Source organism: Leucopleurus acutus (assembly GCF_964270905.1).
Source record: "Leucopleurus acutus genome assembly, chromosome: 2".
NCBI classification, from domain to species: Eukaryota; Metazoa; Chordata; class Mammalia; order Artiodactyla; family Delphinidae; genus Leucopleurus; species Leucopleurus acutus.
The window spans coordinates 122,148,944-122,293,122 of NC_139143.1; positions in this window are offsets into that span (position 1 = coordinate 122,148,944).

Below are 144,179 nucleotides of genomic sequence, written 5' to 3' on the forward strand. Positions count from 1 at the left end.
CGCGATAGTGAGAGGCCCGCGCACCGCAATGAAGAGTTGTCCCCACTTGCCACAACTAGAAAAAGCCCTCGCACAGAAACGAAGACCCAACACAGCCAAAAATAAATAAATAAGTAAATAATAATTAAAAAGAAAAGATTAGTTAGAATTCTTCTGTTTAAGTATGTCTTCTGTCTCATTGAAAAATAAAACAGATACATTTCTTGAAAAAGGTAGAGATTTTTATCTTGAAATGAAATTTTAAACGGTGGATATTCTTTGAAAGCCAGAAATAAGATACTTTTCTTTCTCATTATGTGAAATAAATAAGGCTAAAAGCTGGAAAATTATAAAAGTCACTTGATTAAATGGGGCAAGCAAATAAATGCTTTCTAAAGGTCTCAACTCAGTGTGCTCTTTCCCTGAGGCTAGTTGGAACTAGTCCATAGTTAGAATTGCTCATCATATGGGTGGCCAGTCAATGTGGTGCCAGCAATAAAATGTGTAATCAACTTTCACATGTTTTTAGACATTCCCAAATCACTTTGATCATGGCTAACAAGAAAGCTGCCATTTCAGTTAATAATCTATAAATTCTCAGGGGGAGGTTTAGTCCAATACTCAGTAGAATATTTCACATTTTATTTTAAAAAATGTAGAATAACACAATCTAGAAATATATTTATCCTAAAAACACCAGCTTTTAGGATAAATACTGATGTTAATCCTAAACACCAGTCAATTTTCCATTATGTAATCTTGCTTTAATGCTAACATTTTAAATTGTCATTTTTGGGCCTGCGCGTCTGGAGCCTGTACTCCGCAACGGGAGAGGCCACAGCAGTGAGAGGCCCGCGTACTGCAAAAAAAAAAAAAAATTGTCATTTTTTACATGTCCAGGGACCTCAATAATTGAGATTAAGTTGCTACTGAAAACACATACACTTTGGATTGCATTTCATCTAGGTAAAATGACGAGTGATAACTTTTATGACAGCTTTCAAAGCTGCTTTTAGCAGTGCAGCCCGCAGCATCATTGTCCTTCATGCAGTTGAATTTTGCTCAATACAAGGAAAAATAGTTATTATGGCAGAGAAGATGCCAGAGTAAAATTTCTCTAAGCCAAGTGGTTTTTTAGCGAGTGGAGATATTCTTAAACATGTATTAGTTCCATACCACAGGACACAATTAACATGAGTAGTTAGAAGGGTACCAAGGGCAGCATCCGTCCAAGAAAGCAACATATGAAAGCTTGCTGAAAGCAGAAGATGATTTAGAGAGAAACATTTCAGAGATGACAGCTGTTTAAAACTAATCAATATCTCTTTTCTATACCAGGAGACATTTAGTCTTCCCTTGGCTCTAATATGTATCTTAGAAATCTGTAGGGTTTTAGAAGGCTGCTAAAGCAACACTTGAGAGCCCGGTTAAAGATATGACATGGTGACATCACTGATAAATGAATATGGAGGAGGAACAGGTGTGAAAGGCTGTTATCTGGGACATCACCTGAGAGAAGAATCTTAAATAATGACAAATCTAAAAGCTATGTCTTTTTAACTTATTTTACCATGTGTTTTTTCTTTTTACACACACTATTTATATTTCCCACCCCAAAGTAACAGCATGGACACACACAAACGCTCCCATACACAACTGAAACCAGTGATATTCACATTGACCTTGCTACTCAAAGTGTAGTCTACAGACAAGCATCACCTGGGAACTCGTTAGAAATGCAGAATACGGAGCCCCACTCCAGACTTACTGACTCAGAATCTGGATTCTAACAAGATCCTTGATGATTCTCGTGCACATTGTTTGAGAAGCGCTGATTTTAAAACAAGCTTTAAAACATGCATGGCCTTAAAACATATGCATCTTCTTTTTCAAACCGTTATGAGTTTGCCCATTATCTAAGGCAGTACAGTTTAGTGAGTGGTTAAGAGCAAATGTTTCTAGAGATTTGCTGTCCAGATGGCCTGAAGCCCACTTCCAAGGCCAACTTGGGCCTCTTCCTTGGGTCAGTACTCCTAACGGTTTGGCTGTCTTGAGGCGGGGGGGAGCAGTGGTAGATGGAGGCTAGACAAATGGTTGGTAGTCCCTTGCCATGCAGAATGCAGTAGCAGGTGGGAGGGGATAGAGCTCTCCTCAAGTTTAGGTTTCCATGTATACTCATGCCCAGGCCTTGTATATGTTAGGAGTTATAGTAATTATTAAAAATCAATCTGTGACTATAAAGTTGATGCTATTATGAAATAGAAAAAGAAAAATGATTGCAATTCCTCCCACCTCTCCTACTGAGGGATTGGCAGGATAAAGGGTGCTAGTCCAGAGGCCATGCTCTTCCTTTTCATCTATTTTCTCTGCTTCCATTCACACTACTGCTGGTGAGGCACCACTGAGAGCTTCGTTTCCTTAGAGACTCACATCTACACTCAGGCTTCCAGGCTCTGTGCCAAAGAAGTCTGACAGTGACACAGAGGGCAGTGTACTTTCCTAGATATACAAGCACAGCTCCGACTGCCATCAGTGGGAGTTCTACAATCAGCATGAGAGCAGAGCATAGTCTAGAATTGGAAATTCGTCCTCAAGGCAAGGCAGCATAAGCGGCCTGGTTACAGAAGAGTCACACTATACAATTAGATAACAACTGCATGAGAATTTAGAGACGAGTTCCCCCAAGTTCTAGAAGGAGAAGCAGGTGAAAATAGTTTTAACTACAGGATTTTTTAATTTTTAAAAATTTTTTTAATGGAAGTATAGTCGATTTACAATATTGTGTTAATTTCTGCTGTACAGCAAAGTGACTCAGTTACACACCTATATACATTCTTTTTTATATTCTTTTCCATTATGGCTTATCTGAGGATATTAAATATAGTTCCCTGTACTATACAGTAGGACCTTGTTTATCCATTCTATATGTAATAGTTTGCATCTACTACTAACCCCAAACTCTCAGTCCATCCCTCCCCCACCCGTCCTCCCCCTTGGCAACCACAAGTCTTGAACTAGAGGATTTTTAAATTTTTTAAATTCTTTAAAAGAAGTTATGTAGTAAACTACCCTTTTATTAAGAGGACTTCTAAATTAGTCATCTCACCAAATTAGAAGATTCTAGAAATACAGAAAAATTCTCTGAACCACACACTTTCTTTATATGTTATTTTCTTTATCTGGTGCCCTTAATTCTACCCCTCTACCATTCTTCAGTGTAAATGGGAAGCCTCCCAGATTAGCTTAGGTGCCCTCTTTTAAATGAGCTTAGAGCATGCTGCATATCTTCTTCACAGCACCCATCCAATCTAATTAAATATTTGGGTAATCTTTTGTTTTATGTTTGTCTCTCTAGGTAGACAGTAAGCATCATGAAGGTAAGGACCATGTCTGTCTAGTTATGTGCCTGAAGCACACTGACCACTCAATAAATACTTGTTCAGTGAATTTACATTTAGAAGCCTAATTTACAAGAACTTATCATCGGATCCTCACCCAGACCTATTTACTGTTTAGATACAATTCAAGTGGATTTGTTTATCTCTTTTCCCAAACCACAACAGACTCAAGTAGTAAACTAGAAAGAAAAAGAAGGGAGGAGTATAAAGAAGGGATGAAAAAAGCCAACAGACAGCTCCATAAAGCGAGAAGACAGAGCACCACAGATGAAAGAACTAAAAGAACCTAACAATAGGGGACTTCCCTGGTGGTCCAGTGGCTGAGACTCTGCACTCTTAATGCAGGGGGTCTGGGTTTGATCCCTGGGTGGGGAACTAGGATCCCACATGCCACAAGGCACAGCCAAATGAATGAATGAATGAATAAATAAATAAATAAAACAGTGACTATGTAAATCAACTATACTTCAAAAATAAATAAATTAAAAAAAAAAAAAGAAAGAACCTAACAATGGGGAGCTATTATCAGGGGCAAGATATTGCAGATGGTACTTTGGTAGAACTCCGGAATCCCATAGTTAATGTTGATAATCATAAATCTCAGTTTAAAAATACAAGTAAAACTATATTCCAGGGCTTCCCTGGTGGCACAATGAATGGTTAACAATCCGCCTGCCAATGCAGGGTACACAGGTTCGAGCCCTTGTCCGGGAAGATCCCACATGCCGCAGAGCAACAAAGCCTGTGTGCCACAACTACTGAGCCTGCGCTCTAGAGCCTGCGAGCCACAACTGTTGAGCCCGCGTGCCTAGAGCCAGTGCTCCACAACAACAGAAGTCACTGCAATGAGAAGCCTGCACACGGCAACGAAGAGTAGCCCCCGCTCGCCACAAGTAGATAAAGCCCACGTGCAGCGACAAAGACCCAACGCAGCCAAAAATAAAAATAAATAAATACAATAAATAAATTTATAAAAATAAAAAAACCTATATTCCATTGGGCTTCCCTGGTGGCGCAGTGGTTGAGAGTCCACCTGCCGATGCAGGGGACGTGGGTTCGTGCCCCGGTCCGGGAGGATCCCACATGCCGTGGAGCGGCTGGGCCCGTGAGCCATGGCCGCTGAGCCTGCGCGCCCGGAGCCTGTGCTCCACAACGGGAGAGGCCACAACAGTGAGAGGCCCGCGTACCGCAAAAAAACCCAAAAACAAACAAACAATATTCCAGACATGCTGCTTAAGGAGGTGAGAGAGTATACATTTTGGAAAGATTTTTAGGAATAAATTATCTAAAAGAGATAAGAGTTTATAGTATAATAAAAATAATAGCATCCATTATAATGTGTTTTTAAGTTTATAAAGTACTTTTCTGTACTTTATCTCATTTCATTTTCATAAAATACAGGAGGGGACAAGCCACAATTGTCAGGAAAATTTGCTTATGTGGAACACCTCATTCTACGGTAAAGTTGATGAATTAGGCACTACTGTAATTTTCTCACTGAAGATTATAAGAAGTATTTAGATGTTAAATTTTTTCTGAAAATTGTTGGAAAGAGATTTAATTACGATTTCAAAAATTTTTAAATCCAAAACTTTTTTCAATAATGATTTACTGAGAGTTAGACATTATATTTAAATTAAGTTACCTAAATCTTACAGAGGAGGTGCATAAATAATATAGAATAGATCTTATAAATATGTAGTAGATGCAAATTTTATTATTTATAATATTTAAAAGGTAGATGTGTCTTGGACATTAACTTGTAATTTTACATTAATTATGTGCCTGTATTTTGACAGTGTTCTTTACAGAATGCTGAATTATACAAAAAAACACACACTCACATATAACCTCAAAATTATGCTTACTTTAAGGTGTACTAGAAATGCAAAAATACTAGTTCTTTCATTTTGGTTTTTAGACTTCTCTTTCCAACTCTCACCTAGTAAACATTTTCTTTTGTTTTCAACAATTCAGTATATACTTTCTACAAGCAGAGACTTGCTTTCTGCCACAATTAGAGGAGCATTCAAATCCAATCCCTAGCATTAAGTCCAGTTTAATAAGATATTATAGGGTGGTTGACTATAAGGCCAATAGTTAGCCACAACCCTTGTGGGTTAGTCTGAATCAAGAATGGATTCCAGGTTTCTGAGATTAAGCATGGTGAAGCTTTCCAGGAGCTTCCAAATATTCTTTTTGGTCACAAATAATGAATTTCAACTCCAACGGGGTTATCGTATGTATTATTCATGGGCCATCATAGGAGCCGCCAAACAGATTATCATGTTTACGTCAGACCTCCTTGGAAAGAGAAATTCTTTAATAGTTGAACTAGCAGGGTCAGTCAGTACAGAGATGCCTGTGGGCGACTAAATAATAAATAAATAAAATAAGAGAAGAAGAAATGAAATCAAACATTAAGAGTTTAATTATGTCCTTCAGCAGTCACCAATCAATATATTTTTATCTCTTGTTGAAAAGGTTATATTAAGGTTTCATCATTTTGGCAGATTTATTTATTTATTCATTTATTCATTCATTTATTTATTTATTGTAAGAGAGAGGAGATGCAGAAGGGCATGGAAAAGTGAAGAGTCCAGAGAAATCACTTCACTCGAGTTAACAAACCTTTGCAAATGTCTATTTGTTGTATCGCATTTTTATAGCAATTTGGTCTTTTTCAGTAAGCTCAGTGCCACATGGAGTCGTCCTATTTTTTCTGCTGGAAATAAATGCACTTTAGCAGATGTTGTGACATGCAGTGGCATTTTCTTTTCTTAAGAGCCTCATTTCAAATTGGTTTAAAAGGACACATTACCTTTTGGCAGGGCGGTAGCTTTACTAGGTTGTGCTTGCTTATTTGTTTGTTGGTTTAAGGATTTTTTCCACAACCTTGCCTTACTTAGCCCAGCCATTCAGCTTTAGGAAGGAAACTTTATTTTCTAGCTGGAAAGAAAAACATGAGTTAACATGTGAGATCATTATTCACAGGAATTCTTTTTTTCAGTTCAGCTGACTTTATTATGTGTCATAAGGAGAGTTACATTGAACCACTCAGAGTATCACAGGGTATCCTGGAGGTTACTGATGTAAACTAAATTCTCTGCAGGTTCATAAGGGAAACAGTCATGGTATCCTAGAAATGAAAGTTACCTTAAATATCTCCATGTAGAGGACTACCTGCATTGTTGTTAAACTGGGAGTTTCTAGATATGGTCTCTCATTCAGAGATTTATGATGTATAACATCTATATTATGACATTTATTTAGCATACTTCTCAAAAGGAGTATCAATCTCCATTTCCTAGACCAAGACCCATACAAGTAAAAGACCCAATATTGACTCTGGCTACTCATTCCAATGACAAACACAACTGTATGAAGAATGACATTTTAAAACTGAAGTTGGGACCAGTAATGCCTTCATGAGAAGGTATTGTCAATGTTGCTGAATAAGAAATGAAGTGCATCTCAGATTAGATATTAATTTATTTAAAGAGAATTGTCAAAAATAAATCAAATGTTTTATCATATACATAGAAAACATATAAGTAATCAATTTTTCAAGAAAATTGTATTTATATAGTTAGACACTTCCCCTGTGATTTCCAGGTACTTGTGGTTTTCATACAATGCATTTTTGCATGTCCTCTACCTGGGATGCTCTTCATGAACAATGAACCATGTTTACTTGGTGATATCTACTAATTATTAAAGATTCAGTTTACCTATCTATCTCTGAAGTTTTGTTTTTTTTTCTTACAATCCCATGTAGTCATTATGAATCACTTTCTTCTCTGTGTCATCACTGTGCCTTGATCAACACTTTCTTATTGTCTGAGCCACAGAGTATTTATTTTAATTATTTCTTTATGTTCCTCCCCTCTCTGACTATGATATCCTTGTGGGAGGGACAATGTCAGATTCATTTTTTATTGTATTCTCAGCATCAAGCTGAGTACCTTGTACATTATGGTGACTCAATAAATACATAGAAAACTAATGAATATGGCCTAAACACCACATATATTAAATCAGTTTCAGTCTAAAATTCTACCCAGATAAACATAATAGACAAATTAAATGAATTTAGGCAGAGACAGAACATTTATAGATACCCTAGGACTGTAGAGGTATAGAGAGAAGAAAATGATAATACTTTATTCATAGACTAAAATAGTTTCTTAAATTGTCTCAATTATTTGTGCCCTCAGAAAGCTTTTCAGAATTTGGAGACTTAGTGTATGTTCTTTTTCAATCACTCTCTAGTAAGCAAGGCAATCACTGAGAAATTTCTTGAATCTATGACGGGTTAGGGAAGCTCTTGAGAACTGAAAGAATTTGATTCACAAAAAGATTTGGTACCATGCATGGAACGCATATTCTAATCACTACCTGCTGTTTTAAAAAAAAAAAAGGGCACTGATTATTTCAGAAAAAAGCACATCGACATTATGATAGTGAAATTAGAGTGGAATTATGGGTTTCTCTGCTTGGAAGTTTTTTTATTGCTTTTCTGAGAGGGGTGCACATACATATGCAGATCTTAACATATTCTTGATCTATAAGAACATGAGAAAATATCTTAATTATAAATCTGGGGTATAGTTTACCTTACTATGTCATATATTTTACAAATTTTACAAATATATGTTAAAATATGAAGAACAGTCATCCTTTCATTTGTTCACTTGATAAATATTTCTTTGAGTTAACTATAAGACATTGTGTTGGGTACTGTGGAAAATACAAAGATTTCCTAGATATACACAACTTAGAAATACAAATAAAGTAAAATGGTAAGTAAAAAGAAAAAAGATTCCTATGATACAGTATTCTCCTTTGGCAACAGAGATATTTTATAATCTGTAGTCCTGCTTAAGGCAGGGTATACAGTTTATCAATGATCCTTTTAGCTTTGTGAACATATGATAACTTAAATCAAAGTTGGACATCCTTCTTTCCCTCTTCAAAAAGCAAGACCATATTAAACAACATTTATGCATCAAATTTATTTGCCATACTTGAAAAATATCTGTAAATCAGAAAGTATATATACAGAAAGTACCATGAGAATAGAGAGCCAATTCTTAAAGATCATATTCTTTTCCATTATCATGCTTCTAAACTTGACTTTTAACAATTAGTATGGCCAGTAAATACCTGAACCCCACAAATGGAACGTTTAAACAGCAAGACCAAATGGCCAAATGCTCACCACCTGCTCATGCCCTCTTGCAATCAATCAAGCCTAACCTAACAAAATGAACAAATACAGTGATCTGTGATTAGTTAAGAAGAATTGGACCAGTGTACGATTACCAAATGACATGGAGGTAATTTTGCCATCAATACTTGAAGAATGTTTAAGCAGACTGTAATTCTTTTTTTTCTCCTATACTTCATCACGTTTAAGTAATACTTATCTGGTAGGTATTCAATATTATATCCAGAGGATGAGAAGATATGCAGTGGGGAGTGGGGATGGGTAGAGAGGCACAATCCTGTTGTTTTCAATCCATTGGACCAGAGTATGGTGAATATCTAGAGTGACCATATAATTTATTTTGAAAACTTGATGCTTTTTGAGTAAAACAGGATGCTATTTTTAATTATACCAGACAATTGGTATAAACTGGGACTATCCAGGCAAGCTGAGATGTATGATCAACCTATGACTATTCAGACAAAACTAGACAATTTAAAATGAGTTAAGACAGATCAGAAAAGTTAGTTGTTGTAATTTCCTAGGGAGGGCTTATGGAAATGCTTTAAATACTTAAAATATTTAAGTTTAAATATTTTACTTTCAAAATCTTTGTAACAATAAAGAAGGTAAAAGAAGGGGCGTGAAGAGTCTTAGAACTCATAGAATTAAACACAGTGTTTACAATAGTACAAAGAAAAGTACATTTAAGTAAAATAAAAGAAAAATGAATCTTTCTGACTGGAAAACTTTCATCCTTTGATGATTTGCTAACATTTTCAGAAAGTCTCCCAAGAATCCTGTAACTTTGCTCTGAACTCCCCTATAAACTTAATTGTTATTGTTTATCTGTATTTTTACTAGACTGTGTGCCTTGAAAGACCCAATTTTGTTTTATCCATCATTAAACTTCACAGTTTCTGACCCAAAGTAGATATTCAATAAATATTTTTTACCAAACTTATTAATATTGATGACAAACTTAGAGAAACAGAATAAAACTTCTCTATTTGAATATTAACACTCTCTATTAGGTCTTTGCCAGATTCTCTTTTCTTTTGAGTCTTATGTTTGTCTATTTTCAAAGATCCCTTTTCCACTAAAACCTGGAAAAAGAAGTTTATAAGAACTAAAAGTTCTATAAATGTTCACCACAGGATGCCTCTCCACTGTGACACAGGAAGAACTGGTTTGGAAATTGAATGTGGATGTGGCTCTGTGTAAAGCACCTATTTACTTTCAGAGGTGTTAGCTCAGTTGGTGAGAAGACAGCACTAATAAGGGTAAGGGTGCAGGTTTTATTAGCTCTACACAGAGGAAAACTGCCCCAGAGTCACAGATGGTAGCTCCAAGCTCAGGGAGTTCTCTTGGGTCACAGAGTGCAGATTACTCACTGCAACTTATTAACAGTTTGGAAAACAAGCAGCTGATGGTAGATCTAACGTACAAAAGACAGCACATTATTACTTTGCAGAGCACTAGAACAAATTGAACCCATCAAACAACTGGAAACTTAGGAAGTGTACTTTTGTCATCTGTCCCTTTAGACCACAACTCTAAAATGGCCATACTTAGGGGAGGAAACTTAAATGCAAATTCTTAGAATATATCCAATTCATTACTGGAATCTCTGAGTGGGAGGAAGAGAGTATGGCCAGGTGGTATTGGTAATAGGTTGTCAAAAGGGCAAAAATCAATCTGAAAATCATCAGCAGTGATCACATTAGGCTTTGTGGAGTGATAGATTCTGAAAATATTTGTGTATTGAAATAATGGTTTTCTTTGCAGAAGCGTGATTTCCCACACACAAACAGCATTTTATTGTATGTGGAGCTCTGCTTTTCCAATAAACATTGATTCATGGCTCACTACATAAATTAATGCCAGAAAAAGAAAGTAATTTAGAAATATTTTTGATACATTCTGTTAGATTCAGTTATGAGACATTTGATTAGAATGTTGTAAAACAGTCAAATGCACTGAAAGAAAATGTAATGAAGAAGGTAATGATGATATGTAATGACCATCTACAAGTCATTTGGCAATCATGAAATGATCATTATTAAGAGCGCTTCCACACATGGCAATGTTCTAATGTCATAGATGTTGCACATCTTGTGGTAAACCCATTTTTTAAATGAATGTACTCTGGGTAGGTTGATAAAAGAAGCCAATTATTTTGACTGTGGTCTCATAGAAGAATGGACTCCAGATCTTAGAAAGAGAAAACCTAGACAGGAAAAAAACTTTATACTAAACTCCTTTACAGAATAGTTCCCTTCTGGGTTCAGGTTTACTTCTTTCATCATTGGTATGTTATTTTGGGGACAGGTGCAACAAATATTTATCACGGCCTTCTCAAAAATGGAACTAGCAGGCATTCAATAAAGCAAGCTTCATATTAGAAGCCAGCATTCAAAAACAACATGTTTATGTATTCAACTAAATAATGACATGATTAAACATCAATGAACATACTCTATGTTGTAAAACTCAGTGAGCCTATCAAGAACATTCTTCTAGGTATAGATAGGCTTGTTGACTTGCCATTCTTTCTATTTTTATGCTTTATAAATAACTTACCTGTCCTCATAACAGTGAAATAAGTACATGGACACACACACACACACCCCTCTCACGATTAACTCTGCTTCTCCCACAGGAGAATTCAGAGTTAGAGACTTAGGGGCTTAGTGGGAAGGGAGCAGAAGTGCTACTTCTCTTAGGATATTTTAGCCATGAGGAGATTCCTTTAGCAGACCAGGTCAAAGAGACCTAAAACAGAACTTGCTATATCGCTGGTTCATATTGGAGTCTTGAATTTCTGTCTTTCCCGGATAGAAACAGCATGGCTCTCTGAACATTTTAAAATCACATAGGATATGTGGCAAAATGTCCCAGAATGCTGCTCTTTAGTACCTGTTTCCGAAGAAGATTCAGAGGTTAATATACCTAGAGTTTCCTAAGGAAATGTTGTCGTAGAGAGTGTAGTCAAAAGAAGAGCAGCCAATTTTAGTAGAAAGTCAGACATCTGGCGCACAGAATCGAACGAATCCTAGGAACACTGTTTAGAGATATGGCTATGCCCATTATAAAGATGAGATTCAGAAAGATTAAACATCTTGCGAAGATCACAGAGCTAGTTAGAGATGGAGAGCGATTTGAATCTCAGTCCATCCAAATCCAGAGTCTGAGCCAGAGAGATCTAGGTTAGAACTCTCCTATCACTCATTAGCTGTGTAAACTTGGACAGATTTCTTAACTTCAGTGAGGTAGGTCTCCATTCACATATCCTTAAAATGGAGAGAATGCCTACCTCCCAGGATTGTCCAAAGATTAAATAATTGAGACAGGATATGTTAAAGTGCTGAGCACAGGGAGTCTTCCCTCTGTGATCTGCCTTGAGATAAGCACTCTGTTAAGGGCCTGAGTCCATAAGACTCCCTCCTCCCCCAGTGTTGGAGATATAGTGGGAGACAGAAGACAATAACTTATTATAGGATGGTTTTAGACATTTACCTCAATATGTGAAACAAATAAAAAGGGGATACTCTGTTTGACGGGTGTGGGTGTTTGTAAAGAGGGAACTGATCCACCCACTCAGCCTTTCCCAGGTGCCCCTGGGGGTCCTAGACCGGCTCCTTTGACCCTGGGGCCCTGAAAACAGTCATTAGGTGAGATGGTCTCTGGGGGACTTTCAAACTAAAAACCTAGTTTCTACTGTAGGTACACAAATATCTGTAATAAAAGGTACAAATATGATGACAACCATAATATATACGTCCATTCAGACAGAGAGAGATCACAGTTGCTTTTTTCATGGAAGAGGAAAGAAGAGGGTCAGTAATGGTGGTATCACAAAAAGGTGGCCTTTCACAGAATGGGTAAGATTTTAAGAGGCTGAGATCACCACTGAAGAGGAAGGAGAGGAATGACATGCATTTTAATGGGTATGTATCAGGAGGAAAGGCAAAATACGATAAGACAAAAGAAAAGGAAAAAAAAATACAGACCATCTTTGAGACTTGTGAGTCATTCTGACTTAACTGGAGCTTCAAGTACAGATGTGTAGGAAGTAGGGGAGGTGAGACTGGAAACTGGAGGCAATAAAAGACTGTGCTAAGTCATGGCTTTTGGAGTCAGACAGATGCGGGTCTGAGTTCCTGTTCTGACAAACACTAGTTGTGTGAACAGGGGAAAGTGACTTAACTTCTACAACCTCAGCGTCCTATTCTGGAAAATGGAGCTATTAATGCTACTACTACTACTGGGACTTCTCTGGCGGTCCAGTGGTTAAGACTTTGCCTTCCAATGCAGGGGGGTGTGGGTTCGATCCCTAGTCGGGGACCTAAGATCCCACATGCCTCGAGGCCAGAAAGCCAAAACAGAAAACAGAAGCAATATTGTAACAAATTCAATAAAGACTTTAAAAATGGTCCACATCAAAAAAGATCTTAAAAAAAAAATACTACTAATAATAATAAAGGAGAATAGTAACCCTTACTGAGCATTCACTCTGTGCCAAGCATGGTTCTAAGCACTTTAAAGGAGTTAACACAGTCTTCACAACAACCCTGTGATGTAGATTCAGTCATTGTCACAATTTTGCATATGAGGAGGTTGAGGCAAGAGAGGGTAACAAACCTGTCTAGCAAGTCACTTGTCACACAGTTAATAAGAAGGAGATTGGAATCCAGGCATTCTTGTTCTGGAATCTATCTCATTATTAGAAGTTTAGCCATCCACCTCACAGAGTATGGTGAGAATTAAATGAGATAACTCTCATAATATGCCCGTGATGGGGTTTAGGACATGTTACCATGAAATGTGACACCTTGGCATATTGAATGGATTAAGCTAAAGGAGCTTGAAAAAATGGCAGATGCAGAGAGGTCAGAGTCCCCTCCCCCATGTCCTGTTCCTTTGAATAGGTCGAAAACCTTCATGTGAGAGGTGTCCTCCCTATGCCTAGAGGAAAGACGCATCTTTATCACAGAAGACAAAGGGACACCAAGAAGAACGCTGCATTTAGGTTTTGCTAGGCTTCCCCTAGTTTACTACACTTATCTTAGTCTCATTAAACTATCACATTTTTACAGGACTACTCACTCTTCATCAAACTTAGGATAAATATCCTCAGGTCTAACTGTTTCTTCGGGTCTTCATTTCTTTATGAAGGCTCCCATGTCATATAAAACTTATATTAAATAAACCTGTATGCTTTTCTTCTGTATCTGTCAGGTTAATATTCAGACCCAGCCAGGAACCTCAAGAATGTCGAGGAAAATTTCTACCTCTGCTACACTCACGAAGTGTCAGGCACAGAGTAAGAGTATAACTGAATAAATCTTAGCCTGGAAAAGGAGAGAAAGAGAGTTTGAAGCCCAGACCCATGAAGGTTCTTGAATACCATACTTTGGAGTAGTTTTTGATGTTTCCTAGTTGGCAATTTTTAATTATATGTGGGGTTGCAATAGGCTTGTGATGTGATCAGAAATGTGATTTAGAAAGCTTCAGCTTTTAGGATATACCAGCTTATAAAGAGAGAACTGTGGACCGATTAGATTTTTATTTTAATAGTCATTAAATGGGCCCCCAAAAGGTGGTGGCAGTGGAGATGGAAAGGAGGAAACATAGAGGTAAAAGCTATTACAGACACTGAGATGGAGGGTGGAGCAAGCAAAAGATGACTCAAGGTTTCGGAGGCTGGGTGACTGGGAGAACGCTGCTGATGCCATTAATAGAAACACAGAAAGCAGGGAGAGGAGCTGGACTTTGAGGGAAAAAAATGATGATTGCATTCTTTACAGATTGAGTTTGAAGTGATGACACATCATTTAGGTGGAGATACACAGTAGACAATCAGCTTTGCAGGAACTCAGCTCCATATAACAAACAGTAGCATCTAAACTTTCATTCTTAGGACATCCTTTTTGATTAGACATTTTCAGCACATTCTCATTTTGTATATAAAAGTAAATATATATATATATATGTTTATTTAGAAATTGCACACATGTCTGTACAGTATAAAAGATGCACATAGGGGCTTCCCTGGTGGCGCAGTGGTTGAGAGTCCGCCTGCCGATGCAGGGGACACGGGTTTGTGCTCCGGTCCGGGAAGATCCCACACGCCGCGGAGCGGCTGGGCCCGTGGGCCATGACCGCTGAGCCTGCGCGTCCGGAGCCTGTGCTCCGCAACGGGAGAGGCCACAGCAGTGAGAGGCCCACGTACCGGAAAAAAAAAAAAAAAAAAAGATACACATAGAAAATAATAATAGACATAGAGAGTCCGGTTTTTTCCTATGCCCCATGGATACTTTTGAGTACCCTCTGGTAGGCATGTACCCTATTTTGGAGACCACTGAAATATCTTAGATATTTCCTTCTCCAGTGTTGGGAAGGAACCTAAATGCATTTGCACTGAACAAAATGACCTTCTATTGCCTCTTTTCTTATGAATGAAAATCTCCCCTTTTCGGGATTTCTTAACAGTGTGCACAGGAGGAAAAGGACTAAAGACTTCATTGTCCTACAAGTTCTCACATGTGTGCATAAAAGTCTGTGTATAAGGATGTTCAATGTAGCATTGTTAATAAAGGTGAAAATAACCTAAAAGTCCATAAGAAAAGAGAAAATAACACAAATTATGATACATCATTTTATGAAATAAAGAATTCAGTTAAACGTACACGTACTGAGGGGGGGAGGGACCTCCAAAACATATTGTCAAGTCAAAATATAAGTTGCAGTAGAGACAATGTCTTATGAGGGATTCCCCACGACCTATGAAGTAGTTTGAATAAACATATATATATATATTTCTTTTTCTTTTCATTGAATGACACTGAATCTGAAGAAGCTATAGATCAAGCACTACTTTATAGGAATTACAGAGAACTAAGGAATATGCTGGATAACACCAAGGGAATGCAATCAATAAAATCCAAACTGAGGGGTTTTATTTAGGACAAATGACTAAGTGATTCACTTTATTCAACAAATGAAAATAATTTAAAAAGTGAGAAAGAGCTGGAAGGGAACTATGATTAAAGAGACAAAAATTTCAAAACTGGCAAAACTAAGCTATTTAAGGATGTCCACTTGAGTAACAAATTATGCCCTCTGTATTGTTTATTCTTTCTATAGTGATGTGTTCATTTGTGTCATTAAATATAACATTAAAGAGAAAAAACAGAAACTATATATAGTGTGATTTGTTGGAATGGAAATTCTAGGTGTATGTTAGAATGAGAATCCCATTTATTAACAAAGCTAAAGATGGACTTACATTTATAAGGATATTATGTTCAGCGATATATAATTATATATCTTCAACTAGGAAACCATACAAATGTAGTTTATTTGCAGAGTGAATAAAATGAGTTAGCCTTTAACTGCATTTTCTTTTTTTAATTTAATTTAATTTAATTTATTTATTATTTTTGGCTGCATTGGGTCTTAGTTGCAGCACGCATGATCTCTGTTGCGGCGCACGGGCTTCTCTCTAGTTGTGGCATGTGGGTTTTCTCTCTCTGGTTGTAGTGCACAGGCTCCAGAGCGCATGGGCTCTGTAGCTGTGGCACACAGGCTCCAGAGCACATGGACTCTGTAGTTTGGGGCATGTAGGCTCAGTAGTTGTGGTGCGTGGGCTTAGTTGCCCCACGGCATGTGGGATCTTAGTTCCCCAACCAGGGATCGAACCCCTGTGCCCTGCACTGGAAGGTGGATTCTTTATCACTAGACCACCAGGGAAGTCCCTAAATGTGTTTTCTCTAAGATTGCTAAACATTCTTGCCTTTTTTTCTGTTGGATTCTCAAATAGAAAAAGTAATCTTTTGTTAATTGATATCTCTGATCTTTGGGCCTACATCTTAAGATACTTTAAGAAAATGGGTATTAGACATGTACAGGAAAGTTATTAACCACTGAGATGAAAATCTTCTGATTGACGGTAGGAGCATTCTGTTATTCAGACTGATGCCAAAATATGACAAACTGATGCCAAAATGGACATCCAGCTCTAAAAGATGATTGAGCTCAAGAGTGGTGGAAACTTACAATTAAGGGAAAAATCAGTACTGTTTTTGTATTACTTATCCTCCATATTTGCTTCAGATCTTTTTTTTTTTCCACAGAATCACATCTTTATTTGGTTGCTTTGTGTAAGTTTGCAGAAAATTTTTCTACTGAAACACCATTATAAACAAGAGCCATTGTTTTATTAAGCTTATCTGCCTGAAGATTATTTGATGTGTGGGTAAGAATTTGTGAATCTATTATCAAGGCTCTGTCCCAATCCACTTTTAGAAGCTCTTTTCAACATATTCTTGGTTTCATATTTAGATGCTAATAGAGATTACAGGAATTGTGTACTTTTTTTCCCTCTAATTCTTGTAACTAGTAGAGAACTCTAAACTGAAATGAAGAAAGAAAACCCAGTGTACATCTTTCTTTTTCCACTACCAACAATTTCCAATCTATTTTGCAAATATAGGACAGCTGCTTTATTGAGCTAAAAAAATACTACAAAATGTAATGATAGCACTTTGGACTCTATTCTGATCTCCCTTAAACTCCACACAGCTTGGATTTTTCTGTAATTTTAATGAAAATGTGGCATGGCACATCTCTCTCATTTAAATTATGCACCGTCAGTATTTCCTTCTTTGCAACTGAAGCACTTCTTGGGAAACTTGCCAGGTACAAGAGGGGAGGGTGAAAGCTGAAAATAGAAAATGGAGGTGGGGGCGGGGAAAGGAACTGGACTAAACAAACACACTCTTCATGCAGCCATGTTTTTAAAGACTTGCAAATCACTGGGAAATAGGGTACAGAAGTTCAAGTAGGATTAAGGTAGCTTTAGCAAGCTTAAATGGGGCTAAACAGAGGTCAGAATAGGGCTACAAGTCAAACTTTAAAAACTCGTTTGATTTGTTAAAAACTAACACAAGAATTCATTCATTTTAATAGGATATCAGAGTACCTCTTATTACTATTTAGCTACTTATGGCTTGATAGTCATGTGGAAAAGTCAATAATGTTTCTTCATACCAGTGACAATTTCTCAGTTAACGAAGCCCTCTTCCTTCACCTGCCATGCTCTTCTTTTGTTTTCCAAGCAAGGATCAATCATTCATTTATTTAACAAGTATTTATTGAGAGCCAGAGTGAAGAACAAGACAGCTTACTATCATCTATGTTACAACTCCATCTTTTGTAGAATTCACATATACACAGAAATGAAATTCCCTTGGGAAGAGGTGATTTAAAAAAAAAAAAAAGAATAGGCACCATATTTATATAAGCGAGAAATAGCCATATAAATTTGGTACCATTTTATAAATCACTTTCACATTTAGTTCTCACTTTAGCCTGGCATGACTATCTCCCTATTTTATGGATGAGGAAGGAGTTTCAGAAAGGTTAAGGAAATTGGTGCTCATCACCTTTCGGTTGCAGAGCTATGACTCAGAGTTGGGCCTTCTGACTGGGAATGAGTACTTTTCTCATTATGGTGCAGAGGTTGGGAATGCTAGCTCTGGAATCCAAACAATTTGGGTTTGACTCACAATCTGCTCCTTACCGTGACCTTAGGCAAGTTGTGTTCTAAGCCTGTTTTATCTAAAATGGAAATCATGATAAAACCTCCCTCCAAGGGTTGTGGGAAGGTATAAATATTATAAGACTTGTGCTTAGCACAAAGTCCAGACACAGAAAGGGTTAAGTAGGATAGATTAACCCATTTTTCAAGCAGGATCAGAAACCCCTGTTAGTTTTCTAATGGAACTCTTTAAAAACAAAGAAGTTCCAGTTGGTGGAGTAAAAAAAAAGATCTTCTGGGAGAATAGAATGGAAATTATACCTCAGTGCATCTTACTGTCAGGGCTAGTGCTGTGAGTAGGGAGTGTCAAAGGAAATCTAGGTCCTCAGCTCAAAAACACTTGTTTTGACATAATAAGATTCCTTTAGGATAAGTCAACAGATGTTTTAAAATGCAAATCTTTGGGGGTAGGAGGAACAAAGTGATAGCTTTCTGTGATAACCTGTTATAAATTCTTTTCCTCAAGTAATATCTTATTTGAGATCTTCTGCACAGTAAGAAGGAGGAAGGGGATTTTGGAGCACTTTAGGGTAGGGTGGGTCTAGAAGAGATAGGATTAGGTGAGAAGTAGAATGCCTTTGGCCAGAATGGTGGAAGCCTGAGGGTGCTTGGGTGAGGAGAGGCAGAGCATTCTAAAAGAAGAAGAGTCTGGAAAATGTGGGAAAATTCCAAAATCCCCTTCCTTTATTTTGTGATGTTGGTTGGAATTGATAACTGCCTGATGTCAATAAAAATCATCTCCCAGCTTGCCTTTGGCACTGCTGGCATGGTGCTGATGCCTGAACTGGTATACTTGGTTGGAGTAAACCCTGCAGTGTAGCACAGCAATCTGTTTCCAAGTGTCCAAAGGGTTGTGCAGGCAGATACTTGTCCAGTCGGCTGAGTCAGAATCCCTGGGAGGGCACAGCTTGTTTTCTCTCTGGAACCTGCTTGCATTCATTATTTAAATTGTACCTTTAAAGGTCTTCTCTGAAATATTTCCAGCTAGGGAAATCAGGAATGCCTCTTCCCCAGAAGCATACTGGGGCAGAGATCCCTGAACTGAGTCCAGAGTTCTGGGTTTGAATCCCAGCTGTGTCTCCTGTCTGGATTTCAGTTTCCTGATCTATAAAATGGAGGAGTCAGATTTGTTGGTCTGTGATTGTCATCCCCTGAGTTGGCATGATTCACTCATTCTTTTTTTTTTAATTTTTTGAATTTTATTTATTTTTTTATATACAGCAGGTTCTTATTAGTCATTCTTGATATAAAGGTGGTTTTTAGTTCGGCTCTAATTTAGCAGCCACAGCCCCTTCGTTCTTATCTCACTGCTGGCTCTTATCTCACTGCTGGCTCTATAACAAACATTTGCTGTGAAATCTTTCTCTTTCAGTCTCTATTTAGCAGCAGAAATCCCAAAATACTAACTTACTGACTGCTCCTATCATCTCTACATTAGGTTTCCTTTGCATTTCGCCATCCAGTGACCCACATCTAGATAGGTGGAGGTTGCATAAAAAGAAAAAAGGCAGAAAGTTAAGTCAGAGCTGAGCTGTAGATCAATTGCTGCAATTTTACCCCAAAGCAGGGCTGTGCTTCTGGAAGGACTAAGATTTATTGGTTTCAACACATGAAGATGTAAAATGTGCTGTTATCACATCGCAGAATGTGTACTGGCACCAACCTGTGGAAACGGCATGGAATAGCAACTTCCTAGTTGCTTTGTCAGTCCTACTCTCCATTTTGTGAGTCCAGATTCCAGTGTGTTACCCAGGGATAGATGCTGTCTTGTTGGGAGTGAACCTTGAACTGTAATCCATTATGACTGATATCGATATGACTGATATTATGGCTTAGATACCTGTATATTTAAATGAAGTGAAACCTCATGATACCCAGAATTCTGCATTTAAACACAATGTAAACTTTCATTTATATATTCACTTAAGATACAGTTAGTAAGTACCTGCTAGGTGTGGTATACTGTAAAATGATCAAAGCAGATTACTTGCTGGAAGGAATCTGAATTTTAGACTCAGAAAGATTTTGTCTGAATTTAGCTGCTGGTACTAAGTTTACTTTGAACGTGATATTCAACTTCTCTGTGCTTCTACTTTCTCTTGGGAATAACAATGTATCTCAGAAGATCTTTGTGAGTATGAGTCTCAGGTATGTGTGGGTATTCAAAAATATTGTTTTATTAGTCTAGTTACTTAATAATAATTACAGCCCCCACTTTACAACTGATGAAAGTGCTTTCACATATAGCACAGCATTTTAATCTCATACCACCCTCTGAGGCTGGTATGACATTTTACCTTCGTTTAGGAGATAAGAAAGCTGAAGTCCAGAGTGGTTGGACTCAGATATTTCTTCAAACTGATTCCTAGACCCAAAGCCCTTCCTCAGAGGAAGCATATTTACTAACCAATAAATAAATAAAGGAAGAGTTCTATCCATCCAAGAAAGGCCCTGCTAAACGCTCGATAAGTCTGTCTCCTTTCATAAGCGGGGAGGAAAATATTTCTGATTTGTAAATATACAACCATGCCTAGATGGGGTGCCTGTAATACAAGTGAATTTCATTGCAGATTTCTAGTATCTCATCTTCCCTCCTCAGCCAACCACACTATCTTTCAAAAGAGTTTATCAATTTGCTACTTGAAGAATTCTCTGATGCTGAGATGATCTGAGAAGCAGTCAGCATAAACAAGTGTTTTCTAACCAGAATATCATGATTTTCCACACATCAATACTGTAAGTCATTCTTAGTGGATCGTGGCCAGAGTCTTTAATAATGTGATTTCTGGAGCTATGAAAGGCCCCTAGGCCGAGACATAATTCTCCTCCTATATAACTCTTTAAATTTCTCTGCAGTCTTTTATTCTGCAGTTAGAGATGAGGCTTGAAGTGCAAATATCCATAAAAATAGTAGTTAATTGACTTACTTTTGTACTAAGGCAAGCGATACCAGATTCTTTTCTAAGGTAACATTTACTGAAAAGGAAGGACACTGGCCAAACCACCATCAGGGTGTTGGGTGGGATAGAGACCAGAAACTGTGATGAGAAGGCCTAGCACAGAAAAGAATAAGTGAAGTCAAGGATGACATAACATTTTCACCCCTTAGATTGATTTAAGTTGTTTGGTAACATCAAATATTAGCTAGGTATGAGGTTTTTTCATGCTCTGCTGGTAGGAAGGATAAATTGGTACTGTGTCTTTGGAAAAATATGTTGGCAGTATATTAAAACTCAATATCTAATCAATGGGACATCGTACATATGACCAAAGAAACACATGTTAGGTTGTCCAAAACATCATTCTTTATTAAAGGGGGAAAAACTGTCTAAATGCCCAGCAAAGAAAGAATAATTTCACAGGCTAGAGTACATTCATATCATGACATACTAGGTAGAAGCTGTAGAAAATGAAAACAATCAATGTATACCCATATGGAAAGATAGTTAATATGTGATGTGAAGTTAAAAAAAAATTATACCTCTTTCCCTTACTATGTATTTATATATCTTCATATATGTATGGAAATGCATCGAAAAATTCTGGAAGACATACTCAAAATGGATAATAGTGATGGCCTGAGATTGTGAGGTAGTAGATGAAAGAGATTTTAGAACTGTAATGTTGGAATTTTTTTCATTGGATGTATTAATGTATTTCAAAGGAGAAAGAATGCACTGCACATGTATTAATACCTAACTGACAAATACTCTGAAAATCAAGTGAATTATTGAATGTGAGAACTATTGTAAAATGTTTTAAACATAAGCTGCCCCTTTCTTCTTTTTTTTCAAATTAATTTATTTTATTTATTCATTATTTTTGGCTGTGTTGGGTCTTCCTTACCTTCCGCGGGCTTTCTCTAATAGCGGTGAGCCGGGGCTACTCTTCATTGCGGTGCACGGGCTTCTCATTGCGGAGCACGGGCTTAATTGCTCCACGGCACGTGGGATCTTCCCGGACCAGGGCTCGAACCCCTGTCCCCTGCATTGGCAGGCGGATTCTTAACCACTGCACCACCAGGGAAGCCCCTACCCCTTTCTTCTTAAGCGTGAAGAATTTCCTGAAGGTCACATTGCTCAGTAGAGTTTCAAATGGACTGCCATCTTTGACCTCCTGACTTCAGCTCTAGCACCCCTTCCACAATTTTGAGCTTAGTCTCAGGACACCAGTGCATCTTTAGCAGCAGTGCTAAAAATCCTTGCTATGCAAAAATAAGGTGATAGTACTCTGATGAATGTGGGATAAAGGGTTAGGGCAGGGACAACTGGTTGACTTTACCTGATTCAAAAGGACAAAAGACTGACTTTACCTGGTTCATATCCTACTTTGGTTCTGGTTAGAAGAGTCTATTTTATATCTTCCTTTTAAATTTTCAACTAGAAGTGTTGGAACTACTGGGAAGTATGGGAGAATAAGCCAAGAGAATGGCTCTCAAATGTGCTTTTTATGATTTTTACACTTATAATAATACCAACTGAAGCTCTGATAGTGATAAAAGGAAAATGGCTTTGCAAACAAAATGTATTAAATTTTGTTTAACTATACAACTAAAGGACATTCAATTGTAGTTAATTGGAAAATGCATTCCAGATTAGGAGATCTGGGTTCTATCCCAGTCTGCCCCATGAAAGATGTGTGGAAAATCTGAATATATTATGGAAAGAATGATAACTTCTTACCTAGGTTGCTGGTAAAAATAAATATGATAAAATGTTTGACAATAGCTGCTGCACTGATAAAAGTGCACAATAAATTCTTGTTGAACTGAACTCTATTGTACTATTCTTCAGTACTCTTATTTCAGAACTTTTGCAAATTAAAAGCAAAGAGGAAGATAAGATGCAGAGAGGGTAACAGAGAAGATGTAGCATACTTTGGAGAACTGATCATAGAATTTTGGAACTTGTAGGAGCTTAGATATATTTTTAGTTATCCCAACAGTCTCATTTTATAAATAAGGAAATTGAGAACCTGAGAGGTTAAATGACTTGTCTAAAATCACTCAGTAGGATAGAGTCAGGTCTTCACAGTTTCACTCAGTTAACTTTATTTTTCAGAAAGTTCAGTGATGGTTTCTTTTGAAGGGAAGAACACAGCCATTCTATCTGCTTCCCTAAAGGATGCCAGAAAACAATCAACTGTGGAACACTATGTAAAGGGAAGCTCAGTGAGTGAGAGAATTGTATTGTTTACCTCAACTATATGCTATCAACCTCTCAACCATTTGTTTGGTCATCAAATTGACCTGCTGTTATTGATACTAAGTTTGGGAGAGGGGTGTGTACCTGCCTCAAAGTCTCCTGGTGCAAAATATGGAAGAAGAAAAGTAAAAAACTAGGAAATAGGACTTTGGGCTGGTTAAGTGATGTCACCTAGCTTATTCTACCAACAGAAAACTGCTGTTTAGCTAAAAGAAAACATTTTCCAATTTTTCTCAGTAGGGTTGCCAGATGTTCTGTAACTGGAATGATGCAGTCCTATATTTTAGATCTCTGGTAAAATAAAGAATTAAATAGAGAGAGAGCAAGTAAAGGTTTAAAAAATTATTTAGACTTTATAAAAATTTGAACTAAAGATAGAGCATTGTTATGCTTCCTCAGCCAACAAACTAGATATTCACTAGTTATACTGTATGTTGAATTTTAAATTAATATTTTTATAATTACTTCAGAAATGTGCGTGATTCCTCTCTTAAATGCTGCCATAGAAAATATTTTCAATTGTCAATATGTTGAATTATGTGTGGACTGACTATATAAAACGAATTCAAACTAAAATTTTGTTTTCTTCAAAATTCCAAGCAATTGTTTAAAAATAATTGTTTCTAAGAAGGATATAAAATAAATCAACATTTCACAACCAATAAATACAAAATACCAGACGATATAAGCAATCATTTTTAAATATTAAATCTTTATTCCCAATCCCCTTTGCCAAGTCCCCTATTTTTGAGGAGTACCTCTGGAATTTTATTTTTTAACATCAGTAGAAGCTCTTTCCAGCTTTTTTTTTTTTTTTTCCCAGCTGTGTTAAGTAGAAGAAAGGGTCCTTGGAAGCAGACCAATTTGGTTTCAAATTCTTTCTCCACTACTTTCTAGCTTACTAGCTGTGGAACCCGGGTCAAATTATTTTACTTCTCAACTTTCTCTTCAGAAATTGAAAATTATAATTCCTACCTTGAAGGTTTATTTGAAGGTTAAAGGAAACAATCACTCCTTTACCATATAGGTATACAAACCCGTATGAAAAGCACTTAGCATGATGCCTGACTTGGAATGTGCTCAGGTTTTGGAATACCACCCTCTTCCTCGTGAGTCTGCACGGTGCTTCCCAATCTGTTTTTAAAAACTCCCAAAAGGATTTCAGGGTCAAGTAAGTTTGGGGGAGCTACATAAGTAGTCCCTCTCTTTGGTCTAAGAGAATGCACATTTGCATACTAAAGGTTCTAAGGAGGCATAATCTGATGTTTTTCAATTTTATTTGAGCACAGATTCTTTAGTCTCTAAAGAACATAAATTAATGGTTCTAGGGAACACAGTTTGGGGAAAATTGGGCCAGAAAATGGGGAAGCATGGGTAATGGCTTTAAGGCTCCTGAGAACAGGGAAAAAGCTTTGAAGGAAAAAACAGGGACAGCTTGTGTAGCTGTCCATTCCCATTAGAGTTTCCTCCCTTTTTCCAATTAGAGTATGGGTCCCTTAGAGGAAGGCTTTCAGACTTTCCCATCAAAGTACCCCTAAAGCAAGGGACACTGAGCACTTATTTTATCATGAAATCCCATGAGAGTCTCCCATGTTACACCATAAGATACCTGTTTGTTTAAATATAAAAATGTTAATTACTGAGAAGTAAATGACAATAATTTCTTACACACACACACACACGTTCTCTGATCAATTTTATGTCCTTGTAAGATGTATCAAATTTCATGCTTATTTGGTATACAAATGCAAACTCCCTGGTAGAATACTGAGCAGGCATGGGAGGAGTACATACACTCCAGTATGAGAGGCAGGGCCTGAGTCAGCCAGTCTACAAATATTGACTGTGTTCTCTAGAATGGGAACTGCTTTAGGGGCTCAGCAAGGAGGCAGAGAGGTTTTCTGCTTTTAAGGAATTCTCATAAGTGGTGTCCCATGAATGAGAAATTATTATTTTTTTTTTGCGGTACGCGGGCCTCTCACTGCCGCGGCCTCCCCTGCTGCGGAGCACAGGCTCCGGACGCGCAGGCCCAGCGTCCATGGCTCACAGGCCCAGCCGCTCCGCGGCACGTGGGACCCTCCCTGGCCGGGGCACGAAACCGCGTCCCCTGCATCGGCCCGTGGACTCCCAACCACTGAGCCACCAGGGAAGCCTCATGAGAAATTCTTACAGTCTGTGTCCCATGAAAGTGCGTGGGGGTCGGAGTACTGACCATGAGGAGGGAAGCAGTGAGACAGCCAGTAAACTCATGCAATGATAAATAAGGTCACTTTTAGCACTAATTGATGCTCTGAAGAAGCTGCAATAGTGATAGAGTGACTGGTGGAAGCTACTTGAACTAGAGGGTCAGGGAGGTTCTTTGAGGATGAAAATTCTGGCTGAAGCCCACTCCTAAGAAGGATGCCATACAAAGGGCTGTGCGAAGAACTTTCTAAGTTGAAGGCAGAACACTTACAAAAGCCCAGGGATGGGAAATGGCTTGGCATGTGTCTTAGGATGGGTATTTCACAATAGACCCTGAGATAAGGACAGGTATAGGTAGTTTATTTGGGAGGTCATCTCAGGAAACACCAGAGAGGAAATGGAGAAAGTGGACAAGGAGACAGAAAAACCAAGAAAGGGTGTGTTATGAGAGGGCAACTGCTATAAATAAGAGGGACTTATTTCCCCTGGGGTGGAGCTGCTGAAAGAAACCACCTGGATCTCACCTCACAGTCATCCTAAACAGAGGGCTGGGAGGGGGCCATGTAGCTGCCTTCTCCCACAGCTCACTGGCTATTATCCTCAGGGTATTAACGTTCCTGCACTTTCAGGTTGTACCTGTGGAGGTCAAGCAAATTCCTGAAGAACTAAAGAAAATCCTCAGGCAAATAAGAAGAGAAACCCAGATGCTAAAGACAGGAAAATGTCAGTATGCTGAAAACTCTTCAGGGGCAGGGAGGATAATGGCAGGGTATCAACAGTGCCTGTCTTCCATAGAATAGAACTCAAAGCTAACTTGGTTGAACCATAATAGGGGAAAAATGAAAAGATGAGTTCAGGGAGGTTGGCAGAAGCCAGATGATGTGTAACTTTGCCTATTTTAAGTCCATTTGCAGTGAGTAGCCACTGGAGGGTTTTAAGTGGGAAAATGATCTGATCTGATCAAGCTTTAGAAAGATAGCTATGTGGATTTTCTTTTCTTTTTTTTTTGGTTGTTGTTATTTTGGGGTTTTATTTGTTTGCTTTTTTTGTTTTGTTTTGTGGACAATTGCCTGCAAGAAGACAAGAGGCAGAAAGAGGGATAAAAAGGCTATTGCATAATAATAAAGAGATCATAGTCAATTAAGTTTAGTGGTAGATTATTAGTCTTCATCTTAATCTATAAGCAGTATTTGAGAAAACTGATCACTTTTTTTTTTTTTTTTTGCGTTACGCGGACCTCTCACTGTTGTGGCCTCTCCCGTTGCGGAGCACAGGCTCCGGACGCACAGGCTCAGCGGCCATGGCTCACGGGCCCAGCCGCTCCGCGGCATGTGGGATCTTCCCGGACCGGCACACAAACCCGTGTCCCCTGCATCGGCAGGCGGACTCTCAACCACTGCGCCACCAGGGAAGCCCCTGATCACTTCTTTTTTTTTTTTTTTTTTTGTGGTACGCGGGCCTCTCACTGTTGTGGCCTCTCCCGCTGTGGAGCACAGGCTCCGGACGCGCAGGCTCCGGACGCGCAGGCTCAGCGGCCACGGCCCACGGGCCCAGCCGCTCCGCGGCACGTGGGATCTTCCCGGACCGGGGCACGAAACCGCGTCCCCTGCATCGGCAGGCGGACTCTCAACCACTGCGCCACCAGGGAAGCCCCTGATCACTTCTTTTTGAAACACTTTCTTGGCTTGGCTTTCAGAAGACCGCTTTCTCTTGATGCTCCTATTACCTCTTTGGGACTCCTAGTCTCTGTTCTTGGAGTGCTCCAGAGCTCAGTTCCGGAACATTTTTCTCTCTTTACATACTTCTTAGGTGATCTCATGTAGTCTTACGGCTTTAAATAGGCACCCATTAGTCTTTCAGATGTGTATCTGTAGCCCAGACCTTTCTCTTGAACTCCAGAGTCATTTATGTCACTACAAGCTTCATTGTCTTTTGGGGGTCTGATTGACCTCTCAAAACTAAGATGTCAAAAACTGAACCCTTGGTTCCCCTGACCTCTGCAAATGGTGGTGGGGATTAAAAGGGTAGCAGTGGAGGTGATGAAAGTGATTGGTTCATGAAACATTTGGGAGGTAGAGCCAACAAGTCTTAATGATGCGTTAGATGTGAGGATGAGTAGGAACCTAAGATGGCAAGTCAGTTTTGACCTGAATAACTGGAAAGGTGATAGGGATATATACTGAAACGGAAGGTGTAGATTTGACAGAGAAAATCAGCGGTTCTGCTCTGACTATATTAAGTTTGATACGTGTGTTAGGCATTCAAATAGGATATGTGAGGTAACTGAGCACTCCATCTAAAGCAGAGATTCCCTCACTCACATCCATATTGAAAATGAGGATTTTACATAGATGTAGCCCAAATAAAAGCCCTCTGTTTCTCTCTGCGTATTGGGACTACAGAGTTGAAGAACAGTGTCTAACCATTAAACACTTAGGAAAGAGTAGATGAGGATATGGACTGATAAACATACCTCTGCAGTGGATCCTAAAATATTCACAGGCAGGTTAGCAGCTGAAAACATTAGGCAATCATTATCAAATAGATTTGGATATAAAAAACTGAAACTATTATAGCCAAGTCAGTCCTTTTAAAATTCTCTGCTCAAATCCCTCCAGAGACTTCCATTTCACTTAGAATAAACGTCCTATGTCTGACCTGGTTGTCTTTAATCTCTAGGCCCCTGCCCACCTATCCTCCTCTTCCCCTAACACATCACACTTGCACACTCAGCCCCGCCCACAGTGGCCTCTTTTCTCTACCTTAAACACTCCCAACTGTCCACTGGTAGCCTTTGCCCTTGTTCCTTCCCTCTGCCTGGAGATTTCTTCCTCCCAGCTATGTGTTAGGCTTCTTTCCTAGCCTCATTCTGACCTTGCTCAAATGTTTCCTACACAAGAGACCCTCCTTAGACCATCTTATGTGGAATACCAGACTCTGTTCTTGTTTATCCCTTTATTCTGTTTATACTTCTTCACAGTTTTTATCACTACTTCAGCTTAGTTTAAGTATTTATTTGCTTATTATCTGTCTCTCTTATTAGCATGTAGGTGTCAATAGGCCAGGAGCTTTACTTGGTCTGTTTTATTTAATGCTATATCCCTAGATCCTAGAACATTACCTGACATATAAGAGGTGCTTGGTAAGAATGTAATTGAATAAATGACCAAATCATTCTTTTTAAAATGTATATCATCAAATGTTTCTTATGTGGAAATTGAATGTGATAGAATGCCAAGGTAAGAAATATCTGATAGGCAGGAGAAACCTTCTGTGATAGGATATCTCAGAGGGAACAGTCTTAGAGCCTAGATTTAAAAATCTAGGCCTCATTAGAGAAATGCAAATCAAAACTACAATGAGATATCATCTCACACCAGTCAGAATGGCCATCATCAAAAAATCTAGAAACAATAAATGCTGGAGAGGGTGTGGAGAAAAGCGAACACTCTTGCACTGCTGGTGGGAATGTGAATTGGTACAGCCACTATGGAGAACAGTATGGAGGTTCCTTAAAAAACTACATATAGAACTACCATACGACCCAGCAATCCCACTACTGGGCATATACCCTGAGAAAACCATAATTCAAAAAGAGTCATGTACCAAAATGTTCATTGTAGCTCTATTTACAATAGCCAGGAGATGGAAACAACCTAAGTGTCCATCATCGGATAAATGGATAAAGAAGATGTGGCACATATATACAATGGAATATTACTCAGCCATAAAAAGAAACAAAATTGAGCTATTTGTAATGAGGTGGATAGACCTAGAGTCTGTCATACAGAGTGAAGTAAGTCAGAAAGAGAAAAACAAATACCGTATGCTAACACATATATATGGAATTTAAAAAAAGAAAAAAAACTGTCATGAAAACCTAGGGGTAAGACAGGAATAAAGACACAGACCTACTAGAGAATGGACTTGAGGATATGGGGAGGGGGAAGGGTGAGCTGTGACAAAGTGAGAGAGAGGCATGGACATATATACACTACCAAATGTAAGGTAGATAGCTAGTGGGAAGCAGCCGCATGGCACAGGGAGATCAGCTGGGTGCTTTGTGACCGCCTGGAGGGGTGGGATAGGGAGGGTGGGAGGGAGGGAGACGCAAGAGGGAAGAGATATGGGAACATATGTATATGTATAACTGATTCACTTTGTTATAAAGCAGAAACTAACACACCATTGTAAAGCAATTATACTCTAATAAAGATGTAAAAAAAAAAAAAGAAATCTAGGCCAACAGGCCCTACAATCAGCATGAAGGAAATCTCTCAAAATTTAGCATGTCCCCAGAAATATTGGGAAAGAGACATTTCCCAGTCATTCAGGGAAAGAGCTCCAGTGTCTAATTCAGGGCTCGGGGTTGGGACGGAGGAAGTTAGAATGACAATAATCATATTGTGTAAACTACTGAGACTGGATCTCAGGTAAAGTTGAACAATCAAGGACATAATGACAGAACTAGAGTATATATTAGACTAGTGTTTCTCAAACTCTTTGTACATTAGAATTAACTGGGGGTGGGGGCGCTTTTAAAAACTCTGTGATGAGGTTTTACCCTATACCAATAAAGTGACTCCAAGGTACAGACAAATTTGAGACTCAGTGTACCAGACATTGCTCTTCAAAGAGTGGTCCCCAGACTGGCAGCTCTGGCCTTACCCAAAACTTGTTAGAAATGCAGAATTACAGGCTCCATGACTACCTACCAATCAGAATCTGCATTTTAACGAGATCTGGGTGATATGTACACACACTGAAATTTGAGAAGCACTAATGTAGACTGCAAGGTAAGAGCTAGGCAGGAAATAAAGTCATTAATCCTTAATTCCCTGAAGTGAATTAGAGAACCATAAATCCCCCTATGTTCACTATACTTTCTGATTTGGGTCAGAGTTAGATCAGAGCCTGGGAGCAGGGGTGGGTGTAGAGCACATTGAAATGAAGTACAGATGGCCTTACCTCTTGGGAGAGGTCATTTAATGGAATAGGGAACCAGACAGGGTTTAAATCCAGTTTATGACAACTGGTAGGAGATAGGATTGGAATGGTAGGTTGGTTTCAGACTGGAAATGAGCCACAAATAGTGATGGTGTTGGAGCAGGTGAATAACATAATAAAATCTATATTTTGGATGCAGACTGACCAGGTAGAAATTCTTGATGCACTCCTGAGTAAAACAATAATGAGTTGAGAATAGTACAAGAATGAGAATAAGTGGAATTTTTTTCACTGTTCTTCAATATTAATGTATGTCCACAAGTCAAAATTAGGTTGTATAGCTTATTATTTTAATCATCCAGACATTAAAAAAATCACCTAAAATTAGGAGAACATGTCGAATCCAACAGTAGATTAGAAATTGCTTTGCTTGGTTAGCTTTGTGAAGATCCTGCTAAATTCTTTTCTTCAGAAATGTAACTTTTTATTTCCACATCAATAGCATAGTTGACATTTTATTTTTTGCCATTTCTTATAATTATTCTTACAATTGCAAACTTTAAAGTTGTAATACATTTTGTGTATTGTAAGAAAGTATATACGAAAATTTCTCTAGGCTGCTAATCAAGCCCACTATAGGCCTTCACATTTATGTCACCTCATTTTAAATGCATGAGCTGGTTTCCTTGTGAAGAGTTAGGGAAATGTAGGAAAACTAAGAAGTGAAAGAAATTTGAGGACCATCCAAGGAATCTGATTTATGGTGGAAATGGCTCTCTTACCTATTACATAGTATCCTATCGTATGTATTTTATGTTTTTAAAAATTGCAACTGGCCTTTGACCTACTAAACTACAATCTCTATGAGGTAAGGTGAAATCCCAGACACTGTTCCTGGCATGGAATGGGTGCTCAATAAGTATGTTTTGAATAAATGAATGGACGATCATCAGCTTTTAGTCTGGGAGGAATCTGGCTTGTCACTGCCCCTTTCTCTGGAGGGGGTTGCCCTTCTCTGATGGGAGCTGCCTTTCCTGGAGAAAGCTGGGCGGTTAGGCTTCTGGAATCGCAGCTTTGCCTTGCTTTCTCTGCATGGCTTTATCCTGCTCATCTCCCTCCCTTATAGGTATCTCCCTAAAGCACTTTCAATATGTAATTTGCACAAGAACTCCTGTCTCAGACTCTACTCCTAGGAAATCTTACCTAAGATGCTATATTTGTATGTATAATTGTTAAATATTATATATACATACATGTGTATGTATATACATGTGTATGTATGTATGTATATACACGTGTATATACACACAAAAATTTCAAAAATTTTTATCCTGTCCTATATTAAGAAGTACATTTTACATTTTGATCTAGTATAAAATGTTAATAAAAATATATATACTTACACACATACACATATTTATTCATTTAACAACAAGTGTCTGTCTATTGCCTATTATGTGCCAAGCACTGTTCTCTGTTGTATTGGATGGGGAAACAGCAGTGAATATAGAGCTTACGTTCATAATAAAAAACTTAACTTTACCAAGTGCTATGCAGTCTGATACATGGTATTCTATTCTAATATTTTCTTTTACAATCTATTGTAGTCTATTTATTTAAAAAAAATGCTGTTCATGACTCACTAAATTGATTTAACAATCTGCTTGAGAGTTGTAACCATCAGTTTGAAAATAGTGCCTTAGATAGTGTCAGATCTCATTTTATAAGGTATAGGGATTTTTTGTTAATACCTTCAGGCATTTAATATGATACAATATTTAATATCAAGGAAAAATATATAACTGGCATATGCATGGTAATATTATCTTATTCCTTGAAGGCTTATATGATTCAACCTTTATTTTTTATTAATATTTCTTTTCAAAATACCCTTTTCATCTTCTTCAACTAGAAGTCAGTAGATGAAGCTTTTGCCCTATGTCTAAACTGTCAAGGTCTCTAAGAGAAAATGTGCTTTAAAGAAGTAGGAGTTAATGGTCACTCTTGCACTATAAATTCTATTGGCAGATACTCTACTAGCTGGTAGATAAAAGGATGACTTTCTCCTTGAAAACTCTAATGAGACTTGGGAATAATATACAATCTGTGATTCAGGTACTATACTCTAAATGTAAGAGCTTTTAAACAATCTTAAAACCTTATCTAAAATAAATCACATTATGTCTTGTTATTTCTTAGAGAAGTAAAGATATCTAATACAATTATACTCCAATAAAGATGTAAAAAATAAGTTATAAATATTTTTGAAGTAAAACAACTTTAGTTTTTGAGCCTAAAAAACTTCATTTTCTTCTTGAGAAAAGGTTATGACATATGTTTGCCATTTGATTGATTTAGAAGTGAGGAAGTACTGTATTATCTACAAATATATTCTTTCTGGAGAGAAGCTTAGAAAGGTCAGGGCTGAAGCAGTTGCAAATGGTGGAAGGAAAGCATTCCCCCAAGCATGACCTGGATTTAAATACTAATTCTACTGAAGGAAGGTGGCATAGGGCTTGCTTATGAATTGTAACTTCCTTTCTGTAAAATGGGATAGTAATCCTAACTTCTCAGACTCGTTGTGAGAAAAAAATGTCATAATACACTGAATATCTTGCTTATTATCACTCAGTAGACACTTAATAAATGCTCATTTATTTCAGTTAAGATTCATCAGGAGGGAACATTTAGCTAGCCTGGTGAGAGAAATCGATGAGAAAATTATCTGATTGTTTAATACACCCATTGGGACTTACACGTTCAAACAAGAGCTCTGAGAGGCTACATGTAGAGGCCAGTGATGATGTCCTTACTCCCAGCATCTTCAAAACTCCACTTTGGAATTGCCCTCAGAATATATCTTACCTTATAGTCACATTTTATGATTGAGATTACTCAGTATTTACTCAGCTGGATCTCTAACTTTCTCATCAGGCTTGCACCTCCATAATGTAGTGGTTTTAAAAGTCCAATTCGACTTTGAAAGGTTAAGCTATTTAAAAAACATGATGCAGGACTTGAAAGCAACATTGAAAGAAAAACTCCCAAAATGCTGTGATTCACTGCAACTAACATGATTGTTAAACTACTGGCCTGACTTGCCAAGAAGCCAATAAGATACAAACTACTGACGGTGATTCTCACTGACTAGCCAAGGATAGCTTCCAGTTGCTCAGGATCAAACCACAGCTGTGGGCCAGAGCCAGGACTGTGGAATCTTGTGGTGCACTGAGACTGAGGGCTTAGAGTTTGAGGCTTGGGACCTTGTGAAAATCTAGAGCTTCAAGGGATCTCCCAAGGCTCCGTTCCTTAGCTAAGATATAGCTGATCTTATAGTTCTGATCTGGTTCAATGTTTCTGTCTTACTGTTTTAAGTATGCTGTTACGGGACTTCCTTGGTGGTCCAGTGGTAAGAAATCCACCTTTCAATGCAGGGGACGTGGGTTCAATCCCTGGTTGGGGAACTAAGATCCCATGTGCCATGGGACAGCTAAGCCCGAGCGCCACAACCACTGAGCTCGCTCACCCCAATAACAGAGCCCGCGTGCCACAAACTACAGAGCCCATGCTCTCTGGAGCCCTCGCACCACAAATGGAGAGAGAAAACCCGTATGCCACAACTAGAGAGGAGCCCGTGCCGCAACGAAAAATCCTGCACACCTCAACGAATACCGCGCGTCCCGCAACTAAGACCCGACGCAGCCAAAAAAGTAAAAAAATATTTTTTTAAACTATAAATAAATAAATAGAATATGCCATTACTTCCCAGTGTCTGCTTTTACTCAGAATGAGACAGTTCCACAATGATCACAGGAAAAGTTATTTAACCTTTCTGATCCTCAGATTCCTCATATGGAAAATGGAAGAAATAAAAGTACATTCCAGTAAGGTTCTTGTGAGATTATATAAGATAATGAAAATAAAGTGTTTAATGGGGCACTTGGCACAAAGTAAACTCTCAGTAATAATAATAATTTATTATTTATTTATTAATAATTTATTATTATTATTCATAATATCTGAATATAGTGCAATCTACCTCTGTGCCCAGCTCAATGGCTAGGAAACCCAGCCTACCTCTCTTGGGTATACTTAAAAGGGGATGCTAGACAACTATTACTGGGATAGGGAACCTTTTACAGGGTGTCTAAAGTTCAGATTATGGGAGAAGAGAAAGCCACGGACGGCTCTGTGCTAGTTAGATAAATTTGATTTACATTCAAGTATGTTATTTTTGTTAATGGTCATGTGCCTTTATAGTCACATTTGCTATGGATTCAGTTTTCATGACTTCTGAACCCACTGCCCATTTCTATAATAGTAATAAGCACAACTAACATTTACTGAAAATTATTAAGGGTGCTCCAAAAACCCTTTGATGTGGGCTGTGTATCTGATTTGACATCACTATAATGAATAAAGTATCAAAGCAGAAAGAGCAGAGCTATCCTCTCCCCCCATCTTTAACTCATCTCTCCCCACATACCCACCCGCCCAAGGCCTTCATTCTGGTATTCAGGAGTGTTTAAGGCATCGTTAAACTGTATAACTGCCAATTTTCTCTTCCTACTGGTAAAGTATAGGTATGAATGCTTTCACTTGCACCTCGGCAAATATTTATTAAATGCTTGCTCTGAAGCACTGGTCAAAGGACTGAAGTAGAACAAACCTTCAGAGGCCCGCTAGTCCAGAGGCCTTGTAATGTCTCACAGGTCCACTCCCCTGACCAGTTCATTCTGTTACAGTTGAAGAATCTTTTTAACTAAATTTTCCATGTGTCAGTTTTTACATTTTTTTTTTTTTTTTTTTTGCTGTACGCGGGCCTCTCACTGTTGTGGCCTCTCCTGTTGCGGAGCACAGGCTCCGGACGCGCAGGCTCAGCAGCCATGGCTCACGGGCCCAGCTGCTCCGCGGCATGTGGGATCCTCCAGGACTCGGGCACGAACCTGTGTCCCCTGCATCGGCAGGCGGACTCTCAACCACTGCGCCACCAGGGAAGCCCAGTTTTTACATGTTTTAAATGATGATAACATTTGTCCTACTTTATAGCTTATATGAAAGTGTAGTAGGTCATTAAAGCAATGCCTTGGTCTTTGGTGGTGTTAGTTGGTCTTTGGTATTTACCAGTCGAGAGGTAACAAAGAGTGGAACACTTCTAGGAGAATACCACTAGAAAACCATACAAGAAAGCCACTCATCATCACAGATGGGGCTTTGTGACAGAATGTTTAAGTCACTGTGTTTTTGAGTTCCTGTAGCCTAACCCAATTTCCAATCATTCAGGGGGTATGTCACTTGGGATTGTTATTGTGTCATAGTGGAAAAAATATAGCTGAGATTGCTGCAGGCTAGGCACTCTTCAAATGAAAGAATGAAAACTACTCTCTGACACCTTTTTAAACAAAGAACTTTTAACTATATATAGTCCACGGTTCAACTCACGCAAGGCATGCCAATGTTTTCATGTACAATTTGCTCTTAAGACGGTTACTGCCAGTTGGAAGTTATGGTTGCTGGTGAAGTCTGTGTTTTAATACACACTATTTATGTTGGTTGCTGTTTTTCAACTTTTAGGTAACATCACCCCAAAGAACGCAACTATAACATAAAAAAGGGCCAAATTTTAAGACTTTGCTGAAGCACATTGGGAATGTCTCTTATGAAGGGGTAAGACAGCTTAAGAATTGGCTTTTTGTAAAGAATAAAATGAGGCTCATCTTTCATGACACAGAATTGGCAGCTCTGTAGTTTCGTTCCGTAAATAAAATACCATTGATAGCTCTTCCAGTTCTTAAAGACTGGAGAAAACAGACAGCTTTACAGAAATGACAGAGTATCTAACACAGCCATTCTTTATTCATTAACTCTAAGAAGGAAAACACTTGAAATAACCAGGAAGAAAAATACCTATTTTCCTCATCACCCAACATGTCAATTATTTCTCTTTTGTCAAATATTCTGTAACCAAGATCTATTTTTACAAATAGGGGCAAGATAATTTAGAGGAGAGGGAGGGAGGAGGAGAGAGAGGGAGGAGGGAAAAAAGGAGGAAGGAAGGGAGGGAGACTGCAAGAATGTGATGGGTCTCCCACCAGTATTTCTAGGCTCTTTATATTGTCATTAGTTTTTCTCCTGATAAGCATCCTGCCTCATTCAGGCAATATATTACACTGAAGAATCTTTTTCATTTAACTCTCCTCTGTCTCGATTTCTTTATCCTTTAAATGATGATAATGTTTGTTCTGTTTCATAGTGAAGGTGTTAGGATTAATAGTATATTATAGATAAAAATGTTTTGAACTCCCCAGAAGACATTCCTATTGTCGTCATTATCATCAAAAAATACTCTGCACTTTCTTCTTATTGCTTCTTAGCTTCCCAACATCTAGCCAAAGTAGTAGCTTAATGATGGATATAAAATAATAGAGCTGCAAAAGAACTCAAGATTGTTGAATTCAACCTTCTTTTTCTTTTATACAGAATTGGATAGTGGGGCTTAGAGACTTTTTAAGGTTACCATAATTCCCTGCTCAGTTTCCTCAACTATGAATGATTTTCAAGACTATGTTGTCAACTCTTCTCTTTATATGCTTATTTTCTTAGCAGCTTGAACTATTTAAGCTTGAACTACAGTCTCTACTCTAAAATTTCTAAAATTGGCACCTCTATGTTTGGCAGGCATGTTCTTCAATCTCATACATTTATTTGTTTTTACAACTTGAACAATTAGATAACTGTACTAGTTTCCCAGAGCTGCCTAACAAATATCACAAATTGCATGATCAAGTGCTTAAAACAACAGACATTTATTCTCTCATGGTTCTGTGTGAGAAGTCTGAAATCAAGATGTCAATAGGGCCTTACTCTGAAGTCCTGGGAAATAATCTTTCTCTTCCGCTTAATAGAGTCTGGTTGCTGCTGGCAATCTTTGGCATTCCTTGGCTTGCAGCTCTGTCACTCCAATCTTTGATTCTGTCATCACATGGTCTACTCTCTCTGTATATTTCCATGTCTTCAAATCTCCCTCTCCTTAGAAAGATACCAGTCACTGGAGTTAGCCCCACCCTAATCCAGTATGACGGCCTCTCAACTTGATTAATCAATCTGCAAAGACCCTATTTCCAAATAAGACAGATCTCTTTCACAGGTACCTGGGGTTAGAACCTCAACATATCTTTTTAAAGGACACAAAACAACCCACAACAATGACCTACTCTCACAACAAATCAAGATGGCTAAAATCAACCTCATTGGAGTCTTTGGAAATTGACTTCATTTCTGTCAATAGTATCACTAATCTGGAAGTGTTTAGGAAACAGATAATTTTAATTCTTCTATCACACTTATGCTCTAGATTCAATCTGCCATGAGGTTCTACTGTTTGTTCTTTTGAAGTATCCATCAGCTTTCTTTATTGTCCATTGCCTCTGTGTCTGCCCTGGGCCAGGCCTTTAATTCCCAAGTTAGTTCTGTTGATTCCAGTCTCGCTCTTATATAGTCCCTTACTTCTCAAAATGTAGTCCAAGGAACAGGAGCATCAGTATCAGCTACAAGCTTGGTAGAAATAAGAATTTTGGCCCCATCCCAGACCTGATTGTGATTCTGAATTAGAATCTGCATTTTAACATGATCACCAAGTGATACCCATTAAAGTCTGACAACCCTGAGGTGGGTCAGAGCAAAATGGATGCCCTTTTAAGGTATCCCAAAGCCTAACTTGTTGGAAAAAATTTTAAATCCCTTCCAATTCTAGCTTTATCCAGACCAATTAAATAAATTAAATCAAATATGTACAATGGGATATTATATCAGAGACATTATAAAACTAATAATGATATCCAATATCATTAAATCGCTTGGGAAAAACGCTTGGTATACTGTTAATTCAAAAATGCTGGTTCTGGGACTTCCCTGGCAGTCCAGGGGTTAAGATTCCATGCTTCCATTGCAAGGGCCACAGGTTCGATCCCTGGTCGGGGGACTAAGATCCCACATGCTACGTGGAACAGCCAAAAAAAAAAAAATGCTGGTTCTAAAAGATACATGGTGCCATATTTTGAGTGTGTATGTATATAAAAAGATCAGTGGGATGCTGGACAGTATTAACAGTGGTCATTTTCCGTGCTGTTGTTTTCGATGACTCTTCTCCAGTTATTATTTACTTCTTGTGATGAACATGTTACTAGTTCTGTAATAATAATAAAAAGTTATCATTAAAAATTTTTATCTATCTAAATTTGTGTCCCTCTACTTTTTAAGATTCATTTGCATATTGGGAAGGGGATGAGATTTAAAATGGTACTTGAAGAGGGAGAGGCTTTTGACTTATGGTAGAACTACTCATTCTTGGAACTCACTAGCAAAAAAATGTAAATGCACAGTAAACTACAATTAGCTGCAGAGGAAGAAGTGAGGGAGTCAAGCTGTGTCTTTGATCCAGATACCAGTGTAATTTTGTCCCTTCATTTGTTTAGGCTAAAGTCAGATTATTAATTTCCTATTGCTGCATAACAAATTATTGTAAACTTTGAGGCTTAAAACAGCACTGACATCGATTATCTCCCATGTCTGCAGATTATGTTGATTAAGTGTCCAGGTATGGCTTACTGGGGTCCTCTTCTTAGTGTCTCACAAGGCTGTAATCTGAGTGTTTGCTAGGCTGTGTTCTCCTCTGGGGGCTCAACTAAAGAAGAATCTCCTTCCAACCTCATTTAGGTTATTGGAAACATTCATTTCCTTGCAGCTATAAGACTAAGGGCCCTGGCCTCTCACTAGCTGTTAGTGTGGTACCCTCAGACCTTAGATACCACCTGCAGTTCCCTGCCACATGGCTTTTTCCATAGGGAGTTTATATCATGGCTGTTAGCTTCTTCCATATTAGCAGGAAAATCTTTTTCTAGTCTGCTAAAACAGAATCTTTGGTAGGAGTGGCATGACATCAAGTTTACATATTCTATTTGCTAGTTGCTTTTCAGAATCCTGTGCACACTCAAGGGCAGAGACAGTTCATCAAATCAGGGCATGGAGATCCTAGAACCATCTTGGAATTCTGCTTACCACACAAATCAGAGCACATTGAGAATTCTCCAAGAAACAGTCAGACAAAGAGCAAGAAACATGGACTTTACCCTAAAGTCCAGTGTCCCCTTCCTCTTCAGGCCTTGTAGGTAGCAGCTACTCTACTAGATGGCGAAAGAGAGGAAAGCTCTCTAGCCTTCAGAAAGCAGGGATACCCACAAAGGACACATCTATCTATGTATAAAACAAAATCTACAGGACATAGGGTAAAAAGACATAGCGCCCTGCCCCACTTCTTTGGAGAATCTGATGTAAAAGTCTGCAGTACAACCTTGATATTTTTATTTTATCAAACTTCCATTGTGGATTCTGATGAACTTCTCAGTACTTCCAAACATGTAGAAGGCTTCTCCCTTTCCGTTCACAGATTTTAAAGCCTATATAAGCCCTGCTATGCTTCCATGTTCACATGAAACCTTTTCCAATTACCCCAGTGCACACTAATTTCTTCTTACCCTGAACTTATATACTTGAATATCTGCTTATAAAGTTCCACAGAGATTAGTGAGTTTTTGAGTTCTCTTTCATATCTTTTGGATTTTTCTCCGCAATGAAATTATTTCTACTTCAAAGACAGAGTTCTTGTCTCATATTAATATAAAGCAGATTTCTGGGTATATCATAGGTATATAATTTTAGTTTCATTAATTGGTTAAACTCAGAAAATAGAGATGGGGCACAGGTACTTCATTTTCATAGCAGTACTTAACTTGGATTCAGAAAACTATTGTTTCCAAGGAACATAGACTAAGGAGGCAATATATTATAGTAGGATGTGCCCAAACTTTAGATATTCACGTACAAACTACTTAATTTTTTGGGCCATGTTTGTGTATTTTTTGTACTAAAATTTACGTGATATTTTTCTTTTAATTGAATCTTACTTGACTTCAACCTAAGCAATAATATCAATGAAACTATGTATTTCATATGGTAGTTATACATTTTACATTTTTCACTTTTGCATGAAAATACATTATAATAAAATTAAGTACTGTCCATGTACCACCCACAATTATTTCCTGTACTACCAAAATGGTGCTTATACAACTTGTTGGGAACTACTTCCATAGTGCAAAACATTTCTAGTCTCAGAAGCTGGCTCTACCTCTTTCAGACTTTGGCTTCTGAATCTTAGAGTACAGGACAAGGGTAAGAATAGTAACAGCTAATGTTTGTTGTTAAGTACTATCTACCTGGTAAAGTTCTAAGCATTTTATACATATTCATTAATTAAATCTCCAAAACAATCCTATGTTATTATCTCCTTTTTTTCAGACAAAGAAGCTAAGGCATAGAGAAGCTATGTAACTTGCTTAAGGTCATACACCTGGTTAACTGAGGAGCAGGGATGCGAACCCAGAGAGTCTGACTTTAAAGTCAGTTTCCTTAACTACTTCATACACTGCTACTGTGGTTTAATCTTGTACGATGAAGATTAAATGCAAAAACAACAACCACCAAAAAGCCACAACACACACACACTCACCCCTCACCTAGCACCAGACCTAATTTATAGAAAGAATCCAATATAATTTAATGATCTTTCTATAAGATATATTGGTATATTTTATTTAATCTTTTCATAGGGGTCACAAAATGGTGTTATATCAGTCTTTAAACCTCAGACTGGGTAAGTATGAAGCTTTCTCATTGAGGCAACTAATAAAACTTCAGACAACTTTTCAGTGGGATTAGAGAGCAGAAGTGCATCTGATTTGAGGAATTTTACATTGATCCCTGACACAACAAAGGTGGTTTAAATTGACCTTCCTGAAAGTTTGCAGGTCATGAAGACCAATTAGTTGCTATGGTGTCAATAAGTGCAAATTGCTTTAGATTCTTGGTGAATAGGGAAATCTCCACTGGGTCAGTGCCCAGGGCAATGAGGTACTAAAGGCACTGCAGGTGGTTTGAAGGCAGACATTAAAAAAAAAAAAAATCCACAACTGTGCTGGGCTTTGGCGGTCCGCTCATAAATGGTGATGTGCTCAGGCAGCTTCTTTAGCCTGTAGAAGAAAATCAAGGTGCTGATCTCAGCCTACACATCACCGTGTGGTCTAGATTAATTTTTTTTTATTTTAGGGATAATTGTTTCTTTAGACATGGTACAGCAAAAAGAAAAAAAAAAGATTAGACAGAATTGCTTATTTTGTGGGACTTTTGATTTTCAGTAAAACATCAAGATATAACTAATTAATAATCCTTTTCTGCAGTCTTCATTTTAAAGATCTTCATTTAAAGTTAACAGAAAAGAAAATATATAAATAAATGTCTAAGTTGAAATGTGGAAACCAAATATTCAACCTTTTTAACTCAACTTAGACATGCCATTACGTTACAGTAATCATTAAAAAAAATTCTCCAAATTAATGATGTATATACTGTCACAGTAAACAGAGTTAACTGAGATAATTAAAGTATTTTTATTCAGTTAATAAGATAAAGTGTCAGTTGAGAATGAATACTGTTAACTTCTGCGGATAGCGTAGAGCAGAACACCTTGTCTTTGTAAAAACATAACTATATCCAACAATTGCAACATGTTTTATTCATATGGTGTTTATGTCTGGATATGTCCAAGCTATTTGCTAGGTGAACAGTCACACTTGATAGATCCAGGAGGGAATTTCTTGGTACAATGAACAAAAAGAGTTATTTTGTTCTTGTGCTCCAACCTCAGACCAAAGGAAAAAAAAAAAAAACTGTCATAAAAATATGGTCACCTTTTTGCCTCTAAAACAGTACTTGTGCCTGGGGAAGGATTCTCAGAATGAAAAAAAAAAAAATTGGTGACATTACAGGGGACACTTTCTGTTCTTCCCTTTGTAATAGTCAATCTTGTTTAGACAGTAGCCTCTGAGTGGACTGGGAACAGTGTATTAGGAGTGATGGCAAGGGATTCAGGGGCAAGGGATGCACAAATCTGTTATATAGTGACCAAGATCTGATTTTTTCTACTAAAACTTCACTATTTAAGCTTTGTTTCTGGATGCTCTAATATAGTCAAATTTCTGTATGTCAAGTGCCATAATCCAAAATACTGATAATAAAAATAAAACACTTAATATACCTATTTAATGCTCTTTTACTCTCCCCTTCCCTATGCTGCAAAGACAAAGGTATACTCATTATAATTAAAAGTGAACACAATCAACATGGCCTTTAACAGTAAAGCTTTTTGTTATGTAGCTGTAAAAATTCAGCGATTGAAAATAAAAGAGGACCCTAACCAAGGGGAAGGTCCATAACCAACTAAGGTTATGCCCTGGGGTTTTGCTCCTTCCACATTTCAAGGGTAACATTAGGTCACCATCAGAAATAAGAGTGGGTAGAATTTTTTTGTTGTTCATTTTAGTTCCAATGACCCTGGCAAAGGGCTCCGTACTGAAGTGTGTTTGTTTGTGGAGGTAACTCCATGGGGAATTTTTTAGCTTATGCTACAGGAATGGGGCTTGTAGTGAAAAATGCCACTTAAAGAAACATTGACAAAGCATCTGAGATCGGTTACCTTCCTTGTACAACTAAGAAGCCAAGTTTTCTTTTCTTGAAAAAGAAAAGGTTCTTGGGTGTGAACTGTGTGTCCTCCATGGTTGTTCCCAGCTGGAGATCAAGTACTCAAAAGCAAAACAGGAAGTGAAAACCTAGGACTGTTACCAAAAGCCAAGAAAGAAAAGCTGCTCTGCTGGCAATTTGGGGTATTTGCAGTAGATAGCCCAAGTGGAGGATGTCTGTGAGTGGTGCTGCCTGGTCTTTCTAATAGTCACATAGACGGATGTTCAATGAACTTGCCCACAGAAGACAGTGCCTGACCTCTTTGAAAACTCAAATTGGATACTGAGTACATGGCCTCAGATGAAAGTGAAAGAGCCCACAGTGCTGAAGACTTGGAATTAGTAGCGTTATAAAATAGAGCACTTGAGGCAAATTGGCCGTACAGAGTGAATAACCAGAAAAGAATAATTTGTCTGAAAACTCTATCCTCACAGAGCTGAACGTGAAGGGACAGGACCTGAAATGAGCAATTGAGCCCAAATAGGTAACCAGTAACCAGAAATAGCCAGACTTTGCAAAATTCCAAATACAGTAGATGAACTCAGATGACTGGACCTGACTCTCGTTTCGGGCAATTGAGGCAGCTTCCCTGGGTCCTGTGTTTGCTGTCTGATGGAAAGGAGAGGGCAGGGGAGCATCATGCTTTATTCTTCTTTTCCAAAGTTCATTAAAACTCAGTTCCAAAAGTTTCTGGCAGAGAGCCTGTAGAAGTTGTCAACAGTGTGGCTTCCTCATATTCGGTGGTTTGGGATACGCCTGCAGCGGGTAGAAGGCCCCGGCTCCAAACGCTTCTAGGGAGGCCTCTGCAGGCATGGCACCAGTAAATAATGCTGACTCTGTTTTAGGCCTTGACCTTGGGCGGAAGTGGGGAAGTGTGAGCTATGGGTATGAAGTGAGATGATCTGCATATGCAATCTGAAGCTGTCTGCTTTGAAACTCTCAACTTCATCAGGTGAAGGCATGTTTATAATAGAACCACTCTCCGAGGTGCCATTTTGGATATGGGGAAAAAATTAAGGTGCAAAGAAACATAAGCTCCCCCCTAGTCATTCGTTCCAACTGGATTTTAGCTTCGTAAAGAGAGGGACTGGGGCTTCCCTGGTGGCGCAGTGGTTGAGAGTCCGCCTGCCGATGCAGGGGACGCGGGTTCGTGCCCCGGTCCGGGAGGATCCCACGTGCCGCGGAGCGGCTGGGCCCGTGAGCCATGGCCGCTGGGCCGCGCGTCCGGAGCCTGTGCTCCGCAACGGGAGAGGCCACAAGAGTAAGAGGCCCGAGTACCGCAAAAAAAAAAAAAAAAAAAGAGGGACCATTTATTTTTCAATATTGATTTTTCAATTTTTTTTTGCAATCCCTAGAGAGCCAAACACTTAGATGGGGCCTCAAAAAATGTTTGTTGAAGGGATGAATGGAAAGGCAAAACCTAAGAACCAAGATAAGATTTTATGTTTATGTTTACTGTTTTTTGATTTACTGGTATCTGCTTTTAGAGTTGCCTCCTGCAATGGGAACAGCCTCTCCTCTTTTCTTACACATGCCATTCCAGTGTGCCCAGGAACCGAGCTTGAGTTCCTGAAGAACTGGAATGTAAGAAAGAGTAGAACTGGAGGTGGAATGGCAGGGGTGATCTGAATTCTTAAGAAAACATCTGTGACTAATTTATGCATTCCCAGATTTACGTGGAAAATCTCTGGACTACTGGGGAGAGATCTGGCTTCTCTGTAAAGAAGAGAAGATTTTGATGCCATGAAATCTGGCTTCAGAAGCCCATCACCCTGCCATACTCACACACACACACACACACACACACACACACACACTCCCCAATCACTATACTATAGAATGAAGAGATTCATTAGGTCTAACCATTAGAACATTTGCATTGAAGAGCACACTGAGAAAGAACCCATTGATTTACATGTACCTCATCAAGTGACATCTTTTTCGGACTCCATATATATGCTCTTGTTTGGAATTAAATCAAGATGGGCAAAGCTCACAGGCACAAGCTAGAGGGGCCCTGCCTTGCCTAGTTTAAAAGAAAATATTTTTCTATTTATCTTGTTCACAGATATGGACTAGAGTATACTAAGTTTCAAGGAGTTTAGAGGTGTTATGCCAGTAACAAACAGCATATTGAACTAGGTACAAGTGTTCAGGGAGGGAAGTGCCAGAGGCAGTGATAGGTCTGGTTTTATTTAGCGCATTTAATAATGATCTAGAAGAGGAAGAAAACACATTAAAATCACAGATTATACTAAATTGGCAGGTGGTGTAAACACAAATGAGGGCAAACAAAAGGATATAAAGAATTTAGCACAGAAATGAGATTCCGTCAGGAAAAAAATGCGCTTTCACATCTGTGCAAAGTATCTTAGATCAGCGATGGAAATTGTTTTAAAAGTCATTTAGCTCAGAAAGTGTTCATAGACATTGCTCATATTTATAAGTGCTAACCCCTCCCCACTCCTAGCTGGTTTTATTCCTAGATTATACTGTTTATTCTTATCTTTTAAAACTACAAATCTGGTCAAGTCACATCTCTGCTTAAAATCTAAAAGGTTCTGAGTTTCCTACAGGATGCAGTCTAAGCTCCTTAGCCCTATATAGCAGACCCTTCCTTCACTATTTTTGTCCGTCTTCCCAGCCCCTTTCACACGTCTGTCTGCTCTGCGCTCCTCATGGCATCCAGGCAGAATTATTCGTAGCTCCCTGATTGCATCTCACCTTACTACTAACTTTACCATCTGCCCAGGGCTCCAGTCCTTTCTCTCCTCTGGGTTATCTCCATATGACCTTCAAGATTCAGTTCGGGCCTTGCCTCCATCACAAGCTTTCGTGCACAGAAACCATCCCCACCCCAGAGTTTGGTTTGGTGCCTTCCTTGGTACTGCCAGCCACCCACTACCCACTTCTAATATAACAAGTTGACAAAGATAAGAACTAGATTTATTGAGCACTTAATTATGTTCCAGACTCTGTGCTATGTGTTTTCATGCAATGCCTTTATAATTATCACAACAACCTTAGGAGGCAAGTATAATGATCTCAGTTCTATATATGAGGAAATTTCGTATTAGGTTAAGTAACTTGCCCAAGAGTACACAGTCAGTAAGTGGCAGAGCTGGATTCAAACTGCTCCCAGAGTCCATACTTTTAAAATGACACTATTATAGTAATGTGTTTCCCTATCTCCCTTACTTATATAAATTTCTTGAGGACAGGGACCATGTCTTCATCACCTAGCATTGACAGTACCTCACATGGTACACACAACTGAATAATAATAAGTATAATTAATTTTTAATGAGTGCTGATTACGTGCTAGGCAATTTACATGTATTTTTGTATGTGTTAACTCACAAAACATTACAGAGTGGATAAAATCACTTTTAGTTTATAAAATCATTTTTATTTTATAAAATCACTTTTAGTTCAAGAGTTGAGAAACATTTTCAAGATTATGTAGATCTGTCTCCAAAGCCTCGTTTTTTTGTGACACCAGTCTCATCCCATCTGACAGAATATATGCATAAAGTATGTATAGGATTCCACAGCAAACAATTGCCAATGAAGCCCCACCCAAATACAGGAGAGACACCAAGTATATGCATAAATGTAAGCTCTCTGTTTATTTTTGTTAGGCCTGTTGATCTCTGCTTGAGCCCATTCCGATTCACTTTAAGCTGCAGTCTCATGAGTACTCTATTTTTGTGTTTAAATTGAACATATAGATCCGTGTACTATTTTTGGCATCAAAGAGACTCGGCTTTTACTATTGTTACCTCTCAAGGTTTTCTTATTTAGAAGAATCAGCAAGACCCAGGCCCTGGATGATGCCCATGAGATACAAAGGAAGAAGCCATGTTGATCTAGATTGGAAAAGAAAACTCTCAATCCAGGGTCAGTCACTCTATTCCTCTGCATTTCAGTTTTCTCATATAAACCAGATTCCCAAGTATTAGACTGTGGGCCAGCTGCATCACCAGGGAAGTATTTGATAAATATTGATTTCTGGGTCCCATTCACAGGGATTCAGATTCTGTAGGATTGGGGCAAGTGTTTGTGAAAGTTCCCCAGGTGATTCTGCTGCAGTGAATCTTTGTATAGCACTGGACTAAATGATTTGTAGCTAAGAGATAATGCCATTTATTATCCAGGCTCAGGAAAAAATATTTTTGTTAAAATTGGTAATTTTTACATACCAAAGTCTTTTAAAATGAGGGCCTTGCATGTAGCAGGCTCAGTGAGTTGGCTTCATGTTTATTACATTCACAAATGAGGCCTGTGTTATTTGGAATGGGTTTTTTTTTTAATAGTAATAAAAGGAATGGCTAACACCTCATAGTAGTTTTACTAAGCTTAAATTTTTTTCACATATTGTATTCAGTATTCACTTTTACAAATGAGAGAACTGAGGCTTCCAGATTGTCCAAAGTCATAGCCAGGGGCATAGCCAGAATTTGTTCTTATATCTTCTAAATCTGAAGGCCATGATATATTCAATTCCTCCACAACTATCTTGTAGCCTATGACTGGTACAGTAGAGCTTCTAGTCTTTATATGAAATGGAACTACATTTTTTTTCCACAAAGCTTTTCGATTCTTAAGAAGGACAGGATTTTCTACTGTAAGACAGTTGAAAGGAATGGATAGGATAATGCTGCTGAAGACTTTAGTACGCCTCTAGCAATTTACACAAACTTTAAAATAATGTGCTAGGCTTGGTGGAAGAAACTGACTTGAAAATCACTGGTTTAAAATTTGTGGCCTTACAGGTAGATCCTGATCTACATGTTGAGGATCTCATTCTATGATATTGATTCCACTTCCCCATGCACTCCCCCAAAGATCATATTTCCCCCTGAGTCCTCCCTATTTTAATAAATGGTATCACAAGCAACCTAGTTGCACTAGCCCCAAGCTAAGGATTTGATTCCTTTTACCCTCAGTCTGCTTCTTAATTCTTATTCATCACTAGGTCCAATTGGCTCTATGTCCAAATATAGCCTAAAATTTTCCATTTTTCTCCTCCTTCCTCTCTCCATCTTCCCTAATCCACCTTAAATTAGACCCCCTATAATCTCTTTTATAAACTGCAATAGCCTCCTAAGTGGTCTCAGATTCTTCTCTTGCCCCCCTCTCCCCCTGTAATCCCTTCTCCTCACTCAGCAGAGAGATCTGTTTTAAAATGTAAATCCCATGTCACTCTCCTACTTAAAGCTCTGCAATGAATTCCCATTTCATTTGGAATAAAATCCAAACTCCGTAAGGCCTTTGGCGATCGAGTTTCTCCTTGTCTCTCTCACCTCATCTCCTCTCATTCTGAACGATGTCTCACCACACTAGCCACACTGGACTTGTGTTGGCTCCTTGAAACTTAAACTTACTTACGCATCAGAACCTTTGCGACTTCTTTTTACCTCTGCAGGGAACGCACTGCCCCAACATGTTCTCTTTTAAAAATAAATAAATAAATAAATAAATAAATAAATTTATTTTTGGCTGTGTTGGGTCTTCGTTGCTGCACATGGGCTTTCCCTAGTTGCAGCGAGCAGGGTCTACTCTTCGTTGCGGTGCGCCAGCTTCTCATTGCAGTGGCTTCTCTTGTTGCAGAGCACAGGCACTAGGCGCACGGGCTTCAGTAGTTGTGGCACGCGGGCTCTAGAGTGCAGGCTCAGTAGTTGTGGTGTATACGGGCTTAGTTGCTACATGGCCATGTGGGATTTTCCCGGACCAGGGATAGAACCCACGTCTCTGCATTGGCAGGCAGATTCTTAACCACTGTGTCACCAGGGAAGTCCCCACCATGTTCTTAAGTCTAGCTGCTCTCTTCACTCAGATATTAGTTTGAATATCTTTAGATATCACCTGTCTTCCTCCTAGAGACCTTCTCAAATAAACTCCAAGTCACTAACCTGTTTGTTTTCTTTGTAGGACTCAGAGGGACTACACTGTAATTTACATAAAATGTATTAGAGTAGATTTTGAGATCCAAGGATAAGTTAGCTGAAGTTGCACCCCAGGTGCAGATAGCATTCTAATCAAGAATTCACTCTCCCTGAGGAGAGTGGGAGGCTGTTGTACAGAAAGGCCGCACTCCAGAAAGGCCGCACTCCAGAGGGGGCTACTACTTCAGCTATCTTTATCTCTGATAAAGATGTTGTGCTAATTAGCATTGTAAGTGTCAAAAGTGGATTTTTATCGGTGAAATTAGCACCTCAGTAATTAGCACAATTAATGCTAGAAATGGACTCTCACTGGTAAAATTAAAGATGAATATTTCAAAAACATTTTGGTTGTGTCCCCCAATCTTGGCATGAACAAGGTTTAGAAAACTAGAAAACACTTTCTTCTTAGGATCGGAATACAAAGCTTGATCTTGAAATCTCCCAGGTCTAGCCACTGATTTTTTTTTTTTAACATCTTTTTTGGAGTATAATTGCTTTACAATGGTGTGTTAGTTTCTGCTTTATAACAAAGTGAATCAGTTATACATATACATATGTTCCCATATCTCTTCCCTCTTGCGTCTCCCTCCCTCCCTATCCCACCCCTCTAGGTGGTCACAAAGCATCGAGCTGATCTCCCTGTGCTATGCGGCTGCTTCCCACTAGCTATCTATTTTACGTTTGGTAGTGTATATATGTCCATGCCACTCTCTCGCTTTGTCACAGCTTACCCTTCCCCCTCCCCATATCCTCAAGTCCATTCTCTAGTAGGTCTGTGTCTTTATTCCTGTCTTACCCGCAGGTTTTTCATGACACTTTTTTTTTCTTAAATTCCATATATATGTGTTAGCATACGGTATTTGTCTTTCTCTTTCTGACTTACCTCATTCTGTATGACAGACTCTAGGTGCATCCACCTCATTACAAATAGCTCAATTTCGTTTCTTTTTATGGCTGAGTAATATTCCATTGTATATATGTGCCACATCTTCTTTATCCATTCATCTGATGATGGACACTTAGGTTGTTTCCATCTCCTGGCTATTGTAAATAGAGTTGCAATGAACATTTTGGTACATGACTCTTTTTGAATTATGGTTTTCTCAGGGTTTATGCCCAGTAGTGGGATTGCTGGGTCATATGGTAGTTCTATTTGTAGTTTTTTAAGGAACCTCCATACTGTTCTCCATAGTGGCTGCACCAATTCACATTCCCACCAGCAGTGCAAGAGTGTTCGCTTTTCTCTACACCCTCTCCAGCATTTATTGTTTCTAGATTTTTTGATGATGGCCATTCTGACTGGTGTGAGATGATATCTCATTGTAGTTTTGAGTTGCATTTCCCTAATGATTAATGATGTTGAGCATTCTTTCATCTGTTTTTTGGCAGTCTGTATATCTTCTTTGGAGAAATGTCTATTTAGGTCTTCTGCCCATTTTTGGATTGGGTTATTTGTTTTTTTTGTTATTGAGCTGCATGAGCTGCTTTTAAATTTTGGAGATTAATCCTTTGTCAGTTGCTTCATTTGCAAATATTTTCTCCCATTCTGAGGGTTGTCTTTTGGTCTTGTTTATGGTTTCCTTTGCTGTGCAAAAGCTTTGAAGTTTCATTAGGTCCCATTTCTTTATTTTTGTTTTTATTTCCATTTCTCTAGGAGGTGGGTCAAAAAGGATCTTGCTGTGATTTATGTCATAGAGTGTTCTGCCTACGTTTTCCTCTAAGAGTTTGATAGTTCTGGCCTTACATTTAGGTCTTTAATCCATTTTGAGCTTATTTTTGTGTATGGTGTTAGGGAGTGATCTAATCTCATACTTTTACATGTAGCTGTCCAGTTTTCCCAGCACCACTTATTGAAGAGGCTGTCCTTTCTCTGCTGTACATTCCTGCCTCCTTTATCAAAGATAAGGTGACCATATGTGCGTGGGTTTATCTCTGGGCTTTCTATCCTGTTCCATTGATCTATATTTCTATTTTTGTGCCAGTACCATACTGTCTTGATTACTGTAGCTTTGTAGTATAGTCTGAAGTCAGGGAGCCTGATTCCTCCAGCCCCGTTTTTCGTTCTCAAGATTGCTTTAGCCACTGGTTTTGAAGACTTCTGATTGCCTAATGCTGACCATGAGGGCAGCAGAATCCTGACTCTGGAATACTGTCATATCCGTCTTGAGGGAACCATCATGTAAGATGTTGGTGGGAATATGTAACAGGAAAGAGAGGTGGCATGCCATCAAGCCACAGAACAGGTTTTATTAACTGTGGTATGCCTGTTTGTTAATAAATTTTATTTAGTAAAGCCTTTATGTGTGGAATTAAGTACGAGACTTGCTTTCATTTATAACTTAACAGCAGAGTTGGAGAGGGAATAGCTCATCCTCACATATCTCAAAGCTTGTTATAGTAACTTATTTACAAAAAACAACCCAAGACCTGTGCATACCAAATGAAATTTGGTTTAGAAGAATTAGTAGATATAATTCACTTGCATATGTATTTGTTTACCTGTTTAGTACCCATCCCCCTACCCCCCATCCCATGTAAATCTCCCAAGAACAGGGCTCTTAGGTGATCTCTTCCCAGAGCCTTGACCAGAGCCTGGGACCAAGGAGGCACTATTTCAGTCATTCAATAGCTATTTTATTTTTCTGAAAAGAGAATAAAGGGAGGGGAAGAAAAAAAGGTAAAAAGAATAGAACAGAGAAACAGGAATAAGGGAACTTGGAGAGAAGAATGAAGAATAGGTATATGGAGAGGAAGTCAACAGAGGAGTCCTTAGTCTTAAACAGGCAATGGTGAAAAGTAGTAGAGTTATGCTCTTTCTTGGAATACTGGCCCTGTGAGATGCTATGACGAAAAACATATTTAGTGGTTAAATAAGATTGGCAAGGACTACAGAAACCTCTCCCTCACATACCCACAATGCACATGAGCATATTAAAGGCTCTGAGAGGCATTTTAGGGAACACACCCCCCCCCCCCAAAATGCCTTGTTAATTTTGTTTTACCCAGTATTTCCCAAACTTATTTGAGCACGGGGCCCTTTTTTCTCTGTGACATTTATTAACAAGCTTTGAAAAAGGCTTTAGAAAAGCATAAGTGATGGTTAGGAAACTGACAAAGAAAATACCAGTGCTTTCGTTATCCTGTGAAGCTAGTTCTGGGACAAGAGTCTAACCTTCCCTTCCTGTGCACCTCATGCATGGCAAGCATCTGCAACTGGGTTCCGAAGCAACCAGGGAAACAATATTCCATCTACTTCTACCTTCTGACTCACCCTTCACCTAGAGAAGGAAGGTGGACTGAATGGCTGAACCTTCCTGGAGCAGGAATATTGAGAGATAACTAGGAGCAATCATGCACTGAAAATCGGATATGAACGAGATACCCAGTGTAGCAGAAAAAAATGTACCCACGAGAGTTGCCAGTACAGTGAAACCCACTTACTACATCCTTTTAAAGATCAGCCTAATGCTCACACATGCTCAGTGCTTCCTTTCCTTGGCCCTAGGAGGAATATTAAGAAGGTGTTTCACTTTAGTAAGGTTCATGAGTTTATGGCCTTGAGAATGCCCTTGAGAATAAACTCTAGGGACTGAGAGAAAGGAAAACTGCTTTTAATGGATTTTGTCTCTAACTCTTTTCCATAATACTGCAACTAAAACATCTGAATTAGTTAAATTTTCTAAACTCAGTAACTGCCAGAGAGAGATGACTATTTTCCTTTTATTATCTTTAGTTAACTAAAAATCAAATCATGTCAGAGAGTTAGGCAAATACATTTTGGGAGAGATTCCTAAAATATAAACACTCCAAAACGCATACAACTACATTGTTAATTGTTTGACTAACAAAAGGGATATATGAACCTTTGCAAAGGTAAAAAATAACAAAGGGAGCATGCTCTTTTTTACCCCTTGAACTTCACACGTGCTTTCTTTCAACTCAGAATTCTTTGATCTCAGTTTTGCCATTTATCCTTCAGTCTTCAGTTTAGATGACATTTACTTTGGAAAGTGTTCCCTGAGCCACCTACTAGTCTAAAAGAACCTGATCAGGTGTTCTCATTGAAACTTCCTTTATCACCCTTGGTCATGTATTTAATTGCCCATTTACCGCTAGATTATAAACTCTAAGATGACAGGGGTCACATGTATCTCCTTTTGTTCATTGGTTAGTCCCCAGAGTTTAATGAATTGTCTGGAAGGAAACAGATGCTTAATAATTGGTTGGTTAATACAGTTTGTTTTTCTTTTTTTCTTTTTTTTTTTCTTTTTTTGGCTGTGTGGCTTGTGGGGTCTTAGTTCCCCGACCAGGGATTGAACCCAGGCTCTTGACAGTGAAAGCCCGGATTCCTAACAACTGGACAGCTGGGGAATTCCCCAGTTAATATAGTTTTGGTTTAACTAGAATATAACCTACATTTTGATATGCAAAATTGCATTCAGGGAAACCTACATCAGCATAAATATTAACTCCATGTTCATATATATTAGCAATCATAGTCACTCAGAGAAAGATATATTCCTGGGATTGGCTCTAGAGTAATTCAGCCAGAATACAAAGAGAAGCTCAGCTTAAAAATTATGGACATTAGAAATTAAAGATTCAAGAGATGAAGTTTCTGAAGTAATTTTGAGTTTTGGAAGTTCATAGAAATGATTCACTTCACGAAAGGATTGCTTTTGGTTATTAAGTCAAAATTAGATGATTGAGAGACATTTCATTGTTTAAGATGTCTGATTCATCAAAATGTACCAGAGTTTGCTTTGAAATTTTCTACACATGATTGTAGAGGTCAAGTACTTATGTGAAAGCCACAAATGAATAAGCAAGTAGATGAAAGATAGGTTATACACACACAAAAACACACATACCCCCCGTCTCCCTTCCCCTCTGAAGTTGTGTTTCTTTAGACTTTCATTTGCATGTGTGTTTGCATGGCTATATTAGTGTATATGTGTGTGAGGGACAGGGATAAAAAGAAAGAAAGAGAGAGAGAAGGAAATACAAAGAAAGAAAAGAAAGAAAGAAAGAAAGAAAGAAAGAGAAAGAAAGAAAGAAAAAGAAAAAAAGGAAGGAAGGAAGAAAATAAAGACATAGGATGAGAGCAAAGAGTCAAGTTCATAGCCAAATTCTTGTGTTCCTGGTATAAATAAATTGATGAAACAGAAACAAACAGATCTTGGATTGATATAAGCTAAATTGAAGCCTGTGTGTGTGTATGTGCTTACGTGTGTGTGTGTTTGTGTGTGCTTATGTAGGGGTCATTTCCTGATAGTCTACTGTGTTCATTGGCCTTTATATGTTACATCAGGTGTCTATAATCTCCTCTCAACAAATAAAATAACACTAAAGCAATTTGCTGATGACCAATACTTGGTCACACATTACAGAAAGATAAAATGAAATGAAATAATTTGGAATTTTGAGTCTAATTGGTTGCAATGTGGCAAATAAATCTTTACTGGCCAATCATAATTATACAGAAAGGTTTCAACATAGCAAAAAACACAAAAATCAAAACCAAGGATGCACAGGGTAAGAATTTTGAAAGAGGAGTAGTCTCATATAGAATATGGATGACACTGGGACAGGAGAGGAGCAAAACTATATGTGGGAGAGAACAGAATCAAGGGAATAGAGGAGAATACAAATTTTTGAAAGTCAAGTCTCCGAATGCTCAGTTTGATTTCAGTACAAACTATCTTCACTTTATTCTAAATAAAGCTGCTTGAGCATGTGGAGAGGTACAAAAGAAGGAATAGATAGAGGAGCTCACGACAAGCTATAAATCTTGATGCTTAAATTGAGTGGGGGGAGTTGAGACAGTACAGTACAGAACTTGTTAAAAAAAAAGTGACAAATGGTGTTTCCATTTGTGAAAGTCATTTACAATTGGCCATTAATAAAGGAGTTGGAAGAAGGGGAGCCTCTTGCAGAATTTCCAAAATTTCACTCATCAGATTTAGCCTATTTCATTTAATTCCACTTAACAGCTTAGAGTTGATGTTATTCAGATATGTATAAGGTCTCAAATGGAAAACATTTTGGTAATTTGCATGGCTATTTTCAAGACTGCAAAATCTAATCGTCACAGACAATAGAACCAGACTGTTGACAATGGAAATAAGGGACAAAAATGACTGATGTAAATCAGCCCTTGAGAAGTTAGGTTTCTCCCAAGGTAACCCAAATCAGTGCAATGCCCGTGCTCACAAAGTTGATGTTCACCGAAGTAGCTAGAGAAACTCCAAGTCCTGCCTGGGGCCATGGTCCACGCATCACGCACTCTCCCTATGGTGCTGTCCTTCCACAGTGAGGAAATAAACCTTTTCATCTTGATGAAGAAGAGTCTCAACTTGTTTTATTACTTGGGGCTTAGTTTAAACTCCTTTTCCTTTAAGTGTCTTTGGGGTGACTGTTAGATTCCTTGCTCTCTTGATAACCTGGAGATCCACTGGGTACTATAATTATTATAATTGTGGGCCATAACTGTCTTGTTTTGGGGCCAACTGCTCTTCTCACTTGAATAATAGAGTTTGTCAATGGGCACACATAAATCACAGACAGGATGGTTTTCCCTCTTCCTGACTTGACAAACAACAAGCACATTTAGAATTCAGCCTTGTAATTAAGCAGGGCCCAATCTCCACAGGCAAGGCTGATACAAAAGGATTTGCAGCCTGGGGGAAGAGCTCTTTGTGTTGACCTTGGATGGCAGGCATTATAGCATCTGAGGGAATTGCTGTCCCTACGCTGTCCTCATCTGTGACCCTAAATCATACACAAGGTTTATGTGGTTAGTAGGACACTGGGCACTAAATTTGGAGTGAAAAGACCTGAGGCTCAGTTTTATCTGTAAAATTTCCTATCTTGGCGGTTGAAATGAGGTTATATGCAAGTGCTTTGTTATCTACTTTAAGGAAGAACCAATTGGTGATAAAAATGAATACACTTTAGGGACCTCCCTGGTAGCACAGTGGTTAAGACTACGCACTCCCAATACAGGGGGCCTGGGTTCCATCTAGACCCCACGTGCATGCCTCAACTAAGAGTTCGCCTGCTGCGACTAAGGATCCCACCTGCTGCAACTAAGGAGCCTGCCTGCCGCAACTAAGACCCGGTGCAACCAAATAAATAAACAAGTAAATAGTTAAAAAAAAAAAAAGAAAACACTTTAAGTCTTCTTCAAAGTATGTGGGTGTGCGTTTATGTACTTGCCCTCTGTGTTGTGGATTATAACAGGGGTACTTTTTCATTGTTTCTCCCTCTTTCCCCTATCAAAGAACCTGGAGCTCTCCAATGCCCACCACACATGGCTCAGCTGACTCCTAATAAGCTATGTTCTCTACCTGAAGATGTTGCTGCGGCCACTCTCTCAGCATTGAAAGATGTGATTTGACTCGTCACCTGGACCCTCATAGAGGATCCCGTCAATAGGGTGATCAACTCTCTTGATTTGCCCAGGACTGTCCCAGTTTTAGTGAAAAAATTTCCATCCCCAACTCCCTTAGTCCTGGGCTTCATTGCTTTTCAGTTCTTCGTACTCACTCGGGAAAACTCAACTATGTGAGATGGTTGCTCACAGTTGGCACTGTTACCTGTTGCTCTGACAATTTGCTTTGACCTTAGCTATATATTTAATTCTGTTGGGATGTAACTTGTTCTTACCTTTGTGCTATGCTCTAAACCAGGAGTTTTCAAGCTGTATCTCACTGAACTCCACAAATAGTCCTGCATGGGAAGTTGAGCACAGAGAGCTTCAGTTCTCTTCCCACCATTACAACCAAAGTAGCTCCTCCACATTCTGTTTAAATATTGGGTTCTATGTAAGACTGACCACTAAAAAGATGAGCCATAGCCCTACCAAGTAACTAACTTTATTTAGACTTCAAGCAATGTCATACTGCATTTAAGAACAGGGGAGGAGTAGGAATTGCCTTTGATAGAATAGCTTTTGCTTTTTCCTTTTCTTCTGTTGGGGATAAAAATTACTGCTTGTAGTAGTAGACTACTGACTAGTAGTCGAATACTGATAAATATAAAATATTTTCCCCAACTATCCTTTCTTCCTGAGCATGTTTCCCATTCTCTGATAGCACAAATTACCATATGTCCACATGTGAGCATTACTCAGAATGCTGGAGGTTAAATAATGGATGGGATTGTGAAATACAAGCAAACAATTGAAAAAGCATGCGGTTTCAAATTTTTTTCAGTATGTCGGACATGTATGGTATCCTGTGGGTTGGCCTGGGCATTCGCATATAGACCTGGTGCTATTATAGGTTGTAGCCACAGTTTTTCAAAAACAAGTAATTATGTATTATAATGCACATATCATCACACACACATTGTCTTTGGAAAGGACCAAACCTTGAGCTAGAACCTGTAAGGGAAGCAGGACAAAGTGCTGAGGTTAAAGAACATGGCCAGTTGAGATTGGTGAGAATTTCTTGGGTTTGGGTTATGAGAGGCCTAAATTTAGGTGAGGTTTGGAGAGAGGACATAAGTATTTCAGGTAATAGGAAAATTGTTTTAATGAAAATTCAAAGAAGTAGGAATAGTCATTTGCAACATGAAAGAGCAAGAGTGATCTAGGGTTAAGTCTTTGATTCTATTTATTTTTCTACTCATTTATTAACCTCCAACCATCATGTGCTAATATGTTAATATCAGCCTTCCTCACTTTACCACCAACTATTCCTGCACTCCCTCATTCTGCTGGTTTCTGTCTGTTGGTCATTTTATTTTTAATCTCTCAAATTTACTGTTTTTTTAACTAAAAAAATTCAAAAACTATATATTGAGAGATATTGATTTGAAGCACACAAAAAAGGTAGGTCTTATTTATATGTGTGGATTCTACATTCAAGTTAAAATTTAGGAAAAATGCCTTGCTGATGCTCTCAGCCTCTTCAGTCCTGTCACCCAGGCACTCTCTTTTCTCATAGCATCATCTCTTCAACTGTTTCCTCTTCCCTTTTCTCTCATTCTTCCTCTTTTTTTTTAACCTAAATATAAATATAAATATGGCTCTGATGCTCACTAAAGTGTTATATGGCTTTTTCCTTCCAGAGTGGAAACATAAACAGGACAGTGAGAAATAATTTCTAATATATGAGAGGGTCACTATTGTCATACACATTTGTGGAATGATGAGACACATCTGAGGGAATCTGTGAAGGACATTATTAACTGGCAGAGATTGGCCATATTCCCAGATGAAACTGGAATATTTCGGTGCCTTTCCTGGTGCTGCATTCTGTTAGTTCTTAAATTTTCTCTTTCATCTATTTTTTTTTTTTTTTTTTTCCCCTAGCAAACCTGAGGAGTTGTCCTGGACAGAAATAAAACGGCCTTTGTCAGGTTACGCTTCCCACGAGGACATGGGGAAAAAGGGTTGTATGTGAATGTGCTAATATGATTCTAAGTGCTTTCAAACCGTTCTGCTTAATTCTTTCTGTGGCATGTAATTCCTGAGGGACATGCACCAAATTGATAAGCTCAGTGCTAAAGTGAACTGTCTCATCTAGTCCCCAGGAGCCTCTGACTGAAGTGTCAAAATACAATTGTGCACCAGCGGTATTGCTGTCCCGTAGAAGAAACACTTCAGCACACTATTGACACCATAAGCAAATTAAAAGACTCACTAAAGTTAATATTCTCGTATTATAACAACATCTCCTATAAATTATTAAAGCCCACACAATTTATTACCCACGTTAGGGGGGAGAAAAAAAGCAAGTTGAATCATAAGCCACGCTACTTAATGATTTATTTTTTTTGGTCTTCAATGTTTCGAGGTTTATAAATCATCCTGTTCAACTCTGCACTGCACCAAGGAAAAAAGCAGTTGTTAGTCATGCCCTTCTCTCACCGATGATCACTTACGCACAAGGTGGAAGCATACTCATTATTTTAGCATCTATCAGCAGCCTCTGTGTTTCAGACTGGCTGTTCTTTTCATTACTATAATGCTTAAGCACGGCATTGAATGGTTATGATTTAAGGCGTTAGATGACAGATCTAAGCCTTTTCAGAAATAAATATTAACCTCATTATTTAAGCAGGGAGACCAAACTGACTTGTTTTCTGTCTCAAGGCTTCTAAGAAAATCAAGATTTACTTAGAAATCTTGGGCTGTAAAGTCAGTCCACCAAGCTCACCACTAGTCTATCTTGATTATATTTCATGTTTTTAAACAGTTATTTGTAAACAAATAAACATATTTATTTGTTTAAATATTTTATTCTACTCCGAGTGGTATGTTTTATCTCTAGCTTTGCAATTGTGTGGGCTTTAATAATTTATAGGAGATGTTGTTATGAGAATATTAACTTAATGAGTCTTTTAATTTGCTTGTGATGTCAGGTGTGTGCTGAAGTGTTTCTTCTACAGGACAGCAATACCGCTGGTGCACAACTGTATTTTGACACTTCAGTCAGAGGCTCCTGGGGACTAGATGAGACAGTTCACTTTAGCACTGACTTTTATCTCTAGCTTTGAATGACTTGGGCAAGTCATTCAAATTCAGAGAGACTGTTTCCTAATCTATTCAATGAGTATACTGTATTAAATAATCTCTAAATTATCTTCCAGATTTAAATTCTGGTAGTCATAGCATATAATTGCAAATCAGCAGTGATTTCCACTGCTGGTGGAGTTCTTGAGAACCCTGTGAATATTTGCCTAGGGCATCTCTCTGCCTTTGCCTTAAATTAGTTCTAAGAGGCCCGGGGTTGTTGGGCCTTTCTGCCCTTTTCTGTTTGTGCTGGCCATAGAGAAGGAGAAAGATTTCAAGAGGAAATTGCTACTCTTGGAAAGAATAAGAAGTTAGAGATGGGTTAGAACCACTGAGAGTCTTTTAGAAATGATGGGCGAATGTTGTTAAAATTCTAAAAATATCTTCTGGGTTTAGTTTGTAACTCAAGGTCTCTGGTGACGATTTGGTCTGACTTCTTTGCTTGTTTATCCATGAACCTTAATGAGAAGCCTCTAGTTTTGGTACATTCCCACCCCAGACTGGAGTTCCCTGGAGTACAAACACTGATCTGTGCTCTGGAACAGTCACCAGCATGTCAGATTTTGAAAACAGTTTCACATTATATCACTGTCCTAAAGTTAGTGGTAAAATAAACACTCAAAAGTAAACTAAAATGGCATGTAAATACAAGTTGTTTTAATACAGTTTCTCTTGTAAAGGCATTTGATACTCATACTTCTTAGGAATTAAAATAATAGACATCAATAATGCATGGACTACACATTTAATTTGCTTTGCAGAAGTAAACATGCCTGCATGTTTTATATGAAGTCACAAAACTTGGGAAATGTAGTTTGAACTTTTAAAATGTATTATTCTAGATCACATTTGACAAATTTGCATCAGTATCCCAGTCTCTGATGTCACCTGGATGGAATTCTGTTTTTTCTTTCACTGATATAAAACTTTAAGGACATCACTTAAGCTTAATCACTCAGTTTTCTCATCTGAAAAATGGAGACAGAAATCTTTAGTCATTTCATAGGGCTGATGGGTGACTAAAAAGAGATAATGTATTTGTGAAAGTTCATTTTTAAACAATCTGTATAGGAAAAAAAGTTATTGTTTTGATTTTAACTAATCTGAATAATGACTAAACCCAATGGAACTGTCCATTTCTAATCTAAGTATAAATGTGGAGTTTCACTCATCTGCTATAAACACCGTTCTGAGATAACATTTACACTTTCCTCTCCCTGTTTGAAGAGATTATGGAGTTGCGGGGGGTGGGGGGGGGCGGGATGCAGGGTATAACTTTTACTTTCTACCTTCCAGAAACTATACCATGTTCCAGAAATCTTACAACACAGAGTGGCCAAGGCTGATAGTTTCACAACTTGCTTTCTGATTAAATTCTGCAAGCATTTATTGGGCTCCTACTATGTGCCAGGCCCTTGTTCAGACAGTCAGATGGATAAGTGTACTAAGGATTTACTACACATAGGAAATGATTTTCCTGTGTAGGTATCTTTTCCCCCAAGTTTTTGAGTGTTGGGATGTGGTAAGGATGGGGTATACTTGGGAAAGTTAAGTTCAAGCATTTGGTGCCTGAGATTTTTGTACAATCAGACATTTGACTTATTGTAGAGTTGCAGGATAATACCCCATTGCGGAACAAAGGCTTCAGTAGGCTTTGCTAAAATGTAAGGTCCACTCTGCTGATTAGATAGAATCATTGAACCTTATGCTACCCGATATATACAATGGAATCCATAAGCACCCTCCTAAGAGGGGAGGCATTTAGATGAGATCTTTAAGACTTAGGTATTGTGTACCATGAATGAACATGAAAGGCTGGTTGGCATAAATAGCCATTCATTCTGTCCACAGCATTAATTGAAAACTCAGGGGTGCATAAAGCCCCATTCTCATTTATTGAGTAAGCCAAAAGAATACCTTCACATCTGTATGCAAATATTTCACAACTGTGAAAACCCACTACTACTGATGAGTGAGTGACGCTGATGTGAAGAGGCTGTGAAGTGGTGATACATACACGTTGGCTGTGACTTTTCCACATAATCTTTGCTTAACCACTTGTGTATCATAATTTTCTGCAATATACATGTCCTTTAAATGTATTACGGCACTTGTAAATACTAAAATTTTTTCCGGTGTCCTTGCCAAAATGCCTCCAATTGGACTGAAAACCTTGGCAATGTATCTTGGCAGCCTATTAGTATGTTTGCTACATAAAGGATCATGTGTTGATATTTCTTTGCATTCTATAAAAGCTTCAGGTTTTGAATAATTTTATTATATGTATAGGGTGAATAAGTCTTCAGTTGCTGCTAAGACCTTTTCAAAGAATACTTTTTCATGTTTTAGTACATTCTCTCCTCTCCCTCCTAACCTACACTTTGAGCACAAGTAATGCCATCAATTTTACTGTATCAGGCAATCTATGGAACCCTCAGGGGCCCAGTTCCCTTCCTGGCCTTGCCTAGACTAGCTGTATGGCATTGGACTGATAAATCGCTAACCTTGCTGAGCTGTCCTGCCCCACCCACGTTCCCATAGCATTCACCCCTGCACCCTGAACACCACCGATGGTGAACACCTGTGACTCTGGGACTTAGAACTTTTATTCTGGCTCCGATAATATGCTCAGTTTACAGATAAAGCAAGGTGGAAATATCCTAGAGTTGTTATCTCTAGAGGCCAACTTTAACCAAAGATGGATGGGGAGTTGGTAGATGAACACTCTTTTTTTTGCCCCTTGGCTGGGCTAATACTAAGTTGTGTTCTACACCATCCTTCAGAGTTCCCCAGCAGGACTGAGTTCCTCTTGCCAAACTGGAAACTGTCTTGAAAATGCACTTTTTATTGGCTTTCTTCCATTCCCTGTCTCATTCTTCACTCCCTGACAGTGTTTCCTGGGATCAGCTTCCAAATAAATTACTTGCACTTGAATCCTTGTCTTAGAGTAAACTTCTGGGGGAACCCAATCCAAGTAGTTAAGTTTCTCATGTGTAAAATGGAAGTGATAATACCTGCCTACCTCTCCACATGGCTGCTGTAAGGATCAGAGGAGATAATGTATGTACAAATGCTTTGAAAATTGTGAAACACTAAATATATTCACAGGTTTTAACTATTGTTACTGCTGTTGCTATTTTTTTTTTTTTTTTTGCGGTACGTGGGCCTCTCACTATTGTGGCCTCTCCCGTTGCGGAGCACAGGCTCCGGACACGCAGGCTCAGTGGCCATAGCTCACAGGCCCAGCCGCTCTGCGGCATGTGGGATCTTCCCGGACCGGGGCACAAACCCGTGTCCCCTGCATCGGCAGGCGGACTCTCAACCACTGCACCACCAGGGAAGCCCGCTATTGTGTTTTTCAAACTTTAATTTATGTGTACAAAATATCTGCAAATATAATTCTTACCTGTGAGGTAAGGAGAAATGTATCTGAAAGTTAGAATGTAAGATAGGAAGTTACCGACAAAGGGTAGAGAATTAGCACCACAGGATGAAGAGAACTTTTCAACTACTACCGTAATACCACCCAACACCCACATAACCCTCTCCCCAAAATGACACACGTCAAAGACAAAGGATTAGAAAAGAGACAACTGGCTTTCTCTATTGTCATTTACATTTCTAGGGAAGAATATCTGTCCATCTTTTCTTTGTTTGGAAGGTGCCTTTTCATTATATTAAATTCACAGGGCAGGGACTGAATTTAAATTATTGTTTTGTGGAGTGCTTTAAAACATTAATCATATTATTCAAATATTCAGAAAGATAAGGCAAAACTATCTTACTGACCAGAAACAGCCAGGTGGGTCACAGACAGAAGGAAGAATTTAAATAGCAGCAGTTTTACATATAGTGTCTGCTCACCATCTAAAATGCAAGTTGCATATTGAGGCAGAGAATTAAACCTGTCTCTTAGCCCCTAAATAAAAGCAGATGTGTGTGAAATTTTTCAGGAAAAAAAAAAAATTGTCAAGCCAGAGGTTTTTGTTGTTTAATATAATTTTACCACCTTACTCAGAAAACTGTCTAAAAAAAAAAAGTAAAAATCTACGCATTCTGGAAGGAAAATGGGGGAGAAGATGAAAACTCAGATAAAGAACTGTGGTTGGTGATATATTTAATGGTCTAAAGAGATATGAAAGCAAGTGCCAAAGCAATACATTCATATCTCAGGTTCATGTAATTTTATATTGCCAACTCAACGAGTTTTATTAACTGAATGAAGAGCTGAGCACTTCACTTCAGTTTTTGTCACACTGCAATTTTCTTAGATATTAATCAATTGTGACCGCATTTGCCCCAGAACTGAATATACCACAGTGCATATTTAGTTTTAGCATGTGGTTGATTGCCATGTTGAAATTATGATCTTTTGTAATTGTTAACAATTATTGTGAAATTTTTTTTTCTATTTTTTTTGTTTGTTTTTTATACTGCAGGTTCTTATAGTCATCAATTTTATACACATCAGTGTATAAATGTCAATCCCAATCGCCCAATTCAGCACACCACCATCCCCAGCCCACCGCGGTTTTCCCCGCTTGGTGTCCATACGTTTGTGCTAATTTTTGTGAAATTTATCACACTTATAGCAGTTAGAGGGGTACGACTGCACAGACTGAGGTCTGTCATTAGAGTCTGTCATTAGGCCCTATCAGAATATTCTTGAGATGTTAAAAAAGGGATATTTTTTGAAATCTTATGGCTATCTAAATGCTTTTACTCCCATTTTTCCTGGGAGGTTACAGTTAAGAATTTTTCTCTGTATTTGTTCCCACAGAAGCTGTTGCTAATCTTCATTCATATACTGACTGACTCTCTTTGCGATCCTTGGTTCTTAAAAAGTTCTTATTACATTTCTCACTTTTAAACCACATTTGGGCAATCACTTTTTTTTTGTTTTTTTTTCCTGCTCTCACAATGTAGCTGATGCTGCTAGTACAGCACTTGTCATCCTGGATTATAGATAGTCGCTGAAGTGGCTGTCCCCTGCATTAGACTATGAGTTCCCTGAAGGCAGTAGCCACCATTTCATTTTTGCATTCTTAGCACCTGTCACTGTCCTTGGCATTTAGTCGGTGCTCAGAAAGTGTTTGGTGATTGAATCAAATAGACACAGTGCAGTGTTGATATTTAATGTGTTTGCTGGTTCATAGGACACCAGTTGTTCCTTACTATATTCTACTTAAGTCCTATTAAAAGAATGAGTTGATTTGTTTGTTTGTTTGTTTGTTTTAGAATGAGTTTTTAAACCAGAAAGGCATAATCATATTTGGGTTGAAAATAATTTAGTTCTCCGATTTATCTTTCAAAAACTGTTTGTGGTTCAATGGCTTATTGATTTTAACTATTTTCTCTCTGAAGAGCAGGATTTCAAAAGATTTCCTTTTTTTTTTAAACAGATTTTTACATTGCCAAGGAAAAGCCATAACAGGTAAGACAAATCTTTTACCGGGTAAGTGTGAAAATTCCTACTACTTTGTGATTTGTTCAATTCAAGCCACTGATTTTAAGTAGTAAAAGGAATTGAATACATGTTTTAAAAAATCCCAACTGTTGAAAATTTCTATAATATAATCTAAAATAAATATACCAACTTAGCTTTTCCTTATAAAAAGGAAACTGGTAGGTTTAAAAACCATCTGCAGAATAAATATTTATGGAGCAGAATGACAACTTGACTTATCCAAAGCAGTGGCATACATTTTCTTAGTTAATGTTTGATGAAGCACTTCCACTTACAATTCTTCTATGAACTAAAGAAGAGTTTCATTAACTATTTTTGAAAGATAATGAGGCCATGATCCCTTTCCAGATGTTTTACTCATAAAATAATTCTGCTCTTTCTTCCAAATCTCCCTAGTTGCTTGGTTCCTGTTTCCTTGTTTATTGAGCAGTGAGTTATAAAGGTGAAGAGAAGAAGCAGACTATGCAGATCAGCTGTATTTCATGTGGGTCCAAGGTACAAATTCTTATTCTCTGAGCATTATTATAAATTCAAAAGTATTTTTATAAATCTAAAAGTTGGAAACTTGTAATTTCCTGGAGCACTGTGCATAAATATACAATAAACAATATTCTTTATGTGTGTCTATATACATAGTTGCAAATCTATGTATGGAAATATGTACAATATTATTATTATTATTTTTTTGCAGTACATGGGTCTCTCACTGCTGTGGCCTCTCCCGCTGCGGAGCACAGGTTCCGGACGCGCAGGCCCAGCGGCCACGGCCCACGGGCCCAGCCGCTCCGCGGCATGTGGGATCTTCCCGGACCGAGGCACGAATCCGTGTCCCCTGCATCGGCAGGCGGACTCTCAACCACTGCGCCACCAGGGGAGCCCTGTACAATATTTTTGAACTCTCTAAAGGTTCTTGTTTATAGTCGGCCAAGCCAACAACATTCACAAAATTAAGGCACAATTTTACTTACCAAAGATTGGAGGCTCTTGAAGTTTTATTACTAAAAGATAATTATCTCAGATGTGGATAGAGAAAAAAAAATTTTTTCACGGCTTTGCTTATAAGCATAGGTACACTTCCAACTCTTTTTCTACAGACGGGACTCAAGAATATGGCTCTTTGCGGAATTTCCCTTGAGGTCTAGGAAAGAGGCTTGCATTTTTACTTGAAAGCAGACTAACCTAATTCTAGTTTCTAGCATTCTGAGATGCAGGACTAACAGGAAATAGAATTCATAACACACAATACAATTAAGTGTATATTTAAAAAGGTGCATTTAAATGTACCAGTAGATAAATGCAACAGCAACAATAATAATAATAAAGCTAACATTTACTAAGTGTATGTTATGTACCAAGTCCTGTTGTAAATACTTCTATGTATTAGTTCTTTTTCTTTCCCCACAGTGACCTTATGAGGTAGATGGTGGTATTAGCTCCATTTTACTGATAGGAAACTAAGACACAAAATTTCAGGTGACCTGCTGAAGTTCACACAGCTAATATGGGATACAGTGGGATAGAATCTGAAGCAGTTGGGCTCTGTGATGATTGTTATTATACTATGTAATAGTGAGCACCAGATATGAGAACTTAGAGCTATTTGTTTTTCCTCTTGGTACTGCCCATGTTTCCCCATGTTTTCCCAAACTGACATTCAGTTTCATCCACTTTGACCATGTTGGTTCTAGTTATGACAAATGGGCTAAGGAAAGTGATAATCAGCAACACCTATAAAGTACATAACAAAAACTAACAAATTATTTTGCATCCTTTTAGACATCATTAATATTCTTTGTATTTTAATGACCCCATTTCCACCCCTTAGAAATGAATGAAAATGCTTCCAGGCTACTAATAAAGGTTTAATTGGGGTAAAAGGGCTGCCCTAAGGGAGGAATAAGGAAGTACCCCTACCCCAGCTGCTGTGAGGGGTGGTCACTCACAGCTCACAGCTGCGCTCTTCTTCTGAGAAGAGAAGATGCTTTGCTTGGAATGTTCCCCCACCAGGGCAGCCAGCAGCCAATGGTTAACTGATACATAAGGAGAATAAAAGGTTGTGCTTCCAGCCCACCCTTGTTCCAAGGGTGGATTGAACTATGGTGCTCCAGAGCTTCCCTTGGGACAGGCTCTCATAGTTTTCAGCTGAACATACATCTTTGCTTAACTTCTTCCCTTGCCCTTTTCAGTCTCCTTACTTCTACTTCTTCTAAGAGCATTCCCTCAATAAATCACGTTTATAAGAATCTTCTTCTTAGGTTCTGTTTTTAGGAAACTCAGGCCAAGATGCATGGTCCTGGACGTGGTCCTAGGAAGCAGAGTCTAAGATGAGATTCTGGAGGTAGATGGCAATGAGGTCCCTGTGTCACTGGTGGTAGATATGGTATTGGTGTATTTCCAGCCCCTGGCATTCTGTAGCAGTGTGATCATTATGATCAGAGTTCAACAAAGGATGACCTGTGGGTCAAATCCAGCTCATTGCTTTTTGTAAATAAAATTTTATTGGAGCACGTTCATTTATGCATTGTGAGACAGAGCTGAGTATTTGAGACAGACACCGCATGACCTGCAAAGCCTAAAATATTTACTCTTAGGTCCTCTCCAGTAAATGTTTGCCAACTCTAGGCTAAAATTTTCATCCATGGTGGTAAACTGGCTTGACATATTGGTAGGAGGCAATGCCATAGTTAGTGCAATGTCTCCAGCTTTGAGAGGTATGGAGAAATTGGAACAATAAGAACTAGGGATTTGGGTGACTGTTACTAAGTATCATTGATGCACTGAAGAGAGAAAAAGAGATGCTCTATTAGTTACTACTTCTGTGTAACAAATGATCACAAATTTAGCATCTTAAAACAAGACACATTATCTCCCTATTTCTATGGGTCAGGAGTTCAGGGATGGCTTACTGGGTCCTCTGCTATAGGGTCTTTTAAAAGGCTGTAATCAAGATGTCATCCAGGGCTGGAGTCTCACCCAAAGGCTTGCCTGGGAAAGTATCCACTTTCAAGTTCATGTGATTGTTAATATCCACTTTCAAGTTCATGTTCATGTGATTGTTAATTGTTCATGTGATTGTTAATAAGTCATGTGATTCAGTTCCTTGTGACCAGTTGGCTGCAGGCCATCCTCAGCTCCTTGCCACACAGGCCTCTCCAATATGGCAGACTAATTCATCCAAACTAGCAAGACAGGGATTCTGCTATCAAGAATGAAGTGAAAACGTTATGTAGCTTAATCACAGAATGACATCCCATCACTTTTGCCATCTTCTGTTGGTTAAAAGCAAGTCAAAAGGCTGGCTCATACTCAAGAACGTGGTATTAATGCTAGGAGGCAGGGCTTACTGGGAGCCTTCTAAGAGCCTATCTGCCACACAGGCTCAGATCTATTACTCAGCATTTAAAGCAAACTGTGGGAGTCAGAAAGACTCATTAGCAGCATTTAAAGACACTCATCTCTTTTAGCTAGAAGGCAAACAGATTTGAAGATCCGTCTCCCATCATCATCGTAAAAGTGGCAGAACTTTAAAGAAGGCTAAATTCTCAGCCTAGGCAAGTCTCCTAGGCCAAAGTCAGGGCCCTGGAAGAAAAAGAGTAGGATCCTGAGGATAGGAATATAGATAGATAGGAATATCTGGGTAGCTGAGAACCTTAAATCTGTATCTTCTCCCCAACACTTTTGGCTTGCAATGGTGGCTAGTAAGCCCCTTCCCTCTTATGGAAAAGGAGAGCCTCCTTGAAAACTATAAAGAAGTCTCAGATGAGGCAGGTTCATCACAAGACAATCCTCAGGATCCGTCTGTACTTTCCATTATGGGAGTCAGACTGATAATTGTGCTGTATCTCCGCATATCCTAACTAGGAAAGTAATGGCCTTTCCAGAGAGGAGATGAGTTTATATACTAATGAGTGCCAGGTGTTGGCTGATATGTATGTCCAAAGAGTATGACTGGGAGTGGACCCTGAGGGTCCTGGACCAAGGTGGCAGAATGTAAAGCTCTATGAACTGTTTACCAATATGGGGTTACTCCGTTGTGACAGAAGTTAACACCCTAGCAAAGCCCTGGGTGATAGGTCTAACATAAGACTGGCATAGCTCTTGGTTGCTTGGAAAAGGTGATGGCCCACATGAAATGGAGTAGAGATCCCAGTCCTGTAGTAATGTAGTAAATGGCTCACCCAGTGGTCATTTACCTAGTCCTTGAATGTATAATTGATTGGACCTATTAGAAGTTGGTAGACTTCTATCATTGTTTTCTTGATTGGCTATCGTATTAGCAAAAGCCAAGTGGAAGTCCTTGAAACTGTCTCCTCTGCCAAGTTAGTACATCAAAATCAATGATCACATTCTGAGAAAAACTGCACAGAGTGGATGCACTCTCAGAGATTTAAAGGATGCAGGGGTGACGATCTCCATCATATCCCCATGTAAATTCACCAGTCTAGATGATACACAAACTAGATGAATCGACGTGGATGACAATGGACTACTGTCAGTTTAACCACGTTGTAGTTTGAACAGCGGCTGCTGTGCTGTATTCAATATATGCACTAGGCAAGTGACCTGGATACAAGGTTTTGGTTATTATTCTGGCAAACGTGTTATTTTTAATACCCATTGAGAAGGAGGTTCAGAAGCAGTTTATATTCATATGGATGAACAACAGTGGTCATGTTCTTTTCTCAGTGTTATGTTAATTCTCCAGCTCAGGCAAAATACAGTCTGAAGGGACTGAGACTGTCTGGACATTCTGCAGAGCATCACACTTATATAGTCTATGAGTAACATCCTGTTAATTGGACCAAGGAACTCACTTTATGGCAAAGGAAGTATGTCAGTGGGCACATGACCATAGAGTTTACTGGTCCAAACACACTGACACAACTAAGGCACCAGCTTAGAGATGATAGTCTGTGAGGATGGGTACCATCTTTTAGGGCACTGTATTCACTCTCAACCACAGATACATGGTGCTCTGTCCCCAACAGGTAGAATACATGAGTTTAGGAATTAAGTGGTGGACATAAGACAGACTCCACTCACCATCACTTCCAGTGATCCATCCTTGTAACTTTAGGTTTTGTGAGTCTAGAGGTCCTAGGTCCAATGAAGGGAAACTTCCACTAGGGGAGATAGCAAGGGTCTCAGTAAACTTAAAAGCTATTGCCAGATTACTTTGGGCTCCTTGTGCCAGTAGACTAGCTGCCACAAAAAAAAAAATTACTCTATTGGTAGGGAAGTCGACCTTATTATTGATGAAGGGGCAGCAGTGATGCTACATATCAGAGGGAGGGAGCAGTGTGTTTGCCGTTCAGGTGATCTTTGGGACATATTTTGGTATTACCATGGCTTGTTTAACTGTAATGGGCAAGTACAGCAACCACACCCTGATTAGGGCATGGTAACCCGGTGCTCAGACACCTTAGAGAGGTTAATTTCATTTACCCCTCCCCACCCCCAGGCAATCTATTTAGACCTGCCTAAGTACTAGCTCATAAGGAGGAGCATCTAGAAGGATGCTGAAGGAAAGAGACTGTGACTATGTTATGGCCTAGGGACAAACCGCTGCAGGAGAAGCTGTAGTTTGTTCTGCTATCCTTTCTCTTATGCATTAGTCCAGAAAACACTATACTATACTAAAATACTATACTAACCAGAATCCTGAAGCAGCTGTGTCTGGAAAGAGAAAACTTAATGTAAGAAGCAAGTGGGTCTGAGCAGTGTAAGGGGTGGACTGCTGTGTTTCTCCCATCCACTGGTTGCTGTGAATGTTTGGCTGCTAACAGCTCATGGCTACACCCTTCTCAAAGATTTGCCCTCAGTTGAATAGCGCCAACTCAGCAGAAAATTTCTCTCCCTGGAAATAAGAGATGTTAATCCTATGGTACAATTTACGTTCAAGATTTCCCCAAGGCACCGGGCTAAGCTAAAGCTAGTTTTCATCCAAGACTACATCCTTCTTGGCTGTCTTCTTCTGCCTACTATGCTTTTCTTGCTCTCCTTCTCCTAAGAGCATTCCCTTAATAAATCATTTTCAGAAGAATTGCAATCCTGGGCCCTGCTTCCAGGAATTCCGATTTAAGATACCATTTTCTGCTATTAACTATACTGGAAAAATCTTTTATCTACCCGTACCACTCTGACCCAAACTTGATAGTATGCACATGAAAAGTTGCATAGATTGAGGTTTGCAATTAAAAAAAAAAAAGTCCTAAAATTTCTCCTCAATTTATTACTATGGCAAAGGCTCTCATTCATTTTCAGTTCTTAACTTTACTATAACTGATGACCATTATTGTATTCTTGTTATTCTCCAAACCTTCTTCTCTACTGATGTCAACTATCTTTTAAAACAATTCTGATCATGTTATTCCCCTGCTTTAAACATTTTGGTGACCTTCCACCGTTTCCTGGATGAAGTCTCAACTAATTAGCATAACATACAAGGCTTTGTTTATTGGCCTGCAATTTGGAACTGAATTCTAGAAGACTTTTCCCCTTACATACAGCCTGCACACCTTGTGCTACAGCTAGACTCAACAACTTATTCCCTGAATAAGACATGCTCTGCTTTGAATCCACGCTATTCCTTCTGCCTGGGATTGCTCTTCCTCTATTTCGCTTGTAAATACCTGCTTATACTTTAAGACACAGCTTATTTATCAAGTTTTCTGTGAAACTGTTATTGACCAACCCAGCACTTCTTTCCAAACTCCAGGAAGAATTAATAACTTCTTCTCTGTGCTCTTCTACACCTGTGTTATGATGACTGTCATTTTTTTTTTTTTGGTAATTGTTTATTAATATGTCTTTCTCTCTCACACAAATTTGAATTTTTCAAGGGTCCTGAGATTTGTTTTTGTATCCATAATAATTATCACATGGCTTAGCATAGTATTCTTAAAAAATGTATATATATATATATATATATATATATATAAAGTAAACATATATACACATTTTTAAAAAGAATACTATGCTAGGCCATGTGATAATTATTGTTACATGTGTATATATATATAATTGAGTGAAGAACTTGGCTTGTTCTTAGAGAGCTTCTCAGCCTGACATGTTGGCCTGTTCTATTCTAGTTCCTGCCTTCAATCCTTTTCCTCTTGTTGGAGACTTGGAAACGGAAGACAGTCTTTGGATAACTGTCTGCTCACCTAAATCAATTGACTGTCCACACCTTCATTCCATCATTGCATGAGTCTATATAACTTTACTTCCTATTCATCACACCAGTTCATGCTTCCTGTGATTTGTAACAAATAGGGGCAAAGAAATAAACGTCCAAGTGGCAATAGCAAGCCTGAAATTTAGCTAGGAGACCTAAATGCAAGCCTACATTCTGTCTCTCCTTGAAAGTGAAAGTAAGCCAGGGAGAACTGAGAGAGAACTGCTTTAAAAGTAGCCAACTTGTACCTCCTACATAACTACTCTGCATTGTAGTCACTCTGGAGGCCAGTTTAATTGGTCTCTGTTTCTGATTCATCTAGACATTCATATAAGCAGAAAGTAATGCTAAGTTTTCAGTTTTTCTAAAAAAAATATTTCTTTATATTTTTGAGAGGCTGGGTTGTGGATATAGCCTTAAGAATTTCAAATAAATATACTTTAAAAAATCCCCAGTATATTATTAGAACTTGTATTAGATCTTGGAATAAATCTGAAGGTAAAAATGATAATAAAAGACTCTTCATTCTAGGAAACTCAGTGGTTAATGTGGCATAAAGCCTGGTTATGAGAATCTGACCTGATAATATTCATTCTTTTCCTCCAGCCACATTCTCGGCCTCAGATCCTCCAGTACCCTCTAACTTCAAAGGAAACTCTGCATGAAGAGGGAGGGCATACAATAGAAGAACTTGTCCGATTATCCCCCTCTGTTTGGAAATGAGTAAAGATTATAGACATGTTTTCTTCTTTCTGTGCTTTGGATATATAATGTCAATTACCTGAAGCGAAACCCCCTACCCAGGCTAATGCATAGATTTGGATTATACCAAAATTGCATAAAATTGGAAACAAGATATTAATAATAATCCATAATGGTGTGACATAATGGAATACATGTTTATTTTCATTGGCTTTAGCTGGTACCACAGAAAAAGTAAATTAGTTTAGCAATTTAAATTTTATATTTATTATACCCTGACCTTTCTTGCTCTTCCCTCACCACTTTATATTATGAATGAGATAATTAAAAGGAGTCTACTTCTTTCCTGTTCTACTATAGCACGTTTACCCCTTTAAATGTGTTTGTGTGTTTGTGAATGTGTATGTGAGTGTGCATTGTTTATTTTAACCAATGTTTGAAAATAAAGTTGGAATGCTAAAGGCCAAAGGAATGAATTAGTCTGACTTGGTAATTAAAAGAACATACATGAAGTATTAACCAGGAACCACTGTTAGACTTTTCATTCTCCACCCAAAATGAAAAGGCAAGCATAATAATCCCGCATCACCTCTGAAAATGATATCAGGAAATGTGTTCTCAGAGTCAGCTACTGGTCAAGACTTACATCAAGTTAAACAAAACAATGAAGGATCAGGGAATCTGGAAGGGCCAAAAGTTCAAACAGGAGACCTTTAGCCCTTCTGCCTGCGATGCATAATAATACCTCCTGTTTGTATGATAGGTGCTTACCATTCCCTGAAAGCAAAAGCATTTATGACTTACATGCTAAGGACTAAGTGCTCTGGTCCCACTCTTCCTGTTCAGGATTATTTTCTACAGAAGTTAATACAATTTGAACTACCAAGTGAAAACAACAACAACAAACAATAATCCCCAGTGGACCAATCTACTTAAAGCTGTGTCTTACCAAGCTTCCAGAGTATTTGGGATTGTCTAAACTACAAAAGAATTATGTCAACTATGGATGAATCTTATCAAGGGTTGGCTTGCTCTTTTTTTCTTTTTTTTTTTGGCTGTGTTGTGCAGCTTATGGAATTTTAGTTCCCTGACCAGGGATTGAACCCAGGCCCACCGCAGTGAAAGTGCTGAGTCCTAACCACTGGATCTCCAGGGAATTCCCTGGCTTGCTGTTTAAATGTCTTTAATGAAGACTCCATTTCCCTTGTAAGAGTCTGTATTAGCCAACCAAAGCTGATAGCAATAACAATAGCTGGAGATTTGACTTCAAAAATGCTTTGGTTTGAGCTGTTTCTGCACACAAATATAGAAGATTGTAGATAAATAACATGAACGTAGTTTTGTTATTACTAAAAATAGTTTAGAAATATATAAAAATGTAAAAAAGATTTTTATGAATTGAATGATGTAGTAAGCCCCTAGCTTTAGTGGTTTGTCACTTTTTACCTAGCTTTTAGGCATGACTTACCACTGCCCCAACAAAACAAAGCAAGAAACTTGAACGCAAACCTTTCAACCAGGTAACTCCACAGTTTATAAGTGGCAATGAATGACATTTCCTCAGGAAAATCTTGGAAATGACCAATGTTGCACATTTTATTAACCTATGTTTAACCTGAAGCCTAGAGACTAGCTCTCCTCTCTTCCTGTCTTCAAAATTTCTGTTACCAACTGTACTATGTTGAAGTTTACATGACAGGCCATTTCAACACTTTTGTTTAGTTAGATGGAAGTGCATCATTTTTAAAGAAAAGCTCTATTGCCAAAAAATATAAACAGCTCTAACTTTGATTAATATAAATATTTAAAAAACAGAACATTCTGTTACAACTTACAAAAACAGTTCTGATGTAGCTGATGGGAAAGAAAAAGTGCTTTCATACATTAGACAAATCCAACAAAATGCAGCTGCAGAACAAAATTTTAAGTAAATATGAATTGTTTGTCTTTTCACAGGGCTACAGTATTTACTTAAATGGAGTTATTTTAGAACACTTTATGTTTCATTAGAAAAACAAAGTGTTTTTTTTTTCCGTTTTATTTCTAAAGTATTTGAATTTCAAAGTCCCCTAATTTAAAGACACCATTAAAATTATTCCTCCTGCTCAGTTTAGGGTTTGCTAATAAGCCACTGGACAAGAGATGTGCGAAATGAATAGATGAAGAAAAACGTTGACAGCAAAAGCGAGGCCTGAAGGGTGAAGTTAGTTTATTAGGTCCTGTTTGTCACGAATGGCCCTGCAGCACATATAAAAGCAAATCCCTCTACCTTAGAAGATTAATTCTGAAGGAGGCACTCTTGGGTCAAAGTATACATAAGAGTGTGCCTAATCTCAGAGAAATCAGGCTATTTTTTCACAGCAATTAAGCAGAGGTCTGGGGTTTCACCCACAGCGTATTTAAACACAGGATACAATTAAATCCCAAAGTATTAATATCTTTGCTCTGCAAAATTGCCCAGGAAATAGATTTTGTCCTCTTTCAAATGAAAAGCAAGGCAAATTAAGAGAATAACTTGATTCTTAGCTTAGTTGCTTGAAATGAGAGCGTCACATTTTCTTCCAGTTGCAAATGCCGTATGTACATAAAGACAGTTCTTACTTTACACTAGGGTAAGAGTTATACGCCTTCTGACTCCTTTAATCTAAATAAAGAATCTTAGAAGTTTGCATGAAAATGTATTGTTTTAAACTATAATTAAATTTATTTAGCTTATGTTAAAAATCAACTCCTTATAAAAATCGAAGAACTATTGTTTACCACAAATAAAATGTCACAGCTGAGAAGCTTTGCAACATATGTAAAGAAGTTAATGTAAATCTTAAGCAAGTGTGTGCAGAGGGATTGCTTTCTGTAGAGATTTTTCTTGAAATTATTTTATTCATATAACCATCTCAAGTCAAAATCTAATCTTCTAGAGAAAATTACTGCTAGTTTAAAACACCGCTTCAAAAATGCTAAACATAAAAACAACAAACTAACTTTTATTTGTTGTGCATCAATTCCCTAAAGGCAAAATTTTCACACTAAAAATTATATTTAATAAACCACCACCTTTATTCAGATCTTCGGAGAAAACCTTTCTCTATTAAAAAAAAATCTGCCCATATTACAATTCTCTTTTGTTCACATATCAGATTAATATTCCATTTGACTGATAAACCAAATTCTTTTTGGCTTTTGGGGGGAAAAGCAGTGGAGGGAAGTTGGTCTTGGAATAAGAAAGGTTAGAAATAGTTTTTCACTTACATAGCTGAATCAATAGTTATTTCATTCCTATAAGTGTTTCTAGAAAGATAGTTTTGGTATATGATCCAGTGAGAAATCTTATAACCTATGACACGTGGGCATGTTCTTAGAAATGAATAAAACTAAAAGAATGAAGCAGAGTAGAATGAATCAGATGTGGGATGGTATGCATGTGTATACTAACGTATTTTCCTCCCTAAAGCTCGACTGTTGCTTTTAGGAGGAGCTGAATACTTAACCACACTATAAATGGTCTGGGCACTTTTTGATGTGTGCTGGGCTTACGTGAGAAGGCATGCAATCCGAATTTTACGAAGGATTGTTTTACTAGGACCAATGACTTTAATAGTACTTCTTGCTGACATCACTGGCAAATTGGTCTACTCTGTAACCTTTAAAAGTGCAGCATATCCCAAAATGAGTTACTTATTAAACAAATGTTCTTTTTTTGAGTGCAACTGACCTTTAAATGATTATTTCTCAGCAACTGCAACAAAGAGAATCTCACCTGTCACCTTTACACTTTTGATGCTACAGTGAGTAGATCCATAACCTTTTCACAACACTTAACATGCTGCACAACATGGAATTACAAACGCTAACGAACACTCTTTCTTTTAAGGGGAAGTCCTATTACTTTATTAAATTGTTGCAGTACACAGAAGCCATGGAAAAGTATAACAATAAATCATTATTTTGATCAATCTGCAACCATTTTAGAAAATATACCTCCAAAGCACCAGAGAGTAATTTACTGCTAAGGACAGTTTCTTCTGAAGTTTTCTCCCCTCAGCTTCCAAGGGGTGTACGTGTGTGTGTGTGGCGGGAGGCATCACTTAAACAACTGTATTTGATTAGAAAAACATTGTCTTTAGGTTCAGGCACTTATACAATATTTGTAGGCAATCTGAATTAAACCTACATGCAACTAGCACGCTACCCCTTTTCACTAACTGGAAGGAAGGCTTTTGATACTCCAGAAGTATTGATGGAATATGTACATATATCCTGTCATGTTAGAGATTCTAAGATTCTGCTTTCCTCAGAAATAGACACATTTGTAAAGATGTAATGGGTATAATCAAGTCATGGTTTTCTTTAACTGAAGATGGTAATTATAAATTTATTCTTCAGGAATCAAATCAAATCTCCACAAATCTGCAAGAGCTAATGTTCTCTGGGATCTCTTTATTAGTGCAAGGAGATCCATGTTACAAGTCCCAATGACCTTTTCTTGAGCAGATAAACTATTTACACCTTAAGAGAGTTGCTGAATCTGATGAAGGTTTCATTAGTTAAATATTTTCCCTTTTACAGAAAAGCAATATTCCAATTTTGAAAATCTTCAAGAAAAATTTCTTGATCTGAAGGATTCAAGCACTGGAGCAAGGTAGTATGTTCATAGTTACATATGTTTTACTGTAACAATAAGATACAGGTACTGCTCATGTTTGAGAATAAACTTTTTTCTTGCCAATTTGACCTTATTTGTAAAATACTGTTTTGGAAAAGTGTTGAACTCTTAATGTTGTAAAATATCAACTCTCCACAGAATAAAAAGGCATTTTTCACTTGTGTGTTCTCTCTTTCCTCTATTCCCACATCTCTTATAAAGTGAACATATTAGAATGAATTACAGAGAAATCTGAGAAATTCTTCCTAAACAATGAAAAATAACTGTTTCGAAATAATGTTCACTTACTGTTTTCTTTTCGGCTCTGACTTGGTAATATTTTGTAAAGCATGAGAGGCAGCCACAAGCCTTCACCAGAGAAATCAAAATTAATGTCCTTTGGAAATATTGGACTCTAAAAGAAAAGAATAGCAGAGATATGACTGATTTGGCTTCCTTTAGTTTAATTTACACAAAGGTAAATCAGCTATTTTATTGGCATGTAATCACAAAGAAAAATACACAGACTTAAGACTAAACTGACCCATTGTCAAGACTTCCAGGGTCTTATTCATTAATTATGGTGGCTGCCCACAAACAACAGAAGAAAATCAACAATGCTAGATAAAATAATTACCAAGGGCTTCTATGTCTGTAAACTATTTAAATTCTTGAAATTGAATATTTATGATGAGTGATGCTCCTTTAATGTATACCATATTTCTGCCCGTTCTCATCTCTGACTGCATTCAAAAACCCCAGATGCTCCTGTCCTTTTTTCACACCCACCTTTCACTTGGCTTCATCACAACCCTCTCTGCTGACATAGTGCCTATTAGAAAACTGAACACCTAGTGTCACTTGCAGTTTCTCAAGTGCCCGCTCATCTTGTGATACCCATTTCTGTTCTTAACAATAGTTCAGTTTCAATATCCTTTCTGCCCTTTCACAGGCAGCCCCCATGAAACAGTTGTGAAGTTTACTTTGCACTTATCAATACAATGTAAACCAGCATGGGCTTACCTCCTTGGGGTTAGTGAACCCACGTTGTCTGTGAGCACAGACAACACTCTGGCCACAGATGTGACTGGTTAACTGTACAAGCAAGGAGGATAAATCCACATAACAATACTTCATTCACCAAGGAAATCTGCAGTGGATTACAGCTTCTCTATGGTTAAGTCTGGTCTTAATTTACTGCTTTTATTCAGTTTTCAACCACAAACGAGCCCCTTATGAGGCATTCACTATGCAGAATTGACAACTCTTTTTATCTACTTGAAAAATATTTTTGGATAATAATTTATGGTTACAAAATATTTTAAGCAGTTTGAATGGTTATATTATATTCTTTCAATGCTTAATGATGCAGTATCCCCTGTAAAAATGGAATGCCAGGCAATTTGGTAATTTTACATACAGTATTTATAACAACAGAACAATTTGGCCATATAGAAACACAAATTACAAAAAAAAAAAAACCCTCTATATTTCATAGGAATTTTTTAAAAGACATTTTTTTAAAGCTCTTAAATTGTATCTTAGGAGAAAATCAGAGTTCAGAACAGCATCTAAAGGCCACATATAAATGGGTGAAAACATAACTTTGGCAAGCACTATATTTTATTTATGGACTATTATGTTTAAAATATCATATTTTGAACACCCTTCAGAAAGAAAAAAGCTGCAGCTCTCTCTGAGGACACAAGGGTGAGTTCATATGCTATTTATACTTCATATATGAAACCAAAATGTATGGGTACGTTTGTATTTTTTACCATTAAACGTATTGTCTTAATGTATATTCTGAATTAATGTCATCTTTTAAAAAAATCCATCTGAAGGTGCTCATTATTATTGGACATAGAGTCTTTTCAAAAACTGATTGCTAGTAACTGGAAGTACTCTGAAAACCCCAAGTAGGCTGAAAAACATCATATACCTTTAATAAGTGGCAAGTGCCTGTATCAGTTTGTCATTTAAATGCTCATCTTCTACTATTGCCAACCAGCGACCCTATAACTGGAAATGGGACCCATGTAAATGGAATGCATTTTATAAATGAAGACGATGGAAGCAGTGTGGTTGATGTTCTCTGAGATGATAGAGCTCCTTTTGCGTTGCTTTAGATTAATTTAAACCTTCGGTACACAAAGCTTTATAACTTTCCTCTTGGCAGAACTTGAGCACTTTTAGACTCATTGATCCTAAGGGATTCTTCCCATTGCAGGATGAACTCCCTGAAGATAAACAAAGAAAACATTCAGCTGAGGTATTTGCCGTCTTTTCCTCATTAGTGGCTACACTATCTTGAGCAGGGAATGAGTGCTTAGGGAAAAGCAGCTATGGCATTAAGAAGAAAGGACATTGTTTTTACAAGGAGGAACACTTTATGGTTTTCTAAAACATCTCTCCTCAAGTGCCATATGTAAATCATATTTTTAGAAAACCCAGATTATGTGTGCGCTTCAGGGGGAAAAACTACATAAACGTGTGATAGAAAAATAATGAACTGTATCACTTTGGTTAATTAAGCAATTATTGCTTCTTTATAGACTCAAACGCTGTTTGGTTTTCATCACAAAAACAGGTGGGGTTTGCTTTTTTGTTTATTGTTGTTGTTGGTTTGTAATTTTGCTTAAAAGAATTCTTTATGTTATCATTCTTGTTATTTTAGAACTTGCTATGTTCTGCCTCTAATCTGATAGCTAGGTTTCATTACCTTCCTAGATGTTCTAATGAAGGTGTAAAAGAAAAGGTTAGAAAGGTGATAAATTAGACAACACAAGCATCAGATTCAAATGCCACTTAACATAATTCCCAAATCATTTATATTAGAATAGTTTCATTAACATTATTACAGCTACTTTCTGTTTTTTATTGCGAACATATTAACATATAGATAAGAGCAACTTCTGTAATAGAATGTATAAGTTTGGAATTATGACAACAGCAGTGAACTAGCCTTGTTAGCACAGGCAAAAGTGGTTTCTAATCACCAGCTGTGGGTCAAGGAGCACAAGATTCCTAGGAAGATTTGGTGCATTCTTTCCAATCCACTTGGCACGTAGACGCCTAATGATCCTACATCATGTACATTACACCTTGTGTGCCCAGATGCTCGTGTTGCTTCTCCTTCCTCTTCCTGCCAAGCATTATATGTGAAGTTAGAGTGGGAGAGTCATTTAACAATGAATTTCCCCATGGTATAACCATTACAAAGCTATCCATGCTAAATAACTTGTTTTTTAAGTCACTGTGCAATTTCAAGGTTTTAATGGTCCTTCCTTAAAATATAATACCCTGTGTCATTTATTTCCTGAAGTGAAAGCTGGTGCCAGCCTTTGGAATTCATGTGAAACAAGTGGTTCAATATGTTTTGAAGAGAGAAAGAAAACTTGATAAGCAATTAATCTACCCTGAATGCTTTCCTAATGGTTTGTGCCTTTTCTTACTGATTTTTTTTTAATCCGGATTTATTCAAAAGAAAATCAAAGAAAACATACATTCAAATCTTTCTATAGTGCATTTGTTAGAGAAACCCACACACAGTGAGGCAGGAAGGATTGAACACCTAAATAATTTAAAAATAATTTAAAAATAAAGGTGTTTTTGGTTGAATAGTAGCAACTTGGATTTTTTTCCCCTGTGCTTTGAAACTATGTGAGAAGGGAAAGATTTGAAACAGGAAACTGGGTGAATGAGCATAGAGAACAGGCTATTTTCCTAACAGGATAATCTTGCAAGTGACAACTGGCTGGGGAAGTGAAGTTGTCTTAGTCTGACTGATGATTCCCAGAGGCCCAGGCTTAAGAGTTAACGCAGGCCAGAGACATCACTGAGACTCAAGACTCAGCCAGTGTATCCCCAGGGAGCCCAGCAAGAACATAGAGAAGACTTGCCAATAAAGTTATAGTGTATGGGAGACACTGTATGGGCTAAGGAGACCCTTAGTAGAGGACCACGTGGAACATCCAGATTGAAGACCTGGGAGTCCAAGAGTAGAAGACAGTGCATTTCAGTGGTTAGTGGCGCCAAGAGAACTAGAGCCTGGCACGAATTTATGCAGGGCGTTAATAGCTACAGATGAAAACATCATGACTTTTCCAACTCAACAGAGATTATGTGTCTCTCCCTTGGTAGAGGGGTGCAGAACAGAAATTGCAAATCGGAAGATATAGAAATCAATGAAAAGTTGGACTTACAAGAGTAGAATTAACAGGGCCAATAAAAAAGTCAGAGAGCTTTCTCTTGAGTAAATGCCAAGTGAGTCTTAGGAGCTTTTGCATGCTAGGATACTTCAAGAGACATTCCTTGTCGGGAAATGATAACCATGGCAGAAAGGAAAAGCATGGGATCCAACAAGATGATGTGTATGTCCAAGACTGGGACTGAGACTGAGATCATGCCTTCCTATTTCTTAGTGAGGAGGTTAAAGTACTTTATAGTATCATACTTATTACAAAGGAATGATAATTGCATATGTATACATATACTTACATGTATATACCTCAATTAATTCCTTGGTAGAACATATATTGCCTTCACCCAAATCGTTAGGAACAAAAACTCTAGTTGCCAAAGTCCCAAGGTGTACAACACTGTCAGGTGCCAAGTAGAAACACTTGAAATGTGGGTGTGTCAAACTGAGCATTCCATCATATTTTTGGCACCCGGCAAAGAATGGCCTCAACTGAATCTGCTGTACATCTGTAACCCGGATGAGTACTACATGCCTGTCATCTGAATGGGGTTAGTCTCTGATTGGCGTATTGCCAAGTAACCCAATTTTAGAATAGCACAAATTTTAATTATATGTTTCATTTAACTGACACCTGTCCTTGGAGGCTGTCATTAAAATGTTTCAAGCTATAATGTGGGAACTATCATTACCTATGATCTATAGACAGGCAAAAATAAATAAGAGAAAGAGAGAAAGAAAGGCTGAGAGCTTTAGAACAACGATAGATTTGGAAGACTAGAGATTACACTGGCGAAAGAGAGGGCTGTATCGCTTACCTAGAAAATTTGTAGAAAATGAAAAACCATATCACTGAATTTCTAGGGTGTTAAGTATGATTTTACTAAATATCCACCTCACCCATCATTTCATGTTGTGGGTATAGTATACCACTCTTTTCCTGAGTAAAGTGGGAAAAATGCCTCCTAAGTAAAACGCTTGACCTTGAAAAGGCATTAGTTTTAAAAATAAATTCTTTCGGGACTTCCCTGGTGGCACAGTGGTTAAGAATCCGCCTGCTAATGCAGGGAACACGGGTTCAAGCCCTGGTCCGGGAAGATCCCACATGCCGCGGAGCAACCAAGCCCACGCGCCACAACTACTGAGCCTGCACTCTAGAGCCCGCGAGCCACAGCTACTGAAGCCCATGCGCCTAGAGCCCGTGCTCTGCAACAAGAGAAAGCCCGTGCACAACAGTTAACACCCAATGCAGCCAAAAATAGATAAATTAATTAATTAATTAAAAAAAATTCTTTCAATTTAAAAATCTCATACTGGAGGAGCTTCAAGATGGCGGAAGAGTAAGACGAGGAGATCACCTTCCTCCCCCCAAATACATGACATATACAACTACATGTGGAACAACTCCTACAGAACACCTACTGAATGCTGGCAAAAGACCTCAGACCTCCCAAAAGGCAAGAAAATCCCCACGTACCTGGGTAGGGTAAAAGAAAAATGAAAAAACAGAGACAAAAGTATAGGGACAGGAGCTGCACCAGTGGGAGGGAGCTGTGAAAGAGGAAAGGATTCCACACACTAGGAAGCCCCTTCGCGGGCGGAGACTGCGGGTGGTGGAGGCGGGAAGCTTCGGAGCTATGGAGGAGAGCGCAGCCACAGGGGTGCGGAGGGCAAAGCGGAGAGATTCCCGCAAAGAGGATCTGTGCCAACCGGCACTCACCAGCCCGAGAGGCTTGTCTGCTCACCCGCCGGGACGGGTGGGGGCTGGGAGCTGAGGCTCGGGCTTAGGTCGGATCCCAGGGAGAGGACTGGGGTTGGCGGCGCGAACACAGCCTGAAGGTGTTAGTGCGCCACAGCTAGCCGGGAGGGAGTCCGGGAGAAAGTCTGGAGCTGCTGAAGAGGCAAGAGACTTTTTCTTGCCTCTTTATTTCCTGGTGTGGGATTCAGAGCGCCACTTAAAGGAGCTCCAGGGATGGGCGTGAGCCGCGGCTATCAACGCGGACCCCAGAGACGGGCATGAGACGCTAAGGCTGCCGTTGCCACCACCAAGAAGCCTGTGTGCGAGCACAGGTCACTCTCCACACTTCCCCTCCTGGGAGCCTGTGCAGCCCGCCACTGCCATGGTCCTGTCATCCAGGGACAACTTACCAGGGAGAACACATGGCGTGCCTCAGGCTGGTGCAACGTCATGCCGGCCTCTGCCGCCGCAGGCCCGCCCCACACTCCGTGCCCCTCCCTCCCCGCCCCCGGCCTGAGTGAGCCAGAGTCCCCGAAGCAGCTGCTCCTTTAACCCCGTCCTGTCTGAACGAAGAACACACGCCCTCCGGCGACCTACACGCAGAGGCGGAGCCAAATACAAAGCTGAACCCCGGGAGCTGTGCGAACAAAGAAGAGAAAGGGAAATCTCTCCCAGCAGCCTCAGAAGCAGCTGATTAAAGCTCCACAATCAACTTGATGTACCCTGCATCTGAGGAATACCTGAATAGACAACGAGTCATCCCAAATTGAGGAGGTGGACTTTGGGAGCAATGATATATATATATATATTTTTTTTTTTTTTCCCCTTTTTCTCTTTTTGTGAGTGTGTGTGTGTATGCTTCTGTGTGTGATTTTGTCTGTATAGCTTTGCTTTTACCATATCCTAGGGTTCTGTGTGTCCGTTTTTTGGGGGGTTTTTTAGTATAGTTTTTAGCACTTGTTATCATTGGTGGATTTGTGTTTTTGGTTTGGTTGCTCTCTTCTTTATTTTTTTTATTACTTAAAAAAAGTTTCATAATTAATTTTAATAACTATTTAATTTACTTTAATTTAATTTTATCTTCTTCTTTCTTTCCTTCTATTTTTTCTCTCTTGTATTCTGAGCTGTGTGGATGACAGGCTCTTGGTGCTCCAGCCAGGCATCCGGGCTGTGCCACTGAGGTGGGAGAGACAACTTCAGGACACTGGTCCACAAGAGACCTCCCAGCTCCACGTAATATCAAACGGCAAAAATCTCCCAGAGAGGGCTTCCCTGGTGGCGCAGTGGTTGAGAGTCTGCCTGTTGATGCACGGGACACGGGTTCGTGCCCCGATCCGGGAACATCCCACATGCCGTGGAGCGGCTGGGCCCATGAGGCATGGCCGCTGGGCCTGTGCATACGGAGCCTGTGCTCTGCAACGGGAGACACCACAACAGTGAGAGGCCCGCATACCGCAAAAAAAAAAAAAAAATCTTCCAGAGATCTCCATCTCAACACAAAGACCCAGCTCCACTCAACGACCAGCAAGCTACAGTGCTGGACACCCTATGCCAAACAACTAGCAAGACGGGAACACAACCCCATGCATTAGCAAAGAGGCTGCCTAAAATCATAATAGGGCCACGGACACCCCAAAACACACCACCAGACGTGGACCTTCCCTCCAGAAAGACAAGATCCAGCCTCATCCACCAGAACACAGGCACTGGTCCCCTCCACCAGGAAGCCTACACAACCCACTGAACCAACCTTAGCCACTAGGGACAGACACCAAAAACAACAGGAACTATGAACCTGCAGCCTGTGAAAAGGAGACCCCAAACACAGTAAGTTAAGCAAAATGAGAAGACAGAGAAACACACAGCAGATGAAGGAGAAAGGCAAAAACCCACCAGACCTAACAAATGAAGAGGAAATAGGCAGTCTTCCTGGAAAAGAATTCAGAATAATTATAGTAAAGATGATTCACAATCTTGGAAATAGAATGGAGAAAATACAAGAAACATGTAACAAGGACCTAGAAGAACTAAAGAGCACACAAACAGTGATGAACAACACAATAAATGAAATTAAAAATTATCTAGAAGGGATCAATAGCAGAATAACTGAGGCAGAAGAACGGATAAGTGACCGGGAAGATAAAATAGTGGAAATAACTACCACAGAGCAGAATAAAGATAAAAGAATGAAAAGAACTGAGGACAGTCTCAGAGACATCTGGGACAACATTAAATGCACCAACATTTGAATTATAGGGGTCTCAGAAGAAGAAGAGGAAAAGAAAGGGACTGAGAAAATATTTGAAGAGATTATAGTTGAAAACTTCCCTAATATGGGAAAGGAAATAGATAATCAAGTCCAGGAAGCACAGAGAGTCCCATACAGGATAAATACAAGGAGAAACACACCAAGACACATATTAGTCAAAATATCAAAAATGAAATACAAAGAAAAAATATTAAAAGCAGCAAGGGAAAAACAACAAATAACACACAAGGGAATCCCCATAAGGTCAAAAGCTGATCTTTCAGCAGAAACTCTGCAAGCCAGAAGGAGTGGCAGGACATATTTAACGTGATGAAGGAGAAAAACATACAACCAAGATTACTCTACCCAACAAGGATCTCATTCAGCCTTGATGGAGAAATTAAAGCCTTTACAGACAAGTAAAAGCTAAGAGAATTCAGCACCACCAAACCAGCTTTACAACAAGTGCTAAAGGAACTTCTCTAGGCAGGAAACACAAGAGAAGGAAAAGACCTACAATAACAAACCCAAAACAATTTAAAAAATGGTAATGGAAACATACATATCGATAATTACCTTAAATGTAAATGGATTAAATACTCCAACCAAAACACATTGACTGACTGAATGGATACAAAAACAAGACCCGTATATATGCTGTCTACAAGAGACCCACTTCAGACCTAGGGACACATACAGACTGAAAGTGAGGGGATGGAAAAAGATATTCCATGCAAATGGAAATCAAAAGAATGCTGGAGTAGCAATTCTCATATCAGACAAAATAGACTTTAAAAGAAATACTATTACAAGAGATAAAGAAGGACACTACAAAATGATCAAGGGATCGATCCAAGAAGAAGATATAACAATTGTAAATATTTATGCACCCAACAGAGGAGCACCTCAATACATAAGGCAAATACTAACAGCCATAAAAGGGGAAATCAACAGTAACACAATCATAGTAGGGGACTAATAACACCCCACTTTCACCAATGGACAGATCATCCAAAATGAAAATAAATAAGGGAACACAAGCTTTAAATGATACATTAAACAAGATGGACTTAATTGATATTTTTAGGACATTCCATCCAAAAACAACAGAATACACATTCTTCTCAAGTGCTCCTGGAACATTCTCCAGGATAGATCATATGTTGGGTCACAAATCAAGCCTTGGCAAATTTAAGAAAATTGAAATCGTATCAAGTATCTTTTCCAACCACAATGCTATGAGACTAGATATCAATTACAGGAAAAAATCTGTAAAAAACACAAACACATGGAGGCTAAACAACACACTACTTAATAACCAAGACATAACTGAGGAAACCAAAGAGGAAATCAAAAAATACCTAGAAGCAAATGACAATGAAAACACGATGACCCAAAACCTATGGGATGCAGCAAAAGCAGTTCTAAGAGGGAAGTTTATAGCAAAAAATTCTACCTTAAGAAACAAGAAACATCTCAAGTAAACAACCTAACCTTATACCTAAAGCAATTAGAGAAAGAAGAAAAAAAAAACAAAGTTAGCAGAAGGAAAGATATCATAAAGATCAGGTCAGAAATAAATGAAAAAGAAATGAAGGAAACAATAGCAAAGATCAATAAAACTAAAAGCTGCTTCTTTGAGAAGATAAACAAAATTGATAAACCATTAGCCAGACTCATCAAGAAAAAAAGGGAGAAGACTCAAATCAATAGAATTAGAAACGAAAAAGGAGAAGTAACAACTGACACTGGAGAAATAAAAAGGATCATGAGATATTACTGTAAGCAACTCTATGCCAATAAAATGGACAACCTGGAAGAAATGGACAAATTCTTAGAAATGCACAACCTTCTGAGACTGAACCAGGAAGAAAAAGATAATATGAACAGACCAATCACAAGCACTGAAATTGAAACTGTGATTAAAAATCTTCCAACAAACAAAAGCCCAGGACCAGGTGGCTTCACAGGCGATTTCTATCAAACATTTAGAGAAGAGTTAACACCTATCCTTCTCAAACTGTTCTAAAATATAGCAGAGGGAGGAACACTCCCAAACTCATTCTACAAGGCCACCATCACCCTGATACCAAAAGCAGTCAAGGATGTCACAAAGAAAGAAAACTATAGGCCAATATCACTGATGAACATAGATGCAAAAATCCTCAACAAAATACTAGCAAACAGAATCCAACAGCACATTAAAAGGATCATACACCATGATCAAGTGGGGTTTATCCCAGGAATGAAATGATTCTTCAATATACGCAAATCAATCAATGTGATACACCATATTAACCAACTGAAGGAGAAAACGCATATAATCATCTCAATAGATGCAGAGAAAGCTTTTGACAAAATTCAACACCCATTTATGATAAAAACTCTCCAGAAAGTAGGCATAGAGGGAACTTTCCTCAACATAATAAAGGCCATATATGACAAACCCACAGCCAACATTGTCCTCAATGGTGAAAAACTGAAAGCATTTCCACTAAGATCAGGAACAAGACAAGGTTGTCCACTCTCACCACTATTATTAAACATAGTTTTGGAAGTTTTAGCCACAGCAGTCAGAGAATAAAAAGAAATAAAAGGAATCCAAATCAGAACGGAAGAAGTAAAGCTGTCACTGTTTGCACAGGACATGATACAATACATAGAGAATCCTAAAGAAGCTACCAGAAAACTACTAGAGCTAATCAATGAATTAGGTAAAGTAGCAGGATACAAAATTAATGCACAAATCTCTGGCATTCCTGTACACTAATGATGAAAAATCTGAAAGAGAAATTAAGAAAATTCCCATTTACCATTGCAACAAAAAGAATAAAATACCTAGGAATAAACCTACCTAAGGAGACAAAAGACCTGTATGCAGAAAATTATAAGACACTGATGAAAGAAATTAAAGATGATACAAATAGATGGAGAGATATACCATGTTCTTGGATTGGAAGAATCAACATTGTGAAAATGACTCTACTACCCAAAGCAATCTATAGATTCAATGCAATCCCTATCAAACTACCACTGGCATTTTCACAGAACTAGAACAAAAAAAATTCACAATTTGTATGGAAACACAAAAGACCCCAAATAGCCAAAGCAATCTTGAGAACGAAAAATGGAGCTGCAGGATTCAGGCTCCCTGACTTCAGACTATACTACAAAGCTACAGTAATCAAGACAATATGGTACTGGCACAAAAACAGAAATATAGATGAATGGAACAGGATAGAAAGCCCAGAGATAAACCCATGCACATATGGTCACCTTATCTTTGATAAAGGAGGCAAGAATATACAGTGGAGAAAAGACAGCCTCTTCAGTAAGTGGGGCTGAGAAAACTGGACAGCTAAATGTGAAAGAATAAAATTAGAACACTCCCTAACACCATATACAAAAATAAGCTCAAAATGGATTAAAGACCTAAATGTAAGGCCAGAACTATCAAACTCTTAGAGGAAAACATAGGCAGAACACTCTGTGAGATAAATCACAGCAAGATCCTTTTTGACCCACCTCCTAGAGAAATGGAAATAAAAATAAACAAATGGGACCTAATGAAACTTCAAAGCTTTTGCATAGCAAAGGAAACCATAAACAAGACAAAAAGACAACCTTCAGAATGGGAGAAAATATTTGCAAACGAATCAATAGACAGAGGATTAATCTCCAAAATATATAAACATCTTATGCAGCTCAATATTAAAAAAAAACAAACCACCCAATCCAAAAATGGGTGGAAGACCTAAATAGACATTTCTCCAAGGAAGATATACAGATTGCCAACAAACACATGAAAGGATGCTCAACATCACTAATCATTAGAGAAATGCATATCAAAACCACAATGAGGTATCACCACACACTGTTCAGAATGACCATCATCAGCACAAATGCTGGAGAGGGTATGGAGAAAAGGGAACCCTCTTGCACTGTTGGTGGGAATGTAAACTGATACAGCCACTATGGAGAACAGTATGGAGGTTCCTTAAAAAACTACAAATAGAACTACCATACAACCACCCAGCAATCCCACTACTGGGCATATACCCTGAGAAAACAATAATTCAGAAAGAGTCATGTACCAAAATATTCATTGCAGCTCTATTTACAATAGCCAGGACATGGAAGCAACCTAAGTGTCCATCAACTGATGAATGGATAAAGAAGATTTGGCACATATATACAATGGAATATTACTCAGCCATAAAAGGAACAAAACTGAGTTATTTGTAGTGAGGTTGGATGGACCTAGAGACTGTCATACAGAGTGAAGTAAGTCAGAAAGAGAAAAACAAATACCGTATGCTAACACATATATATGGAATCTAAGGGGGGGGAAATGGTCATGAAGAACCTAGGGGCAAGATGGGAATAAAGACACAGACCTACTAGAGAATGGACTTGAGGATATGGGGAGGTGGAAGGGTAAGCTGGGACAAAGTGAGAGAGTGGCATGGACAAATATACACTACCAAATGTAAACCAGACAGCTAGTGGGAAGCAGCCACATAGCACAGGGAGATCAGCTCGATGCTCTGTGACCACCTAGAGGGGTGGGATAGGGAGGGTGGGAGGGAGAAGCAAGAGGGAGGGTATATGGGGATATAAGTATATGTATAACTGATTCACTTTGTTATAAAGCAGAAACTAACACACCATTGTAAAGCAATTATACTCCAATAAATATGTTATAAAAATAAAAATAAAATAAAAATTCACACTATTTTAATAAAAATAAAATAAAAGTAATATTTCACACTATTTGTCTTCTACATTTAGTCTGCCCAAGAGGAAAAGTGTGATGAGGTTAGGGGTTCAGGTATAGATGAAGCAGGATAGATAATGGGTTGATCATCATTGAATTTGGATAGTGGGTACATGGGGGTTTCTTATACTATTGTTTATTTTAGTGTAAATTCAGAATTTTCCATAACAAGAAGTTAAAAGAAATTCAATTTAGAGAAGTATTTAGATACTTGTACAAATTTATTTGGGCAAGTTAATTCGTTTTATACTGCACAATTGGGCCATAAACAGGAGAATGGAACATCTTACATTAATCACATTATATTACTATACTTATGTGAATAATCCCACTGTAACTATACCAAGTTCTCCTAAAAATGGAAAACTGAAAAATCTGTATATATTTTTCTAGTCTCTGCCTTCACAAGTAGTGGTTTTTTTTGTTTGTTTTGGTTTTTTCGGTACACGGGCATCTCACTGTTGTGGCCTCTTCCGTTGCGGAGCACAGGCTCCAGACGCGCAGGCTCAGCGGCCATGGCTCACGGGCCCAGCCGCTCCGCGGCATGTGGGATCTTCCCGGACCGGGGCACGAACCCGTGTCTCCTGCATCGGCAGGCGGACTCTCAACCACTGCGCCACCAGGGAAGCCCCCACAAGCAGTGTTTTTATAACAGCCCCAGCTTTCTATACTGAATGCCAAATATGCTTTCCGTTTAGATCAAATTTAGATTTAACTAAAATAATTAGCCCTCCATTCTAATTCTAATGGAAATGTAAGACTCTTCACTATTCGGTGATAGTAGCACTATTAGATACTGCTGCTAACAGTGATTTATATGAAATAATTAGAAGACTTTCTGTTGTAGATACATGCAGAATTTGTCCTAAACCAAAGCCAAAACAATAAAAACTACTGCCTTTTAACCTTTCCTTGAATTTAAATTAAAAATGTGTACTGGAACTGCACATTAATAAAGCCTGTTAAGCTTGGAAGAATATTTTACATTCATCTGTAGTTCATCAGACAGGTTCATGACCTCGGTAGAATTGCTCTAGCTCCTGCAGTTCTTAAGCCGGCAAGGGGGAGGACACAAAATATTATTTTATGATTAGAAAATTTTACTAGAATTGACAGAAACAAGGAAACACTCTGATATTGAGTATAGGCTCTGAAATTAGCACATATAAAACTAAAGATATTGAATGAATTGACTTTTATTCCTCTAGGTACCTTAAAAAGAAGTAACTAAGGAGAGCTAAATATAACACGGTGGTTTTAACTTTAATGTAGGGAATTTAAGGGTCAGCCTCTACTTTGTGTCTGGAGGTACACACAAAGGGGGACCACATCCTTGTTTTATAATTTTCTGAGTTATATAGTAATGAAAAAAAGTATATAATGACTTTCATTTAAAATATTTTTTTTCTCACGAAATTCTGTTTTGGAAGTATCCTAGTGATCATATTTTTATCCAACCTTTCCCCAAATTTCCTGTTGAATAACACTGTATGAGAGTCATTAGCATTCAGGGTATTGCTGCTAGCCCAGGTCCCACTAAAGTGGTAAAGCAAGTTCAGTTGCATCTCCATCACTCGGTCTGAGAAAATTCCATCCGCAGAGCTGATTCATGCTACTTCTTTGGATCTGCTACTGGCAGCACAATAAGGGATGTATGAAATAAGCACTCAGCAGCTGAATGCCCTTAAAGACCACTTGGGAACTTTATTTGGTGCCAAATAAAGTGACCTGCCAATGTCAGCTGTGGGAAGCATATTGTATTGGGCTCTGCAGTCTGTCCTGGTTGTCTATTCATTTCTGAGGAAATTTTCAGGTATTGAATTTTAATCCATGATGCCCAATTATAATTTGGGACCCTTTTACATTACAGACTGGGCTTCACCCCATTTGGCAATTAAGTCAGAGCTGCCTAATACATGATTTCCAGAAAGCAGGTGCTTCCTTTGGTAAGTCACCAATCTCTGATTTTCCTTCCTTCATTTGCTTAAACCATTTTCATTTTTATTTTCATACCTCTCCCTCCCCCCATCCCGCTTCTACAAGTATTCACTGCATGTTAGATGATTTTCCTACTTAAGCCTGTATAAGGCTTCTTTTAAAAGTGCTTACCGGGCTTCCCTAGTGGCACAGTGGTTGAGGGTCCGCCTGCCGATGCAGGAGACACGGGTTCGTGTCCCGGTCCGGGATAAGCACTTTTTTTTTTTTTTTTTTGGTTCGCGGGCCTCTCACTGTTGTGGCCTCTCCCGTTGCGGAGCACAGCCTCCGGACGCAGAGGCTCAGCGGCCATGGCTCACGGGCCCAGCCGCTCCGCGGCATGTGGGATCTTCCCGGACCGGGGCACGAACCTGTGTCCCCTGCATCGGCAGGTGGACTCTCAACCACTGTGCCACCAGGGAAGCCCTACATTGCTTTTTAAAGTAATCTGAATAAAGGCTTGTTTACATTATCTAACACTTGCAGTTATGAAGGGAGACTCCCCAGAAATAATTATTGTCTGCATTAACTTTGTCTCCTATATCAATTCAATGGAAGACTTCTCTAACAATGAAAAAATATATATTGTTGTTTGAATTTCTTTAAGGCTATGTGTCTTCTCCAAACAGTACTTTGTTTTTTAAAATAAGTATTTGAGAGGGCACATTTGAAAAGCTCAAATATAAGGTGCCTGATTTGGAGACGAATATTGTATAAGTCAAATCCTACCTAAAAAGAAGTTCCCTTCCTTACACATGCACTAAGATGGTGGGGTTTTATCTTCGAAAACTACTTAGTGCAAGACTGAGCCATTACCAGAAGAGCCAGTAGGAAGAGACTGGGAAAGGAAATGTCAGTCTGTGCTGATGATGACAGCTTCTTTATCACTTCCATCACTGTGGATGAGCTGTCTACTTCACTTTTGCCATTCCCACACATGAATTATATAAAATACTGTTGAAATACTGTTGTTATGATGGTCACAAGTATGGTTAAATTTAAACCTTTGGTCACAGACAGACCTAAGTCATTGGAAAGGGAAGTGTTGGAGGGATGGAAAGAAAAAGGGGTGCTTAAGTTGGGGACCCAATTGAGCGCTACCATCAATTGGCTTAATCCCTTCAGCCTTTTGCTGCTCTCTGCAGGCTGAGACCACAGATGACTCTGTTACCTAGCTGGACTCCCTGGAATACTGCTGCATAATCAGCTGAGGATTAACAAAACCTGGTAGTCTTTAATGGGACCATGAGCAAATGTTTATTTTAAAAAGAGCAAAGCAACCAAATTCTGGATTTGAAAGATGCAAAATTGGAGAGCTTTGCAAAAACACTGTTGCCTAAGAAAAATTATTTAATATTTCACTTAAAGCATTAGCTCTCCTATAATATAATTCATATGATTTGATTAAGAAGTGTAAAATTGTATGTGGTAGTGTTTCCCAAAATATGTTCCAAGAAACATCCATGTCCTGTTTCCTTAAAAAAAGCATACCCTCATCAAATACATTTCAAGACACTAAATCATATTTGCCCTCTGGGTGAGTTGCAATGCTTATCACTATATTATAGGCACTGAGAAGTCCTGCAATGAAAAAAAAAAAAAAGCTGTTTATGTTGAACCTAGCATTTTACAAAAAATTTGGCTATGAAATTTTTCCCTTTAAAACACTATTAATAATTTTCATTTTCTGGAACACAGTTATAAAGCAGTGTATTCCATTATTAGTATTTATGATTTTGCTGTTGTTGCTTTTGTTTTGAAAAGTAGAAATAGCTGAAATGTACAGTAGGTATTGTCTTTGGGACCAGAATATTAAAGTTTACTACAACTGATTAATGTGCAGTTTATTAAGTTGGATATGAACCTTATACCTTATGACACTGTTCATTTTTACCATGCCTGTTTATTTTTTTTTGTATTCCCCATCAGCCTCTAAGCAGATTAAGGGCAGGATCCATGCTTTGTTTTTCATTGTACCTCTGAGAGCTTGCATAGTGCATGGCACATTGTAAGCACTCAATAAATATTTGTTTGAATGAATGAATGAACACTTTAGTAGATATCTTTTTAAGATATAGATATAGCCACATTATAACGTGGGTTTCAAAAAAACAACTTTTGACCTCAAAGTAAAAATAACAGAAATGAAGGTAAGAAAGACTAAATTGAACTGGTCTTTAATACCTTTGTCAGAGGCCAATAAATTCCTCATCGATTACTCTGTTGTCTGATGTGTCATTGCTCTTGTTTTCTGCTCCATTTAAAGTCAATGTTCATTCTATTCTATAATTTTCCAATTTGTTTTTAAGTCTTTATATCTTCAATTATCTTCCAGTAGATATTTCTTACATGCCCTTTACTTTTTGTAGAATGACTTCGTAAAAGCAAAACTAACAGTGAACTTCATATATCACAATATGTTCTGACAAACTTATTGAAGAGACAAGAAAAGGCAGTGAAGGCCTGGGGGTGAGAAGAGTGTGATACAGAAGAGGTAAGATGTTTAATTCATTCAACAAATATTTATTGAGAACCTATTCTATGCTGGCCTAAGTACATAAAGTCTAGAGAATTCAAGGTCAGCTGAAAATACGAAATATTCATCGGACAGATATCAACAGAATTAAGAATTCTCAAAATTTCATCCCCCTTAAATCAGTTTATACTCTAGAATGACTTGATATTTTTAGAGCAATGATTTGATGGGTAAATTGTTTGTCTTATCTATTATGCTCTGTTTTTACCAAGGTTCATCTTTTCTATCTTGACAGTGCTGCCAACTTTCCCAAAATTGAACAATATTTTATAGGCCAGGACAAAAACCACTTAATATGATTCTGTCACATAAAATTTAAAGTAATTTTAGTTACCTTAAATCAAAGTGATAACTGTTCAAAAGTCCACCCAAAGAATGGTTTTGACCAAGGGTTGATAAACTATGTCCTGTGGGCCAAATCTGATCACATGTTTCTGTAAATAAAGTTTTATTGTAAGACAGATATGTCTATTCACTGACATATTGTCTGTGACTGCTTTCATGCTCCAACAGCAAAGTTGAACAGTTGCAACAGGGACTGTATGGCCTGCAAAGCTGAAAATATATTTACTATCTGGCTCTTTATAGAAGTAGCATAGATAACCTTTAGTAATTTGGATTAGAGCAAAATGGTAATTTGGGTGAGACAAAATGATGGATTACTAAAAAACCATTCAGCATCCCCTTTTGAATATAATTTTGTTCCAATATGATATGAGTATTATTCTGGAAATTCTTATGCAATACAAACAATATCCTCTTCATTAAAGATCTAAATCAGTAGCAGAAGGTATTCAGTTTCAGTGCTGTTCTTTTGTTCAATATCTGTAAGTATAGACCTGAAAAGCTGGAATGCCTAAGTTTTGTAGTTAACACACTCTAGTAGTTAACACACACTAACATGTGTAGTTAACACATGCTGGGAATATAGAGCTTGTCTTGGGTGGTAGTGTACTTTAGCAGATATCATAGGCAGGCTCCAAGATGGTCTATTTCCTGATATTCACTTCCTTGTGTAATTCCATCCTACGCAGAATAGGGTTGACTTAGGATATAGCAGAAATTATGCAGTGTGACTTCTATGGGATATTGCAGAAATTATGCAGTGTGACTTCTGAGTCTAGGCCACAAAAGACATTGTGATTTCTGTTTTATTTTGAAAGAACCAGCTACTATATCAAGAGAACACTCAAGCAGCTCTTTGGAGAGGTCCAAGTAGCAAGGAACTGAGCCATCTGTCAACAGCTGAAGAGGAACTGAGGCATCCCACCAACACTTATGTGAGTGAGCTATCTTAGAAGCATACCCTCAAGCCCCAGTCAAGCCTTGAGATGACTGCAGCTCTTGCTGACATCCTGACTACAACCTCCTAAGAGACATGGATCTAGAACCAGCCGGCTAAGTCACTTTTGAATTCCTGACCCTCAGAATCTATGAGATTATAAATGTTTACTGTTTTAAGCCACTAATTTTAGGGTTATTTGTTATGCAACAATAAATAATTGATCTGGTGTATGAGAGCATGGGATCTGATGTCATACAACTTGTGTTTAAACTTGCATCTACCACTTGCTAGATGTGTGACCTTGGGGAGATTACTTAACTATGTTATTTAATTTTCTCATCTGCAAAAATGGGGATATAATTGCTCCAATCTCATAGAACTGTTGTGAGGAATTCAATGAGATAATGAATGAAGACTTCCTGGCATGTAGTAATTGCTAAGTAAAGGTTAACAACTATTTGCTTTTAATTATTATGAGAACTAACTCCAAGTATACACCTAAGAATTATTTCAAACCTCCTTTCTTTGGACAATTAAGTGAATACATAGTAGAATTAAAAAAAAAGAACAGAAAACTTTTATCCCATGTCCTAGAGTTTATATAATTTAGAACACCTAAAGTAAATGTGGTAGATCAGTACAGCAAGCAATTAAGAGAAGAGGCTATTGTTAAGACACCTGAAAACAAAATACATTACTACTGCATAATATTACATACAAACAGTAGAGGATAAAGACCAGGCTGCTAGCCCAAAACATGAGTAAAACAATACAAGCCACAAATTTTAAAAAACGAAACGACAAATGCAATTTTTGGCCTAATTTGCTAAAGCCAAAACTATACATATCATTTTTTTTGGTAAAAGTAAAAGATAAATAGCAAAATAATACTATTCTTTGCAGATTGTTTGAGTTATCTAACCCTTCTTTAATCCAAGGGATTATTGAACAAAACCAATGTTCATTCAAAAACACTTATGAAATCTGTTGTGGATTACCAATATCATCAGTTAAACCTGTTTCAAATTTATTGCTTTCATTCAGGTTAAATAATAAAAGGGTCCATTTGTCCCACCACATGTATATACACGAATTTAGCTTTCATCATTCCCTACAAGTTTAATCCAGTGATTTATGTTTTTTAACGCATATTTGGGGAATCTGTTGAAGAAACTCATCCAGACAGAAGAGCTAGGTGGGATTAATAGGATGTGTGCAGGATTTAAAGCTGGTTGATTCAGTTCAGAGAAAGTTAAAAAGAGAAAAAGATCATAACACTGTAACCCTCCTTGAGTTTCTAATCATTTTAATGACTTTAGCAAAAGGGAACAGGCTAAGGTCAAGAAAGTTGAGAGACAATGATCCCTGTTTCTAGAAATATATTACATGGAAGAAAAGCCATTGCTTCAACTTTTCTTTGTTAACAGTGGGATACACTACTATATTTTTCTTAGAGAAAAATCTGCCTTCTATTTAAGTCATCATATTAATGGTTAAACCTGAGGTTTCAGAATTCTTGATTTTCTTTGTGAAGGCTTGTATTTCACTTAACACCATAACCAGCAACAAAAACTAGGAAGAAATTGGGCAGGCTGACTTTTTAATTTCTTTTAATGTTTTACAGCAAGGCAATATATTACTTTGAGATCTTGAGATAGCAAGTTCTCAGGTACAAAAGAATACTATGACTTGATGACTTTGCACACTTTTAAAAAAAATTTTAGTTACTTAGATATTTATTTTTGGCTGCGTTGGGCCTTCGTTGCTGCGTGCAGGCTTTCTCTAGTTGCGGTGAGCGGGGGCTGCTCACCGTTGTGGTGCGCTGGCTTCTCGTTGCGGTGGCTTCTCTTGTTGCAGGGCACAGGCTCTTGGCGCACGGGCTTCAGTAGTTGTAGCTCGCAGCCTCGGTAGTTGTGGTTTGTGGGCTCTAGAGCGCAGGCTCACTAGTTGTGGTGCACGGGTTTAGTTGCTCCGTGGCATGTGGGATCTTCCCGGACCAGGGCTTGAACCCGTGTCCCCTGCATTGGCAGGCGGATTCTTAACCACTGCTCCACCAGGGAAATCCCGACTTTGCACACTTAAACATGTCCAGTTTAAGTCTCACAAGAACAAAATATTGGAATATGGAGAGGAAAAATCTTTTTTCCCTGCAGAGAGAAGCTCATTCCACTCTATCAGGTATTTTGTTTCAATGACATTCTAATCTTTACACACATTAAGAACTTCCTTTCATAATATTGTTTTGTTTAGTGTAAAGAGCATTTTAACAAATATGCTCTTTTCCATTAACTTCTTTCCAAACACAGAGGACAAATGGAGACTTGATAAGCATATCTTAGTGCTTCATTGAACCCAATATGTAATTCTAAGTATTTCCAAGCCTCATTTTGTTATAACTTCTATAATTTAATGGAACACATTGGGCCATGATGTATTTTGTGTTCACTAACTTTTAAAGAAGAAGAGAAATGCTATCTAATTGTCAGCATTTTGAAAAGAATATCAAGTGCTCTACATATTTTCCTGATTATACTGGTGACATAGACCATACATAGGGACATGGCGAATGGGAAGTAGAATTCAATCCTGTCCAGTAGAACTTTGTGTGATGATGGGAAATGTATTATACCCGTGCTGTCCATAGCACAGCTACATGTGGCTACATATGGCTATTGAACACTTGAAATGTAGTTAGTGCAACTGAGGTACTGAATTTTTAATTTTACTTATTTTAACTTGTTTACATTTAAATAGCCACATGTTGCTAGTGGCTATCATATTAACAGTGCAGAACTGGATAATATATAACCAGATTTTAAAAAAAGGACAACTAATTCTACAACAACTAATTACCCTAATTTTTAGCTCCTGACACTCTTATTCCCACATTGATAATGTCTAAAATGATCAATCTTTGGGTTATTTTTAAATGCTATAAACTTAAATTTGCTAGGGAATGTCTGCCCTTTGAAGTATTTTGCATATACAGACAAAATGAGATTTATTTAACTCTTTTTTGAATAAAGTTGAGCTGCTCAGATGAAATTAAATTTAGTTGTTTCAAATTTATGATTTATTAATATAACTGAATTTCTTCTTTGTTTCAATGCCATGAATAGTGTGAAATTTCTTCAAACAAGTATCAAGAACTATTTTTAGAATAAATAAAATGCTATCAGATCATAATTTTCTACTTTTATGAAAAAGTAAAATATTTGCCTCAGGCAAAATATATCTGCAGATACTTAATATCATATTATTTTAAATGTTGTTTACATGGTGACTTGAGTTCAAGTAAATTTGTGGAGTGAAAAAGCATAACAAACATATAAAATTTTCAATAGACTCCTGCATTTTCATAAGTGGCTGGGGTTTGACTTATTATGTTAATATACATTTTATCTTTATTAGTCCAGTTGCGAAATTCTTAAATCATCATTTTATCCTTTTCTAGGCTCTACCATGATTACTACAAGATTATGGGCAAGCCATTCAGATTTGGGGTTTTTTGTTTGTTTGATTCCACTTAAATGGGTAATGCCATTATTATCTGCTGTAAGTTATTTTAAAACTATTGATTGAACAAAACTAATTAGGATAACCTTATGACAACCAATACCTATTTGTGGGGATAGGAATACTTCCAAATTTCATGGAAGCACCCTGGAATTCCTTTTCCTCTCTAATTCTCTGTATGTAAAATTCTTTTTTTGTTTTGTTTTGTTTGAATTTATATATGCTACCACGACCATGGAGCATGTAGTACTTCAGTACTCCTAATTCCTTATTCTTCTTTCTTTTTTTTTTTTTTTTTTTGGCGGTACGCGGGCCTCTCAGTGCTGTGGCCTCTCCCGTTGTGGAGCACAGGCTCCGGACGCGCAGGCTCAGTGGCCATGGCTCACGGGCCCAGCCGCTCCGCGGCATGTGGGATCTTCCCGGACAGGGGCACGAACCCGCGTCCCCTGCATCGGCAGGCGGACTCTCAACTACTGCGCCACCAGGGAAACCCTATTCTTCTTTCTTAAATTTTGTTTTCCACAGATTAACTCTACCCATGTACCTTATAAAGAACTGCAATATCTTAACTAGTCCAGCCCCAAATCTATTCCGCACTGCCTGTCAATCACATCACCTTCCAAGGTACTTCACTGGACACAAATCAAGTTTGACTCACGTCTACTTCTAATCAATAGATCCTTATAGATTGCTTTAGTATACCTAAATCACTTCCCAGAAAATATCTCGCCATCTCATTTCTAATGGGAAAACATTAGATGAGATTTCAATCTGGGCCACTAAAGAAGAAAGGCTAATGTACTCTTCTGGTCCATTGGGGGCCTAAACTCCACGTACTTCTTACATGAAATGGCAAAATGTTTTCTCTCAAGTCAGACACACACAATGGGAACATTTTAACTGGGAGCTGTGTGGAATGAAGGAAAACGGCTGAAGGAAGTGCACACTGCCAGATGGTTTCAACACCACAGAAAGCTTATGCCTTTCAGTGTGGACAGGCTAGCAAGTTCTGAAATCACAAGTGCCTCTTTGAAATAAAACTGCCAGGAGATCTTTTTTTTTGTTCCCTCTTTCTTTAGTAAGTCAACAGCAAGTGTGGCTACTAATGGTACTCTGAATGCCATAAAAACACAGTCCATTTATTACCCGTAATCCAAAGATATTTATTCCTCCAATAAGACAGTTAAATAGTATGCTAAGCAGCTGTTCTTAACAATCTATCCTGTTCTGTAGCTAAAGGGAGGACTGACAAAATTTGTAATTATATGTTGCACTTTGCAGTTAAAATACTCTCAATACAGGTCATCTTATTTAATCTCCATAGCTGCCCTGTGAGAGTTAGTGTGTCCTTGAACCACAGTCAGGAAACTGAGGTTCTGATCGGTGAGGAAGTTGCCTGTGTTCAAACAGCTGGCATCTCTGAGATGTATCTTTAAACATGGCCAGAAGATTCCAGAAGCTGCCTTCTTTCCATTATATTATACAAAAAAAAGTATTACTTAGGTCTACCATTTTATCGGAAGTTTTCTGATATTTTAAATGAAAATATAATTCTGAAAGGTAATGAATTTTGTTTTAGGTGACTCCCAGGCAGAATTGCACTGTTTCGCAGGCCATGCTGCAGGTTGACCTGCTACACTCTGCCTAATGTTAAACTCTGCCTGAATAAGGATGGAGACTACTGCAGGACATTTACTTCAGGGGTTTTGCTAAAACCAGACGTAGACTAGAGTCAACTGAGCTTGTAGCCCTCAATATCTTCTGAGAATACTTTCTTTCTTTTTTTTTTTTTTTGCGGTACGCGGGCCTCTCACTGTTGTGGCCTCTACCGTTGTGTAGCACAGGCTCCGGACGCACAGGCTCAGCAGCCATGGCTCACAGGCCCAGCCGCTCCGCGGCATGTGGGATCTTCCCGGACCGGGGCACGAACCCGTGTCTCCTGCATCGGCAGGCGGACTCTCAACCACTGCGCCGCCAGGGAAGCCCGTGATGGATACCTCTAAGATGGCTCTTAGTGATTCCCCTCCTCCTGGTATTCATGTACAGTCCCCTCCCCTGGAGTATGGGATGAACCTAGTGACTTGTTTCATATGAATGAAATATGGCAAATGAGATGGTGTGTCACTTCCGAGATCAGGTTACAAAAAGCCTCTGGCTTCTGTCTTGCCCACCCTCTGTTGCTCTCTTGCTTGTTCATCCTGATGGAAGCCCAGCTGCCATTCTCTGGGCTGCCCTGTAGAGAGGCCCACGTGGCAAGGAACAGAGGAAGTTTCCAGCCAACAGCTGGTGAGAAACTGAGGCCTTTAGTCCAACAACCCACGAGGAACTGAATCTTGTCAATAGCCATCTGAATGAACTTGGGAGTGGCTCCTCTTCTAGTCTAACCTTGAGGTGACTGTGGCTCTGGTGGTCACCTTGACTGCAGTCCTGGGAGGACCTGATCCAGAGGACCCAGTTAAGCTGTGCCTCAATTCCTGACCCACAGAAACTGTGAGGTAAAATATTTGTTGCCTTAAACTGCTAAGTTTTGGGAGTAATTTGTTACACTGCATTATATAACTAATACATTGACTTAACAGAATTCCTTTTTCCTACTCTTTATGTATGCAATACCCCTCTCACATTCCAGAATTAATTCTGGAAAAGGATTTGACATCAGTAACTATGAAAACTATACAGTGGATAAATCCATTGCTTTGGAGTTAGAAACATCTGGGCTGTGTCTGGATATGCCATTTACTAGGTCTGATACAATGAGGAAGTTATTTCATGTCTCTGATTCTCCCTTTATTCATCTGTGAAATGATCTACCTCATAGGTTTTTTTTTTTTCTTTTAAGTGAGATCATGAAAACAAAACAAAAATGTTTAGTATCTAGTAGGCACTCAGAGAGTGTTAGCTATTTTTATGACAATTATTCCTTAATTTGAATTTTAATCTATTAACTACATCTACCCATTTTGGTTTTACATTTCTAACATCCTTATTCTTATGGAAAGAATTAATAATCAGTCACATTTTGTAAATATCAATGAACTAATATAAGCCATCCCTTTGGATAGCAGGAGCCTAGGGAACACACAAAGTGGGTGGGTGACTGCTTCCCTTATTTTGATATTGCTTACTGACAATACATGGTCAGGTTAGGTGGTGGTGAAAAACTATTATTTCTCATAGCTTAAACTCTGTGTTCTGCGTTATAACTATGCATATTTGGGTGTAACTGCAATATTTTTGCATATACAAATACTTGTACAGGAAGAAGAAATTTGGTACTTATATGTGATGTTCCTTTTTTGAGATTAAGCTTCTCATAGGCAGGACGGAGATTTATTAAATGAAATAGAGGGAATGTTAGCATTAGAGTTAGAAGACTTGAATTTTATTTTCTCTTTAGGTACTAGATTCCTCATTGGAAAAAATAAAAGGGGGGTTTTAGCTGTAAAATTCTGTTATAGTTTGTCTGCATTGGAAGTCATCCAAGTATGTATAATGCCATCTATGCCATGTATGTCACTAATAAGACAAACAAAACAAGTCAATTGTATATTGACCATTCTTTGAGCTTCTCTTTTCTTTATCTCCTCTCTTTCTTCCTCTTTTAGATAATGCTTTCCAAAAAAAAAAAAAAAAAAGAGGCTGGTAATTAACTCCAAATGATATTATTCTATTCCCTAAGTAATCAAAGAACTCCCATTAAAAATGGAAATAGGGGGGAAGGCGGAAGATGGCGGAAGAGTAAGACGCGGAGATCACCTTCCTCCCCACAGATACACCAGAAATACATATACACGTGGAACAACTCCTACAGAACACCTACTGAAGGCTGGCAGAAGACCTCAGACCACCCAAAAGGCAAGAAACTCCCCACGTACATGGGTAGGGCAAAAGAAAAAACAGAGACAAAAGAATAGGGACGGCACCTGCACCAGTGGGAGGGAGCTGTGAAGGAGGAAAAGTTTCCACACACTAGGAAGCCCCTTCGCGGGCGGAGACTGCGGGAGGCGGAGGGGGGAGCTTCGAAGCTGCGGAGGAGAGCACAGCAACGGGTGCAGAGGGCAAAGCGGGGAGATTCCCGCACAGAGGATCGGTGCCGACCGGCACTCACCAGCCCGAGAGGCTTGTCTGCTCACCCGCCGGGGCGGGCGGGGCTGCGAGCTGAGGCCGGAGCGCAGGGAGAGGACTGGGGTTGGCGGCTTGAACATAGCCTGAAGGGGTTAGTGCACCACAGCTAGCCGGGAGGGAGTCCGGGGAAAAGCCTGCACCTGCCGAAGAGGCAGGAGACTTTTCCTTCCCTCTTTGTTTCCTGGGGCGTGAGGAGAGGGGTTTAAGAACGCTGCTTAAAGGAACTCCAGAGACGGGCGCGAGCCGCGGCTAAAAGCGCGAACCCCAGAGACGGGCGCGAGCCGCGGCTGAAAGCGCGGAATCCAGAGACGGGCGCGAGCCGCGGCTGAAAGCGCGGAATCTAGACACGGGCGCGAGCCACGGCTAAAAGCGCGGACCCCAGAGGCGGGCGGGAGACGTTAAGGCTGCTGCTGCCGCCACCGAGGGGCCTGTGTGCGAGCACAGGTCACTCTCCACACCCCTCTTCCGCGGAGCCTGTGCAGCCCGCCACTGCCAGGTTCCCGGGATCCAGGGACAACTTCCCCGGGACAGCGCACAGCGCGCCTCAGGCTGGTGCAAAGTCACGCCGGCCTTTGCCACCGCAGGCCCGCCCCGCACTCTGTGCCCCTCTGTCCCCGCCGGCCTGAGTGCGCCAGAGCCCCCAATCAGCGGCTCTTTTAACCCCATCCTGTCTGAGCAAAAAACATACGCCCTCCAGCGATCTACACGCAGTGGCAGGGCCAAATCCAAAGCTTAGCCCTGGGAGCTGTGAGAACAAAGAAGAGAAAGGGAAATCTCTCCCAGCAGCCTCAGAAGCAGCGGATTAAAGCTCCACAATCAACTTGATGTACCTGCATCTGTGGAATACCTGAATAGACAACCAATCATCCCAAATTAAGGAAGTGGACTTTAGGAGCAAGATCTATGATTTTTTCCCCTTTCCTCTTTTTCTGAATGTGTATGTGTATGCTTCTGTGTGAGATCTTGTCTGTATAGTCTTGCTTCCACCATTTGTCCTAGGGTTCTATCCGTCCATGTTTTTTTTTAATTTTTCTTAATAATTAATTTTAATAACAATATTATACTTTACCTTCGTTCTTTCTTTCTTTCTTTCCGTCCTTCCTTCCCTCCTTTAGACAACGAATCATCCCAAATTGAGGAGGTGGTCTCTGACAGCAAGATTTAGGATTTTTCCCCATTTACCTCTTTTAGTGAGGGTGTATGTGTATGCTTCTGTGTAAGATTTTGTCTGTATAGCTTTGCTGCCAACATTTGTCCTAAGGTTCTTTCCGTCCCTTTTTTTTTTTTCTAAATAAGAATTTTTTAATTCAATAACTTTATTATACTTTATTTTATTTTTACTGTATCTTCTTTCTTTCTGTCTTTTTTCCTTCTTTCCCTCCTTCCTTCCTTCCTCCCTCCCTCCCTCCTTTCTTTCCTTCTTGCCTTCTTTCCTTCTTTGCTTCTTTCTTTCTTTCTTCCTTCCTTCCTACCCTCCTTTCCTTCTTTCTTTCCTCATACTTCTACTAATTCCCTCTATTTTTTCTCCCTTTTATCCTGAGCCGTGTGGATGAAAAGCTTTTGGTGCTCCAGCCAGGAGGCAGGGCTCTGCCTCTGAGGTAGGAGAGCCAACTTCAGGACACTGATCAACAAGAGACCTCCCAGCTCCACATAATATCAAACGGCGAAAATCTCCCAGAGACCTCCATCTTAACACCAGCACCCAGCTTCACTCAACGACCAGCAAGCCACAGTGCTGGAAAACCTATGCCAAACAACTAGCAAAACAGGAACACAACCTCACCCATTAGCAGAGAGGCTGCCTAAAATCATAATAAGGCCACAGACACGCCCAAACACACCACCAGACGTGAACCTGCCCACTAGAGAGACAAGATCCAGCCTCATCCACCACAACACAGGCACTAGTCCCCTCCACCAGGAAGCCTACACAACCCACTGAACCAACCTTAGCCATTGGAGACAGACATCAAAAACAGGAGGAACTACGAACCTGCAGCCTGCAAAAAGGAGACCCCAAACACAGTAAGATAAGCAAAATGAGAAGACAGAAAAACACACAGCAGATAAAGGAGCAAGATAAAAATGCACCAGACCTAACAAATGAAGAGGAAATAGGCAGTCTACCTGAAAGAGAATTCAGAATAATGATAGTAAGGTTGATCCGAAATCTTGGAGATAGAATGGACAATAGATTGGACAAAATGCAAGAATCAGTTAACAAGGACCTAGAAGAACTAAAGATGAAACAAGCAACGATGAACAACACAATAAATGAAATTAAAAGTACTCTAGAAGGGATCAATAGCAGAATAACTGAGGCAGAAGAATGGATAAGTGACCTGGAAGATAAAATACTGGAAATAACTACTGCAGAGCAGAATAAAGAAAAAAGAATGAAAAGAACTGAGGACAGTCTCAGAGACCTCTGGGACAACATTAAACGCACCAACATTCGAATTATAGGGGTTCCAGAAGAAGAAGAGAAAAAGAAAGGGACTGAGAAAATATTTGAAGAGATTATAGTTGAAAACTTCCCTAACATGGGAAAAGAAATAGTTAATCAAGTCCAGGAAGCACAGAGAGTCCCATACAAGATAAATACAAGGAGAAATACGCCAAGACACATATTAATCAAACTGTCAAAAATTAAATACAAAGAAAGCATATTAAAAGCAGCAAGGGAAAAACAACAAATAACACATAAGGGAATCCCCATAAGGTTAACAGCTGATCTCTCAGCAGAAACCCTACAAGCCAGAAGGGAGTGGCAGGACATACTGAAAGTGATGAAGGAGAAAAACATGCAGCCAAGACTACTCTACCCAGCAAGGATCTCATTCAGAATTGATGGAGAAATTAAAACCTTTACAGACAAGCAAAAGCTGAGAGAGTTCAGCACCACCAAACCAGCTTTACAACAAATGCTAAAGGATCTTTTCTAGACAAGAAACACAAGAGAAGGAAAAGACCTATAATAACGAACCCAAAACAATTTAGAAAATGGGAATAGGAACATACATATCGATAATTACCTTAAATGTAAATGGACTAAATGCTCCCACCAAAAGACACAGATTAGCTGAATGGATACAAAAACAAGACCCTTATATATGCTGTCTACAAGAGACCCACTTCAGACCTAGAGACACATACAGACTGAAAGTAAGGGGATGGAAAAAGATATTCCATGCAAATGGAAACCAAAAGAAAGCTGGAGTAGCAATTCTCATATCAGACAAAATAGACTTTAAAATAAGGACTATTAAAAGAGACAAAGAAGGACACTACATAATGATCAAGGGATCGATCCAAGAAGAAGATATAACAATTGTAAATATTTATGCACCCAACATAGGAGCACCTCAATACATAAGGCAAATACTAACAGCCATAAAAGGGGAAATCGACAGTAACACATTCATAGTAGGGGACTTAAACACCCCACTTTCACCCATGGACAGATCATCCAAAATGAAAATAAATAAGGAAACACAAGCTTTAAATGATACATTAAACAAGATGGACTTAATTGATATTTATAGGACACTCCATCCAAAAACAACAGAATACACATTTTTCTCAAGTGCTCATGGAACATTCTCCAGGATAGATCATATCTTAGGTCACAAATCAAGCCTTGGTAAATTTAAGAAAATTGAAATTGTATCAAGTATCTTTTCTGACCACAACGCCATGAGACTAGATATCAATTACAGGAAAAGATCTGTAAAAAATACAAACACATGGAGGCTAAACAATACACTACTTAATAATGAAGATATCACTGAAGAAATCAAAGAGGAAATCAAAAAATACCTAGAAACAAATGACAATGGAGACACAACGACCCAAAACCTGTGGGATGCAGCAAAAGCAGTTCTAAGGGGGAAGTTTATAGCAATACAAGCCCACCTTAAGAAGCAGGAAACATCTCGAATAAACAACCTAACCTTGCACCTCAAGCAATTAGAGAAAGAAGAACAAAAAAACCCCAAAGCTAGCAGAAGGAAAGAAATCATAAAAATCAGATCAGAAATAAATGAAATAGAAATGAAGGAAACAATAGCACAGATCAATAAAACTAAAAGCTGGTTCTTTGAGAAGATAAACAAAATAGATAAACCACTAGCCAGACTCATCAAGAAAAAAAGGGAGAAGACTCAAATCAATAGAATTAGAAATGAAAAAGGAGAGGTAACAACTGACACTGCAGAGATAAAAGAGATCATGAGAGATTACTACAAGCAACTCTATGCCAATAAAATGGACAATCTGGAAGAAATGGACAAATTCTTAGAAATGCACAACCTGCCAAGACTGAATCAGGAAGAAATAGAAAATATGAACAGACCAATCACAAGCACTGAAATTGAAACTGTGATTAAAAACCTTCCAACAAAGAAAAGCCCAGGACCAGATGGCTTTACAGGCGAATTCTATCAAATATTTAGAGAAGAGCTAACACCTATCCTTCTCAAACTCTTCCAAAATATAGCAGAGGGAGGACCACTCCCAAACTCCTTCTACGAGGCCACCATCACCTTGATACCAAAACCAGACAAGGATGTCACAAAGAAAGAAAACTACAGGCCAATATCACTGATGAACATAGATGCAAAAATCCTCAACAAAATACTAGCAAACAGAATCCAACAGCACATTAAAAGGATCATACACCATGATCAAGTGGGGTTTATTCCAGGAATGCAAGGATTCTTCAATATACGCAAATCTATCAATGTGATAAACCATATTAACAAATTGAAGGAGAAAAACCATATGATCATCTCAATAGATGCAGAGAAAGCTTTTGACAAAATTCAACACCCATTTATGATAAAAACCCTGCAGAAAGTAGGCATAGAGGGAACTTTCCTCAACATAATAAAGGCCATATATGACAAGCCCACAGCAAACATCATCCTCAATGGTGAAAAACTGAAAGCATTTCCACTAAGATCAGGAACAAGACAAGGTTGCCCACTCTCACCACTATTATTCAACATTGTTTTGGAAGTTTTAGCCACAGCAATCAGAGAAGAAAAGGAAATAAAAGGAATCCAAATCGGAAAAGAAGAAGTAAAGCTGTCACTGTTTGCAGATGACATGATCCTATACATAGAGAACCCTAAAGATGCTACCAGAAAACTACTAGAGCTAATCAATGAATTTGGTAAAGTGGCAGGATACAAAATTAATGCACAGAAATCTCTGGCATTCCTATATACTAATGATGAAAAATCTGAAAGTGAAATCAAGAAAACACTCCCATTTACCATTGCAACAAAAAGAATAAAATATCTAGGAATAAACCTACCTAAGGAGACAAAAGACCTGTATGCAGAAAATTATAAGACACTGATGAAAGAAATTAAAGATGATACAAATAGATGGAGAGATATACCATGTTCTTGGATTGGAAGAATCAACATTGTGAAAATGACTCTACTACCCAAAGCAATCTATAGATTCAATGCAATCCCTATCAAACTACCACTGGCATTTTTCACAGAACTAGAACAAAAAATTTCACAATTTGTATGGAAACACAAAAGACCCCGAATAGCCAAAGCAATCTTGAGAACGAAAGAAGGAACTGGAGGAATCAGGCTCCCTGACTTCAGACTATACTACAAAGCTACAGTTATCAAGACGGTATGGTACTGGCACAAAAACAGAAAGATAGATCAATGGAACAGGATAGAAAGCCCAGAGATAAACCCATGCACATATGGACACCTTATCTTTGATAAAGGTGGCAGTAATGTACAATGGAGAAAGGACAGCCTCTTCAATAAGTGGTGCTGGGAAAACTGGACAGGTACATGTAAAAGTATGAGATTAGATCACTCCCTAACACCATACACAAAAATAAGCTCAAAATGGATTAAAGACCTAAATGTAAGGCCAGAAACTATTAAACTCTTAGAGGAAAACATAGGCAGAACACTCTATGACATAAATCACAGCAAGATCCTTTCTGACCCACCTCCTAGAGTAATGGAAATAAAAACAAAAATAAACAAATGGGACCTAATGAAACTTCAAAGCTTTTGCACAGCAAAGGAAACCATAAACAGGACCAAAAGACAACCCTCAGAATGGGAGAAAATATTTGCAAATGAAGCAACCGACAAAGGATTAATCTCCAAAATTTACAAGCAGCTCATGCAGCTCAATAACAAGAAAACAAACAACCCAATCCAAAAATGGGCAGAAGACCTAAATAGACATTTCTCCAAAGAAGATATACAGACTGCCAACAAACACATGAAAGAATGCTCAACATCATTAATCATTAGAGAAATGCAAATCAAAACTACAATGAGATATCATCTCACACCAGTCAGAATGGCCATCATCAAAAAATCTAGAAACAATAAATGCTGGAGAGGGTGTGGAGAAAAGGGAACCCTCTTGCACTGCTGGTGGGAATGTGAATTGGTTCAGCCACTATGGAGAACAGTATGGAGGTTCCTTAAAAAACTACAAATAGAACTACCATATGACCCAGCAATCCCACTACTGGGCATATACCCTGAGAAAACCAAAATTCAAAAAGAGTCATGTACCAAAATGTTCATTGCAGCTCTATTTACAATAGCCCGGAGATGGAAACAACCTAAGTGCCCGTCATCGGATGAATGGATAAAGAAGATGTGGCACATATATACAATGGAATATTACTCAGCCATAAAAAGAAACGAAATTGAGCTATTTGTAATGAGGTGGATAGACCTAGAGTCTGTCATACAGAGTGAAGTAAGTCAGAAAGAAAAAGACAAATACCGTATGCTAACACATATATATGGAATTTAAGAAAAAAAGTGTCATGAAGAACCTAGGGGTAAAGCAGGAATAAAGACGCAGACCTCCTAGAGAACGGACTTGAGGTTATGGGGAGGGGGAAGGGTGAGCTGTGACAGGGCGAGAGTCATGGGCATATACACACTAACAAACGTAGTAAGGTAGATAGCTAGTGGGAAGCAGCCGCATGGCAGAGGGATATTGGCTCGGTGCTTTGTGACAGCCTGGAGGGGTGGGATAGGGAGGGTGGGAGGGAGGGAGACGCAACAGAGAAGACATATGGGAACATATGTTTATGTATGACTGATTCACTTTGTTATAAAGCAGAAACTAACACACCATTGTAAAGCAATTATACCCCAATAAAGATGTTAAAAAAAAAAAATGGAAATAATAGTGAGCTGAATACAAGGAGAATGTCAAGGAAGAGCAATAAAAGCCATTCTAAAATATTTTGCAAGACACAAAAATAATCTAAGTGCATGATAATAAGTGGTGTGTAACGTCTTAAAGCAGAAGCCAAGTTACAATGATTTTCATTAGATGCCTCTCAAATCCTATGGGTGACATGAGCCCATTTCCTCTGTCACATTTCTGAAGAGATAATTGCAGGAAACACTGTAAACAGTTTAACATTCACAGGTCATATTGAGAAATGTTTATAGATATTGACAGCTAAATACAACGTATCACAGTGGAATCCACCTAACAATGAGTTCTGCAAATCAAAGGCAAAAAGTCAAGCATTGCTATGGTAATGAAGGAATATAGAAATATTCATTGAATGAGCGAATGAGTGAATGAGTGAGTGAATGAATGAATAAATAAAATGCTTTCCAGAATTACAGGTTTGTATGACATATTATATAAATATTATTAATGAAACAATTTTTCTTTTATAATATTTAAGTTAGAAACTCCTTGGATTTAGAAATTAAATAACAATCAACCCAAAATAGGAAAAGCAATTCTCTAAAGACTTTACTGGACAGACAGTAAATATAAAAAAAATTTCCTACTATTCACAGAATATTATCAAATATTTTTATAAAAACTGAAAAATTCATGGAGTTTACCAAAAAAAATAGAATTAAATTTGCTAAAATCTTAAATAATAGAAATATCTACTAGGAAATAGCAACAAATAAACCAAGTCTCTATATAAATTATATTTCCCAGCTGACAATGTATAATTTAATATTTAGGGCTAAGTGGAAATCAATAAAATGTATTTACATTGATTGGACATAAGAACAATTTAAATGTGGATATAAATAAAAGTTTGCATTAGAAAAGAAGGGTTAATTTTTCAATATTTGTTAGTTACACTGAACACGTACATTAAACATGTCAGTACATTAAACATACAGAGTCTGGGTGTAATTGTTTCCTAGTCTTTAAATGAAAATATGTGTGGGTGGAATAGATATATTTATATACACACACTTGAGAAATTATATACAGAACAAAGTTGCTAGTGTTTCTAATTGAATTACGTTTCCTATCTACTTAAGAGCCGCAAAAATTGTTTTAACTACTGTATATTTTATCTATGCCCTTCCCTCCTAAATGGCCTCTTTTTTGTACAATTTGGTTTCCCCTTTCTACTCTTATTTCCCCATCTTCTATTTATTATTTATTAAATTGTACTTTACAGCTAAAAATACATATTGGTGATTGTGAATGATGATTAGATTCCTTAGAAAGCCATTCATGCACTTGTTCTTGTACCTTAAAAATTACGATGTTTAAATATTTTACCTTCTTCAAGAAAGATTTGAATCGGTTGTGTTTTTACATAAGAAATGCAAACTTATGTATTTTGTCATTTGCCCAAAAAGGCATAAAGTTTGGGCTGAACATAACAAAACAAAACAAAGAAAAATCTTGCTTTTCTAAGCTCGGGATGGTCTTTGCTCATATTAGAACTAGGCCAGGATAGAGAATGTTAATTGCTTCATGGAAATCCTATAACTAATGTAATACCCATGTAAAATGAAAAATTTTATTGGATTTAAACAGAAAGAAAAAAACAATGGCAAGCGAGAAAAGGATTAAAAAATGAGAAATCTTACAACCAATATTTATTTAGCACCTATTATGGGTCAGGTTCTGTTCCAGGTCCTTGGGTTATATTAGTGAAAAAAATGAACAGAAATCTCTGCTCTCTTGAGGCTTACTTTCTTGTGGGGGGAGGGGCACGTGGGTGAAGGGAGAGACACAGTAAATAACAAACATAATAAATAAACTATAATATGTTAGAAGGTGATATGTGTGAAAGATAAGAGAAAATGTAGAGCAGGGTAAGGGAAATTGACAGTGTGTGGAGGCAGGTGAGGGAAGGGGTGATGCAAGTGGTATTATATAGGGGAGCAATGGTAGGTAAGTCTTGCTGAGAAAGTGACATTTGAGCAAATACTTGAAGAAACTAAGGAAATTATCCCAACAAATATCTGAAGAAAAAGCATTTGAGGGATAGGAAATAACTTCAATGAAAACCCTAAGGTTGCAGTGGGTCTGGTAAAATCAAGGGACATCAGGCAGGTAAATGTTGCTGGAGCAGAGGTAGCAAAGGGGAGTGAAGGGAGGTGGGTTGCAGGGGAACGGGCTTGGGAGTGGCGTGGTGGTGCAGTTCATTTACGGACTTGTAAGCCGTTGTGAAGACTCTGACTCCGACTCTGACTCCTGATTGGCCAATCCTTTGTTCGTGCCAGCACCTCCTCCCTCTCCTTCTTCACCATTGTCACCTTCATGTCCAAGGCATTTATTGAACACTTAATTTGAACGATAATAAGATTCTAAAGCTTTAGGAGTATATTTCCACAGTTTCCTTATTCTCATCAACTCTGTTCAACCCAAAGATATGTGTTGAATTCCTAACATGTGCAAAATTGTGTATTAGGCATATTTTAAAAAATAGAGACTGTAGCAGTCTATTGGACGCTTACCGTAGAATATGATTCTCTAGACTTCTACTGAAGAGGACAATACTAAGTGTTTTATATGTACTAAGTCGGTCCTCCCAGCAGCCCTGTAAAATGGATGCTATTATTTTTCCATTTTAAAGATAAGGAAAATGATGCACAGAAAGGTTAAATAACTCATCCAAGATACACAGACAGCAATAGAACTAAAACTTGAGCTCAGGTATTTTTGACTCCAGAGTCTGTATTCTTGACCATTCATAATACTGCCTTCTCTTGCTATAATCCTCTACAATACTCATACTCTTTGAATATTTTGTTTAGTCACTTGTTCATTCACCAAGTGTTTGTTAACATCCTACTGTTTGCTCAGCCTTGTTAGGCATTGTAGAGATAGGGCAGCTGCAAGCCTCACACAAGTGTCTTTGTGTGAATGAGAAAAAGTTGTGTCTTCCTCATGGCACTTGACTTCCTTCTGTCTAAAAAGTACCATAATATTCTGATCTTTTAGGAGCAAGATATTTAACTGCCATTGTTGCAAAATTGTCATAATAAATACACAAAATTGTATATAAGTCCAAAGGTAGAATAAATATGAAAGCCAAAATATTAAAGGTGTTTATGATATAAATAATGCCCCGAGATGTGATGCCTCTGTGAAATGCACAACCTGAAGTGATGTACATGATGCCCCTATATGAGCCAAATAAAAGACACAAACATTGCTCCTAGAGATGAAAAATTAACCACTCATAGTAGGTTAGGAAACTCATTTCTTTTCTACAAGACCTTTTGGGGCTTTATTGATAGACTCTTTCAAAATCTTTTTGTATGAACTCAGATAACTCAGCAATGCTGAAAATTATTTGAACAGTAATAAGACACTAAAGTTTTGGAGTGTATTTCTGCCATTCTTTTGGGATTGTCTCTTATTCTTGTCAGTTCTGTTCAGTTAAAAAATACATGTTGAATTCTAAACAAGTGAAAAACGGTGACACAGGCATATTTAAAAAACATGGGCCATAGCCTACTGGGCACAGACCACATAACTGTGATGCATTAGAGCACTACTGAATTGTACATGGTACCAATTCTTCATAGTATTTATATTCTTCATGACTGACATTAATCAGTTATCTACTTAAGAGAGTTTTTTTCTCTCATGAAGATCAGAGCATACCTATGCCATTAATTTGATATTAATTAGCACTTATCCTCAAGAGATTTTAAAGTATGACTGGTTATTAGTTCCAACTTCACAAATTACCAAAAAAAGCAGGTTCACGGCTGCTAATGGTGGGGCCAGTTTCAAATGCAGGAATTTCTGACCCCAAAGTCCATCAGGCTAGGTTGCCTCTCCGCATATGGTGGGAGGATGACTAAGCCCCCATACCTCTTGCAGGCTGAGAGAAAAATTTGAGGTGAAGATTATAGAAGTAAGAGAGAGCACACGGCCAGAATGACAGCCTGGGAAGATCCCGCCCCAGCCAGATTCCAGCTTGCTTACGCCTACCCAGACTAGGCACAACACCTATTGTTTAGCAGCCAACTCAAATGGCTGAATGCTGAACTATAATTTTAAATGCATGGAATGGTCCCAGAATTTGCTGCAAGGTTCATTATATCACTCTTCTTCTCCATCTGTACTTGCTTTTAGGCTTAGATATAGTGCTTCTGAAAGGGTAATTTGAAGATATCAGGGGGGTATGAAATAAGAATAACAAACACATATTTGTAGTTAGTCAGGTGCCAGGTACTATTATAAGCACTTTATTATATTAACTCATTTAGGAAGTGAGAATCAGTCCTTTTTTTCCCCCTAAGAACAAATTTTAAGAGCCTAGGCCAAACTTGGAAATATACTGGAGTTGAAAGGCTGGGTAAAGTAATGAATATAAAGGAATCTTTGCATCTCAAACCCTCCAATGTGGCAATGTGACCCTGAAGGCATTGTCAATAAACCAGTGGGTGAGATGTTTCAGTCATAGGAATAAGTGAAACCATACTGATGAAAGGTGTTATAACTTCATATAATTCCTTCATTCAAACGGTCATTTATTTTTTACTTTTTCATGTAGTCTATAAATGACTAATTTGAGAAATAATCCATTGGGGGTGTTATCACAAAGAAAGCGAGACTTTCTTGTAGCTGATGAAAATAATTTTTTAAATTTATTTACTTTTTTTAGTTCTTTTCCTTCTTCTTAAAAAACAAAAAGAAAAAATACTGTCTATACTGTTTTACCTACCTTATTGTAAGCCTTAAGAACAAGAGCTAAGATTAATAACTCTTTGAGTTTTTAGCGTTTGCCCTTCTACTTTGCACATGGAAGATTTCATTCATTTATGGTTGATGATTCACTGATGGTTTTTGAGCACCATTTTTTTGAGCACCTACTATGTGCCAGGCATTGGGTTAGGCAAGGAGGTATGACGGCAACTAACACACAGTCCCTACTGAAATTGTCATTGTACAGAGAAGCCAGACAATAAATAGGCAGTTTCACGAAATATAAAGACAATGAAGGGCAATATAAGGGCATTCACTAAAACAGAAGTACTGAACTCAGACTAAGGTGATAAGCGAGGACTTCTCAGAGAAGGTGACAAATATTCTGAGATCATAAAGAAAATAATAGTTAAGAGGAGAAAGGGCAGGACAGGTAAAGGGAACCACAGGATCAAGGTCTTGGACCCAATAGCAAGAGCTCAGTCTGTTCTGGGTACTTTACATATTCCTTGTGTTTAGAAGGAGAGTGAGGTTTTGACTGGTGAGACTAGAGAAGTAAGCAGGAGACAGCTCAAAAAGGGAACTCCGACAACATTTGTTTTTGATGCTGATGAGGCCCTTGGTAAGTTCATGATTCCAGCTAGAATTCCTATAGGTGTGGCTGAAAAGGTGTCCACACAGACAAGTCATTATGACAATCACCAACTGCCTCTCACAGAGGACAGAACAAAAGGCATCAGGGTGTTCTCATTACAAGTTAATCCAGGGAGCAGTGTAAAATGGGTGAAGAATTCAGGAGTCATCAGTGTCTGAATCTGTCTGCTATAATTGTCAGAGTATTAGAAGAAAGGTGGAATCTGGTCAGTAGGTGGGTATTTTTCATATTTGCCAAACTTGTTTGGATATCATCTATGTGACCTTTAGATAAATATAACCTGAATTTTATAAACTACCTACCCAGACCTAAGCAAAATAGCTTTTGTTCTATTTGCATTTTTGCAAATTAAGCATCATCTGAAGGTATATATCTCATTGCAAGCAGCTTTTGCTTCTCTCAACCTTTCTTGGCTCTAAAAACATTTCTCCAATATGAGCTAGGCACTGAACTTTGAAGAAGGGTCCACTGTAATAACAGTAAAGTTTAATGGTGCATAACTTTGAGAGATTGACAAATTTCCAGCCAAAGTATTGATTCTTACAGAATTTATGAAGCACATGCTGTATTCTGTGTCATTATGGTCCATTTTTGGCTGAAAGAATCATGTAAAATAGATTTTTAAATGAGTCGTAATAGCCAGACGTAAAGAAGGTATTGACGTGTGTCACGAAGTGTGAAATAGCATGCCGGATTAACGCATATAACAAATCAAAAACAACAGTACCCTCTACTACTGCAAATACAAATTTGCTTTTGCTTTTAATCATCCCTCCTATTTACTACTTTGCACATTTACAATTTCCTTTCTTATAGACCTCTTTTGAAGAACATTAAATATGTGTAAAATTTTTGCATAGTTGCATAGACTGCTTTGGGGAATACTAACAGTTCAGAAACTGGTTGCTTAAATTTGGCAAAGTAATTTGCTCTTATATGTAAATAATGTCCTTTGTAAATAATGCTAAGAGCTTATAATCTAATCTTTATTACATGCATATAAATGACATATTTAGTGGATTAATATTTAAATCTTTTTATGAAGTCAACAATTTTAAAGTACTACTGGAAATTGTTTGTTTTTCAGAAGCATAAAAATGTATTTTTCCTTTATGACTTCCAGCTAAGCTTTTTCTTTCTGTTCCCAAATGCTCTCATGGAAGACATCCTTGCATCTAACTTGTTTTGAAAAAGTATAGAATCTACGGCCAAACCACCCTGAACGCGCCCAATCTTGCTTGAAAAAGTATAGAATTTATTCCTCTGGTCCTCTGCTGCCTATTTTTGCCCTGTTAATCTTAATGCCTGCTATGAATTAGTTTCTCAAGAAGCAATTGAAATGTAAGTCTGTTTTTCTCCCAGTCAACATTTTGTTTTGACACACTGGGGAAAAAGTGGCTTTCAAAAATAATAATTTAAACTTGGATTTTACTCTTCACTTTGGAATACATGTTTATTAAATGTATATCTCCCCCACAGAGTAATCAATACAGATTGTGTAGTACATTACAAGGAAACCATGTCTGAGGTTATTAGAAAAATTAAATGCCTTTAGTTTTGCTTATTTGAGCAATATGTGAAAATTAACAGTTTAAACCCTTCCAGGCATCTGACCAGACTTAGCCTTAGTCAGAACTCATGGTGTGACTAGGCTTTGTTTCTTCTTTCTTTTCCTCTTCTCCCCTTCCCTCCCCTCCCCTTTCCTTCTCTTCCCTTCCCTTCTCTTTCCTTCTCTTATTTTTTAACTTATCTGGTTGGTTAGCATTTACCTAGTGCACATCAAATTACCTGAAATCCTAATTTTATAGACTAACATTTATAGAGAGATATCCACATTGAGAGGGGAGACAGAGGGAAAAGGAAAATGAGTGGCTATGGCTTTCTCTGAAAAGTAGTTCAGTGTTTCCATCACATTCCAGAACCCTTTTTAGAGCTAGAAAGAGAGGTCACCCAGGTCTAACTGTGCTAGGGACCAACGAATCCCAGGAACAGATACACCTCCCTCACATCCAGAAACCCCAAGAGAATGTTAAATCCTTTTCAAACAACTGCTTTTCAACAATTTAGGAGTTTATCAGCCTAACAAAAAAGAGAACTTGGCAGGAAGAAAAAGGCTGAGACTCTCAATAGACTCTTCTAGGGCCTGGTAGAGCCTGAAGAACTCTTCAAGGTCTTAGTCAACAGTGAACAGAGGAGTTTAAACTAGCGCATTCATCTATACCACAAGCGAGAGACATTGGTCTTTACATAAACGTTTTTCCCAGGCCGAATGCAGACACATTCAAATAAAATAGGCCAAGTCCTGGATGGAAGATTAGAACAACAGATCAGGGAACAGGAAAGTGAATCCCCCCTCCAGTACAGTATCTCAAGAGCAGTCCCATTTACACCCTACTGTTCACCTGAGGGTGTTTCAATTCACGGTGTCTGTGTTCAGGGGTTTTTCAACTTGAGATTTTTTTTTTAAGAACTTTCTTTTCTTTTTTTTAGATGGAGAATTTTAATTAAATTGACATATTTAAGACCAAAAAGACAAAGTGGACATTGTCAGTGTATCTTCAGCCCCTGCCTTAACAGGTGAATGAACACAACTTGAAACACAGGTGAATCTTGCCTGACCTGTCTTTCGTCCAAACAGAATATGGAGATTTGGCCCAGTCTTGTGCTTGCCTCCCTTTTCCACAGTATGGCACTGGGCACACTTCTGAACAAAAATCTTCTTGCCCTTCTCAACATCACCCATTTTTAAATCGTTCTTTCTCCGTGTATGACTAAGACGTTCCCGCTCGCAAGCCGAACGTCCCGCTCTCTAATCTAAGAACTTTTAATTCGCTGATGTGTTAGAAGAATGAAAGTTTTAGAAAGGTATGAACTTCAGAAGATTTTTTAAAAAAAAACGTAGCTACACTCAAAGATATTTGAAATGCAGAGGCTGTTATTCAATTTGGACCTTCATTTCCTGATTTTTTTCAAATCAGACCCAGCTTTCTTTAGACACTATAGGCAGACTATACACATAGAATGTGTACGTGAATGTACATAATTGTAGCATTTGGTTGTGACAAACTAGTTTTACTAACACGGAGGATTTAATAGACGAAATGAGGAAATATGTCAATGTAATAGCATATTAGATTTTGCAAATGAGCTATTCCTAAGGCAACATGAATTGCTTGCTTTTATATTTCCACAATTGTTCGTTCATTTGACAACTAACATTCAGAATCCATCTTTGATCTTGGAGGATTCGTACAAATCAAAGTATAATAAATCCTTAGGAACTTAAAGTGACACTCAGACAAAAGATGTCTTCTGACAGAGTCTTCGGCCTGTTGCATATGCAGACCCACAATACGACCTGAAGTCAGGCCTAGCTGCAGGCAGGCTTGGGAAGAGGGCAAACTTGTCTTCAGGGCTTTCAACATTGCTCTGGGCCACATTTCTCACCAAGCCTCAGGGACCCCAAATTCTAGTTACCATTTACTGAGGATTTATTTTGTGCCACACATTTACATGTATTATTTCTGATCCTTGCATCAACTTTCAAGATCAGTATTTTATCCCTATTTCACAAATATGAAAATAAGGCTCAATAAGTCTAAGTACTTCTAAGGGGCAGGGTTGGGTTTCCACCCTGTGTCTGAATTCAAAGCCCCTCTCGAGCTCATGACATCACTGTGTCTCACCATGAGACCTGAGGCTTCCCTCTGGAGTTCACACCCAAACCTGTTCTTCCTGTTTTGACTCCAGATTCCCTTTGGCTTTCAGGCTTTGAAATATATGAAATAAATGAACTTTTTAAAAGGGGGAGAGCCAGGTGGAGGGAAGGCATGAATGGCTCTACATCTATTAACTTTTATTATTAGAATTCTATTTACTTTCTGACAGGGACCTCTTGGAAATGATACTTTCACCCAGAGGAGTTGTAACAAGATAAATTGCAAGCAGCATGGAATATTGTTGATCGGGCAGACAGCATGACTGCCAATTTAGCGTACTGTTAAGATTAGCCATTTGTGTTGGCTCGACAATGTTGTGAAAACTCCTGTTAGCTTCTTGGAACTACAAAGCGTGTGATGAGAAATTTTCCTTATTTTGCTTTGTGACTATCTGCCATTTGATTTTCACTTTAAAATATAAATTGACAGCTCTTGGACTGGTAACAGAATTTTCCCATTGTGAATAAGTCCCTCCAAACACAATTAAAGACCCCTCTCTGAAATCTACTGTGTGACTTAGGCAAACCAGTTAACCTCCATAAACCTTCAAATATAAAACGGTCATCAAGGGGCTTCCCTGGTAGTGCAGTGGTTGAGAGTCTGCCTGCCGATGCAGAGGACACAGGTTCGTACCCCGGTCCGGGAAGATCCCACATGCCGCGGAGAGGCTGAGCCTGCGCGTCCGGAGCCTGAGCTCCGCAATGGGAGAGGCCACAGCAGTGAGAGGCCCGCGTAGCGGGAAAAAAAAAAAAAAAAAGGGTCATCAAGAGGAGCAAACTGGGTTTACAAAAGGGCTTTACACACTGTTAAGTTTATACAAATGTAAGGGCATTCCTGGGCATCATTCTTCTTCTTCTTTTTTTTTTTTTTGCGGTACGCGGGCCTCTCACTGTTGTGGCCTCTCCCGTTGCAGAGCACAGGCTCCGGACACGCAGGCTCAGCGGCCATGGCTCACGGGCCCAGCCGCTCCGCGGCATGTGGGATCTTCCCAGACTGGGGCACGAACCCGCGTCTCCTGCATCGGCAGGCGTACTCTCAACCACTGCGCCACCAGGGAAGCCCCTGGGTATCATTCTTAATCCAATTCATTCCTTCCTGAGAAGCAATCCTGCAAAATAAGGCATTGACCTGAGTCTTCCATCTGTGATCTCCTTTTGACCCTACCGTATAAAGGAAGAACTAAGACTCCTTTCAGTAATTTACCACTGCTCTGCCAATAATCAATATGTCATGAGCTCTGAACATTTCTCCTTGGATTTCCTAATCCTGACTAAATGGTAAATCCTGGAGTTATTAGTTGGCAATGGCTCATTTATCAAATCCGTAGAAAGAAGCTTCTTTTTTGGAATTTTTTTTCCTCTCCTATCATTTAGTAGTTTACCTTTTATAATCACTGATTGCTGTCTAGGCTGCCTACTTGAGAAAGAAAGCAGCAAGTAGCAGAACCATATGAGGAATGATAAATGAAGACATCTACTATTTTCTTCCCATTTGCCTCCTTACATTTGGGATAACAGGTACCTTTCATGCCCATTCATCTGATTCTTTCTCTAAAAGTACCTTGGTGCCCCCTGCAGGTTATATGAGTTTCTCCTTCCACAACCTTGTTTATACTTTTTTTTTTTTTAACCCTCTCCTGAAACCCCCAGTGCTAGTTTCTTCTCAATGGTGCTAGTATCTAGAAAAAAGATTATGACCTTGAAATTCTTGAACACTTTCTGAACCTTCTGTTTCCTGAAATGTCACTCATTCATTCCGAAATGATTAATTGGCGTTATCAATCCTAGGTTTATCTTGCTTATTCTAAGTGCAGAATGTCCACTGACAAATCCTTTATCATCCAAAAATTTTGAGCTCAGGAAAGCCTTTCTCTTTTGAAACTATTTAGAGATTTGGAATAAAATTTTGAAGGAACTAATGCTGTATTTTAATCTAAATCCTTGGGGAAAAAAATTAAAATCCTGAGATATAATTAAGTCCGCAGATCAAAATGGAGGGTGAAAATATCTAGATATAAGTTCTGAGAGGCCAAATTTAAAAAGATGACTTTGTGAAATGGTAAGTGTTTAAACTACAAATCTATGTTTATTCAGCATCTGGATTTCTTCTTGCTAAGTAATTTTAAAGCTACTTAGTATTTAATTGACATTTTACTCACTATTTTACTTGCTTCAAGTCTTTCATACTCAAGCTCTCCCAATTACAGCTTGTACACAAAAAATTACCTTAGCCTGATTTCCAAATGGCTAACTAGTTTGATGTAATTTCTATTAGAATTCAGTAATACTGATACTGCAGGTGCTGGAGAAGCATTTTTCAATTGTCAATTATGACCCTTTAGTAGGTTGTAAAGTCAATTTAGTAGGTTGTGACAGCATTAAAAAAGAAAGAAAGAAAGAAAGAAAGGAATAGATTGCATGAAATATAAGAAAATGAGTGGAAATTAAATATTGTTATATGAAACTCTTGCTTTGTTATGTGTATATCTGGATTGTGACATAAATTGTATTTCTTCTGTGAGTTGTAGTCAAACTGAAAAAAACTATTCTAGCCTGCAGTAGATAAGAGCAAGAACTCCTTACCAGCTGTGTGAACCATTCTGAGCCTTGGTTTTCTTCTCTGAAAATAGGTGTAATAAGACTTTCATAATAGGGTTATTGTAAGAGTTAAGTAAAAAAAATAAAATAATGTTGGTGCACAGAATCTGACGTAGTCAGAGACTAATGTTGTTATCTTAGTGGGAGTTATAATGAGAATTATTTGAAATCATATTTGAAATCATATTTGAATCATTTGAAAGTACTTACACTTCTCCTTTAAATTGAGTTCCCTTGCAAATCAAGTTTCCTTCTACCTCTTGAGCATATAGCCCCAGGGTAGAAGGTGTGCATTCCCAGGGTTAGAACAAAGAAGCCATTGATCAGTTTTGGATCTCACAAACTGACTCTTTTGAGACAGTAGTCATGAAATTTGGGTCGTTGGAAAGAAAAGGATTTTCTAAATTCCTTTATTTCTTCTTTAACATATTGAGAAGCTGGCCAAAAAATACTATAGAGTCTTAAAGGAGAGGAGAGTGGAACAGGTTAGGAAGAAGGCAGGACATGCCTGGCTTCTCAGCTCCTATTGGATTCTGGGTAGAAGAAGGTAGAAAGGTAAGTAAGCACTGCTCCAGTTTTTCTTCTCTACACTAATTCCTGGGGTAGGGAGGTGTTCAGTGGGAGAAGAGAATTGAAGAGATGTTCTAGAGAGGTTGGGGGAAATGCTGAGGAGAGTGGCTTTTGCCCTCCACAAGGATATTGGAAGCTATTGCCTTAGAAACTTCTGCTTAAACATGGAGGATGTTACAGCAAATTAAATTTAATGGCTTAACATGGTTTTGCACACAGAGGTCTGAGTTTAAGCCCCTTAGAGTCTCCCTCAGCTCGTGTATGATATGACAGCTATCCAGAAGTTTTGGAGCATCCTGGTTCGGAATGAACCAGAAAGATCTGACTGAAAGTAGTTGAAGGACCTGCCTAGCAACTTTGCCAAAGGAGGTTGCCTAAGGGGAATGAACCCACCCACTGTAGGCTAAATTCCCATTGAGGTCACAGTAACATGCCGCGGAATACATTTTGTCATCAAAAGTAGAGATGAGGGCTTCCCTGGTGGCGCAGTGGTTGAGAGTCCGCCTGCCGATGCAGGGGACATGGGTTCGTGCCCCGGTCCGGGAAGATCCCACATGCCGTGGAGCGGCTGGGCCCGTGAGCCATGGCCGCTGAGGCTGCGCGTCTGAAGCCTGTGCTCCAAAACGGGAGAGGCCACAACAGTGAGAGGCCCGCCTACCGCAAAAAAAAAAAAAAAAAAAAGTGGAGATGAGGGCCCAATCAGTAAGTGTAAATGATGCCCCAGAGCATTGTCAGAGTTAAGTAAACATGAATGATTATCACCAAAGGCAGTTTCTAGCAATGGGGGCATCAGATTGCCCAGGGTAGGGACAAGTCACTGTAGGATGTCACCAGCTCTGGGAACAGACCAAACCAGGAGAGCTTAGAAGATATGTCATATACTCAAGGAGTCTACCTCCTATAAGATTACATACGCCTTATTCATCGTGTGTATATCCAGGTGGAGAGGGCAGAACTCTTGACAAGCATTTCACTGACTCATCTAGGCAGAAACCGGGTTACATAAAGAGATGGACTGAATTACCAAATAACATTGAACCAACAATTTAAATTTAACTAAAATATGTTTTCTAAACTACCTGGTGGGTATGGGACTGTGAAGGAAGCCCAATTCTTAAATAAAGTAACCCCATTTCTTTCACATCTGAGCATAGTGTAAATACATTTGTGATGCTTCTGATTTTTCTTTATTATTGTGTCATATCATCACATCTATGGGAATTAAATTGTTCTAAGCCTTTATTTGTGCCAATCTTTGTATCATAGAGTATTTTGGGTAATAACTCCTTTGATACAAATTAACAGCTATCTAATTTAGATGCTTCTACCCCAAACCTCAACTATAGAAAACCAACCACAAATGAATATGAAAGAAAAAAGGGAGAAGCCGGTCCCTGGGTTTCCAAATGAAATGCTACCAAGCCCCCATGCAACCCACAGTCCTGAGCAGAAAAATAAAGGTAAACATTTAAAATTTATATGGGACTTTTTTGATTAGATAGTTGAAATTTAACTGTTATTTTGTATCTTAACCTTGAGAGTTTTGTCCCTTCCCCACAGTTGTAGGGGAAGGTGGTAGAAGTGGTGGTGGAGGGGATATAAATCGTTAAAATGAAACAGGAAAAGACATGGTAAAAAGGACCTTCTATTTTCAGGGGACTGATCTGTCCAGAGTGGTTCCTTCTCCCCACAAAACACTGGCAGGATAAATGGCTGCTGCCAGCATGTTGACAGAGGAGCATAGAGGGCTCACCTATATCAAGGCCTACAGACTAGCACGTAGTGATGGTCAGGGCTGGGCCAGAAATATGTCCTTGTCCATGCCACACGAAGTAAGATGGCATAGTGGAAAACACTGGAGTTAACTGATAACATGGGTGTTGGGACCTCTCGCGTCAGTTAGATAAAATGGGCTCTACTCCTAGAATCACCATTTCTGAGAAGCGTGAACTTAGACCAATTACTTAATCTTTCTAACTTTAGGCTCCTGATCTGTAAAATGGGGATAAGAAATGCAGCTTCTCATAAAGCTGTTGGAATTTAAATGCGATAATTCGTGTAAAACATACACCTCACTCTCTAGAATGGATTCAGTGAAAGTCAGCCAGTTTTATTCTCTTATCCTTTTAGGAAGCTTTAGGCTTGAACCTCACCTCTTACGTGAAATTCAGTAAAATACTTAATCTTTTCTCTCTCTCGCTTTTTTTTTTTTTTGGCCGCGCTGCATGGCTTGCAGGATCTTATTTCTCCAACCAGGGATTGAACCTGGGCTCCTGGCAGTGAAAGTGCCGAGTTCTAACCACTGGACTGCCAGGGAATTCCCAAATACTTAATCTTTTTGAACTGAAGTTCCCTCATTTGTAAAATGGGATTAATTTACATTATATCAGAAAATTTGGAGATCATAATAAGAATTATATGTCAAGCTTCTCTCTTTCTCCTCTTCCTCCCTTTGACCCTTTTCTTGTGGTCAGTCTATGCATGGAGGCCAAAAAGATCTCAGAGGAGATGGGACAGGGATATCACTGAGCCTGTGTCTTTGCTGCATATGCAGACTCTTGGAGAACTAGTAGGTCTGAGATGTGAGTAGGTGACCAAAGAGAAAATAGATGACAAATCGATGGAAAGAGTATCACAAGAAGAGAAATTAAGAGTTAGTGCAGAATTAGAAATGAGAATCACACTGATGTCTGGGCCATTTGATACATCACTGTCAGAGATAACTTTCTTAAAATTCTAATTTTGCTTAAACCAATACAGTGGCTCACTACTGCTTCTCACAGAAAGTCTAATTGTATCGAAGGCCACCTCTGATAAGGTGCTGGCCTCCTCCCTGCATTATTGCCAGCCGTCCCCCCTACCATGTGCCCTTCCTAGTGGGAAAGGAGGCAAGGACATTAATGAGGGAGTTATTATTGAAATGGAGTTGGCAGGGCTTGGCAACTTGGCAAGAAATTAATTTCAGGTGGAGGAAGGGGAGTGATAAAAATTAGAGAAAGGAAAGTCATAAATGACACTAAACTCTTTTTTTCTTAACACATGCTAAATTAATTCTGGCAGCAGTGAGTTCCAAAAGAATGCAAGTGTCCCCTGATAATATTTCCTAGATTCTAAGACATAACTGACTGTAACATACATCATTAACAGGAGAAAAGGAAACATATCGTTTACAAGACACATCTTGACTTTTAAAAACATGTGAAAAACATTCCCTTTTTTTTCTTCATTCAACAAATATTTACTGAGAACCTAATATAAGCTAGGCCCTGTTCTAACAACTGGAGATGCAGCAAAGTAAAATAAAAGTAAAAGTTCCTGCCTTCCTGAAGCTCTCTTTCTAATGGAAGGAGTCAGAATATAAACATAATAAATTACATAATTATGTAGATGATAAATGCAATGGATAAAAGGTGAAGCAAGATAAGGCGAACCAGGATTGCCAAACGGGTAAGGGTAGAGGTTGGCATTTTAAACAAGTTAGTGAGAGTAGGCACCACTGAGAAGTTGCCATTTGAGCAAATGACTTGAGGGAAGTGAGAGAACGAGACCCTTAAGGCAAGCAGAGAGGATAATCAGTGTAACTACATACCATGTACAGTAACACATGTTCCAGGGTTCTATAGTCACATGAAATGGGAAAATCTAGTTCCACATACTGTATCCTTTTCTTGGAGGTCAAAATAAGAATTAGCATATTATTAAGGCATTGTGAAAACAAAATAAAATGTTTTTAACTTTATTCAACCCAGCATATCCCAAACTTGTTAGAAAACATAAACTGCTGTTGATGGACATCTGCTAAGATCTTCAAGGACACCAGTTTTCTGTGAAACAGTGGAAGAAATGTTGGATTAGGGGAATATGATTTCTTTAACCAGTATTATTTGCTGACATATCTACTGTAAAATTTGAATAATCCATTGCTGAATTATGAATATCCTTTATATTTCTTTTGAGCTTTGAGTGTTATCGTGTGGTTATTAACTAGGTACCCAACAGCAATAATGCCATGACTATTTATTGAATTGATAATCAAAAGAGTAGACCACTGTATTCTTGGATTTTATGCCTTTCCTAGGATTAGAAATGTTATACAAGTGTTATTGACCCTACTATTCAGAAAATGTATTGCAAATTAGGGCTGTTTATGTTATTTTATTTTTTTATTGCTGTATAATTGACATACATTATATTAATTTCAGGTGTATAACATAATGACTTGATATTTGTGTACCTGCAAAATGATCACCACAACAAGTCTAGTTAACATTTGTCCCCATATAAAGTTTCAGAATTTTTTTCTTGGGTACTTTTAGGATTTTCTCTCTTAGTAACTTTCAATTATTCAATACAGTGTTAGTAACTATGGTCGCCACACTGTACATTATAAATGTTTAAATTATATTCTTATTCTTGCACAGGTTTGAAAAGTTGGTGCTAGATGAGAACACTCTTTTACTCACGAGAACACCCTTTTATTCACCACGGAAGCAATGCATGCCGGCTGTAAAATGCCTCACCTAACAGCAAAAGAATGTTCAGAAGCATGCCCAGCTAATTGAAACTACAGGGGGTATTTAAGTAGGCAAAGTGTTATTACTCAGTTTAAATTGTGTCCAGGATATCAGAACTACCATTCCCTACTCTTGCAAAAGGCACTATGGGAATGGGAATGGCCACAAATGTTAGGCCTCTGACTTTTTAAAATTTTCCTTATCCCAGTTGTTCTTGACAAACTCAGAGGGCCATCCACATTACCATCCACAAGAACTGGGGTTATTGTTACGAATGTGAAAGTCAGGTAGTTTTTGAACTCGTGGTATCGAGTGCAAACCCTATGCCATGAGGCTATCACAAGAAGTTCTCCAATGTCAATATGTTTTGAAAATTTGCCTCAAAGTATATATTTATTTTATTTATTTATTTTTGGCTGCGTTGGGTCTTTGTTGCTGCACGCGGGCTTTCTCTAGTTGTGGCGAGTGGGGGCTACTCTTCGTTGCGGTGCGTGGGCTTCTCATTGCAGTGGCTTCTCTTGTTGTGGAGCACGGGCTTCAGTAGCTGTGGTACGAGGGCTTCGTTGTTCTGTGGCATGTGGAATCTTCCCAGACCAGGGCTCGAACCCGTGTCCCCTGCACTGGCAGGTGGATTCTTAACCACTGCACCACTAGGGAAGCCCCTCAAAGTATAATTTAAGTAGCAAAAGTGTAGTTCTTCATCTAGGACTTTTAAGTCTGAGGCAAGTTACTCTTAGTTTGTTCCAACATATTTCTTTGAAAAGATATTCCTAATACAGTGCACTGGTTATTTTAAATGAGACAATTTGCTATATTTGGTCTTTCTTATTTGAAATTAAATCAGTTTCTTATAATTTCTAGAAAGCAAATAGCCTATGTTGGCCATCTATGAGTTTGTCTATTATTTAGGCAGAAGTGTTCACAAAAGTGGATGTGTGAAGAGCTAGAACAAATAATCCTAAAATTGATATGGAACCACAGAAGACCTAGAATTGCCAAAGCAATCTTGAGGAAAAAGAACAAATCTGGAGGCATAATCCTTCCAGACTTTAGATAGTACTTCAAAGCTACAGTAATCAAAACGTGTGGTATTGACATAAAAACAGACAAGTGGATCAGTGGAACAGAACAGAGAGCCCAGAAATAAACCCACACACCCTGGTTAATTAATCTTCGACAAAGGAGGCAAGAATATATAGTGGAGAAAAGACAGTCTCTTAGGCAAGTGGTGTTGGGAAAGCTGGAAAGTCTCATGTAAATCAATGAAGTTAGAACACTCCCTCACACCATACACAAAAATAAACTCAGAATGGCTTAAAGGCTTAAATATAGTACAACCATAAAACTCCTTAGAAGAGAACATAAGCAAAACATTCTTGGACATAAATCCTAGTAATATTTTATTAGATCAGTCTCTCAAGGCAAAATAAATAAAAGCAAAAATAAACAAATTGGACCTAATCAAACTTATAAGCTTTTGCAAAGCAAAGGAAACCATAAACAAAATGAAAAGGGAACCTGTAAACTGGGAGAAAGTATTTGCAAACCATGTGACTGACAAGGGCTTAATTTCCAAAATATACAGACAGCTCATACAACTCAATATCAAAAAAACAAACAACCCAATCACAAAATAGGCAGAAGACCTAAATAGACATTTCTCCAAAGAAGGCATACAGATGGCCAACAGGCACATGGAAAGATGTTCAATGTTGTTAATTATTAGAGAAATGCAAATCAAAACTACAATGAGATATCACCTCACACTGGTCAGAATGGCCATCATCAAAATGCCATCATCAATATATGCTAAAGAGAGTGTGGAGAAAAGGGAACCCTTCTACACTGTTGGTGGCAATGTAAATTGGTGCAGCCACTATGGAAAACAGTATGGAAGTTCCTTAAAAAATTAAAAATAGAGTTACCATATGATCCAGCAATCCCATTCCTGGGCATATATTTGGAAAAGACAAGAACTCAATTCAAAAAGATACATGCACCCCAGTGTTCACAGCAGCACAATTTACAAATAGCCAAGACATGGAAGCAACGTAAGTGTCCACTGACAGATGAATGAATAAAGAAGATGTGGTATATACATACAATGGAATATTACTCAGCCATAGAAAATAATGAAATATTGTCATTTACAGCAACATGGATGGACATAGAGATTATCATACTAAGTGAAATAAGTCAAAAAGAGAAAGACAAATATTATATAATATCACTTATATGTGGAATCTAAAAAAAAAAAATTCAAATCAACTTATATACAAAAACAAAAATAGACGCACAGACATAGAAAACAAACTTATGGTTACCAAAGGGGAAAGGGGAGGGGGAGGGATAAATTAGGAGTATGGGATTAACAGATACACACCATATAAATAAAATAAATAAAAGTATTTACTGTAAAGCACAGGGAACTGTATTCAATATCTTATAATAACCTATAATGGAAAAGGATCTGAAGCTAAACATCTGAAACTAATACAATATTGTAAATCAACTACAGTTAAATTAAAAAAAAAAGTGGATCTGTGAAGAGGCCAGAGTTCAGGATCTTTGTGGGCAGTTGTGCGTGAGAGCTTAGATATGCTGGTAATGTCTAAATTGAGTGTTCTTTTAACCTTCCCACCAACTGCTACAATCTGGTATCTACCCCATGTCTAAGACCTGGCGTAAGTTTTTCCTACAGAAAAAGTATGTATGTGGAAAAGAATGAAATACCTATTTGAACGTTGCTCACGTTCTGGTTACTGGCACAGGAAAATCAGGCTATAAATACAATAAGCACCAGCAATGATATAATGTAAATATATATATATATATATATATATATATATATTTTTTTTTTGCAGTACACGGGCCTCTCACTGCTGTGGCCTCTCCCGTTGCAGAGCACAGGCTCCGGACGCGCAGGCTCAGCGGTCATGGCTCACGGGCCCAGCCGCTCCGCAGCATGTGGGATCTTCCTGGACCGGGGCATGAACCTGTGTCCCCTGCATCGGCAGGCAGACTCTCAACCACTGCGCCACCAGGGAAACCCCGTAAAAATATTTTTATATTTCTACATATTTTCCCTGTTAACACAAAAAAATGACTTTTTATAAGGTGTCAGCGGAGGTTCTATGAGATTACTGATATGATTTTTTATTTGTTAATTGTTCCCCTAATAAATTATCAGTTCCCAGTGGGCAGGGACAATCATGTGTCTGCCATACGGGACATATGGTAGGACCTCAAAATGTGATTGGTTCTTGGTTCTGCAATATGACGTATAATTAATTAAACCTTTTAAACTGCACTTTGTAGATTTTTTTCTCTCTCTCTCTTTTATTGCCACCCCTCTGTCTTAATTGCTATCATTTCTCCCTGGATTATTTTTTCTCCTCTCTCTTTTATTTCCTTTCACCAAAAGCAGATATGACACTAAACTGAAAATTGATTCACATAATTCCCGCTTGAACCCCTTCAATTGATTCACATAATTCCCGTTTGAACCCCTTCAATGTCTTTTTAAAAATTTATTTATTTTTGGCTGCGTTGGGTCTTCGTTGCTGCATGCGGGCTTTCTCTATTTGCGGCAAGCAGGGGCTACTCTTCATTGCGGTGCACGGGCCTCTCATTGCGGTGGCTTCTCTTTTTGCAGAGCATGGGCTCTAGGCATGCGGGCTTCAGTAGCTGTAGCACGTGGGCTCAGTAATTGTGGCTCGCGGGCTCTAAAGCACAGGCTCAGTAGTTGTGGTGCACGGGCTTAGTTGCTCTGCAGCATGTGGGATCTTCCTGGACCAGGGCTCGAACCCGTGTCCCCTGTATTGGCAGGAGGATTCTTAACTACTGCACCACCAGGGAGGTCCCCCACTTCAGTGTCTTAACCTGTCCCTGAAAATAAACTGGTATATATCCAAATTCATTATCAGGGCCTATTAGTATCTGTATGATCTTGTCCCTGTTTATTTTTACACTCTCTTCTTGGGTCACTTTCCTTCTCCCTCGTCCCTCACTATTCTGCAGCCACCCTGGTCATTCCATCCACCCCCCCCCCCCCACGGTCGTACAGCCTTTGCACAGGTTGTTCCCTCTGTCTGGAATGTTCTCCCCATCCCTACGATTTGCATAGCCAGCTCATTCTCCCCTAAAGGTCTCTGTTTGGGCTTTTGTGATCACCCTATCTAAACTTGGTCACCTCTGTTAGGCTCTTGTTTAGACATGTATACATTTTTTTCATAGCACTTGCTATAAACTACAATTATTTTCTGTCTATTTATCTGTATAAGGGAAGAAATTGTGCCTGTCTTGTTCACCATTAAATCTCCAGTGTCTAATTCAGTGTCCAGCATGTGATAAGTGCTCAATATGTATTTGTCTAAAAGAATTATGGCAAAGACATAAGTTTTTTTCATTAAATTCTATGTTCTTAATGTACTTTGTAACACCGGAAGGACTTCTGAAAATAAAAATCAATCACAACGAATAGACTGGGTAATTGTTAGGGGAAAAAAAGGCTTAAGGATTGAGTTTAGTCATAAGATCGACTTTATAGTATAATCTGGATTTTGGAAATTTGAAATAACCTATTAAGTTCTCCTTTTCTTGTTTTGCAGATGGAGAAACAGAATCGTAGAAGTTAAATGACCTGCCTGGGATCTAGCAGCTCGTTAGCAGCACAGCCAGAATTAGAATTTCTAGTTTGGGGTTCATTTCACTATGCCACTTGTCTGGTAGAACAATATCTAATAGATGTTCGGAGTTACCAACAATCTGTAGATTTAGAATCTCAAAAATAAAAATATTAAATTCTGGAGAAAGATATAAGCAGAAGTTGTCTGTGTAGCTTTTGAGATTTTCCTTTAAAGGGAAAGATTATGCCTTTAAAAAATATATTTTCCCTTTTCACTGTTGGAATACAGATATAGTAGCTAGAGCTAGAGCAGCCATGTTAGATGCATGAAATGAAAATATATTTGAGAATGGCAGAGCAAAAAGAAAGATGTACCCAAGGTCCCCAAATTATCAATCTGTACATATCAGTCCTGGAATGCCGAGGAAATCTTTTACATAAGAAGGAAATAAATGTCTGGCCAATTTAGGGTTCCTTTATATAGCAGCTTAAACTCATAACAAGTACAAGATCTGGTACTGGTAAGTGGCATGTTGTCCTAAAAGAATCCTTGAATTATATCATTGAATCCTTGAATTATATCAGCACTGGGTGATGGGTGGCAATGATATAGATATTAATGGTTAGAAATCTGATGATCCTTCATTACACCATTGCAAACTATATGTTAAAAATGTTATCTGTGTTATGTTGGAAGTTAGACCAGGTGTCAACATACCTTGTAGCTCTAGAGCTATCTATATGAGTTGTACTGTCCCTAGGGGACATTTTGGAAATTTGTGGAGCTGTTTTGGTTGTTACAGTAACTAGAGGAGGGAATTGCATGGTCAGGGCCAGGGATGATAAATATACCATAAAGTATAGGAAAGTCCCACACAACAAGAATTGATCCACATCCCATGACTTTCAAACATTCTGCTAGACATTTCTGTAGGTGAAAAACTTGCTTATAATTATCCAAGCCTAGAACCTAATTCTATTTCACATCCAACACAAAGTTTTTTAGGTTTATTTTGCACTGTTTTAACACACTTTCTTTCAGAAATGCAAAAGCTATATAAATTGAGGGAAGCTTTTATGTTGTTTTGTTCCAAATTTTACTAAGAGTTGTATGTATACCATTTTAGAACATCACCCAAAATAATGCTGCCTCAACATAAACCAGGATCCTGGTATGAAGCTGTATTTGTGGCTATTATATTCACAGCAATTCTATGCATAGGTGCAAGCATCTCACTACTTCATTATGTCTTCTGGTATGGTTGTACCTGAACAAATACTATGAATCATTTCAGAAATTATGTGCAAAAATGTCAGATTATGCCCTCAAAAGAAAGAAGCATGCATTCCTCTACCCTTTTCTCTTTTCCTGCTAGTTGAAGGCAGAGATGATGGCTGGAGCTGGAGCAGCCACATTAGGTCAGGGGATGGAAGCCACAGTTGAAGATGGCAGAGCAATTAAATGGAGGGAACCTGTGTCCCTGACACTGTGCAGCTGCCATATACCAATGGTCCCATCATATAAACCCTATGTGAAAGAGTAAACTTTTATCTAGTTTGAGCCTCTGTGTTTCAGAATTTCTTTTTTTATGATAGCTTAGATTCCTATCTAATATAGATGTGAAGAGCAAAATATAAATAAAATCTAGCATAAGTCTCAGAACTTCTTGTTAAATATCCAATCCTAAAAAAAAACATTTTCAATGATAAATGAAAAAAGAAGCAGCATGAATACAAAACCAACAATTTGAAAATGACATTTTATGTATTTAAAAAAAATCTTTCACTGTAACCAAGACTGAACTGGCATAAAACTGGCATAAAAAACTTGAGGATAGAATGAATAGTAGCTTCATTCCTAATAGGGATAAAATAATTTTAATTAGAAATAGCGTTCCTCAAAGACCCAAAACCTATGGGATACAGCAAAAGCAGTTCTAAGAGGGAAGTTTATAGCAATACAATCCTACCTCAAGAAACAAGAAACATTTCAAATAAACAACCTAACCTTACACCTAAAGCAATCAGAAAAAGAAGAACAAAAGAACTCCAAAGTTAGCAGAAGGAAAGAAATCATAAAGATCAGATCAGAAATAAATGAAAAACAAAATGAAGGAAATGATAGCAAAGATCAATAAAACTAAAAGCTACTTCTTTGAGAAGATAAACAAAATTGATAAACCATTAGCCAGACTCATCAAGAAAAAAAGGGAGAAGACTCAAATCAATAGAATTAGAAATGAAAAAGGAGAAGTAACAACTGACACTGCAGAAATACAAAGGATCATGAGAGACTACTATAAGCAACTCTATGCCAATAAAATGGACAACCTGGAAGAAATGGACAAATTCTTAGAAAAGTACAACCTTCCAAGACTGAATGAGGAAGAAATAGAAAATATGAATAGACCAATCACAAGCACTGAAGTTGAAACTGTGATTAAAAATCTTCCAAAAAACAAAAGCCCAGGACCAGATGGCTTCACAGGTGAATTCCATCAAACATTTAGAGAAGAGCTAACACCTATCTTTCTCAAACTCTTTCAAAGTATAGCAGAGGGAGGAACACTCTCAAACTCATTCTACGAGGCCACCATCACCCTGATACCAAAACCAGACAAAGACGTCACAAAAAAAGAAAACTATAGGCCAATATCACTGATGAACATAGATGCAAAAATCCTCAACAAAATAATAGCAAACAGAATCTAGCAGCATATTAAAAGGATCATACACCATGATCAAGCAGGGTTTATCCCAAGTGGAGAAAAGGCAGTCTCTTCAATAAGTGGTGCTGGGAAAACTGGACAGCTACATGTAAAAGACTGAAATTAGAACACTCCCTAACACCATACATAAAAATAAACTCAAAATGGATTAGAGACCTAAATGTAAGACTGGACACTATAAAACTCTTAGAGGAAAACATAGGAAGAACACTCTTTGACATAAATCACAGCAAGGTCTTTATTGACCCACCTCCTAGAATAATGGAAATAAAAACAAAAATAAACAAATGGGACCTAATGAAACTTAAAAGCTTTTGCACAGCAAAGGAAACCATAAACAAGCCAAAAAGACAACCCTCAGAATGGGAGAAAATATTTGCAAACGAATCAATGGACAAAGAATTAATCTCCAAAATATATAAACAGCTCATGTAGCTCAATATTAAAAAAACAAACCACCCAATCCAAAAATGGGCAGAAGACCTAAATAGACATTTCTCCAAAGAAGATATACAGATGGCCAACAAACACATGAAAGGATGCTCAACATCACTAATCATTAGAGAAATGCAAATCAAAACCACAATGAGGTATTACCACACACTGGTCAGAATGACCATCATCAAAAAATCTACAAACAGGGCTTCCCTGGTGGCGCAGTGGTTAGGAATCCGCCTGCCAATACAGGGGACACAGGTTCGAGCCCTGTTTGGGGAAGATCCCACATGCCGCGGAGCAACTAAGTCCGTGTGCCACAACTACTGAGCCTGCACTCTAGAGCCCGTGAGCCACAACTATTGAGCCCGTGCGCCTAGAGCCCATGCTCCATAACAAGAGAAGCCACTGCAATGAGACGCCTGCACACCGCAACGAACAGTAGCCCCTGCTCGCCGCAACTAGAGAAAGCCCGCACACAGCAACAAAGACCCAACTCAGCCAAAAATAAATACATAAATTAAAAAAAAATCTACAAACAATAAATGCTGGAGAGGGTGTGGAGAAAAGGGAACCCTCTTGCACTGTTGGTGTGGATGTAAATTGATACAGCCACTATGGAGAACAGTATGGAGGTTCCTTAAAAAACTAAAAATAGAACTACCATATGCCCCAGCAATCCCACTACTGGGCATATACCCTGAGAAAACCATAATTCAAAAAGAGTCATGTACCAAAATGTTCATTGCAGCACTATTTACAATAGCCAGGACATGGAAGCAACCTAAGTGTCCATCGACAGATGAATGGATAAAGAAGATGTGGCACATATATACAGTGGAATATTAGCCACAAAAAGAAATGAAACTGAAGTATTTGTAGTGAGGTGGATGGACCTAGAGTCTGTCATACAGAGTGAAGTAAGTCAGAAAGAGAAAAGCAAATACCGTATGCTAACACACATATATGGAATCTAAAAAAAAAAAAAAAAAAAAAAAAAATGGTTCTCAAGAACCTAGGGGCAGGACAGGAATAAAGACCCAGACGTAGAGAATCGATTTCAGGACATGGGGAGGGGGAAGGGTAAGCTGGGACAAAGTGAGAGAGTAGCACTGACATATATACACTACCAAACGTAAAATAGATGATGGCTAGTGGGAAGCAGCTGCATAGCACAGGGAGATCAGCTCCGTGCTTTGTGACCACCTAGAAGGGTGGGATGGGGCGGGTGGGAGGGAGACGCAAGAGGGAGGGGATATGGGGATATATGTGTACGTACAGCTGATTCACTTTGTTATAAAGCAGAAACTAACACACCATTGTAAAGCAATTATATATACTCCAATAAAGATGTTAAAAAGAAAATACACGAAGGACAAAAAAATAAAAGAAATAGTGTTACTGTGAGTTCCAATTAATATATGTATTAAGGCACAGATATATGTATTCAAGGGAGATACTCCACAAATTTAAAAACAGTAATTTGAAAACAGAATAAAAACAGTGCAAGAGATTTTATATTTTTTGTGTTTAACAAGTATTTTTCAAAAATAAAGGAGTTCTTTGTATTTAAAATCCACCAGCGATCTTTTTATGGATAATTATCCTTAACTCATACAGTATTAGCCTGCTGGGAAGTTTATGTTTTCACAGAATGACAGTTTCATAAGTATATTTTGATTTAAGGACCAAATATATTTATGCAGTGCCTAGCTCAGTGTCTGGCATACAGTAGGCTCTCACTAAACGTTTGGCTATAATGGTGAATGATTATATTCCTGAACGGTGTCTGATTGTATTGGCTCCCGTTTTATCAGTATATTGTGTTTATAGACCAGACCAATTAAAATATTCTAATGAAAGAACTCAAATAATTTTATCTATAAGTCTGATTGTGTCCATTATAAAAACAAAGCAACAACCACAAGAAACAAAGGAAGAACTGAAAAAAACTGGGATCACGGTAATCAAGTGAGTTTCTAAGAGTCAGAGAAAATTCTGCAGATAAAGATGAGAATAGAAGTTAAGGCTGATGATTCCCCATTTCAATGCTTTGTTTTACCTGACCACACTTCCTCCCTCCTTAGAGAAAATCGATGCACAATGAAATTATCTGTACTCATCTATGGTAAATAAATAGCAGAAATCTTTCTTGTTTCAAGACATCAATGTGAAACAATTGTTCATATGAAGAATTTGGTTTGTTTTTCTCCACGGCTCTTCAATTTTTCGTTTTGCCAATTAAAAAAAAAGTAAAATGTTTTCATAATGTGAGCAAACAGCAACTACAGAGAGGATACACAAAATTTACAAATTATTTAGAGGAAATTTCACTCAAATATATATTTGACACGCATTATTCAGAAACAAAAAATGTTTGTACGTTTAGTCAAACTTGTAATTTCAAAAGGAATTGGAAGGAATTTAAAATGTAAACGAGATGAGCAGAAAAGATAGCAATTTTCAGGTGGATACCTGTATTTAGCAGCTAAATGTATCACCCTTAAATTGCATGTCTGAGATCCACATTTTTACATCTGTGCACATATCAAATTTGGGTAAATATATGTGCAGTTCAGAAATTTTACAAATTATGTCTGAAAGTATACTTAGAATACGCACGATGACATTTTTACATGTGTAGAATGTTAGGCTTTTTCAGGGTGTTTTATACCCTGCCTCTCTAATTTGTATTTAGATTTCAAACCTGCTTTGCAGGAACCGTATCTAATTCAGTGTTCTCTGCACCATCGGGCATACTACTTGTACAAAATAACTGTTTATCATCATTGAGTGCCTGAAAGTAAACACAACACAATTTCATCTGCCAAAATTCTGCTATGCATTTATATGTTGCTTTTAAAATCACATAACCCCAAGTAAATCACTTAAACATGGTCTACTGTACAATTTTGGTCTCCTGTCTGTTTCTTCTCTCATTATTCTTCCAATGTTACTTTTATTTCTATATCCCCTTCATCTTTATTTTTAGATCAAACCATTTTTACTATAAATTCAATTCTTTGAAAAAATAAGAAGTTTTTGGTCTCTGATAAACCTTTACCATTCAGAGAAAATGCTGAAAGAAAGAAAGAGAAAAAGCTGAAAGAAAGAGAAAAGAAAAAAGAAAGGAATTCACACACACACTCAACATACACACAATAAAGAAGGGTCATATCATTCCAGAGCGAAATTCCAAAGATAGAGGCTTTCAATTATGGAATGGTTAACAACAGAACTGTAATCTGAAAAAGATTGGAAAACAAAAGAGATATTTAAAATATTTTAAAATCACTCTCACATATCCCTGTGTTGATTTCTTTCACTTCTTTCAAAGAAACTGACAGCTCTTGGAAAACAAAACCCTTCGAATCTTCTTGAAGCTTACAGTCTCAGTCCTCAGAAAAGAACCCTTTCTACGTTGTACACACTTAGAGCAGACATGGACTAAAGTGCTAAACAACAGTTCAGTAGCAGCCATCTCAAATCACTGAGATTCATCCAGAAATGCCAAAAAGCACAGAACCAGCAAGCCCACAATCAATGGGATAAAGAAAGAAGGGTGAGATGAAAAGGAAAGCTTCATAAATGTATGCTTTTATCATCAAAATTAAAAAAATCACAATTTTCAGCCAGTATCTGAATTAATAAAGACTTTTAAAAAATAACTTGCATTTATTTCTGTAACCTTTGAAAAAACTTTAAAGAATAGCTGCGTTTTTCTGCTCTTACCAGACACTGAAGATTCTCAGGCATAAGCCATGTAAAGTGTCTCCAAGATGGGAGGGACATGATTCTTAGAATCTCAGATTTACAGAAGTGGGGCCAGTGGGGTATAGTCAGAAACTCACTAAGTCAAGAATTAAAAGACTTTGCTAAGCATCTGCCTCAAACACTAATTAAGTTTAATTTGGATAAACTATTTAGTCTCTAAGCCTCAGTTCCCTTATCTGAAAAATGGGAATAGTATTATTTGTCTTAACTCAAAGTTGCTGTGTAGATCAAACGAGATAATGTATGTGAAAGTGCTTTGATGATGGTAAAGCGTACTGCAGCTAAAAAGTATTATCTTCTAATACAGTTCTAATGGGCAGATAAGGTAAATGAAGCCCATTGTAATGGCCAGCAGGACCAGAAGTAGAACTTTGGTTTACCATAGTCTGTAAAAGGAGATTCTCTTCAGATTTTCGTGGTGAGGTTCTGCATGAAACACGCATAATCTGAAAGTGGCCCCATGTGTACCCCCTCTTTTCTGAATTCACGTGATGATTTTCTCTTATGCTAGGAAGGAGTCAAGACTCGAATGAGCAGTAATATTCTGCCTACTGACTGTGAAATTCCTGAAACAATAATTCCCAGCTGGTGTTCCTTAGACTCCGAGGATGAAATTAGGGTGGGAGGAGGGATTGGACATGGAGTTGTTCCCAGAAGAATGTACACCAACCTCTGTACTAAAATATTCTATACACATTTGTATTGCTTTGCTTCCAATGTATGTAGCTGCTATTAAGATTATTCAGATAAAATCCAGCTGAAAGCATTATGGAATTCAGAGTTGCTTTTGGTATTTTGTAATTTTTAAAATGAAAAGATATTTAAGCATACATACAACTACTAGAAAAAGGACTTCTCAGACTTTAAAATTTGGGAAATTTTGCCTAATCCATTTCTTCCAATTCTGAAGTGATATAATGAGTAGGTAAGGTGGGAAACAAATTCAGTGTAACATATTTAAGGGCAAAAATATGTAAGAGCCCCTTTCCCCTCAAAAATATGTAAGAGTTAACTTTTCTTTAAAAGATAATTATGGGGATTCCCTGGTGGCGCAGCGGTTGAGAGTACGCCTGCTGATGCAGGGGACGCGGGCTCGTGCCCGGTCCGGGAAGATCTCACATGCCGCGGAGCGGCTGGGCCCGCCCGTGAGCCACGGCCGCTGAGCCTGTGCGTCCGGAGCCTGTGCTCCGCAACGGGAGAGGCCACAACAGTGAGAGGCCCGCTTACCGCAAAAAAAAAAAAAAAAAAAAAGATAATTATGAAAATAATAAAATTCTAATCACACTTTACTTGGTGATTGTTACAATACAAATTATGCTTTTATTTATTGATTTTCATTGCTTTTGGGGGGTTTCCAGATAATAAGGATGACCACTAAATTATTTTCTGAATTTGGTTTTTTGTTCAGCCAGAAAAAAATTCCTTGGAATAATTTGGTGAGAAGGTAATCTCTTCAGGAAAAATCGTTATTCATAAAACTTTAGTACTCAGTTTTAGACTTATACTCAATGGATGCTGAGATTGTAGAAATTTTTAAAAAGAAAAGGTATGTTCTGAATTTGGTATGTAACTCTTGCAAATCTCCAGGAATTCTAGCATGATAACTTGAAAAGTAAAGGAAAAGTTATGATAGCCTTATTTAATGGGCTTCTGAATACTTATAACAAAATATCAGTTATATATAATATTTTAAATATAAAAAGGGAAAAATGAGTACCAGAATCACTGGACTAATTAGTGATAATAATGCACATTTAAGCTTTTAATAATCCTGAAGTGTAGTTATTATTATTTCCATTTGTAGATGAGGAAATTGAAAATAGTGGACTAAAGCCATGGAGCTTGTAAGCGTCATAACTGGAATTCAGTTCTAACTCAACCCGAAGTCTAGGATACAAACTTCAGTTATCTGGCATGATGAAATGGCAACAGGAAAATTCAAATATTTTTTTTGTTCCAGCTGGAGCTAATGTACGGCTAGTGGTTCAGAGGTGTGTCCAGGTTTTGTGGGGTCTGAAACATAAAAATTTAAGAAATTAAAAAAAAAATTGATAATAGGGCCCATGCAAGTGAGGGGTCCATTGACCTTCCAGGTAAACAAATCCATCTTGGATGTGGTTTCAGGAATCCAGCCAATACCTATCCCAGGTCCTCCATTGTAAACATGATTCTAGCCCTAACCTTAAATCAAGAATACCACTAGGCATTTGTGCTAGTACGTGCGTGTTTCCTGCTCTAACTTATTAAAAGATATTACAAAATCCCTTCCATAAAAATTGTTCATTAAGACATGGATTCCTAGCGGTAAATGTCATTGCTCTGAGCTGAGACCCATAGCTTCAGGATATGAGAGTTTGATTTTCTTCTTAAAATGAACATATTAGTTATTCAACGCTCTAATTATTTATTGCCTGCCTACTATTTGTTTAGTATGCTGCTAGTTTCTGGAGTACAGCAGAGAACCAGAGAAGTAATTCCTAGCGTAACAAAGCTTCTAATTCTTGGAATTTCTATCAGTTACGTCACCTCTGTCAAATGCACAGCTTCAAAAACTTGGTGTAGCCCACGACTTTTTTCTCTCCTTCTCCACATATCCAATCTATTATGTTGATATTTTCCTGTGACATATCTTTTGATTCATTTATAATTCCCCTTTTCTATTAACATGAGTCCTTTCTGCCTCAAACTTGAATTACTAGGATACCTTCTTTAAAGTTTCTTTCTTCTTTCAACAAATATTTATTGCATAACAGGTATACATCAGATAGAGTGCTAGGTACTTATCTTTCTAAACTCTGTTCTTTTTCCTCTCCAGTCTATCATGTGTACTAAAAATATTACTTTCCTCATGTCACACAGAGCCTCTAGGGGTTTTGTGCCAGAGTAATAAGATGGAACACGATGAAACTGAGTGTGATGAAGAAGATCACAGATACGTTTTGAGTCGGTGCCCTCCTGAGAAAAGAGCAGTTTGAATTGCTCTGGAATAAGGTGCTTCAGGGAACTCTACTCAATACTCTGTATTGGCCTCTATGGGAAAAGGATCTAAAAAAGAGTGACTATATGTATAACTGATTCACTTTGCTGTACAACTGAAACTAACACAACATTGTAAATCGACTATACTCCAATAAAAATTAAAAAAAAAAATGAGGTGCTTGCCTGGATAGACTGCATTCTAGGTCTGTACTGGTATGAGGACTGAGCTGACACCTGGTAAATGGGAGAGGAGGGTTCATTCATCCTGAATTCCAGGGCTTGCCACTACTGGAAAATGATTGGTGATCAATAAATATTTATTAACTGATTGATTCCAGTATGTATTGAGTCACAACTCTGTTTCAGGCGTTCAGCCCTGTAGCCATCATCAGGCCCAGATTACACCTTCAATGCTTTCCCCTTCATCACTCACTCGCATGCAATAGTCAGGCTGACCTCTCCGATGTCCTGGGCACATTATATCATTCCTTTCTGTGTAGTTGCTTATACAACTTCTCTTGTAAGCCCTATCTCTCTTCTTCCTGCTCTAAAACAAAATTCATGATACCACAGGTGTTGTTCCTCAGTAACATTTAGTCTTATGTCATCCATTAATGACTTACATATATGTAAGTCCTGTATGGTCTAGTGGTGAAACTGCAGGCTTGGGGATCAGACTGGTGGGATTTTATTCCTGAATCTATTCACTGGCCTTGTTACACTGGGTCAGTTAGTTAACCAACATAACACCTAAGTTTCTGTGTAAGTAAATTGGACACAAACTGTAGTACTGGCCTCATAAATTTGTCATGAGGATTAAATAAGACAGTCTGTTTAATGTACCTGGGACATTCTGTGTGCTCAATACACATTGCTCTTAATATTCTTAATATTCATCTTAATCAGTATCTTGAGGGTATCTATGTTATTGACTTACTTCCTCTCTATTTCCCATAGCACTTAGCACAGACTGGACAAAGATAAGGATTCAATGCATACTTAATTGTGCCCAATATATATTGGACAGTTCATTGTAACAAACAATGCAATTATTCTCAGAAGAATGCCACAAGGCCCATCTGAAACATGCTGTTTATTCTTGTGACAATCCATTATTAGCACCAACTTTATCCCATTCTCCTGACCCCTCATCTTCATTCTTCATATTAAAAGTCACTAAATGCTCTGGATTCTTAATTTAGCATCTCTCCCAAATCTGTTCCTCCCTTGTTTCCACTGCCTTTCACCTCTACACCAGCTGCTTTGCTGCATATTGACCTCCCCTTGTGGGGCTGCAGCTCAAACTTCCTTCCTTGGAATGCATCCCCCCACTTCACTGCCAGGTTAACTACCTGATACAGCATATTTCATCATGCCTTTCCTCCACTGCTCATTTACTTACCTAATAAAGTCCACACTCCTCCACTTGGTTTTTAAGGCTCATCATAAATCTCTTTTCACCTTTCCTGGTAACATTTAGATTTTACTTTTGCCTTTATGTGCTCTTAGTTTTGGTCTGGAAACCTTATTCATTGTCCTCTTAAAACACTCTTCTCATTTCCTCTCCAGAGTTTGGCTTCTGCTATTTTTTCCACTTACT